Below are 144,179 nucleotides of genomic sequence, written 5' to 3'. Positions count from 1 at the left end.
TAGGATCTAGTGGATCCTTGTACCAGAGGAATTTTGTGTAGTCACGATCTTCCTCCTGCAATCCTACTCAGAGAAAGGCTTTGCTGATGTCAGCAGTGTAGGCAAAAATGCCTGTGCGAAATCGTAACAATACGTCATGTAGCCTTTGTGTTAGGCTAGGTACCGTTTGGAGACATTCATTTAGAGACACACTATTAGGCTTTACTTTAGCACTGCAATTAAAGACAATACGAATAGGTGTTGTCAGTGAGTCTTTCACCACAGCATGGTGAGGTAAATAATGACCTGTTTTTCGGTCATCGTGTTCAACAACTTCAATGAACTTATTGTCAAGTTGTTGTTGGATAAGTTGGTGATACATGGTTAGTTTGTCTGGCTGCTTCTGCAGTCGTGTTAATTGAGACCGCAATTGTGAGGCTGCCATAAAATAATTCACTGGAAGTTGGGGATGATCTAACTTCCATGGAAGTCTTACCCAGTATTGTTTATTTGAGTAGACAACTGTATCCAGATATTGCTGGTAAGTCCATGTATCGTCAGGACTTGGTTGCTCAGGGATGATGCCTAACGTATCTAAATCCCACAAACGATGTATTGGTGGGTCAGACTCAATGTCTTCGGCTATTTCCCTGAAGCGTAGGGGTGACTGCTCTAAGCCTAGTCACGCCACAATTACATTATTGGTTTGTTGGTTTGTGGGCGCTGGACCTTGTCTGAAAAGCACGGGTCCTGTGAGCAATTTGCCACCTGCGGACGACAACAAATTCATACCATGTTGCCTAGTGCATCCAGTGATAAACTTGTAGTAATGATCCGCGCCTATTAATATTCCAATATCTGTGAGACAATCGGAATTTATTTTATGATCCGCTAGCCTCATGCGGTTTCGCTTAAGGTGTCTCGCTGTGCGAGCTAATCCTGTGACCTGCAGGTCCGTAGGAATCTTATCCACTACCACCGCATGGATTGGGCTAGCAGAGGATCCTAGTCTAACTAGTAATTTAACTACCTTGTAGTCACGTGGTCCACTATTTGATAGGAAACCAGAAATGTTTAACTTCACACTTTTGGTAGGTTTTAAATTTAAATCATCTACCAACTGTTGTGTGATGAAGGTTTTTTAGGAACCTTGGTCAAAGAGACCTCTACTGTTAATTCTAGATCTTCGGTTTATTAATTTAAGCTGAGCGGTAGGCAAGGTAGTACTGTTGCCTGACTCAGTAGCGAGTACATTCACTTCGTGATGTACTTTACAATATTGCACTGCAGTAGAATTAGTAAAATTCTCTCCAGTGGTCATAGTTGGTGTAGGAGATTTCCTACATAAGGCGTAGTGGTGTACACCCTGGTTACAACGGTTGCAAGTACGTAGTGGTACTGCACATTTCTTTGGATCATGAGAACCCATACATTTAGTGCATTTGTGCAATTCCTGTAACCTTTTAACTCTAGCATTATACGTAGGATAAGCTGAGCATTGGGAAGTGGTGTGTTCCTGATTGCAGAACAGACACTTTCTTTGATTAATAGACTTAGTCTCTTTAGTAGACAAGTCATGAGTTATCTCTGAAGGAGATACTGAGTAGGTACCTACATTTCCACTTCTTTTCCTGGTGGATGGAGTAGGTTTGGATTTATATTTATTAGACTTACTTGGAGTCTGTTTAGGTTTGACTGAAATATCAGTATTAATTGGTTTGGACTCAGGTTTAATTTTGTCATGAGTCTTTAACCTATTAACTGTGATCCTCAACCCCTCGAAAATCTGATCGAGAGTAAGAAACTCAGTATTATAATGTGAGCAGAGCTCTGTCAAGACGTTTCGAGGTAATTTCCTCTGTAACAATAGCTTGATAGACCATTCAGAACTAGATATATTAACCTTGGTACCTAAGGCCTTCACTAGAGACTGTACTTCTAGTCTGAAGCTTTGAAGTGACTCTGGTCTACTGTTTGGTGCCTTCAGATCTAGCAATTGATAATAAAGGGTGGCTATACTTAACTCTTTGTTGCAATAGTTTAATTTCAGGAGTTTTATAGCTTCCTCATAATTACTCTCATTAAGATTAAGGTTATGTATGACATTTTTAGCCTCTCCTGTGAGAAGACTGAGTAGGTATGAAAATTTAGAAACTTTGTCTAGAGACTGTTTCTTATGGATGTGAACTTCAAAAGAAGTCCAAAAATTGTCCCAATTTTCTGTATCTAATCCCGAAAAGGTGGGCAAGTCTAGAGTAGGTAAACGAACCTCAGGTAAGTGATTATTGAAGTGAGACCCAGTGTTGCTGGCATTGGATCCAGACTGTTTGGCTAATTTAGATAGCCTGAAAATTTTATCATGAGTCTCCTCTTCATATTGGGAGATGTCGGTTACTATTTGACTTACTTCATCAGGATCAATTTCTACAGTATTTAGCAGAGCAAGATAAGATTGACCTGCAGTTCTGACTTGATCAAATTTCAGATCAGCCAATCTAACTGTTGACTCTAAGTGATAAGAGTCAATGGGATTATCTTTAGTTAAGTCATCAGCCTTATTAATTAATTTGGTCAAGTGACCTTTAAGGCCAATGTAGGTTCTCCTCAATTGTTCAGGAGTAGCCATGTTGGGCTTAGGTTCAAACTTCACAGTGTTAGGGTATGTATTACTAATGAAGCTTGGATACTTGTTCATTAGTGAACAGGTAACATTAATTGTAGCCTAAATTAAGGTGACTACTTTATATTTCACCTCACTTGAGGTTGAATGTACCTACCTACCTAACAACAAATAGCTAGATATTTTGTGTACTGTCTGAACTCCACCATTAGTTCTCGTCCGGTTAGCTCATCCTTATCACCATCAGAGTTAATGGAGATAATCCAGCAATACACAAAATAGATACACAAATAATGTATACAAGAGAAATATTATGGAGACAATCCAATCAGAGTTATCTCAAAAATTTATCCCACCCTATAGAGGGTCAGCACAAATAATGTAATATATACACAACACTGACTAGTTTTAGATCTAGTCGTAATAATTCCTAACTAAGAACTATAAAATTATTTAGTCTGGGCTTGTACCAAATTCAGCACAATCTCAGCCTAAATTCTACCTAATAACATGGGTAAAGATTATTGTGGTGCAATAAGGTAAATATAGTTGTGCTGTATTTTTGTTTTATAAGAGTGCTCTTGCACACACAGGTGAACAATTATGTACAGTTAAGTTTGGCTTGCTAGCCACAGCCTTTTGTGATGGTTGATGGTGTTAATTAACTTGTCAACCACATGCAACCTAGATTCCCCTGACAAATGTACACCGTCTCTGATCAGGTTCTGTCTGTAAGGTCTGGCTGTAAATTGTATATATGTGGCATCCAATCTCACTCGTTTTTTTCAGCCTGAAATTTATATACTTAGCAGCTCTCAGGTAGTATTCCGGAGTTACTCCCCAACGATTATCTTGGCTTGGTTGGCGAGGCTCCACTAATGTGAATACTACTGATTCACTGATGAGCTTGGAAGAAGAAATTATGTTTTTGAGGTGTTTGATCACCTCGGCTGGATGACGAGTGGGGTGGATGTCATTACCACCTAAGTATATGATGGTTAGGTGGTGAGGCCACTCTAACGCAGGTGTTAGGGTGGTGAGGCCACTCTAACGCAGGTGTTAGGGTGGTGTTATTGTAAAAGTTATGAGCTGTTGCTCCTGGTGACCTAAAGATTCTCACCTCGGTGTGAGGTATAGGTCTAAGTGTTGTGGGTAATTGGCTATGACCCACTAAAGCTACTTTATACATGAGGTAAAGGTAGCAATATGTTAGTGTGATCTAGGCTAACTAATGTGTTACAATGTTAGTTGACACAATTAATTAAATAGTTAGTCTAGCTTTTATCACACAAGGATTAGCTATTAATGGTTAATATTTTAATTATAAATTTAATGCCTATCCGGTTCGAAGGACCATAATGTGGGATATTTGGGCTTGATTCTGATTAATTAATAATTAAAGTAATAAATTAAAATACGAAGGACCACCCGCTTTTAAAGTAAAGAGGGAAACTGAGAATTTCAGATCATTAGATAAAATTCTAGAGAAAACCAGTGACTATGGATATGACTAGAAAGTATGATCATAAGAATAATTAATGGGCTGTATTATTAAAGAAACAAACCTCAAACACCTACATTGGGGGGTTATTGCTGGAGGTAAGTACGTCCAGGAATCAGTGTGGTTCGTTCACTAATCCAATTAATAATAATCTAATCCTATAAATAATGCTGAATATAATATTATTCATATAAAGAAGAACATGAATATGAGCATAGTAATGAGTTACAGTAAATCACACATTAATATTAAACATTCTGAATGTATCAAATTGCAAGAATATGGATAAAAAAGAAATAAGCCTTAGCTTGTAGTAGGTTCCTTTAGATAACCCTGGAAGTCCTCTTAATCTCCAAGTCTGGTACACTGACGAATGGCACGGTTAACATGGAGAAGACAGCATGAGGAATTCGTCTCTCGAGCTGCAAGATAAATAACTACCAGTAGCAATTGATTTAACTACTCAATTCATATTCAAGATTATTGATATCTACAGATGGAATTCTAATCACCTGTTATTAGGTGTTATCTCGCCGCGTGACGAACAATCACCCCGCTATTATTAAACCTGTAAATGATGCATCAAATAAAGGGTACTTAGCTGTGGGCACTGTATAAGTATTAAGATTGCCGTAATTTCGCCTCCCAGGCTCCGGTGAACCTATCCTGGATTGATGCGTTTCAAACTGGCTGATCACGTGTCGTCAGGAACCAAGTCTAGGGGTCCCTCATTTAACACCAGCACTAGTTGAAGATATTATCTGCAAGGTCGTTCACGCCTCACAGTGGCGGCTTTCATCTGCGGATGAATAACACCTGCCCGATTTGCTGGGCAATGGCGTCGTTTATGAGTACGGTAAGCACAGTTTTGCCTCCTTCCGGCTCTGCACGTGTCCGCGTACCGACTATGCGGGATGGCGTCCCTCCAACCCACGCCTAGTCGACGTTCATAACACAAATTATTGTCTTGAACATTAATATTTCTCGCATTCGCGCTTGAAACTCTAAAGACTGGACGGATTTATTATTTAGAGGAACGAAATATTATTATTTAACTATTTAATAATAGTAAATATATAAGGGAGAGGAATTAATGTCTCCCCATGGCATTCATTGATGACGTTAACACTATCGCGAGGTAGACGCTATGATTCTAACGCTCTATTCGGCTTTTAGTTAGAGAACAATTCGTCTGCAATCAGTTGTCATACAGAATGCTTTAATTATGGAGAATCGTATTTAATTCTCACACAAATTGAATATAATGTGTTTTACTGTAAAGAAATCTGACGCAATACTGGCGTCAGGTGACGTGAGAATTCTAGCCTAATGCACAGATGAATTATTAGTACATGAGAATTCTACGAGTTGTTAATTTTACTTACTACAATATTAAGTATGGTTAGTAATAAGTAATGAGAATACAACAATGCTGTATTCGATGTTGGAAATATCCAACACATCTCGAGAAGATCACATCTCCAGAAGATCAAATCTCCAAAAGATCACATTACCAGAAGATCACATCTCCAGAAGATCACATCACCAGAAGATCACATCTCGAGAAGATCAATATGCCAATTACTGAGAGCGGCGATGGAACACATTTTGCCCAAACCTTCCTGCAGTTTTCAAAATATCCCAAACATCCCAAATTCGACGCTTGAGCCATACTTTGGAGCCAAATTCTTGCTCTCTGCACGTATTCGTAGTTTTAAATTACGATTTTTTTCCGAAAATAAGCCAATAACTGAGAGTAGCAATAGGTCACATTTTGCCCAAACCCCCCTCCAGTTTTCAAAATATCCCAAACATTCTAAATTCGACCCTTGACCCATATTTTAGAGCCAAATTCTGGCTCTCTGCACGTATTCGCAGTTTGAAATTACGAATTTTTATACCGAAAATATGCCAATTACTGAAAGCGGCGATGGATCACATTTTGCCCAAACCCTCTCTTTAGTTCTCAAAATATTCCAAACATCCCAAGTTCGACGCCTGAGCCCTATTTTGCAGCCAAATTCTGGCCCTCTGCACGTATTAGCAGTTTGAATATACGATTTTTTTACCGAAAATATTCCAATTACTGAGAGTGGCGATGGGTCACATTTTGCCCAAACCCCCCTGCAGTTTTCAATATATTATAAAATCCCAAATTCGACGCTTGAGCCATATTTTGGAGCCAAATTCTGGCTCTCTGCACGTATTCGCAGTTTGAAATTACGATTTTTATACCGAAAATGTGCCAATTTCTTGAATGCAGCGATGGATCACATTTTGCCCTAACCTTCCCTGCTGTTTTCAAAATATCCCAAACATCCCAAATTCTACACTTGAGCCATATTTTGGATTCAAATTCTGGCTCTCTGCACGTATTCCCAGTTTGAAATTACGACTTTTTATACAGAAAATAGGCCAATTACTGAAGGTCAGGTCAGGTCAGGTTGTGTCAGGTCAGGTTGAATCAGGTCAGGTAGCGTCAGATCAGGTTGCGTCAGGTCAGGTTTTGTCAGGTCAGGTTTTGTCAGGTCAGGTTGCGTCAGGTCAGGTTGTATCAGGTCAGGTAGCATCAGGTCAGGTTGCGTCAGGTAAGGTTGCGTCAGGTCAGGTTGTGTCAGGTCAGGTTTTGTCAGGTCAGGTTGCGTCAGGTCAGGTTGCGTCAGGTTAGGTTGCGTCAGGTCAGGTTGCGTCAGGTCAGGTAGGGTCAGGTTAAGTTGCGTCAGGTCAGGTTGCGTCAGGTCAGGTTGCGTCAGGTCAGGTTGCGTCAGGTCAGGTTGCGTCAGGTCAGGTTGCGTCAGGTTAGGTTGCGTCAGGTCAGGTAGCGTCAGGTCAGGTAGCGTCAGGTCAGGTCAGGTAGGGTCAGGTCAGGTAGCGTCAGGTCAGGTTGCGTCAGGTCAGGTAGCGTCAGGTCAGGTTAGGTTGCGTCAAGCCTGGTTGCGTCAGGTTAGGTTGCGTCAGGTCAGGTTGAGTCAGGTTAGATGTCATTACCTAAACCATGACTGACATATAAGGGTGATAGTATCTGTGTTCCAGTAGCATGTGCGAGAGAATCCTTGTGAACCACATTTATTCCTGATCGTACGAGTCTGTACGTACCAGAAATATCGAAGTTTAACTGTTTTATGATATATAATGAGATAAAGAGAAAGATATGTATAGAAAGAGGACGACATGGAGACAGAGAGAGTAAGCCACACAAGCACACATATACTCAAACTGAGACAAATATGAAAGTTTTACGTGTTCATTGTTGACTCAAAATCCGGAATTCTAGGTTCGATTACCAGTGGCTGCAGAAATGGCTTGGGCACATTTCCTCTCACCTAATGCATCTGTTCACCTAGCAGTAAATATGAACCCAGTACTTAGTCAGCATGTTGTGGGGTTGTATCGTGGGGTAGGGTAGTAATTGGACCTACTAAGCCGTTCACGACATAAAATGTTTGGGCACATTTCCTCTCATTAAATGCATCTGTTCACCTAGCAGTAAATTGGTAGCCAGGAGTTAAGTCAGCATGTTGTGAACTGGTATCATGGGAGAGCGAGAGAGGCAGAAATACAGAGAAAGAAACAGGCATAACATACAAAGTCAGAAAGAGAACAGAAGAAAGGAAGATCAGAGAGAGAGACAGCGAGAGAACGGCAACAGCCTGTTTGTATAAATTAGCTGTCCTCACTCCTACTCTGCAGATAAGGATAAAACACTCTTATAATGTTGATTGCCCTTTTTTTCTAACTAATAGCTTACCACAATTCCTACAACTTCTCTCACAAAGTGAAAATAGTCCCTTTCAGTACCATAAAAGTTAGTAAATTATTAACCTTCATGAGACAAAAAAACACTTGAGTCTCTCTCTTTAAATTTTACTTCCGTGTATATTAATTTAAATGTCGAAAAATGCCCTCAATATTGTCTAAGTTATCAACGTGTTGGTCTCCTTCTGGGCTTCTCACTCCCCCTTCAGCTTCCAGTCAAGACGTCATCCTCCTCCTCCTCCCCAAATAGCCCAAACAAAAACCCATCCACGCCAGGCAAATTTACGTCGGAGCTTTACCCTGTTTATTAACGCCCAAATACAATAATTACAGATATTATTTACTCAAACGTATCAAAGTTAACTGTTGCAGCCAAATATATATTTTGTTATATATTTTGCCGTTTTTCAATGTTTTTGTGAATTTTCAATGTATTGTTATTAATTCAATATATATACGATAAAAATGATGCAAACACATAATTGATTAGAAATAAACATTAAATACTTCATTTTCAATCAACTATTTGTTTCTCGTTAAAAAAACTAAGTAAGATATTGAAAAAGCGAGAAGATCTGTTTTTATTGCATATATCGACGTTTCAGCCGGATTAGAGCGGTTTTACGTGTACACCTTCCATGGGAAATATAAACGGAAAATCAGGAACATTTTAGTTAATTCTAATGAAAACACATTGATTTTTATCATTTGTATTGGAAACAACATTTTTATATGTCTTTTCTAGGATCTAAATAATACGAAACCTCGCTGTATGATTTGAAGTTAAAATCCTCAAATATGGTAATAGAGCGATTTTGTTACCGTTTTTTATGTAGCGTGACTTCACGTGAATATATTCGTTTTTAGCAATATTTCGATACTATTTTATGTAGTATCACGATATGTGATTTGGCCTTTAAATATGAGAATTTCGCATAATATTGCATTTTAAACAAGTTTTCTTGCATTTTGTTTCGTACTAAAAATCATCGAATATAGCAATATTTTGACGTTTATCATCCCCTTTTCCTTTATGTGATATAAACAAAATTTCATCGAATTAGGCAATATTTTGCCGTTTTTCCCCGTTTTTGTGAATTTACCAGTTTATTGTTAATAATTCATTATATATACGATAAAAATGATGCAAACACATAATTGATTAGAAATTAACATTAAATACTTCATTTTCAATCAACTATTTTTTTCTCGTTAAAATACTGAGTAAGATATTAAAAAGGGGAGAAGTTCTGTTTTTATTGCATATATCGACGTTTCAGCCGGATTAGAGTGGTTTTACGTGTACATCTTCCATTGGTAATATAAACGGAAAATCAGGAACATTTTAGTTAATTCTAATGAAAACACATTGATTTTTATCATTTGTATTGGAAACATCATCTTTATATGTCTTTTCTAGGGTCTAAATAATACGAAACCTCGCTTTATGATTTGAAGTTAAAATCCGAAAATCTGGTAATATAACGATATTTTTCACGTTTTTCATGTAGTGTGATTGTATGTAAATATATTCATTTGTACCAATATTTCGATAATACTTCATGTTTTCTCACGATGTTTGATTTGGCCTTAAATATGAGAATTTCGCTTAATATTGCATATTTAAGCAAGTTTTCTTACGTTTTGTTTTGTACTAAAAATCATTGAGTTTAGCAATATTTTCACGTTTATCATCCTCTTTTCCTTTATGTGATTTAAACAAAATATCATCGAATTAGGCAATATTTTGCCGTTTTCCCACGTTTTTGTGAATTTTCAGTTTATTGTTAATAATTCATTATATATACGATAAAAATGATGCAAACACATAATTGATTAGAAATTAACATTAAATACTTCATTTTCAATCAACTATTTTTTTCTCGTTAAAATACTGATTAAGATATTGAAAAGGGGAGAAGTTCTGTTTTTATTGCATATATCGACGTTTCAGCCGGATTAGAGCGGTTTTACGTGTACATCTTCCATCGGTAATATAAACGGAAAATCAGGAACATTTTAGTTAATTCTAATGAAAACACATTGATTTTTATCATTTGTATTGGAAACAACATTTTTATATGTCTTTTCTAGGATCTAAATAATACGAAACCTCGCTTTATGATTTGAAGTTAAAATCCTCAAATATGGTAATAGAACGATTTTGTTAACGTTTTTTATGTGGCGTGACTTCACGTGAATATATTCGTTTTTAGCAATATTTCGATACTATTTCATGTAGTATCACGATATGTGATTTGGCCTTTAAATATCAGAATTTCGCATAATATTGCATTTTAAGCAAGTTTTCTTGCATTTTGTTTCGTACTAAAAATCATCGAATATAGCAATATTTTGACGTTTATCATCCCCTTTTCCTTTATGTGATATAAACAAAATTTAATCGAATTAGGCAATATTTTGCCGTTTTTCCACGTTTTTGTGAATTTTCAGTTTATTGTTAATAATTCATTATATATACGATAAAAATGATGCAAACACATAATTGATTAGAAATTAACATTAAATACTTCATTTTCAATCAACTATTTGTTTCTCGTTAAAAAACTGAGTAGGACATTGAAAAAGCGAGAAGATATGATTTTATTGCATATATCGACGTTTCAGCCGGATTAGAGCGGTTTTACGTGTACATCTTCCATCAGTAATATAAACGGAAAATCAGGAACATTTTAGTTAATTCTAATGAAAACACATTGATTTTTATCATTTGTATTGGAAACAACATTTTTATGTCTTTTCTGGGATCTAAAAAATTCGAAACCTCGCTTTATGTTTTGAAGTAAAAATCCTCAAATTTGGTAAAATAGAGACTGTTTTTCACGTTTTTCATGTAGTGTCACTTTACGTAAATGTATTCGTGTTTACCAATATTTCGATACTACTTCATGTTTTCTCACGATATGTGATTTGACCTTCAAATCTCAGAATTTCGCATAATATTGCATTTTAAGCAAGTTTTCTTGCATTTTGTTTCGTACTAAAAATCATCGAATATAGCAATATTTTGACGTTTATCATCCCTTTTTCCTTTATATGATATAAACAAAATATCATAGAATTAGGCAATATTTTGCCTTTTTCCACGTTTTTGTGAATTTTCAGTTTATTGTTATTAATTCATTATATATACGATAAAAATTGTGCAAACACATAATTGATTATAAATTAACATTAAATACTTCATTTTCAATCAACTACTTGTTTCTCGGTAAAATACTGAGTAAGATATTGAAAAGAGGAGAAATTGTTTTTATTGCATATATCGACGTTTCAGCCGGATTAGAGCGGTTATACGTGTACATCTTCTATCGGTAATATAAACGGAAAATCAAGAACATTTTATAGCATTTTAATGAAAACACATTGATTTTTATCATTTCTATTGGAAACAACATCTTTATATGTCTTTTCTAGGATCTAAACAATATGGAACCTCGCTTTATGATTTGTTAAAATCCTCAAATTTGGTAATGTAGCGATTTTTTTTACGTTTTTCATGTAGTGTGATTGTACGTAAATTGAAATTACGACTTTTTTTACCGAAAATATGCCAATTATTGAGCGCGGCGATGGATCACCTTTTGGCCAAACCCTCCTTGCAATTTTCAAAATATCCAAAACATCCGAAATTCGACGCTTGAGCCATATTTTGGAGCCATATTCTGGCTCTCTGCACGTATTCGCAGTTTGATATTACGATTTTTATACTGAAAATATGCCGAATACTGAAAGCAGCGATGGGTCACATTCTGGCCAAACCCTTCCTGCAGTTTTCAAAATATCACAAACATCACAAATTTGACGCTTGAGCCATATTTTGGAGCCAAATTCTGCCTCTTTGCACGTATTCGCAGTTTGAAATTACGACTTTTTACACTGAAAATATGCAAATTACTGAAAGCAGCGATGTGTCACATTTTGCCCAATCCCCCCTGCAATTTGCAAAATATCCCAAACATCCAAAATTAGATCCTTGAGTAATATTTTGGAACCAAATTCTGGCTCTCTGCACGTATTCGCAGTTTGAAATTACGACTTTTTATACCGAAAATATGCCAATTACTGAAAGCGGCGATGGATCACATTTTGCCCAAACCCTCCCTGCAGTTTTCCAAATATCCCAAACATCCCAAATTCGACCATTCAGCCATATTTTGGAGCCAATTTCTGGCTCTCTGCACGTATTCGCAGTTTGAAATTACGAATTTTTATACTTTTTTTTTGAGATATATACAAGAGTTGTTACATTCTATTACACCCACTAGTATGCGTAGCGTTTCGGGCAGGTCCCTGGAATACGATCCCCTGCCGCGAAAAGTCGTTTTTTCATCCAAGTACACATTTTAATGTTGCGTTAAACAGAGGCTACAGTTAAGGAATTGCGCCCAGTAAATCCTCCCCGGCCAGGATACGAACCCATGACAAAAACACATTGATTTTTATCATTTGTATTGGAAACAACATTTTTATATGTCTTTTCTAGGATCTAAATAATACGAAATCTCGCTTTATGATTTGAAGTTAAAATCCTCAAATATGGTAATAGAGCGATTTTGTTCACGTTTTTTATGTAGTGTGACTTCACGTGAATATATTCGTTTTTACCAATATTTCGATACTATTTCATGTAGTATCACGATGTGTGATTTGGCCTTTAAATATCAGAATTTAGCATAATATTGCATTTTAAGCAAGTTTTCTTGCATTTTGTTTCGTACTAAAAATCTTCGAATATAGCAATATTTTGACGTTTATCATCCCTTTTTCCTTTATGTGATATAAACAAAATATCATCGAATTAGGCAATATTTTGCCGTTTTTCCACGTTTTTGTGAATTTTCAGTTTATTGTTATTAATTCATTATATATACGATAAAAATGATGCAAACACATAATTGATTACAAATTAACATTAAATACTTCATTTTCAATCAACTATATGATTCGGGTAAAATACTGAGTAAGATATTGATAAGGGGAGAAGTTCTGTTTTTATTGCATATATCGACGTTTCAGCCGGATTAGAGCGGTTTTACGTGTACATCTTCCATCGGTAATATAAACGGAGAATCAGGAATATTTTTTAATATTTTAATGAAAACACATTTATTTTTATCATTTGTATTGGAAACAACATCTTTATATGTCTTTTCTAGGGTCTAAATAATACGAAACCTCGCTTTATGATTTGAAGTTAAAATCCTCAAATTTGGTAATATAGCGAATTTTTTCACGTTTTTCATGTAGTGTGATTGTACGTAAATATATTCATTTTACCAATATTTCGATAATACTTCATGTTTTCTCACGATGTTTGATTTGGCCTTAAATATGAGAATTTCGCTTAATATTGCATTTTTAAGCAAGTTTTCTTACGTTTTGTTTTGTACTAAAAATCATTGAGTTTAGCAATATTTTGACGTTCATCATCCTCTTTTCCTTTATGTGATTTAAACAAAATATCATCGAATTATCCAATATTTTCCCGTTTTTCAATGTTTTTGTGAATTTTCAGTTTATTGTTATTAATTCAATATATATACGATAAAAATGTTGCAAACACATAATTGATTAGAAATAAACATTAAATACTTCATTTTCAATCAACTCTTTGTTTCTCGTTAAAAAACTGAGTAAGATATTGAAAAAGCGAGAAGTTCTGTTTTTATTGCATATATCGACGTTTCAGCCGGATTAGAGCGGTTTTACGTGTACATCTTCCATGGGAAATATAAACGGAAATTCAGGAATATTTTAGTTAATTCTAATGAAAACACATTGATTTTTATCATTTGCTTTGGAAACAACATTTTTATATGTCTTTTCTAAAATCTAAATAATACGAAACCTCGCTTTATGATTTGAAGTTAAAATCTTCAAATATGGTAATAGAGCGATTTTGTTCACGTTTTTTATGTGGCGTGACTTCACGTGAATATATTCGTTTTTACCAATATTTCGATACTATTTCATGTAGTATCACGATGTGTGATTTGGCCTTTAAATATCAGAATTTCGCATAATATTGCATTTTAAGCAAGTTTTCTAGCATTTTGTTTCGTACTAAAAATCATCGAATATAGCAATATTTTGACGTTTATCATCCCATTTTCCTTTATGTGATATAAACAAAATTTCATCGAATTAGGCAATATTTTGCCGTTTTTCCACGTTTTTGTGAATTTTCAGTTTATTGTTAATAATTCATTATATATACGATAAAAATGATTCAAACACATAATTGATTAGAAATTAACATTAAATACTTCATTTTCAATCAACTATTTGTTTCTCGTTAAAAAACTGAGTAGGACATTGAAAAAGCGAGAAGATATGATTTTATTGCATATATCGACGTTTCAGCCGGATTAGAGCGGTTTTACGTGTACATCTTCCATCGGTAATATAAACGGAAAATCAGGAACATTTTAGTTAATTCTAATGAAAACACATTGATTTTTATCATTTGTATTGGAAACAACATTTTTATGTCTTTTCTGGGATCTAAAAAATTCGAAACCTTGCTTTATGTTTTGAAGTAAAAATCCTCAAATTTGGTAAAATAGAGACTGTTTTTCACGTTTTTCATGTAGTGTCACTTTACGTAAATGTATTCGTGTTTACCAATATTTCGATACTACTTCATGTTTTCTCACGATATGTGATTTGACCTTCAAATCTCAGAATTTCGCATAATATTGCATTTTAAGCAAGTTTTCTTGCATTTTGTTTCGTACTAAAAATCATCGAATATAGCAATATTTTGACGTTTATCATCCCTTTTTCCTTTATATGATATAAACAAAATATCATAGAATTAGGCAATATTTTGCCTTTTTCCACGTTTTTGTGAATTTTCAGTTTATTGTTATTAATTCATTATATATACGATAAAAATTGTGCAAACACATAATTGATTATAAATTAACATTAAATACTTCATTTTCAATCAACTACTTGTTTCTCGGTAAAATACTGAGTAAGATATTGAAAAGAGGAGAAATTGTTTTTATTGCATATATCGACGTTTCAGCCGGATTAGTGCGGTTATACGTGTACATCTTCTATCGGTAATATAAACGGAAAATCAAAAACATTTTATAGCATTTTAATGAAAACACATTTATTTTTATCATTTCTATTGGAAACAACATCTTTATATGTCTTTTCTAGGATCTAAAGAATATGGAACCTCGCTTTATGATTTGTTAAAATCCTCAAATTTGGTAATGTAGCGATTTTTTTTACGTTTTTCATGTAGTGTGATTGTACGTAAATTGAAATTACGACTTTTTTTACCGAAAATATGCCAATTATTGAGCGCGGCGATGGATCACCTTTTGGCCAAACCCTCCTTGCAATTTTCAAAATATCCAAAACATCCGAAATTCGACGCTTGAGCCATATTTTGGAGCCATATTCTGGCTCTCTGCACGTATTCGCAGTTTGATATTACGATTTTTATACTGAAAATATGCCGAATACTGAAAGCAGCGATGGGTCACATTCTGGCCAAACCCTTCCTGCAGTTTTCAAAATATCACAAACATCACAAATTTGACGCTTGAGCCATATTTTGGAGCCAAATTCTGCCTCTTTGCACGTATTCGCAGTTTGAAATTACGACTTTTTACACTGAAAATATGCAAATTACTGAAAGCAGCGATGTGTCACATTTTGCCCAATCCCCCCTGCAATTTGCAAAATATCCCAAACATCCAAAATTAGACCCTTGAGTAATATTTTGGAACCAAATTCTGGCTCTCTGCACGTATTCGCAGTTTGAAATTACGACTTTTTATACCGAAAATATGCCAATTACTGAAAGCGGCGATGGATCACATTTTGCCCAAACCCTCCCTGCAGTTTTCCAAATATCCCAAACATCCCAAATTCGACCATTCAGCCATATTTTGGAGCCAATTTCTGGCTCTCTGCACGTATTCGCAGTTTGAAATGACGAATTTTTATACTTTTTTTTTTGAGATATATACAAGAGTTGTTACATTCTATTACAGCCACTAGTATGCGTAGCGTTTCGGGCAGGTCCCTGGAATACGATCCCCTGCCGCGAAAAGTCGTTTTTTCATCCAAGTACACATTTTAATGTTGCGTTAAACAGAGGCTACAGTTAAGGAATTGCGCCCAGTAAATCCTCCCCGGCCAGGATACGAACCCATGACAAAAACACATTGATTTTTATCATTTGTATTGGAAACAACATTTTTATATGTCTTTTCTAGGATCTAAATAATACGAAACCTCGCTTTATGATTTGAAGTTAAAATCCTTAAATATGGTAATAGAGCGATTTTGTTCACGTTTTTTATGTAGTGTGACTTCACGTGAATATATTCGTTTTTACCAATATTTCGATACTATTTCATGTCGTATCACGATGTGTGATTTGGCCTTTAAATATCAGAATTTAGCATAATATTGCATTTTAAGCAAGTTTTCTTGCATTTTGTTTCGTACTAAAAATCTTCGAATATAGCAATATTTTGACGTTTATCATCCCTTTTTCCTTTATGTGATATAAACAAAATATCATCGAATTAGGCAATATTTTGCCGTTTTTCCACGTTTTTGTGAATTTTCAGTTTATTGTTATTAATTCATTATATATACGATAAAAATGATGCAAACACATAATTGATTACAAATTAACATTAAATACTTCATTTTCAATCAACTATATGATTCGGGTAAAATACTGAGTAAGATATTGATAAGGGGAGAAGTTCTGTTTTTATTGCATATATCGACGTTTCAGCCGGATTAGAGCGGTTTTACGTGTACATCTTCCATCGGTAATATAAACGGAGAATCAGGAATATTTTTTAATATTTTAATGAAAACACATTTATTTTTATCATTTGTATTGGAAACAACATCTTTATATGTCTTTTCTAGGGTCTAAATAATACGAAACCTCGCTTTATGATTTGAAGTTAAAATCCTCAAATTTGGTAATATAGCGAATTTTTTCACGTTTTTCATGTAGTGTGATTGTACGTAAATATATTCATTTTACCAATATTTCGATAATACTTCATGTTTTCTCACGATGTTTGATTTGGCCTTAAATATGAGAATTTCGCTTAATATTGCATTTTTAAGCAAGTTTTCTTACGTTTTGTTTTGTACTAAAAATCATTGAGTTTAGCAATATTTTGACGTTTATCATCCTCTTTTCCTTTATGTGATTTAAACAAAATATCATCGAATTAGCCAATATTTTCCCGTTTTTCAATGTTTTTGTGAATTTTCAGTTTATTGTTATTAATTCAATATATATACGATAAAAATGTTGCAAACACATAATTGATTAGAAATAAACATTAAATACTTCATTTTCAATCAACTCTTTGTTTCTCGTTAAAAAACTGAGTAAGATATTGAAAAAGCGAGAAGTTCTGTTTTTATTGCATATATCGACGTTTCAGCCGGATTAGAGCGGTTTTACGTGTACATCTTCCATGGGAAATATAAACGGAAATTCAGGAATATTTTAGTTAATTCTAATGAAAACACATTGATTTTTATCATTTGCATTGGAAACAACATTTTTATATGTCTTTTCTAAAATCTAAATAATACGAAACCTCGCTTTATGATTTGAAGTTAAAATCTTCAAATATGGTAATAGAGCGATTTTGTTCACGTTTTTTATGTGGCGTGACTTCACGTGATTATATTCGTTTTTACCAATATTTCGATACTATTTCATGTAGTATCACGATGTGTGATTTGGCCTTTAAATATCAGAATTTCGCATAATATTGCATTTTAAGCAAGTTTTCTTGCATTTTGTTTCGTACTAAAAATCATCGAATATAGCAATATTTTGACGTTTATCATCCCATTTTCCTTTATGTGATATAAACAAAATTTCATCGAATTAGGCAATATTATGCCGTTTTTCCACGTTTTTGTGAATTTTCAGTTTATTGTTAATTATTCATTATATATACGATACAAATGCTGCAAACACATAATTGATTAGAAATTAACATTAAGTACTTCATTTTCAATCAACTATTTGTTTCCGGTTAAAATACTGAGTAAGATATTAAAAAGGGGAGAAGTTCTGTTTTTATTGAATATATCGACGTTTCAGCCGGATTAGAGCGGTTTTACGTGTACATCTTCCATCGGTAATATGAACGGAAAATCAGGAATATTTTTTAATATTTTAATGAAAACACATTGATTTTTATCATTTGTATTGGAAACAACATCTTTATATGTCTTTTCTAGGGTCTAAATAATACGAAACCTCGCTTTATGATTTGAAGTTAAAATCCTCAAATTTGGTAATATAGCGATATTTTTTCACGTTTTTCATGTAGTGTGATTGTACGTAAATATATTCATTTTTACCAATATTTCGATAATACTTCATGTTTTCTCACGATGTTTGATTTGGCCTTAAATATGAGAATTTCGCTTAATATTGCATTTTTAAGCAAGTTTTCTTACGTTTTGTTGTGTACTAAAAATCATTGAGTTTAGCAATATTTTGACGTTTATCATCCTCTTTTCCTTTATGTGATTTAAACAAAATATCATCGAATTAGGCAATATTTTGCCGTTTTTCAATGTTTTTGTGAATTTTCAGTTTATTGTTATTAATTCAATATATATACGATAAAAATGATGCAAACACATAATTGATTAGAAATAAACATTAAATACTTCATTTTCAATCAACTATTTGTTTCTCGTTAAAAAACTGAGTAAGATATTGAAAAAGCGAGAAGTTCTGTTTTTATTGCATATATCGACGTTTCAGCCGGATTAGAGCGGTTGTACGTGTACACCTTCCATTGGAAATATAAACGGAAAATCAGGAATATTTTAGTTAATTTTAATGAAAACACATTGATTTTTATCATTTGTATTGGAAACAACATTTTTATATATCTTTTCTAGGATCTAAATAATACGAAACCTCGCGTTATGATTTGAAGTTAAAATCCTCAAATATGGTAATAGAGTGATTTTGTTAACGTTTTTTATGTGGCGTGACTTCACGTGAATATATTCGTTTTAGCAATATTTCGATACAATTTCATGTAGTATCACTATATGTGATTTGGCCTTTAAATATCAGAATTTCGCATAATATTGCATTTAAAGCAAGTTTTCTTGCATTTTGTTTCGTACTAAAAATCATCGAATATAGCAATATTTTGACGTTTATCATCCCCTTTTCCTTTATGTGATATAAACAAAATTTCATCGAATTAGGCAATATTTTGCCGTTTTTCCACGTTTTTGTGAATTTTCAGTTTATTGTTAATAATTCATTATATATACGATAAAAATGATGCAAACACATAATTGATTAGAAATTAACATTAAATACTTCATTTTCAATCAACTATTTTTTTCTCGTTAAAATACTGAGTAAGATATTGAAAAGGGGAGAAGTTCTGTTTTTATTGCATTTATCGACGTTTCAGCCGGATTAGAGCGGTTTTACGTGTACATCTTCCATCGGTAATATAAACGGAAAATCAGGAACATTTTAGTTAATTCTAATGAAAACACATTGATTTTTATCATTTGTATTGGAAACAACATTTTTATGTCTTTTCTAGGATCTAAATAATTCGAAACCTCGCTTTATGATTTGAAGTTAAAATCCTCAAATATGGCAATAGAGCGATTTTGTTACCGTTTTTTATGTGGCGTGACTTCACGTGAATATATTCGTTTTTAGCAATTTTTCGATACTATTTCATGTAGTATCACGATATGTGATTTGGCCTTTATATATCAGAATTTCGCATAATATTGCATATTAAACAAGTTTTCTTGCATTTTGTTTCGTACTAAAAATCATCGAATATAGCAATATTTTGACGTTTATCATCCCCTTTTCCTTTATGTGATATAAACAAAATTTCATCGAATTAGGCAATATTTTGCCGTTTTTCCACGTTTTTGTGAATTTTCAGTTTATTGTTAATAATTCAATATATATACGATAAAAATGATGCAAACACATAATTGATTAGAAATTAACATTAAATACTTCATTTTCAATCAACTATTTTTTTCTCGTTAAAATACTGAGTAAGATATTGAAAAGGGGAGAAGTTCTGTTTTTATTGCATATATCGACGTTTCAGCCGGATTAGAGCGGTTTTACGTGTACATCTTCCATGGGAAATATAAACGGAAATTCAGGAATATTTTAGTTAATTCTAATGAAAACACATTGATTTTTATAATTTGCATTGGAAACAACATTTTTATATGTCTTTTCTAAAATCTAAATAATACGAAACCTCGCTTTATGATTTGAAGTTAAAATCTTCAAATATGGTAATAGAGCGATTTTGTTCACGTTTTTTATGTGGCGTGACTTCACGTGAATATATTCGTTTTTACCAATATTTCGATACTATTTCATGTAGTATCACGATGTGTGATTTGGCCTTTAAATATCAGAATTTCGCATAATATTGCATTTTAAGCAAGTTTTCTTGCATTTTGTTTCGTACTAAAAATCATCGAATATAGCAATATTTTGACGTTTATCATCCCATTTTCCTTTATGTGATATAAACAAAATTTCATCGAATTAGGCAATATTTTGCCGTTTTTCCACGTTTTTGTGAATTTTCAGTTTATTGTTAATAATTCATTATATATACGATACAAATGCTGCAAACACATAATTGATTAGAAATTAACATTAAGTACTTCATTTTCAATCAACTATTTGTTTCCGGTTAAAATACTGAGTAAGATATTAAAAAGGGGAGAAGTTCTGTTTTTATTGCATATATCGACGTTTCAGCCGGATTAGAGCGGTTTTACGTGTACATCTTCCATCGGTAATATGAACGGAAAATCAGGAATATTTTTTAATATTTTAATGAAAACACATTGATTTTTATCATTTGTATTGGAAACAACATCTTTATATGTCTTTTCTAGGGTCTAAATAATACGAAACCTCGCTTTATGATTTGAAGTTAAAATCCTCAAATTTGGTAATATAGCGAAATTTTTTCACGTTTTTCATGTAGTGTGATTGTACGTAAATATATTCATTTTTACCAATATTTCGATAATACTTCATGTTTTCTCACGATGTTTGATTTGGCCTTAAATATGAGAATTTAGCTTAATATTGCATTTTTAAGCAAGTTTTCTTACGTTTTGTTGTGTACTAAAAATCATTGAGTTTAGCAATATTTTGACGTTTATCATCCTCTTTTCCTTTATGTGATTTAAACAAAATATCATCGAATTAGGCAATATTTTGCCGTTTTTCAATGTTTTTGTGAATTTTCAGTTTATTGTTATTAATTCAATATATATACGATAAAAATGATGCAAACACATAATAGATTAGAAATAAACATTAAATACTTCATTTTCAATCAACTATTTGTTTCTCATTAAAAAACTGAGTAAGATATTGAAAAAGCGAGAAGTTCTGTTTTTATTGCATATATCGACGTTTCAGCCGGATTAGAGCGGTTTTACGTGTACATCTTGCATGGGAAATATAAACGGAAAATCAGGAATATTTTAGTTAATTTTAATGAAAACACATTGATTTTTATCATTTGTATTGGAAACAACATTTTTATATATCTTTTCTAGGATCTAAATAATACGAAACCTCGCTTTATGATTTGAAGTTAAAATCTTCAAATATGGTAATAGAGTGATTTTGTTAACGTTTTTTATGTGGCGTGACTTCACGTGAATATATTCGTTTTTAGCAATATTTCGATACTATTTCATGTAGTATCACTATATGTGATTTGGCCTTTAAATATCAGAATTTCGCATAATATTGCATTTAAAGCAAGTTTTCTTGCATTTTGTTTCGTACTAAAAATCATCGAATATAGCAATATTTTGACGTTTATCATCCCCTTTTCCTTTATGTGATATAAACAAAATTTCATCGAATTAGGCAATATTTTGCCGTTTTTCCACGTTTTTGTGAATTTTCAGTTTATTGTTTATAATTCATTATATATACGATAAAAATGATGCAAACACATAATTGATTAGAAATTAACATTAAATACTTCATTTTCAATCAACTATTTGTTTCTCGTTAAAAAACTGAGTAGGACATTGAAAAAGCGAGAAGTTATGATTTTATTGCATATATCGACGTTTCAGCCGGATTAGAGCGGTTTTACGTGTACATCTTCCATCGGTAATATAAACGGAAAATCAGGAACATTTTAGTTAATTCTAATGAAAACACATTGATTTTTATCATTTGTATTGGAAACAACATTTTTATGTCTTTTCTGGGATCTAAAAAATTCGAAACCTCGCTTTATGTTTTGAAGTAAAAATCCTCAAATTTGGTAAAATAGAGACTGTTTTTTCACGTTTTTCATGTAGTGTCACTTTACGTAAATGTATTCGTGTTTACCAATATTTCGATACTACTTCATGTTTTCTCACGATATGTGATTTGACCTTCAAATCTCTGAATTTCGCATAATATTGCATTTTAAGCAAGTTTTCTTGCATTTTGTTTCGTACTAAAAATCATCGAATATAGCAATATTTTGACGTTTATCATCCCTTTTTCCTTTATATGATATAAACAAAATATCATAGAATTAGGCAATATTTTGCCTTTTTCCACGTTTTTGTGAATTTTCAGTTTATTGTTATTAATTCATTATATATACGATAAAAATTGTGCAAACACATAATTGATTATAAATTAACATTAAATACTTCATTTTCAATCAACTACTTGTTTCTCGGTAAAATACTGAGTAAGATATTGAAAAGAGGAGAAATTGTTTTTATTGCATATATCGACGTTTCAGCCGAATTAGAGCGGTTTTACGTGTACATCTTCTATCGGTAATATAAACGGAAAATCAAGAACATTTTATAGTATTTTAATGAAAACACATTGATTTTTATCATTTCTATTGGAAACAACATCTTTATATGTCTTTTCTAGGATCTAAACAATATGGAACCTCGCTTTATGATTTGTTAAAATCCTCAAATTTGGTAATGTAGCCATTTTTTTTACGTTTTTCATGTAGTGTGATTGTACGTAAATTGAAATTACGACTTTTTTTACCGAAAATATGCCAATTATTGAGCGCGGCGATGGATCACCTTTTGGCCAAACCCTCCTTGCAATTTTCAAAATATCCAAAACATCCGAAATTCGACGCTTGAGCTATATTTTGGAGCCATATTCTGGCTCTCTGCACGTATTCGCAGTTTGATATTACGATTTTTATACTGAAAATATGCCGAATACTGAAAGCAGCGATGGGTCACATTCTGGCCAAACCCTTCCTGCAGTTTTCAAAATATCACAAACATCACAAATTTGACGCTTGAGCCATATTTTGGAGCCAAATTCTGCCTCTTTGCACGTATTCGCAGTTTGAAATTACGACTTTTTACACTGAAAATATGCAAATTACTGAAAGCAGCGATGTGTCACATTTTGCCCAATCCCCCCTGCAATTTGCAAAATATCCCAAACATCCAAAATTAGACCCTTGAGTAATATTTTGGAACCAAATTCTGGCTCTCTGCACGTATTCGCAGTTTGAAATTACGACTTTTTATACCGAAAATATGCCAATTACTGAAAGCGGCGATGGATCACATTTTGCCCAAACCCTCCCTGCAGTTTTCCAAATATCCCAAACATCCCAAATTCGACCATTCAGCCATATTTTGGAGCCAATTTCTGGCTCTCTGCATGTATTCGCAGTTTGAAATTACGAATTTTTATACTTTTTTTTTTTGAGATATATACAAGAGTTGTTACATTCTATTACAGCCACTAGTATGCGTAGCGTTTCGGGCAGGTCCCTGGAATACGATCCCCTGCCGCGAAAAGTCGTTTTTTCATCCAAGTACACATTTTAATGTTGCGTTAAACAGAGGCTACAGTTAAGGAATTGCGCCCAGTAAATCCTCCCCGGCCAGGATACGAACCCATGACAAAAACACATTGATTTTTATCATTTGTATTGGAAACAACATTTTTATATGTCTTTTCTAGGATCTAAATAATACGAAACCTCGCTTTATGATTTGAAGTTAAAATCCTCAAATATGGTAATAGAGCGATTTTGTTCACGTTTTATATGTAGTGTGACTTCACGTGAATATATTCGTTTTTACCAATATTTCGATACTATTTCATGTAGTATCACGATGTGTGATTTGGCCTTTAAATATCAGAATTTAGCATAATATTGCATTTTAAGCAAGTTTTCTTGCATTTTGTTTCGTACTAAAAATCTTCGAATATAGCAATATTTTGACGTTAATCATCCCTTTTTCCTTTATGTGATATAAACAAAATATCATCGAATTAGGCAATATTTTGCCGTTTTTCCACGTTTTTGTGAATTTTCAGTTTATTGTTATTAATTCATTATATATACGATAAAAATGATGCAAACACATAATTGATTACAAATTAACATTAAATACTTCATTTTCAATCAACTATATGATTCGGGTAAAATACTGAGTAAGATATTGATAAGGGGAGAAGTTCTGTTTTTATTGCATATATCGACGTTTCAGCCGGATTAGAGCGGTTTTACGTGTACATCTTCCATCGGTAATATAAACGGAGAATCAGGAATATTTTTTAATATTTTAATGAAAACACATTTATTTTTATCATTTGTATTGGAAACAACATCTTTATATGTCTTTTCTAGGGTCTAAATAATACGAAACCTCGCTTTATGATTTGAAGTTAAAATCCTCAAATTTGGTAATATAGCGAATTTTTTCACGTTTTTCATGTAGTGTGATTGTACGTAAATATATTCATTTTACCAATATTTCGATAATACTTCATGTTTTCTCACGATGTTTGATTTGGCCTTAAATATGAGAATTTCGTTTAATATTGCATTTTTAAGCAAGTTTTCTTACGTTTTGTTTTGTACTAAAAATCATTGAGTTTAGCAATATTTTGACGTTTATCATCCTCTTTTCCTTTATGTGATTTAAACAAAATATCATCGAATTAGCCAATATTTTCCCGTTTTTCAATGTTTTTGTGAATTTTCAGTTTATTGTTATTAATTCAATATATATACGATAAAAATGTTGCAAACACATAATTGATTAGAAATAAACATTAAATACTTCATTTTCAATCAACTCTTTGTTTCTCGTTAAAAAACTGAGTAAGATATTGAAAAAGCGAGAAGTTCTGTTTTTATTGCATATATCGACGTTTCAGCCGGATTAGAGCGGTTTTACGTGTACATCTTCCATGGGAAATATAAACGGAAATTCAGGAATATTTTAGTTAATTCTAATGAAAACACATTGATTTTTATCATTTGCATTGGAAACAACATTTTTATATGTCTTTTCTAAAATCAAAATAATACGAAACCTCGCTTTATGATTTGAAGTTAAAATCTTCAAATATGGTAATAGAGCGATTTTGTTCACGTTTTTTATGTGGCGTGACTTCACGTGAATATATTCGTTTTTACCAATATTTCGATACTATTTCATGTAGTATCACGATGTGTGATTTGGCCTTTAAATATCAGAATTTCGCATAATATTGCATTTTAAGCAAGTTTTCTTGCATTTTGTTTCGTACTAAAAATCATCGAATATAGCAATATTTTGACGTTTATCATCCCATTTTCCTTTATGTGATATAAACAAAATTTCATCGAATTAGGCAATATTTTGCCGTTTTTCCACGTTTTTGTGAATTTTCAGTTTATTGTTAATAATTCATTATATATACGATACAAATGCTACAAACACATAATTGATTAGAAATTAACATTAAATACTTCATTTTCAATCAACTATTTTTTTCTCGTTAAAATACTGAGTAAGATATTGAAAAGGGGAGAAGTTTTGTTTTTATTGCATATATCGACGTTTCAGCCGGATTAGAGCGGTTTTACGTGTACATCTTCCATCGGTAATATAAACGGAAAATCAGGAACATTTTAGTTAATTCTAATGAAAACACATTGATTTTTATCATTTGTATCGGAAACAACATTTTTATATGTCTTTTCTAGGATCTAAATAATACGAAACCTCGCTCTATGATTTGAAGTTAAAATCTTCAAATATGGTAATAGAGCGATTTTGTTAACGTATTTTATGTGGCGTGACTTCACGTGAATATATTCGTTTTAGCAATATTTCGATACTATTTCATGTAGTTTCACGATATGTGATTTGGCCTTTAAATATCAGAATTTCGCATAATATTGCATTTTAAACAAGTTTTCTTGCATTTTGTTTCGTACTAAAAATCATCGAATATAGCAATATTTTGACGTTTATCATCCCCTTTTCCTTTATGTGATATAAACAAAATTTCATCGAATTAGGCAATATTTTGCCGTTTTTCCACGTTTTTGTGAATTTTCAGTTTATTGTTAATAATTCATTATATATACGATAAAAATGATGCAAACACATAATTGATTAGAAATTAACATTAAATACTTCATTTTCAATCAACTATTTTTTTCTCGTTAAAATACTGAGTAAGATATTAAAAAGGGGAGAAGTTCTGTTTTTATTGCATATATCGACGTTTCAGCCGGATTAGAGCGGTTTTACGTGTACATCTTCCATTGGTAATATAAACGGAAAATCAGGAACATTTTAGTTAATTCTAATGAAAACACATTGATTTTTATCATTTGTATTGGAAACATCATCTTTATATGTCTTTTCTAGGGTCTAAATAATACGAAACCTCGCTTTATGATTTGAAGTTAAAATCCTCAAATTTGGTAATATAACGATTTTTTTCACGTTTTTCATATAGTGAGATTGTACGTAAATATGTTCATTTTTACCAATATTTCGATAATACTTCATGTTTTCTCACGATGTTTGATTTGGCCTTAAATATGAGAATTTCGCTTAATATTGCATTTTTAAGCAAGTTTTCTTATGTTTTGTTTTGTACTAAAAATCATTGAGTTTAGCAATATTTTGACGTTTATCATCCTCTTTTCCTTTATGTGATTTAAACAAAATATCATCGAATTAGGCAATATTTTGCCGTTTTTCAATGTTTTTGTGAATTTTCAGTTTATTGTTATTAATTCAATATATATACGATAAAAATGATGCAAACAAATAATTGATTAGAAATAAACATTAAATACTTCATTTGCAATCAACTATTTGTTTCTCGTTAAAAAACTGAGTAAGATATTGAAAAAGCGAGAAGTTCTGTTTTTATTGCATATATCGACGTTTCAGCCGGATTAGAGCAGTTTTACGTGTACATCTTCCATGGGAAATATAAACGGAAAATCAGGAATATTTTAGTTAATTCTAATGAAAACACATTGATTTTTATCATTTGTATTGGAAACAACATTTTTATATGTCTTTTCTAAAATCTAAATAATACGAAACCTCGCTTTATGATTTGAAGTTAAAATCCTCAAATATGGTAATAGAGCGATTTTGTTCACGTTTTTTATGTGGTGTGACTTCAGGTGAATATATTCGTTTTTACCAATATTTCGATACTATTTCATGTAGTATCACGATATGTGATTTGGCCTTTAAATATCAGAATTTCGCATAATATTGCATTTTAAGCAAGTTTTCTTGCATTTTGTTTCGTACTAAAAATCATCGAATATAGCAATATTTTGACGTTTATCATCCCCTTTTCCTTTATGTGATATAAACAAAATTTCATCGAATTAGGCAATATTTTGCCGTTTTTCCACGTTTTTGTGAATTTTCAGTTTATTGTTAATAATTCATTATATATACGATAAAAATGATGCAAACACATAATTGATTAGAAATTAACATTAAATACTTCATTTTCAATCAACTATTTTTTTCTCGTTAAAATACTGAGTAAGATATTAAGAAGGGGAGAAGTTCTGTTTTTATTGCATATATCGACGTTTCAGCCGGATTAGAGTGGTTTTACGTGTACATCTTCCATTGGTAATATAAACGGAAAATCAGGAACATTTTAGTTAATTCTAATGAAAACACATTGATTTTTATCATTTGTATTGGAAACATCATCTTTATATGTCTTTTCTAGGGTCTAAATAATACGAAACCTCGCTTTATGATTTGAAGTTAAAATCCTCAAATTTGGTAATATAACGATTTTTTCACGTTTTTCATGTAGTGTGATTGTATGTATGTAAATGTGTGATATGTATGTATTGTATTGTATGTAAATATATTCATTTTTACCAACATTTCGATAATACTTCATGTTTTCTCACGATGTTTGATTTGGCCTTAAATATGAGAATTTCGCTTAATATTGCATTTTTCAGCAAGTTTTCTTACGTTTTGTTTTGTATTAAAAATCATTGAGTTTAGCAATGTTTTGACGTTTATCATCCTCTTTTCCTTTATGTGATTTAAACAAAATATCATCGAATTAGGCAATATTTTGCCGTTTTTCAATGTATTTGTGAATTTTCAGTTTATTGTTATTAATTCAATATATATACGATAAAAATGATGCAAACACATAATAGATTAGAAATAAACATTAAATACTTCATTTTCAATCAACTATTTGTTTCTCATTAAAAAACTGAGTAAGATATTGAAAAAGCGAGAAGTTCTGTTTTTATTGCATATATCGACGTTTCAGCCGGATTAGAGCGGTTTTACGTGTACATCTTGCATGGGAAATATAAACGGAAAATCAGGAATATTTTTGTTAATTTTAATGAAAACACATTGATTTTTATCATTTGTATTGGAAACAACATCTTTATATGTCTTTTCTAGGGTCTAAATAATACGAAACCTCGCTTTATGATTTGAAGTTAAAATCCTCAAATTTGGTAATATAGCGATATTTTTTCACGTTTTTCATGTAGTGTGATTGTACGTAAATATATTCATTTTTACCAATATTTCGATAATACTTCATGTTTTCTCACGATGTTTGATTTGGCCTTAAATATGAAAATTTCGCTTAATATTGCATTTTTAAGCAAGTTTTCTTACGTTTTGTTGTGTACTAAAAATCATTGAGTTTAGCAATATTTTGACGTTTATCATCCTCTTTTCCTTTATGTGATTTAAACAAAATATCATCGAATTAGGCAATATTTTGCCGTTTTTCAATGTTTTTGTGAATTTTCAGTTTATTGTTATTAATTCAATATATATACGATAAAAATGATGCAAACACATAATTGATTAGAAATAAACATTAAATACTTCATTTTCAATCAACTATTTGTTTCTCGTTAAAAAACTGAGTAAGATATTGAAAAAGCGAGAAGTTCTGTTTTTATTGCATAAATCGACGTTTCAGCCGGATTAGAGCGGTTGTACGTGTACACCTTCCATTGGAAATATAAACGGAAAATCAGGAATATTTTAGTTAATTTTAATGAAAACACATTGATTTTTATCATTTGTATTGGAAACAACATTTTTATATATCTTTTCTAGGATCTAAATAATACGAAACCTCGCGTTATGATTTGAAGTTAAAATCGTCAAATATGGTAATAGAGTGATTTTGTTAACGTTTTTTATGTGGCGTGACTTCACGTGAATATATTCGTTTTTAGCAATATTTCGATACTATTTCATGTAGTATCACTATATGTGATTTGGCCTTTAAATATCAGAATTTCGCATAATATTGCATTTTAAGCAAGTTTTCTTGCATTTTGTTTCGTACTAAAAATCATCGAATATAGCAATATTTTGACGTTTATCATCCCCTTTTCCTTTATGTGATATAAACAAAATTTCATCGAATTAGGCAATATTTTGCCGTTTTTCCACGTTTTTGTGAATTTTCAGTTTATTGTTAATAATTCATTATATATACGATAAAAATGATGCAAACACATAATTGATTAGAAATTAACATTAAATACTTCATTTTCAATCAACTATTTTTTTCTCGTTAAAATACTGAGTAAGATATTGAAAAGGGGAGAAGTTTTGTTTTTATTGCATATATCGACGTTTCAGCCGGATTAGAGCGGTTTTACGTGTACATCTTCCATCGGTAATATAAACGGAAAATCAGGAACATTTTAGTTAATTCTAATGAAAACACATTGATTTTTATCATTTGTATTGGAAACAACATTTTTATATGTCTTTTCTAGGATCTAAATAATACGAAACCTCGCTCTATGATTTGAAGTTAAAATCTTCAAATATGGTAATAGAGCGATTTTGTTAACGTATTTTATGTGGCGTGACTTCACGTGAATATATTCGTTTTAGCAATATTTCGATACTATTTCATGTAGTTTCACGATATGTGATTTGGCCTTTAAATATCAGAATTTCGCATAATATTGCATTTTAAACAAGTTTTCTTGCATTTTGTTTCGTACTAAAAATCATCGAATATAGCAATATTTTGACGTTTATCATCCCCTTTTCCTTTATGTGATATAAACAAAATTTCATCGAATTAGGCAATATTTTGCCGTTTTTCCACGTTTTTGTGAATTTTCAGTTTATTGTTAATAATTCATTATATATACGATAAAAATGATGCAAACACATAATTGATTAGAAATTAACATTAAATACTTCATTTTCAATCAACTATTTTTTTCTCGTTAAAATACTGAGTAAGATATTAAAAAGGGGAGAAGTTCTGTTTTTATTGCATATATCGACGTTTCAGCCGGATTAGAGCGGTTTTACGTGTACATCTTCCATTGGTAATATAAACGGAAAATCAGGAACATTTTAGTTAATTCTAATGAAAACACATTGATTTTTATCATTTGTATTGGAAACATCATCTTTATATGTCTTTTCTAGGGTCTAAATAATACGAAACCTCGCTTTATGATTTGAAGTTAAAATCCTCAAATTTGGTAATATAACGATTTTTTTCACGTTTTTCATATAGTGAGATTGTACGTAAATATGTTCATTTTTACCAATATTTCGATAATACTTCATGTTTTCTCACGATGTTTGATTTGGCCTTAAATATGAGAATTTCGCTTAATATTGCATTTTTAAGCAAGTTTTCTTATGTTTTGTTTTGTACTAAAAATCATTGAGTTTAGCAATATTTTGACGTTTATCATCCTCTTTTCCTTTATGTGATTTAAACAAAATATCATCGAATTAGGCAATATTTTGCCGTTTTTCAATGTTTTTGTGAATTTTCAGTTTATTGTTATTAATTCAATATATATACGATAAAAATGATGCAAACAAATAATTGATTAGAAATAAACATTAAATACTTCATTTGCAATCAACTATTTGTTTCTCGTTAAAAAACTGAGTAAGATATTGAAAAAGCGAGAAGTTCTGTTTTTATTGCATATATCGACGTTTCAGCCGGATTAGAGCAGTTTTACGTGTACATCTTCCATGGGAAATATAAACGGAAAATCAGGAATATTTTAGTTAATTCTAATGAAAACACATTGATTTTTATCATTTGTATTGGAAACAACATTTTTATATGTCTTTTCTAAAATCTAAATAATACGAAACCTCGCTTTATGATTTGAAGTTAAAATCCTCAAATATGGTAATAGAGCGATTTTGTTCACGTTTTTATGTGGTGTGACTTCAGGTGAATATATTCGTTTTTACCAATATTTCGATACTATTTCATGTAGTATCACGATATGTGATTTGGCCTTTAAATATCAGAATTTCGCATAATATTGCATTTTAAGCAAGTTTTCTTGCATTTTGTTTCGTACTAAAAATCATCGAATATAGCAATATTTTGACGTTTATCATCCCCTTTTCCTTTATGTGATATAAACAAAATTTCATCGAATTAGGCAATATTTTGCCGTTTTTCCACGTTTTTGTGAATTTTCAGTTTATTGTTATTAATTCAATATATATACGATAAAAATGATGCAAACACATAATAGATTAGAAATAAACATTAAATACTTCATTTTCAATCAACTATTTGTTTCTCATTAAAAAACTGAGTAAGATATTGAAAAAGCGAGAAGTTCTGTTTTTATTGCATATATCGACGTTTCAGCCGGATTAGAGCGGTTTTACGTGTACATCTTGCATGGGAAATATAAACGGAAAATCAGGAATATTTTAGTTAATTTTAATGAAAACACATTGATTTTTATCATTTGTATTGGAAACAACATCTTTATATGTCTTTTCTAGGGTCTAAATAATACGAAACCTCGCTTTATGATTTGAAGTTAAAATCCTCAAATTTGGTAATATAGCGATATTTTTTCACGTTTTTCATGTAGTGTGATTGTACGTAAATATATTCATTTTTACCAATATTTCGATAATACTTCATGTTTTCTCACGATGTTTGATTTGGCCTTAAATATGAAAATTTCGCTTAATATTGCATTTTTAAGCAAGTTTTCTTACGTTTTGTTGTGTACTAAAAATCATTGAGTTTAGCAATATTTTGACGTTTATCATCCTCTTTTCCTTTATGTGATTTAAACAAAATATCATCGAATTAGGCAATATTTTGCCGTTTTTCAATGTTTTTGTGAATTTTCAGTTTATTGTTATTAATTCAATATATATACGATAAAAATGATGCAAACACATAATTGATTAGAAATAAACATTAAATACTTCATTTTCAATCAACTATTTGTTTCTCGTTAAAAAACTGAGTAAGATATTGAAAAAGCGAGAAGTTCTGTTTTTATTGCATAAATCGACGTTTCAGCCGGATTAGAGCGGTTGTACGTGTACACCTTCCATTGGAAATATAAACGGAAAATCAGGAATATTTTAGTTAATTTTAATGAAAACACATTGATTTTTATCATTTGTATTGGAAACAACATTTTTATATATCTTTTCTAGGATCTAAATAATACGAAACCTCGCGTTATGATTTGAAGTTAAAATCGTCAAATATGGTAATAGAGTGATTTTGTTAACGTTTTTTATGTGGCGTGACTTCACGTGAATATATTCGTTTTTAGCAATATTTCGATACTATTTCATGTAGTATCACTATATGTGATTTGGCCTTTAAATATCAGAATTTCGCATAATATTGCATTTTAAGCAAGTTTTCTTGCATTTTGTTTCGTACTAAAAATCATCGAATATAGCAATATTTTGACGTTTATCATCCCCTTTTCCTTTATGTGATATAAACAAAATTTCATCGAATTAGGCAATATTTTGCCGTTTTTCCACGTTTTTGTGAATTTTCAGTTTATTGTTAATAATTCATTATATATACGATAAAAATGATGCAAACACATAATTGATTAGAAATTAACATTAAATACTTCATTTTCAATCAACTATTTTTTTCTCGTTAAAATACTGAGTAAGATATTGAAAAGGGGAGAAGTTTTGTTTTTATTGCATATATCGACGTTTCAGCCGGATTAGAGCGGTTTTACGTGTACATCTTCCATCGGTAATATAAACGGAAAATCAGGAACATTTTAGTTAATTCTAATGAAAACACATTGATTTTTATCATTTGTATTGGAAACAACATTTTTATATGTCTTTTCTAGGATCTAAATAATACGAAACCTCGCTCTATGATTTGAAGTTAAAATCTTCAAATATGGTAATAGAGCGATTTTGTTAACGTATTTTATGTGGCGTGACTTCACGTGAATATATTCGTTTTAGCAATATTTCGATACTATTTCATGTAGTTTCTCGATATGTGATTTGGCCTTTAAATATCAGAATTTCGCATAATATTGCATTTTAAACAAGTTTTCTTGCATTTTGTTTCGTACTAAAAATCATCGAATATAGCAATATTTTGACGTTTATCATCCCCTTTTCCTTTATGTGATATAAACAAAATTTCATCGAATTAGGCAATATTTTGCCGTTTTTCCACGTTTTTGTGAATTTTCAGTTTATTGTTAATAATTCATTATATATACGATAAAAATGATGCAAACACATAATTGATTAGAAATTAACATTAAATACTTCATTTTCAATCAACTATTTTTTTCTCGTTAAAATACTGAGTAAGATATTAAAAAGGGGAGAAGTTCTGTTTTTATTGCATATATCGACGTTTCAGCCGGATTAGAGCGGTTTTACGTGTACATCTTCCATTGGTAATATAAACGGAAAATCAGGAACATTTTAGTTAATTCTAATGAAAACACATTGATTTTTATCATTTGTATTGGAAACATCATCTTTATATGTCTTTTCTAGGGTCTAAATAATACGAAACCTCGCTTTATGATTTGAAGTTAAAATCCTCAAATTTGGTAATATAACGATTTTTTTCACGTTTTTCATATAGTGAGATTGTACGTAAATATGTTCATTTTTACCAATATTTCGATAATACTTCATGTTTTCTCACGATGTTTGATTTGGCCTTAAATATGAGAATTTCGCTTAATATTGCATTTTTAAGCAAGTTTTCTTATGTTTTGTTTTGTACTAAAAATCATTGAGTTTAGCAATATTTTGACGTTTATCATCCTCTTTTCCTTTATGTGATTTAAACAAAATATCATCGAATTAGGCAATATTTTGCCGTTTTTCAATGTTTTTGTGAATTTTCAGTTTATTGTTATTAATTCAATATATATACGATAAAAATGATGCAAACAAATAATTGATTAGAAATAAACATTAAATACTTCATTTGCAATCAACTATTTGTTTCTCGTTAAAAAACTGAGTAAGATATTGAAAAAGCGAGAAGTTCTGTTTTTATTGCATATATCGACGTTTCAGCCGGATTAGAGCAGTTTTACGTGTACATCTTCCATGGGAAATATAAACGGAAAATCAGGAATATTTTAGTTAATTCTAATGAAAACACATTGATTTTTATCATTTGTATTGGAAACAACATTTTTATATGTCTTTTCTAAAATCTAAATAATACGAAACCTCGCTTTATGATTTGAAGTTAAAATCCTCAAATATGGTAATAGAGCGATTTTGTTCACGTTTTTATGTGGTGTGACTTCAGGTGAATATATTCGTTTTTACCAATATTTCGATACTATTTCATGTAGTATCACGATATGTGATTTGGCCTTTAAATATCAGAATTTCGCATAATATTGCATTTTAAGCAAGTTTTCTTGCATTTTGTTTCGTACTAAAAATCATCGAATATAGCAATATTTTGACGTTTATCATCCCCTTTTCCTTTATGTGATATAAACAAAATTTCATCGAATTAGGCAATATTTTGCCGTTTTTCCACGTTTTTGTGAATTTTCAGTTTATTGTTAATAATTCATTATATATACGATAAAAATGATGCAAACACATAATTGATTAGAAATTAACATTAAATACTTCATTTTCAATCAACTATTTTTTTCTCGTTAAAATACTGAGTAAGATATTAAAAAGGGGAGAAGTTCTGTTTTTATTGCATATATCGACGTTTCAGCCGGATTAGAGCGGTTTTACGTGTACATCTTCCATTGGTAATATAAACGGAAAATCAGGAACATTTTAGTTAATTCTAATGAAAACACATTGATTTTTATCATTTGTATTGGAAACATCATCTTTATATGTCTTTTCTAGGGTCTAAATAATACGAAACCTCGCTTTATGATTTGAAGTTAAAATCCTCAAATTTGGTAATATAACGATTTTTTTCACGTTTTTCATATAGTGAGATTGTACGTAAATATGTTCATTTTTACCAATATTTCGATAATACTTCATGTTTTCTCACGATGTTTGATTTGGCCTTAAATATGAGAATTTCGCTTAATATTGCATTTTTAAGCAAGTTTTCTTATGTTTTGTTTTGTACTAAAAATCATTGAGTTTAGCAATATTTTGACGTTTATCATCCTCTTTTCCTTTATGTGATTTAAACAAAATATCATCGAATTAGGCAATATTTTGCCGTTTTTCAATGTTTTTGTGAATTTTCAGTTTATTGTTATTAATTCAATATATATACGATAAAAATGATGCAAACAAATAATTGATTAGAAATAAACATTAAATACTTCATTTGCAATCAACTATTTGTTTCTCGTTAAAAAACTGAGTAAGATATTGAAAAAGCGAGAAGTTCTGTTTTTATTGCATATATCGACGTTTCAGCCGGATTAGAGCAGTTTTACGTGTACATCTTCCATGGGAAATATAAACGGAAAATCAGGAATATTTTAGTTAATTCTAATGAAAACACATTGATTTTTATCATTTGTATTGGAAACAACATTTTTATATGTCTTTTCTAAAATCTAAATAATACGAAACCTCGCTTTATGATTTGAAGTTAAAATCCTCAAATATGGTAATAGAGCGATTTTGTTCACGTTTTTATGTGGTGTGACTTCAGGTGAATATATTCGTTTTTACCAATATTTCGATACTATTTCATGTAGTATCACGATATGTGATTTGGCCTTTAAATATCAGAATTTCGCATAATATTGCATTTTAAGCAAGTTTTCTTGCATTTTGTTTCGTACTAAAAATCATCGAATATAGCAATATTTTGACGTTTATCATCCCCTTTTCCTTTATGTGATATAAACAAAATTTCATCGAATTAGGCAATATTTTGCCGTTTTTCCACGTTTTTGTGAATTTTCAGTTTATTGTTAATAATTCATTATATATACGATAAAAATGATGCAAACACATAATTGATTAGAAATTAACATTAAATACTTCATTTTCAATCAACTATTTTTTTCTCGTTAAAATACTGAGTAAGATATTAAGAAGGGGAGAAGTTCTGTTTTTATTGCATATATCGACGTTTCAGCCGGATTAGAGTGGTTTTACGTGTACATCTTCCATTGGTAATATAAACGGAAAATCAGGAACATTTTAGTTAATTCTAATGAAAACACATTGATTTTTATCATTTGTATTGGAAACATCATCTTTATATGTCTTTTCTAGGGTCTAAATAATACGAAACCTCGCTTTATGATTTGAAGTTAAAATCCTCAAATTTGGTAATATAACGATTTTTTCACGTTTTTCATGTAGTGTGATTGTATGTATGTAATTGTGTGATATGTATGTATTGTATTGTATGTAAATATATTCATTTTTACCAACATTTCGATAATACTTCATGTTTTCTCACGATGTTTGATTTGGCCTTAAATATGAGAATTTCGCTTAATATTGCATTTTTCAGCAAGTTTTCTTACGTTTTGTTTTGTACTAAAAATCATTGAGTTTAGCAATATTTTGACGTTTATCATCCTCTTTTCCTTTATGTGATTTAAACAAAATATCATCGAATTAGGCAATATTTTGCCGTTTTTCAATGTATTTGTGAATTTTCAGTTTATTGTTATTAATTCAATATATATACGATAAAAATGATGCAAACACATAATAGATTAGAAATAAACATTAAATACTTCATTTTCAATCAACTATTTGTTTCTCATTAAAAAACTGAGTAAGATATTGAAAAAGCGAGAAGTTCTGTTTTTATTGCATATATCGACGTTTCAGCCGGATTAGAGCGGTTTTACGTGTACATCTTGCATGGGAAATATAAACGGAAAATCAGGAATATTTTAGTTAATTTTAATGAAAACACATTGATTTTTATCATTTGTATTGGAAACAACATTTTTATATATCTTTTCTAGGATCTAAATAATACGAAACCTCGCGTTATGATTTGAAGTTAAAATCTTCAAATATGGTAATAGAGTGATTTTGTTAACGTTTTTTATGTGGCGTGACTTCACGTGAATATATTCGTTTTTAACAATATTTCGATACTATTTCATGTAGTATCATGATATGTGATTTGGCCTTTAAATATCAGAATTTCGCATAATATTGCATTTTAAACAAGTTTTCTTGCATTTTGTTTCGTACTAAAAATCATCGAATATAGCAATATTTTGACGTTTATCATCCCCTTTTCCTTTATGTGATATAAACAAAATTTCATCGAATTAGGCAATATTTTGCCGTTTTTCCACGTTTTTGTGAATTTTCAGTTTATTGTTAATAATTCATTATATATACGATAAAAATGATGCAAACACATAATTGATTAGAAATTAACATTAAATACTTCATTTTCAATCAACTATTTTTTTCTCGTTAAAATACTGAGTAAGATATTGAAAAGGGGAGAAGTTCTGTTTTTATTGCATATATCGACGTTTCTACCGGATTAGAGCGGTTTTACGTGTACATCTTCCATCGGTAATATAAACGGAAAATCAGGAACATTTTAGTTAATTCTAATGAAAACACATTGATTTTTATCATTTGTATTGGAAACAGCATTTTTATGTCTTTTCTAGGATCTAAATAATACGAAACCTCGCTTTATGATTTGAAGTTAAAATCCTCAAATATGGTAATAGAGCGATTTTGTTACCGTTTTTTATGTGGCGTGACTTCACGTGAATATATTCGTTTTTAACAATATTTCGATACTATTTCATGTAGTATCATGATATGTGATTTGGCCTTTAAATATCAGAATTTCGCATAATATTGCATTTTAAACAGGTTTTCTTGCATTTTGTTTCGTACTAAAAATCATCGAATATAGCAATATTTTGACGTTTATCATCCCCTTTTCCTTTATGTGATATAAACAAAATTTCATCGAATTAGGCAATATTTTGCCGTTTTTCCACGTTTTTGTGAATTTTCAGTTTATTGTTAATAATTCATTATATATACGATAAAAATGATGCAAACACATAATTGATTAGAAATTAACATTAAATACTTCATTTTCAATCAACTTTTTTTTTCTCGTTAAAATACTGAGTAAGATATTAAAAAGGGGAGAAGTTCTGTTTTTATTGCATATATCGACGTTTCAGCCGGATTAGAGCGGTTTTAAGTGTACATCTTCCATCGGTAATATAAACGGAAAATCAGGAACATTTTAGTTAATTCTAATGAAAACACATTGATTTTTATCACTTGTATTGGAAACATCATCTTTATATGTCTTTTCTAGGGTCTAAATAATACGAAACCTCGCTTTATGATTTGAAGTTAAAATCCTCAAATTTGGTAATATAACGATTTTTTTCACGTTTTTCATGTTGTGAGATTGTACGTAAATATGTTCATTTTTACCAATATTTCGATAATACTTCATGTTTTCTCACGATGTTTGATTTGGCCTTAAATATGAGAATTTCGCTTAATATTGCATTTTTAAGCAAGTTTTCTTACGTTTTGTTTTGTACTAAAAATCATTGAGTTTAGCAATATTTTGACGTTTATCATCCTCTTTTCCTTTATGTGATTTAAACAAAATATCATCGAATTAGGCAATATTTTGCCGTTTTTCCACGTTTTTGTGAATTTTCAGTTTATTGTTAATAATTCATTATATATACGATAAAAATGATGCAAACACATAATTGATTAGAAATTAACATTAAATACTTCATTTTCAATCAACTATTTTTTTCTCGTTAAAATACTGAGTAAGATATTGAAAAGGGGAGAAGTTTTGTTTTTATTGCATATATCGACGTTTCAGCCGGATTAGAGCGGTTTTACGTGTACATCTTCCATCGGTAATATAAACGGAAAATCAGGAACATTTTAGTTAATTCTAATGAAAACACATTGATTTTTATCATTTGTATTGGAAACAACATTTTTATATGTCTTTTCTAGGATCTAAATAATACGAAACCTCGCTTTATGATTTGAAGTTAAAATCTTCAAATATGGTAATAGAGCGATTTTGTTAACGTATTTTATGTGGCGTGACTTCACGTGAATATATTCGTTTTAGCAATATTTCGATACTATTTCATGTAGTTTCACGATATGTGATTTGGCCTTTAAATATCAGAATTTCGCATAATATTGCATTTTAAACAAGTTTTCTTGCATTTTGTTTCGTACTAAAAATCATCGAATATAGCAATATTTTGACGTTTATCATCCCCTTTTCCTTTATGTGATATAAACAAAATTTCATCGAATTAGGCAATATTTTGCCGTTTTTCCACGTTTTTGTGAATTTTCAGTTTATTGTTAATAATTCATTATATATACGATAAAAATGATGCAAACACATAATTGATTAGAAATTAACATTAAATACTTCATTTTCAATCAACTATTTTTTTCTCGTTAAAATACTGAGTAAGATATTAAAAAGGGGAGAAGTTCTGTTTTTATTGCATATATCGACGTTTCAGCCGGATTAGAGCGGTTTTACGTGTACATCTTCCATTGGTAATATAAACGGAAAATCAGGAACATTTTAGTTAATTCTAATGAAAACACATTGATTTTTATCATTTGTATTGGAAACATCATCTTTATATGTCTTTTCTAGGGTCTATATAATACGAAACCTCGCTTTATGATTTGAAGTTAAAATCCTCAAATTTGGTAATATAACGATTTTTTTCACGTTTTTCATATAGTGAGATTGTACGTAAATATGTTCATTTTTACCAATATTTCGATAATACTTCATGTTTTCTCACGATGTTTGATTTGGCCTTAAATATGAGAATTTCGCTTAATATTGCATTTTTAAGCAAGTTTTCTTATGTTTTGTTTTGTACTAAAAATCATTGAGTTTAGCAATATTTTGACGTTTATCATCCTCTTTTCCTTTATGTGATTTAAACAAAATATCATCGAATTAGGCAATATTTTGCCGTTTTTCAATGTTTTTGTGAATTTTCAGTTTATTGTTATTAATTCAATATATATACGATAAAAATGATGCAAACAAATAATTGATTAGAAATAAACATTAAATACTTCATTTGCAATCAACTATTTGTTTCTCGTTAAAAAACTGAGAAAGATATTGAAAAAGCGAGAAGTTCTGTTTTTATTGCATATATCGACGTTTCAGCCGGATTAGAGCGGTTTTACGTGTACATCTTCCATGGGAAATATAAACGGAAAATCAGGAATATTTTAGTTAATTCTAATGAAAACACATTGATTTTTATCATTTGTATTGGAAACAACATTTTTATATGTCTTTTTTAAAATCTAAATAATACGAAACCTCGCTTTATGATTTGAAGTTAAAATCCTCAAATATGGTAATAGAGCGATTTTGTTCACGTTTTTTATGTGGTGTGACTTCAGGTGAATATATTCGTTTTTACCAATATTTCGATACTATTTCATGTAGTATCACGATATGTGATTTGGCCTTTAAATATCAGAATTTCGCATAATATTGCATTTTAAGCAAGTTTTCTTGCATTTTGTTTCGTACTAAAAATCATCGAATATAGCAATATTTTGACGTTTATCATCCCCTTTTCCTTTATGTGATATAAACAAAATTTCATCGAATTAGGCAATATTTTGCCGTTTTTCCACGTTTTTGTGAATTTTCAGTTTATTGTTAATAATTCATTATATATACGATAAAAATGATGCAAACACATAATTGATTAGAAATTAACATTAAATACTTCATTTTCAATCAACTATTTTTTTCTCGTTAAAATACTGAGTAAGATATTGAAAAGGGGAGAAGTTCTGTTTTTATTGCATATATCGACGTTTCAGCCGGATTAGAGCGGTTTTACGTGTACATCTTCCATCGGTAATATAAACGGAAAATCAGGAACATTTTAGTTAATTCTAATGAAAACACATTGATTTTTATCATTTGTATTGGAAACAACATTTATATATGTCTTTTCTAGGATCTAAATAATACGAAACCTCGCTTTATGATTTGAAGTTAAAATCCTCAAATATGGTAATAGAGCGATTTTGTTAACGTTTTTTATGTGGCGTGACTTCACCTGAATATATTCGTTTTTAGCAATATTTTGATACTATTTCATGCAGTTTCACGATATGTGATTTGGCCTTTAAATATCAGAATTTCGCATAATATTGCATTTTAAACAAGTTTTCTTGCATTTTGTTTCGTACTAAAAATCATCGAATATAGCAATATTTTGACGTTTATCATCCCCTTTTCCTTTATGTGATATAAACAAAATTTCATCGAATTAGGCAATATTTTGCCGTTTTTCCACGTTTTTGTGAATTTTCAGTTTATTGTTAATAATTCATTATATATACGATAAAAATGATGCAAACACATAATTGATTAGAAATTAACATTAAATACTTCATTTTCAATCATCTATTTTTTTCTCGTTAAAATACTGAGTAAGATATTAAAAAGGGGAGAAGTTCTGTTTTTATTGCATATATTGACGTTTCAGCAGGATTAGAGCGGTTTTACGTGTACATCTTCCATCGGTAATATAAACGGAAAATCAGGAACATTTTAGTTAATTCTAATGAAAACACATTGATTTTTATCATTTGTATTGGAAACATCATCTTTATATGTCTTTTCTAGGGTCTAAATAATACGAAACCTCGCTTTATGATTTGAAGTTAAAATCCTCAAATTTGGTAATATAACGATTTTTTTCACGTTTTTCATGTAGTGAGATTGTACGTAAATATGTTCATTTTTACCAATATTTCGATAATACTTCATGTTTTCTCACGATGTTTGATTTGGCCTTAAATATGAGAATTTCGCTTAATATTGCATTTTTAAGCAAGTTTTCTTACGTTTTGTTTTGTACTAAAAATCATTGAGTTTAGCAATATTTTGACGTTACTCATCCTCTTTTCCTTTATGTGATTTAAACAAAATATCATCGAATTAGGCAATATTTTGCCGTTTTTCAATGTTTTTGTGAATTTTCAGTTTATTGTTATTAATTCAATATATATACGATAAAAATGATGCAAACAAATAATTGATTAGAAATAAACATTAAATACTTCATTTTCAATCAACTATTTGTTTCTCGTTAAAAAACTGAGTAAGATATTGAAAAAGCGAGAAGTTCTGTTTTTATTGCATATATCGACGTTTCAGCCGGATTAGAGCGGTTTTACGTGTACATCTTCCATCGGTAATATAAACGGAAAATCAGGAACATTTTAGTTAATTCTAATGAAAACACATTGATTTTTATCATTTGTATTGGAAACAACATTTTTATATGTCTTTTCTAGGATCTAAATAATACGAAACCTCGCTTTATGATTTGAAGTTAAAATCCTCAAATATGGTAATAGAGCGATTTTGTTCACGTTTTTTATGTGGTGTGACTTCAGGTGAATATATTCGTTTTTACCAATATTTCGATACTATTTCATGTAGTATCACGATATGTGATTTGGCCTTTAAATATCAGAATTTCGCATAATATTGCATTTTAAGCAAGTTTTCTTGCATTTTGTTTCGTACTAAAAATCATCGAATATAGCAATATTTTGACGTTTATCATCCCCTTTTCCTTTATGTGATATAAACAAAATTTCATCGAATTAGGCAATATTTTGCCGTTTTTCCACGTTTTTGTGAATTTTCAGTTTATTGTTAATAATTCATTATATATACGATAAAAATGATGCAAACACATAATTGATTAGAAATTAACATTAAATACTTCATTTTCAATCAACTATTTTTTTCTCGTTAAAATACTGAGTAAGATATTGAAAAGGGGAGAAGTTCTGTTTTTATTGCATATATCGACGTTTCAGCCGGATTAGAGCGGTTTTACGTGTACATCTTCCATCGGTAATATAAACGGAAAATCAGGAACATTTTAGTTAATTCTAATGAAAACACATTGATTTTTATCATTTGTATTGGAAACAACATTTTTATATGTCTTTTCTAGGATCTAAATAATACGAAACCTCGCTTTATGATTTGAAGTTAAAATCCTCAAATATGGTAATAGAGCGATTTTGTTAACGTTTTTTATGTGGCGTGACTTCACCTGAATATATTCGTTTTTAGCAATATTTCGATACTATTTCATGCAGTTTCACGATATGTGATTTGGCCTTTAAATATCAGAATTTCGCATAATATTGAATTTTAAACAAGTTTTCTTGCATTTTGTTTCGTACTAAAAATCATCGAATATAGCAATATTTTGACGTTTATCATCCCCTTTTCCTTTATGTGATATAAACAAAATTTCATCGAATTAGGCAATATTTTGCCGTTTTTCCACGTTTTTGTGAATTTTCAGTTTATTGTTAATAATTCATTATATATACGATAAAAATGATGCAAACACATAATTGATTAGAAATTAACATTAAATACTTCATTTTCAATCAACTATTTTTTTCTCGTTAAAATACTGAGTAAGATATTAAAAAGGGGAGAAGTTCTGTTTTTATTGCATATATCGACGTTTCAGCAGGATTAGAGCGGTTTTACGTGTACATCTTCCATCGGTAATATAAACGGAAAATCAGGAACATTTTAGTTAATTCTAATGAAAACACATTGATTTTTATCATTTGTATTGGAAACATCATCTTTATATGTCTTTTCTAGGGTCTAAATAATACGAAACCTCGCTTTATGATTTGAAGTTAAAATCCTCAAATTTGGTAATATAACGATTTTTTTCACGTTTTTCATGTAGTGAGATTGTACGTAAATATGTTCATTTTTACCAATATTTCGATAATACTTCATGTTTTCTCACGATGTTTGATTTGGCCTTAAATATGAGAATTTCGCTTAATATTGCATTTTTAAGCAAGTTTTCTTACGTTTTGTTTTGTACTAAAAATCATTGAGTTTAGCAATATTTTGACGTTACTCATCCTCTTTTCCTTTATGTGATTTAAACAAAATATCATCGAATTAGGCAATATTTTGCCGTTTTTCAATGTTTTTGTGAATTTTCAGTTTATTGTTATTAATTCAATATATATACGATAAAAATGATGCAAACAAATAATTGATTAGAAATAAACATTAAATACTTCATTTTCAATCAACTATTTGTTTCTCGTTAAAAAACTGAGTAAGATATTGAAAAAGCGAGAAGTTCTGTTTTTATTGCATATATCGACGTTTCAGCCGGATTAGAGCGGTTTTACGTGTACATCTTCCATGGGAAATATAAACGGAAAATCAGGAATATTTTAGTTAATTCTAATGAAAACACATTGATTTTTATCATTTGTATTGGAAACAACATTTGTATATGTCTTTTCTAAAATCTAAATAATACGAAACCTCGCTTTATGATTTGAAGTTAAAATCCTCAAATATGGTAATAGAGCGATTTTGTTCACGTTTTTTATGTGGTGTGACTTCAGGTGAATATATTCGTTTTTACCAATATTTCGATACTATTTCATGTAGTATCACGATATGTGATTTGGCCTTTAAATATCAGAATTTCGCATAATATTGCATTTTAAGCAAGTTTTCTTGCATTTTGTTTCGTACTAAAAATCATCGAATATAGCAATATTTTGACGTTTATCATCCCCTTTTCCTTTATGTGATATAAACAAAATTTCATCGAATTAGGCAATATTTTGCCGTTTTTCCACGTTTTTGTGAATTTTCAGTTTATTGTTAATAATTCATTATATATACGATAAAAATGATGCAAACACATAATTGATTAGAAATTAACATTAAATACTTCATTTTCAATCAACTATTTTTTTCTCGTTAAAATACTGAGTAAGATATTGAAAAGGGGAGAAGTTCTGTTTTTATTGCATATATCGACGTTTCAGCCGGATTAGAGCGGTTTTACGTGTACATCTTCCATCGGTAATATAAACGGAAAATCAGGAACATTTTAGTTAATTCTAATGAAAACACATTGATTTTTATCATTTGTATTGGAAACAACATTTTTATATGTCTTTTCTAGGATCTAAATAATACGAAACCTCGCTTTATGATTTGAAGTTAAAATCCTCAAATATGGTAATAGAGCGATTTTGTTAACGTTTTTTATGTGGCGTGACTTCACCTGAATATATTCGTTTTTAGCAATATTTCGATACTATTTCATGCAGTTTCACGATATGTGATTTGGCCTTTAAATATCAGAATTTCGCATAATATTGCATTTTAAACAAGTTTTCTTGCATTTTGTTTCGTACTAAAAATCATCGAATATAGCAATATTTTGACGTTTATCATCCCCTTTTCCTTTATGTGATATAAACAAAATTTCATCGAATTAGGCAATATTTTGCCGTTTTTCCACGTTTTTGTGAATTTTCAGTTTATTGTTAATAATTCATTATATATACGATAAAAATGATGCAAACACATAATTGATTAGAAATTAACATTAAATACTTCATTTTCAATCATCTATTTTTTTCTCGTTAAAATACTGAGTAAGATATTAAAAAGGGGAGAAGTTCTGTTTTTATTGCATATATCGACGTTTCAGCCGGATTAGAGCGGTTTTACGTGTACATCTTCCATCGGTAATATAAACGGAAAATCAGGAACATTTTAGTTAATTCTAATGAAAACACATTGATTTTTATCATTTGTATTGGAAACATCATCTTTATATGTCTTTTCTAGGGTCTAAATAATACGAAACCTCGCTTTATGATTTGAAGTTAAAATCCTCAAATTTGGTAATATAACGATTTTTTTCACGTTTTTCATGTAGTGAGATTGTACGTAAATATGTTCATTTTTACCAATATTTCGATAATACTTCATGTTTTCTCACGATGTTTGATTTGGCCTTAAATATGAGAATTTCGCTTAATATTGCATTTTTAAGCAAGTTTTCTTACGTTTTGTTTTGTACTAAAAATCATTGAGTTTAGCAATATTTTGACGTTACTCATCCTCTTTTCCTTTATGTGATTTAAACAAAATATCATCGAATTAGGCAATATTTTGCCGTTTTTCAATGTTTTTGTGAATTTTCAGTTTATTGTTATTAATTCAATATATATACGATAAAAATGATGCAAACAAATAATTGATTAGAAATAAACATTAAATACTTCATTTTCAATCAACTATTTGTTTCTCGTTAAAAAACTGAGTAAGATATTGAAAAAGCGAGAAGTTCTGTTTTTATTGCATATATCGACGTTTCAGCCGGATTAGAGCGGTTTTACGTGTACATCTTCCATAGGAAATATAAACGGAAAATCAGGAATATTTTAGTTAATTCTAATGAAAACACATTGATTTTTATCATTTGTATTGGAAACAACATTTGTATATGTCTTTTCTAAAATCTAAATAATACGAAACCTCGCTTTATGATTTGAAGTTAAAATCCTCAAATATGGTAATAGAGCGATTTTGTTCACGTTTTTTATGTGGCGTGACTTCACGTGAATATATTCGTTTTTACCAATATTTCGATACTATTTCATGTAGTATCACGATATGTGATTTGGCCTTTATATATCAGAATTTCGCATTATATTGCATTTTAAGCAAGTTTTCTTGCATTTTGTTTCGTACTAAAAATCATCGAATATAGCAATATTTTGACGTTTATCATCCCCTTTTCCTTTATGTGATATAAACAAAATTTCATCGAATTAGGCAATATTTTGCCGTTTTTCCACGTTTTTGTGAATTTTCAGTTTATTGTTAATAATTCATTATATATACGATAAAAATGATGCAAACACATAATTGATTAGAAATTAACATTATATACTTCATTTTCAATCAACTATATTTTTCTCGTTAAAATACTGAGTAAGATATTGAAAAGGGGAGAAGTTCTGTTTTTATTGCATATATCGACGTTTCAGCCGGATTAGAGCGGTTTTACGTGTACATCTTCCATCGGTAGAATAAACGGTAAATCAGGAACATTTTAGTTAATTCTAATGAAAACACATTGATTTTTATCATTTGTATTGGAAACATCATCTTTATATGTCTTTTCTAGGGTCTAAATAATACGAAACCTCGCTTTATGATTTGAAGTTAAAATCCTCAAATTTGGTAATATAACGATTTTTTTCACGTTTTTCATATAGTGAGATTGTACGTAAATATGTTCATTTTTACCAATATTTCGATAATACTTCATGTTTTCTCACGATGTTTGATTTGGCCTTAAATATGAGAATTTCGCTTAATATTGCATTTTTAAGCAAGTTTTCTTATGTTTTGTTTTGTACTAAAAATCATTGAGTTTAGCAATATTTTGACGTTTATCATCCTCTTTTCCTTTATGTGATTTAAACAAAATATCATCGAATTAGGCAATATTTTGCCGTTTTTCAATGTTTTTGAGAATTTTCAGTTTATTGTTATTAATTCAATATATATACGATAAAAATGATGCAAACAAATAATTGATTAGAAATAAACATTAAATACTTCATTTGCAATCAACTATTTGTTTCTCGTTAAAAAACTGAGTAAGATATTGAAAAAGCGAGAAGTTCTGTTTTTATTGCATATATCGACGTTTCAGCCGGATTAGAGCGGTTTTACGTGTACATCTTCCATCGGTAATATAAACGGAAAATCAGGAACATTTTAGTTAATTCTAATGAAAACACATTGATTTTTATCATTTGTATTGGAAACAACATTTTTATATGTCTTTTCTAGGATCTAAATAATACGAAACCTCGCTTTATGATTTGAAGTTAAAATCCTCAAATATGGTAATAGAGCGATTTTGTTAACGTTTTTTATGTGGCGTGACTTCACCTGAATATATTCGTTTTTAGCAATATTTCGATACTATTTCATGTAGTTTCACGATATGTGATTTGGCCTTTAAATATCAGAATTTCGCATAATATTGCATTTTAAACAAGTTTTCTTGCATTTTGTTTCGTACTAAAAATCATCGAATATAGCAATATTTTGACGTTTATCATCCCCTTTTCCTTTATGTGATATAAACAAAATTTCATCGAATTAGGCAATATTTTGCCGTTTTTCCACGTTTTTGTGAATTTTCAGTTTATTGTTAATAATTCATTATATATACGATAAAAATGATGCAAACACATAATTGATTAGAAATTAACATTCAATACTTCATTTTCAATCATCTATTTTTTTCTCGTTAAAATACTGAGTAAGATATTAAAAAGGGGAGAAGTTCTGTTTTTATTGCATATATCGACGTTTCAGCCGGATTAGAGCGGTTTTACGTGTACATCTTCCATCGGTAATATAAACGGAAAATCAGGAACATTTTAGTTAATTCTAATGAAAACACATTGATTTTTATCATTTGTATTGGAAACATCATCTTTATATGTCTTTTCTAGGGTCTAAATAATACGAAACCTCGCTTTATGATTTGAAGTTAAAATCCTCAAATTTGGAAATATAACGATTTTTTTCACGTTTTTCATGTAGTGAGATTGTACGTAAATATGTTCATTTTTACCAATATTTCGATAATACTTCATGTTTTCTCACGATGTTTGATTTGGCCTTAAATATGAGAATTTCGCTTAATATTGCATTTTTAAGCAAGTTTTCTTACGTTTTGTTTTGTACTAAAAATCATTGAGTTTAGCAATATTTTGACGTTACTCATCCTCTTTTCCTTTATGTGATTTAAACAAAATATCATCGAATTAGGCAATATTTTGCCGTTTTTCAATGTTTTTGTGAATTTTCAGTTTATTGTTATTAATTCAATATATATACGATAAAAATGATGCAAACAAATAATTGATTAGAAATAAACATTAAATACTTCATTTTCAATCAACTATTTGTTTCTCGTTAAAAAACTGAGTAAGATATTGAAAAAGCGAGAAGTTCTGTTTTTATTGCATATATCGACGTTTCAGCCGGATTAGAGCGGTTTTATGTGTACATCTTCCATAGGAAATATAAACGGAAAACCAGGAATATTTTAGTTAATTCTAATGAAAACACATTGATTTTTATCATTTGTATTGGAAACAACATTTGTATATGTCTTTTCTAAAATCTAAATAATACGAAACCTCGCTTTATGATTTGAAGTTAAAATCCTCAAATATGGTAATAGAGCGATTTTGTTCACGTTTTTTATGTGGCGTGACTTCACGTGAATATTTTCGTTTTTACCAATATTTCGATACTATTTCATGTAGTATCACGATATGTGATTTGGCCTTTATATATCAGAATTTCGCATTATATTGCATTTTAAGCAAGTTTTCTTGCATTTTGTTTCGTACTAAAAATCATCGAATATAGCAATATTTTGACGTTTATCATCCCCTTTTCCTTTATGTGATATAAACAAAATTTCATCGAATTAGGCAATATTTTGCCGTTTTTCCACGTTTTTGTGAATTTTCAGTTTATTGTTAATAATTCATTATATATACGATAAAAATGATGCAAACACATAATTGATTAGAAATTAACATTATATACTTCATTTTCAATCAACTATATTTTTCTCGTTAAAATACTGAGTAAGATATTGAAAAGGGGAGAAGTTCTGTTTTTATTGCATATATCGACGTTTCAGCCGGATTAGAGCGGTTTTACGTGTACATCTTCCATCGGTAATATAAACGGTAAATCAGGAACATTTTAGTTAATTCTAATGAAAACACATTGATTTTTATCATTTGTATTGGAAACAACATTTTTATATGTCTTTTCTAGGATCTAAATAATACGAAACCTCGCTTTATGATTTGAAGTTAAAATCCTCAAATATGGTAATAGAGCGATTTTGTTAACGTTTTTTATGTGGCGTGACTTCACCTGATTATATTCGTTTTTAGCAATATTTCGATACTATTTCATGTAGTTTCACGATATGTGATATGGCCTTTAAATATCAGAATTTCGCATAATATTGCATTTTAAACAAGTTTTCTTGCATTTTGTTTCGTACTAAAAATCATCGAATATAGCAATATTTTGACGTTTATCATCCCCTTTTCCTTTATGTGATATAAACAAAATTTCATCGAATTAGGCAATATTTTGCCGTTTTTCCACGTTTTTGTGAATTTTCAGTTTATTGTTAATAATTCATTATATATACGATAAAAATGATGCAAACACATAATTGATTAGAAATTAACATTAAATACTTCATTTTCAATCATCTATTTTTTTCTCGTTAAAATACTGAGTAAGATATTAAAAAGGGGAGAAGTTCTGTTTTTATTGCATATATCGACGTTTCAGCCGGATTAGAGCGGTTTTACGTGTACATCTTCCATCGGTAATATAAACGGAAAATCAGGAACATTTTAGTTAATTCTAATGAAAACACATTGATTTTTATCATTTGTATTGGAAACATCATCTTTATATGTCTTTTCTAGGGTCTAAATAATACGAAACCTCGCTTTATGATTTGAAGTTAAAATCCTCAAATTTGGAAATATAACGATTTTTTTCACGTTTTTCATGTAGTGAGATTGTACGTAAATATGTTCATTTTTACCAATATTTCGATAATACTTCATGTTTTCTCACGGTGTTTGATTTGGCCTTAAATATGAGAATTTCGCTTAATATTGCATTTTTAAGCAAGTTTTCTTACGTTTTGTTTTGTACTAAAAATCATTGAGTTTAGCAATATTTTGACGTTACTCATCCTCTTTTCCTTTATGTGATTTAAACAAAATATCATCGAATTAGGCAATATTTTGCCGTTTTTCAATGTTTTTGTGAATTTTCAGTTTATTGTTATTAATTCAATATATATACGATAAAAATGATGCAAACAAATAATTGATTAGAAATAAACATTAAATACTTCATTTTCAATCAACTATTTGTTTCTCGTTAAAAAACTGAGTAAGATATTGAAAAAGCGAGAAGTTCTGTTTTTATTGCATATATCGACGTTTCAGCCGGATTAGAGCGGTTTTACGTGTACATCTTCCATAGGAAATATAAACGGAAAATCAGGAATATTTTAGTTAATTCTAATGAAAACACATTGATTTTTATCATTTGTATTGGAAACAACATTTGTATATGTCTTTTCTAAAATCTAAATAATACGAAACCTCGCTTTATGATTTGAAGTTAAAATCCTCAAATATGGTAATAGAGCGATTTTGTTCACGTTTTTTATGTGGCGTGACTTCACGTGAATATATTCGTTTTTACCAATATTTCGATACTATTTCATGTAGTATCACGATATGTGATTTGGCCTTTATATATCAGAATTTCGCATTATATTGCATTTTAAGGAAGTTTTCTTGCATTTTGTTTCGTACTAAAAATCATCGAATATAGCAATATTTTGACGTTTATCATCCCCTTTTCCTTTATGTGATATAAACAAAATTTCATCGAATTAGGCAATATTTTGCCGTTTTTCCACGTTTTTGTGAATTTTCAGTTTATTGTTAATAATTCATTATATATACGATAAAAATGATGCAAACACATAATTGATTAGAAATTAACATTATATACTTCATTTTCAATCAACTATATTTTTCTCGTTAAAATACTGAGTAAGATATTGAAAAGGGGAGAAGTTCTGTTTTTATTGCATATATCGACGTTTCAGCCGGATTAGAGCGGTTTTACGTGTACATCTTCCATCGGTAATATAAACGGTAAATCAGGAACATTTTAGTTAATTCTAATGAAAACACATTGATTTTTATCATTTGTATTGGAAACATCATCTTTATATGTCTTTTCTAGGGTCTAAATAATACGAAACCTCGCTTTATGATTTGAAGTTAAAATCCTCAAATTTGGTAATATAACGATTTTTTTCACGTTTTTCATATAGTGAGATTGTACGTAAATGTGTTCATTTTTACCAATATTTCGATAATACTTCATGTTTTCTCACGATGTTTGATTTGGCCTTAAATATGAGAATTTCGCTTAATATTGCATTTTTAAGCAAGTTTTCTTATGTTTTGTTTTGTACTAAAAATCATTGAGTTTAGCAATATTTTGACGTTTATCATCCTCTTTTCCTTTATGTGATTTAAACAAAATATCATCGAATTAGGCAATATTTTGCCGTTTTTCAATGTTTTTGTGAATTTTCAGTTTATTGTTATTAATTCAATATATATACGATAAAAATGATGCAAACAAATAATTGATTAGAAATAAACATTAAATACTTCATTTGCAATCAACTATTTGTTTCTCGTTAAAAAACTGAGTAAGATATTGAAAAAGCGAGAAGTTCTGTTTTTATTGCATATATCGACGTTTCAGCCGGATTAGAGCGGTTTTACGTGTACATCTTCCATGGGAAATATAAACGGAAAATCAGGAATATTTTAGTTAATTCTAATGAAAACACATTGATTTTTATCATTTGTATTGGAAACAACATTTTTATATGTCTTTTTTAAAATCTAAATAATACGAAACCTCGCTTTATGATTTGAAGTTAAAATCCTCAAATATGGTAATAGAGCGATTTTGTTCACGTTTTTTATGTGGTGTGACTTCAGGTGAATATATTCGTTTTTACCAATATTTCGATACTATTTCATGTAGTATCACGATATGTGATTTGGCCTTTACATATCAGAATTTCGCATAATATTGCATTTTAAGCAAGTTTTCTTGCATTTTGTTTCGTACTAAAAATCATCGAATATAGCAATATTTTGACGTTTATCATCCCCTTTTCCTTTATGTGATATAAACAAAATTTCATCGAATTAGGCAATATTTTGCCGTTTTTCCACGTTTTTGTGAATTTTAAGTTTATTGTTAATAATTCATTATATATACGATAAAAATGATGCAAACACATAATTGATTAGAAATTAACATTAAATACTTCATTTTCAATCAACTATTTTTTTCTCGTTAAAATACTGAGTAAGATATTGAAAAGGGGAGAAGTTCTGTTTTTATTGCATATATCGACGTTTCAGCCGGATTAGAGCGGTTTTACGTGTACATCTTCCATCGGTAATATAAACGGTAAATCAGGAACATTTTAGTTAATTCTAATGAAAACACATTGATTTTTATCATTTGTATTGGAAACAACATTTTTATATGTCTTTTCTAGGATCTAAATAATACGAAACCTCGCTTTATGATTTGAAGTTAAAATCCTCAAATATGGTAATAGAGCGATTTTGTTAACGTTTTATATGTGGCGTGACTTCACGTGAATATATTCGTTTTTAGCAATATTTCGATACTATTTCATGTAGTTTCACGATATGTGATTTGCCCTTTAAATATCAGAATTTCGCATAATATTGCATTTTAAACAAGTTTTCTTGCATTTTGTTTCGTACTAAAAATCATCGAATATAGCAATATTTTGACGTTTATCATCCCCTTTTCCTTTATGTGATATAAACAAAATTTCATCGAATTAGGCAATATTTTGCCGTTTTTCCACGTTTTTGTGAATTTTCAGTTTATTGTTAATAATTCATTATATATACGATAAAAATGATGCAAACACATAATTGATTAGAAATTAACATTAAATACTTCATTTTCAATCAACTATTTTTTTCTCGTTAAAATACTGAGTAAGATATTAAAAAGGGGAGAAGTTCTGTTTTTATTGCATATATCGACGTTTCAGCCGGATTAGAGCGGTTTTACGTGTACATCTTCCATCGGTAATATAAACGGAAAATCAGGAACATTTTAGTTAATTCTAATGAAAACACATTGATTTTTATCATTTGTATTGGAAACATCATCTTTATATGTCTTTTCTAGGGTCTAAATAATACAAAACCTCGCTTTATGATTTGAAGTTAAAATCCTCAAATTTGGTAATATAACGATTTTTTTCACGTTTTTCATGTAGTGAGATTGTACGTAAATATGTTCATTTTTACCAATATTTCGATAATACTTCATGTTTTCTCACGATGTTTGATTTGGCCTTAAATATGAGAATTTCGCTTAATATTGCATTTTTAAGCAAGTTTTCTTACGTTTTGTTTTGTACTAAAAATCATTGAGTTTAGCAATATTTTGACGTTAATCATCCTCTTTTCCTTTATGTGATTTAAACAAAATATCATCGAATTAGGCAATATTTTGCCGTTTTTCAATGTTTTTGTGAATTTTCAGTTTATTGTTAATAATTCAATATATATACGATAAAAATGATGCAAACAAATAATTGATTAGAAATAAACATTAAATACTTCATTTTCAATCAACTATTTGTTTCTCGTTAAAAAACTGAGTAAGATATTCAAAAAGCGAGAAGTTCTGTTCTTATTGCATATATCGACGTTTCAGCCGGATTAGAGCGGTTTTACGTGTACATCTTCCATGGGAAATATAAACGGAAAATCAGGAATATTTTAGTTAATTCTAATGAAAACACATTGATTTTTATCATTTGTATTGGAAACAACATTTTTATATGTCTTTTCTAAAATCTAAATAATACGAAACCTCGCTTTATGATTTGAAGTTAAAATCCACAAATATGGTAATAGAGCGATTTTGTTAACGTTTTTTATGTGGCGTGACTTCACGTGAATATATTCGTTTTTAGCAATATTTCGCTACTATTTCATGTAGTATCACGATATGTGATTTGGCCTTTATATATCAGAATTTCGCATAATATTGCATTTTAAGCAAGTTTTCTTGCATTTTGTTTCGTACTAAAAATCATCGAATATAGCAATATTTTGACGTTTATCATCCCCTTTTCCTTTATGTGATATAAACAAAATTTCATCGAATTAGGCAATATTTTGCCGTTTTTCCACGATTTTGTGAATTTTCAGTTTATTGTTAATAATTCATTATATATTCGATAAAAATGATGCAAACACATAATTGATTAGAAATTAACATTAAATACTTCATTTTCAATCAACTATTTTTTTCTCGTTAAAATACTGAGTAAGATATTAAAAAGGGGAGAAGTTCTGTTTTTATTGCATATATCGACGTTTCAGCCGGATTAGAGCGGTTTTAAGTGTACATCTTCCATCGGTAATATAAACGGAAAATCAGGAACATTTTAGTTAATTCTAATGAAAACACATTGATTTTTATCACTTGTATTGGAAACATCATCTTTATATGTCTTTTCTAGGGTCTAAATAATACGAAACCTCGCTTTATGATTTGAAGTTAAAATCCTCAAATTTGGTAATATAACGATTTTTTCCACGTTTTTCATGTAGTGAGATTGTACGTAAATATGTTCATTTATACCAATATTTCGATAATACTTCATGTTTTCTCACGATGTTTGATTTGGCCTTAAATATGAGAATTTCGCTTAATATTGCATTTTTAAGCAAGTTTTCTTACGTTTTGTTTTGTACTAAAAATCATTGAGTTTAGCAATATTTTGACGTTTATCATCCTCTTTTCCTTTATGTGATTTAAACAAAATATCATCGAATTAGGCAATATTTTGCCGTTTTTCAATGTTTTTGTGAATTTTCAGTTTATTGTTACTAATTCAATATATATACGATAAAAATGATGCAAACAAATAATTGATTAGAAATAAACATTAAATACTTCATTTTCAATCAAATATTTGTTTCTCGTTAAAAAACTGAGTAAGATATTGAAAAAGCGAGAAGTTCTGTTTTTATTGCATATATCGACGTTTCAGCCGGATTAGAGCGGTTTTACGTGTACATCTTCCATGGGAAATATAAACGGAAAATCAGGAATATTTTAGTTAATTCTAATGAAAACACATTGATTTTTATCATTTGTATTGGAAACAACATTTTTATATGTCTTTTCTAAAATCTAAATAATACGAAACCTCGCTTTATGATTTGAAGTTAAAATCCTCAAATATGGTAATAGAGCGATTTTGTTCACGTTTTTTATGTGGCGTGACTTCACGTGAATATATTCGTTTTTACCAATATTTCGATACTATTTCATGTAGTATCACGATATGTGATTTGGCCTTTATATATCAGAATTTCGCATAATATTGCATTTTAAGCAAGTTTTCTTGCATTTTGTTTCGTACTAAAAATCATCGAATATAGCAATATTTTGACGTTTATCATCCCCTTTTCCTTTATGTGATATAAACAAAATTTCATCGAATTAGGCAATATTTTGCCGTTTTTCCACGTTTTTGTGAATTTTCAGTTTATTGTTAATAATTCATTATATATACGATAAAAATGATGCAAACACATAATTGATTAGAAATTAACATTAAATACTTCATTTTCAATCAACTATTTTTTTCTCGTTAAAATACTGAGTAAGATATTGAAAAGGGGAGAAGTTTTGTTTTTATTCCATATATCGACGTTTCAGCCGGATTAGAGCGGTTTTACGTGTACATCTTCCATCGGTAATATAAACGGAAAATCAGGAACATTTTAGTTAATTCTAATGAAAACACATTGATTTTTATCATTTGTATTGGAAACAACATTTTTGTATGTCTTTTCTAGGATCTAAATAATACGAAACCTCGCTTTATGATTTAAAGTTAAAATCTTCAAATATGGTAATAGAGCGATTTTGTTAACGTATTTTATGTGGCGTGACTTCACGTGAATATATTCGTTTTTAGCATTATTTCGATACTATTTCATGTAGTTTCACGATATGTGATTTGGCCTTTAAATATCAGAATTTCGCATAATATTGCATTTTAAACAAGTTTTCTTGCATTTTGTTTCGTACTAAAAATCATCGAATATAGCAATATTTTGACGTTTATCATCCCCTTTTCCTTTATGTGATATAAACAAAATTTCATCGAATTAGGCAATATTTTGCCGTTTTTCCACGTTTTTGTGAATTTTCAGTTTATTGTTAATAATTCATTATATATACGATAAAAATGATGCAAACACATAATTGATTAGAAATTAACATTAAATACTTCATTTTCAATCAACTATTTTTTTCTCGTTAAAATACTGAGTAAGATATTAAAAAGGGGAGAAGTTCTGTTTTTATTGCATATATCGACGTTTCAGCCGGATTAGAGCGGTTTTACGTGTACATCTTCCATCGGTAATATAAACGGAAAATCAGGAACATTTTAGTTAATTCTAATGAAAACACATTGATTTTTATCATTTGTATTGGAAACATCATCTTTATATGTCTTTTCTAGGGTCTAAATAATACGAAACCTCGCTTTATGATTTTAAGTTAAAATCCTCAAATTTGGTAATATAACGATTTTTTTCACGTTTTTCATATAGTGAGATTGTACGTAAATATGTTCATTTTTACCAATATTTCGATAATACTTCATGTTTTCTCACGATGTTTGATTTGGCCTTAAATATGAGAATTTCGCTTAATATTGCATTTTTAAGCAAGTTTTCTTACGTTTTGTTTTGTACTAAAAATCATTGAGTTTAGCAATATTTTGACGTTTATCATCCTCTTTTCCTTTATGTGATTTAAACAAAATATCATCGAATTAGGCAATATTTTGCAGTTTTTCAATGTTTTTGTGAATTTTAAGTTTATTGTTATTAATTCAATATATATACGATAAAAATGATGCAAACAAATAATTGATTAGAAATAAACATTAAATACTTCATTTGCAATCAACTATTTGTTTCTCGTTAAAAAACTGAGTAAGATATTGAAAAAGCGAGAAGTTCTGTTTTTATTGCATATATCGACGTTTCAGCCGGATTAGAGCGGTTTTACGTGTACATCTTCCATGGGAAATATAAACGGAAAATCAGGAATATTTTAGTTAATTCTAATGAAAACACATTGATTTTTATCATTTGTATTGGAAACAACATTTTTATATGTCTTTTCTAAAATCTAAATAATACGAAACCTCGCTTTATGATTTGAAGTTAAAATCCTCAAATATGGTAATAGAGCGATTTTGTTCACGTTTTTTATGTGGCGTGACTTCAGGTGAATATATTCGTTTTTACCAATATTTCGATACTATTTCATGTAGTATCACGATATGTGATTTGGCCTTTAAATATCAGAATTTCGCATAATATTGCATTTTAAGCAAGTTTTCTTGCATTTTGTTTCGTACTAAAAATCATCGAATATAGCAATATTTTGACGTTTATCATCCCCTTTTCCTTTATGTGATATAAACAAAATTTCATCGAATTAGGCAATATTTTGCCGTTTTTCCACGTTTTTGTGAATTTTCAGTTTATTGTTAATAATTCATTATATATACGATAAAAATGATGCAAACACATAATTGATTAGAAATTAACATTAAATACTTCATTTTCAATCAACTATTTTTTTCTCGTTAAAATACTGAGTAAGATATTGAAAAGGGGAGAAGTTCTGTTTTTATTGCATATATCGACGTTTCAGCCGGATTAGAGCGGTTTTACGTGTACATCTTCCATCGGTAATATAAACGGAAAATCAGGAACATTTTAGTTAATTCTAATGAAAACACATTGATTTTTATCATTTGTATTGGAAACAACATTTTTATATGTCTTTTCTAGGATCTAAATAATACGAAACCTCGCTTTATGATTTGAAGTTAAAATCCTCAAATATGGTAATAGAGCGATTTTGTTAACGTTTTTTATGTGGCGTGACTTCACGTGAATATATTCGTTTTTAGCAATATTTCGATACTATTTCATGTAGTTTCACGATATGTGATTTGGCCTTTAAATATCAGAATTTCGCATAATATTGCATTTTAAACAAGTTTTCTTGCATTTTGTTTCGTACTAAAAATCATCGAATATAGCAATATTTTGACGTTTATCATCCCCTTTTCCTTTATGTGATATAAACAAAATTTCATCGAATTAGGCAATATTTTGCCGTTTTTCCACGTTTTTGTGAATTTTCAGTTTATTGTTAATAATTCATTATATATACGATAAAAATGATGCAAACACATAATTGATTAGAAATTAACATTAAATACTTCATTTTCAGTCAACTATTTTTTTCTCGTTAAAATACTGAGTAAGATATTAAAAAGGGGAGAAGTTCTGTTTTTATTGCATATATCGACGTTTCAGCCGGATTAGAGCGGTTTTACGTGTACATCTTCCATCGGTAATATAAACGGAAAATCAGGAACATTTTAGTTAATTCTAATGAAAACACATTGATTTTTATCATTTGTATTGGAAACATCATCTTTATATGTCTTTTCTAGGGTATAAATAATACGAAACCTCGCTTTATGATTTGAAGTTCAAATCCTCAAATTTGGTAATATAACGATTTTTTTCACGTTTTTCATGTAGTGAGATTGTACGTAAATATGTTCATTTCTACCAATATTTCGATAATACTTCATGTTTTCTCACGATGTTTGATTTGGCCTTAAATATGAGAATTTCGCTTAATATTGCATTTTTAAGCAAGTTTTCTTACGTTTTGTTTTGTACTAAAAATCATTGAGTTTAGCAATATTTTGACGTTTATCATCCTCTTTTCCTTTATGTGATTTAAACAAAATATCATCGAATTAGGCAATATTTTGCCGTTTTTCAATGTTTTTGTGAATTTTCAGTTTATTGTTATTAATTCAATATATATACGATAAAAATGATGCAAACAAATAATTGATTAGAAATAAACATTAAATACTTCATTTTCAATCAACTATTTGTTTCTCGCTAAAAAACTGAGTAAGATATTGAAAAAGCGAGAAGTTCTGTTTTTATTGCATATATCGACGTTTCAGCCGGATTAGAGCGGTTTTACGTGTAAATCTTCCATAGGAAATATAAACGGAAAATCAGGAATATTTTAGTTAATTCTAATGAAAACACATTGATTTTTATCATTTGTATTGGAAACAACATTTTTATATGTCTTTTCTAAAATCTAAATAATACGAAACCTCGCTTTATGATTTGAAGTTAAAATCCTCAAATATGGTAATAGAGCGATTTTGTTCACGTTTTTAATGTGGCGTGACTTCACGTGAATATATTCGTTTTTACCAATATTTCGATACTATTTCATATAGTATCACGATATGTGATTTGGCCTTTAAATATCAGAATTTCGCATAATATTGCATTTTAAGCAAGTTTTCTTGCATTTTGTTTCGTACTAAAATCATCGAATATAGCAATATTTTGACGTTTATCATCCTCTTTTCCTTTATGTGATATAAATAAAATATCATCGAATTAGGCAATATTTTGCCGTTTTTCCACGTTATTGTGAATTTTCAGTTTATTGTTATTAATTCATTATATATACGATAAAAATGATGCAAACACATAATTGATTAGAAATTTACATTAAATACTTCATTTTCAATCAACTATTTGTCACCGGTTAAAATACTGAGTAAGATATAGAAAAGGGGAGAAGTTCTGTTTTTATTGCAAATATCGACGTTTCAGCCGGATTAGAGCGGTTTTACGTGTACATCTTCCATCGGTAATATAAACGGAAAATCAGGAATATTTTTAATATATTAATTAAAACACATTGATTTTTATCATTTGTATTGGAAACAACATCTTTATATGTCTTTTCTAGGGTCTAAATATTACGAAACCTCGCTTTATGATTTGAAGTTAAAATCCTCAAATATGGTAATAGAGCGATTTTGTTCACGTTTTTTATGTGGCGTGACTTCACGTGAATATATTCGTTTTTACCAATATTTCGATACTATTTCATGTAGTATCACGATATGTGATTTGGCCTTTATATATCAGAATTTCGCATAATATTGCATTTTAAGCAAGTTTTCTTGCATTTTGTTTCGTACTAAAAATCATCGAATATAGCAATATTTTGACGTTTATCATCCCCTTTTCCTTTATGTGATATAAACAAAATTTCATCGAATTAGGCAATATTTTGCCGTTTTTCCACGTTTTTGTGAATTTTCAGTTTATTGTTAATAACTCATTATATATACGATAAAAATGATGCAAACACATAATTGATTAGAAATTAACATTAAATACTTCATTTTCAATCAACTATTTTTTTCTCGTTAAAATAATGAGTAAGATATTGAAAAGGGGAGAAGTTCTGTTTTTATTGTATATATTGACGTTTCAGCCGGATTAGAGCGGTTTTACGTGTACATCTTCCATCGGTAATATAAACGGAAAATCAGGAACATTTTAGTTAATTCTAATGAAAACACATTGATTTTTATCATTTGTATTGGAAACAACATTTTTATATGTCTTTTCTAGGATCTAAATAATACGAAACCTCGCTTTATGATTTGAAGTTAAAATCCTCAAATATGGTAACAGAGCGATTTTGTTCACGTTTTTTATGTAGCGTGACTTCACGTGAATATATTCGTTTTTACCAATATTTCGATACTATTTCATGTAGTATCACGATATGTGATTTGGCCTTTAAATATCAGAATTTCGCATAATATTGCATTTTAAGCAAGTTTTCTTGCATTTTGTTTCGTACTAAAATCATCAAATATAGCAATATTTTGACGTTTATCATCCCTTTTTCCTTTATGTGATATAAATAAAATATCATCGAATTAGGCAATATTTTGCCGTTTTTCCACGTTTTTGTGAATTTTCAGTTTATTGTTAATAATTCATTATATATACGATAAAAATGATGCAAACACATAATTGATTAGAAATTTACATTAAATACTTCATTTCCAATCAACTATTTGTTTCCGGTTAAAATACTGAGTAAGATATTGAAAAGGGGAGAAGTTCTGTTTTTATTGCAAATATCGACGTTTCAGCCGGATTAGAGCGGTTTTACGTGTACATCTTCCATCGGTAATATAAACGGAAAATCAGGAATATTTTTAATATATTAATTAAAACACATTGATTTTTATCATTTGTATTGGAAACAACATCTTTATATGTCTTTTCTAGGGTCTAAATAATACGAAACCTCGCTCTATGATTTGAAGTTAAAATCCTCAAATTTGGTAATATAGCGATTTTGTTAACGTTTTTTATGTGGCGTGACTTCACGTGAATATATTCGTTTTTAGCAATATTTTGATACTACTTCATGTAGTACCACGATATGCGATTTGGCCTTTAAATATCAGAATTTCGCATAATATTGCATATATAGCAAGTTTTCTTGCATTTTGTTTCGTACTAAAAATCATCGAATATAGCAATATTTTGACGTTTATCATCCCCTTTTCCTTTATGTGATATAAACAAAATATCATCGAATTAGGCAATATTTTGCCGTTTTTCAATGTTTTTGTGAATTTTCAGTTTATTGTTATTAATTCAATATATATAAGATAAAAATGATGCAAACACATAATTGATTAGAAATAAACATTAAATACTTCATTTTCAATCAACTATTTGTTTCTCGTTAAAAAACTGAGTAAGATATTGAAAAAGCAAGAAGTTCTGTTTTTATTGCATATATCGACGTTTCAGCCAGATTAGAGCGGTTTTACGTGTACATCTTCCATGGGAAATATAAACGGAAAATCAGGAATATTTTAGTTAATTCTAATGAAAACACATTGATTTTTATCATTTGTATTGGAAACAACATCTTTATATGTCTTTTCTAGGATCTAAATAATACGAAACCTCGCTTTATGATTTGAAGTTAAAATCCTCAAATATGGTAATAGAGCGATTTTGTTCACGTTTTTTTATGTGGCGTGACTTCACGTGAATATATTCGTTTTTACCAATATTTCGATACTATTTCATGTAGTATCACGATATGTGATTTGGCCTTTAAATATCAGAATTTCGCATAATATTGCATTTAAAGCAAGTTTTCTTGCATTTTGTTTCGTACTAAAAATCATCGAATATAGCAATATTTTGACGTTTATCATCCCCTTTTCCTTTATGTGATATAAACAAAATTTCATCGAATTAGGCAATATTTTGCCGTTTTTCCACGTTTTTGTGAATTTTCAGTTTATTGTTATTAATTCATTATATATACGATAAAAATGATGCAAACACATAATTGATTAGAAATTAACATTAAATACTTCATTTTCAATCAACTATTTTTTTCTCGTTAATATACTGAGTAAGATATTGAAAAGGGGAGAAGTTCTGATTTTATTGCATATATCGACGTTTCAGCCGGATTAGAGCGGTTTTACGTGTACATCTTCCATCGGTAATATAAACGGAAAATCAGGAACATTTTAGTTAATTCTAATGAAAAAAATAGATTTTTATCATTTGTATTGGAAACATCATCTTTATATGTCTTTTCTAGGGTCTAAATAATACGAAACCTGGCTTTATGATTTGAAGTTAAAATCCTCAAATTTGGTAATATAACGATTTTTTTCACGTTTTTCATGTAGTGAGATTGAACGTAAATATGTTCATTTTTACCAATATTTCGATAATACTTCATGTTTTCTCACGATGTTTGATTTGGCCTTAAATATGAGAATTTCGCTTAATATTGCATTTTTAAGCAAGTTTTCTTACGTTTTGTTTTGTACTAAAAATCATTGAGTTTAGCAATATTTTGACGTTTATCATCCTCTTTTCTTTTATGTGATTTAAACAAAATATCATCGAATTAGGCAATATTTTGCCGTTTTTCCACGTTATTGTGAATTTTCAGTTTATTGTTATTAATTCATTATATATACGATAAAAATGATGCAAACACATAATTGATTAGAAATTTACATTAAATACTTCATTTTCAATCAACTATTTGTTTCCGGTTAAAATACTGAGAAAGATATTGAAAAGGGGAGAAGTTCTGTTTTTATTGCAAATATCGACGTTTCAGCCGGATTAGAGCGGTTTTACGTGTACATCTTCCATCGGTAATATAAACGGAAAATCAGGAATATTTTTAATATATTAATTAAAACACATTGATTTTTATCATTTGTATTGGAAACAACATCTTTATATGTCTTTTCTAGGGTCTAAATAATACGAAACCTCGCTTTATGATTTGAAGTTAAAATCGTCAAATTTGGTAATATAGCGATTTTGTTAACGTTTTTTATGTGGCGTGACTTCACGTGAATATATTCGTTTTTAGCAATATTTTGATACTATTTCATGTAGTATCACGATATGCGATTTGGCCTTTAAATATCAGAATTTCGCATAATATTGCATATATAGCAAGTTTTCTTGCATTTTGTTTCGTACTAAAAATCATCGAATATAGCAATATTTTGACGTGTATCATCCCCTTTTCCTTTAGGTGATATAAACAAAATATCATCGAATTAGTCATTATTTTGCCGTTTTTCCACGTTTTTGTGAATTTCCAGTTTATTGTTAATAATTCATTATATATACGATAAAAATGATGCAAACACATAATTGATTAGAAATTTACATTAAATACTTCATTTTCAATCAACTATTTGTTTCCGGTTAAAATACTGAGAAAGATATTGAAAAGGGGAGAAGTTCTGTTTTTATTGCAAATATCGACGTTTCAGCCGGATTAGAGCGGTTTTACGTGTACATCTTCCATCGGTAATATAAACGGAAAATCAGGAATATTTTTAATATATTATTTAAAACACATTGATTTTTATCATTTGTATTGGAAACAACATCTTTATATGTCTTTTCTAGGGTCTAAATAATACGAAACCTCGCTTTATGATTTGAAGTTAAAATCCTCAAATTTGGTAATATAGCGATTTTTTTCACGTTTTTCATGTAGTGTGATTGTACGTAAATATATTCATTTTTTAGCAATATTTCGATAATATTCATGTTTTCTCACGATGTTTGATTTGGTCTTAAATATGAGAATTTCGCTTAATATTGTATTTTTAAGCAAGTTTTCTTACGTTTTGTTTTGTACTAAAAATCATTGAGTTTAGCAATATTTTGACGTTTATCATCCTCTTTTCCTTTATGTGATTTAAACAAAATATCATCGAATTAGGCAATATTTTGCCGTTTTTCAATGTTTTTGTGAATTTTCAGTTTATTGTTATTAATTCAATATATATAATATAAAAATGATGCAAACACATAATTGATTAGAAATAAACATTAAATACTTCATTTTCAATCAACTATTTGTTTCTCGTTAAAAAACTGAGTAAGATATTGAAAAAGCAAGAAGTTCTGTTTTTATTGCATATATCGACGTTTCAGCCGGATTAGAGCGGTTTTACGTGAACATCTTCCATCGGTAATATAAACGGAAAATCAGGTACATTTTAGTTAATTCTAATGAAAACACATTGATTTTTATCATTTGTATTGGAAACAACATTTTTATATGTCTTTTCTAAAATCTAAATAATACGAAACCTCGCTTTATGATTTGAAGTTAAAATCCTCAAATATGGTAATAGAGTGATTTTGTTCACGTTTTTTATGTGGCGTGACTTCACGTGAATATATTCGTTTTTACCAATATTTCGATACTATTTCATGTAGTATCACGATATGTGATTTGGCCTTTAAATATCAGAATTTCGCATAATATTGCATTTTAAGCAAGTTTTCTTGCATTTTGTTTCGTACTAAAAATCATCGAATATAGCAATATTTTGACGTTTATCATCCCCTTTTTCTTTATGTGATATAAACAAAATTTCATCGAATTAGGCAATATTTTGCCGTTTTTCCACGTTTTTGTGAATTTTCAGTTTATTGTTAATAATTCATTATATATACGATAAAAATGATGCAAACACATAATTGATTAGAAATTAACATTAAATACTTCATTTTCAATCAACTATTTTTTTCTCGTTAAAATACTGAGTTAGATATTGAAAAGGGGAGAAGTTCTGTTTTTATTGTATATATTGACGTTTCAGCCGGATTAGAGCGGTTTTACGTGTACATCTTCCATCGGTAATATAAACGGAAAATCAGGAACATTTTAGTTAATTCTAATGAAAACACATTGATTTTTATCATTTGTATTGGAAACAACATTTTTATATGTCTTTTCTAAAATCTAAATAATACGAAACCTCGCTTTATGATTTGAAGTTAAAATCCTCAAATATGGTAATAGAGCGATTTTGTTCACGTTTTTTATGTGGCGTGACTTCACGTGAATATATTCGTTTTTACCAATATTTCGATACTATTTCATGTAGTATCACGATATGTGATTTGGCCTTTAAATATCAGAATTTCGCATAATATTGCATTTAAAGCAAGTTTTCTTGCATTTTGTTTCGTACTAAAAATCATCGAATATAGCAATATTTTGACGTTTATCATCCCCTTTTCCTTTATGTGATATAAACAAAATTTCATCGAATTAGGCAATATTTTGCCGTTTTTCCACGTTATTGTGAATTTTCAGTTTATTGTTATTAATTCATTATATATACGATAAAAATAATGCAAACACATAATTGATTAGAAATTTACATTAAATACTTCATTTTCAATCAACTATTTGTTACCGGTTAAAATACTGAGTAAGATATTGAAAAGGGGAGAAGTTCTGTTTTTATTGCAAATATCGACGTTTCAGCCGGATTAGAGCGGTTTTACGTGTACATCTTCCATCGGTAATATAAACGGAAAATCAGGAATATTTTTAATATATTAATTAAAACACATTGATTTTTATCATTTGTATTGGAAACAACATCTTTATATGTCTTTTCTAGGGTCTAAATAATACGAAACCTCGCTTTATGATTTGAAGTTAAAATCCTCAAATTTGGTAATATAGCGATTTTGTTAACGTTTTTTATGTGGCGTGACTTCACGTGAATATATTCGTTTTTTAGCAATATTTTGATACTACTTCATGTAGTACCACGATATGCGATTTGGCCTTTAAATATCAGAATTTCGCATAATATTGCATATATAGCAAGTTTTCTTGCATTTTGTTTCGTACTAAAAATCATCGAATATAGCAATATTTTGACGTTTATCATCCCCTTTTCCTTTATGTGATATAAACAAAATATCATCGAATTAGTCAATATTTTGCCGTTTTTCCACGTTTTTGTGAATTTTCAGTTTATTGTTAATAATTCATTATATATACGATAAAAATGATGCAAACACATAATTGATTAGAAATTTACATTAAATACTTCATTTTCAATCAACTATTTTTTTCTCGTTAAAATACTGAGTAAGATATTGAAAAGGGGAGAAGTTCTGTTTTTATTGTATATATTGACGTTTCAGCCGCATTAGAGCGGTTTTACGTGTACATCTTCCATCGGTAATATAAACGGAAAATCAGGAACATTTTTGTTAATTCTAATGAAAACACATTGATTTTTATCATTTGTATTGGAAACAACATTTTTATATGTCTTTTCTAGGATCTAAATAATACGAAACCTCGCTTTATGATTTGAAGTTAAAATCCTCAAATATGGTAACAGAGCGATTTTGTTCACGTTTTTTATGTAGCGTGACTTCACGTGAATATATTCGTTTTTACCAATATTTCGATACTATTTCATGTAGTATCACGATATGTGATTTGGCCTTTAAATATCAGAATTTCGCATAATATTGCATTTTAAGCAAGTTTTCTTGCATTATGTTTCGTACTAAAAATCATCGAATATAGCAATATTTTGACGTTTATCATCCCCTTTTCCTTTATGTGATATAAACAAAATTTCATCGAATTAGGCAATATTTTGCCGTTTTTCCACGTTTTTGTGAATTTTCAGTTTATTGTTAATAATTCATTATATATACGATAAAAATGATGCAAACACATAATTGATTAGAAATTAACATTAAATACTTCATTTTCAATCAACTATTTTTTTCTCGTTAAAATACTGAGTAAGATATTGAAAAGGGGAGAAGTTCTGTTTTTATTGTATATATTGACGTTTCAGCCGCATTAGAGCGGTTTTACGTGTACATCTTCCATCGGTAATATAAACGGAAAATCAGGAACATTTTAGTTAATTCTAATGAAAACACATTGATTTTTATCATTTGTATTGGAAACAACATCTTTATATGTCTTTTCTAGGGTCTAAATAATACGAAACCTCGCTTTATGATTTGAAGTTAAAATCCTCAAATTTGGTAATATAGCGATTTTGTTAACGTTTTTTATGTGGCGTGACTTCACGTGAATATATTCGTTTTTTAGCAATATTTTGATACTACTTCATGTAGTACCACGATATGCGAATTGGCCTTTAAATATCAGAATTTCGCATAATATTGCATATATAGCAAGTTTTCTTGCATTTTGTTTCGTACTAAAAATCATCGAATATAGCAATATTTTGACGTTTATCATCCCCTTTTCCTTTATGTGATATAAACAAAATATCGAATTAGTCAATATTTTGCCTTTTTTCCACGTTTTTGTGAATTTTCAGTTTATTGTTAATAATTCATTATATATACGATAAAAATGATGCAAACACATAATTCATTAGAAATTTACATTAAATACTTCATTTTCAATCAACTATTTGTTTCCGGTTAAAATACTGAGTATGATATTGAAAAGGGGAGAAGTTCTGTTTTTATTGCAAATATCGACGTTTCAGCCGGATTAGAGCGGTTTTACGTGTACATCTTCCATCGGTAATATAAACGGAAAATCAGGAATATTTTTAATATATTAATTAAAACACAATGATTTTTATCATTTGTATTGGAAACAACATCTTTATGTCTTTTCTAGGGTTTAAATAATACGAAACTTCGCTTTATGATTTGAAGTTAAAATCCTCAAATTTGGTAATATAGCGATTTTTTTCACGTTTTTCATGTAGTGTGATTGTACGTAAATATATTCATTTTTTACCAATATTTCGATAATACATCAAGTTTTCTCACGATGTTTGATTTGGCCTTAAATATGAGAATTTCGCTTAATATTGCATTTTTTAGCAAGTTTTCTTACGTTTTGTTTTGTACTAAAAATCATTGAGTTTAGCAATATTTTGACGTTTATCATCCTCTTTTCCTTTATGTGATTTAAACAAAATATCATCGAATTAGGCAATATTTTTCCGTTTTTCAATGTTTTTGTGAATTTTCAGTTTATTGTTATTAATTCAATATATATAAGATAAAAATGATGCAAACACATAATTGATTAGAAATAAACATTAAATACTTCATTTTCAATCAACTATTTGTTTCTCGTTAAAAAACTGAGTAAGATATTGAAAAAGCAAGAAGTTCTGTTTTTATTGCATATATCGACGTTTCAGCCGGATTAGAGCGGTTTTACGTGAACATCTTCCATCGGTAATATAAACGGAAAATCAGGTACATTTTAGTTAATTCTAATGAAAACACATTGATTTTTATCATTTGTATTGGAAACAACATTTTTATATGTCTTTTCTAGGATCTAAATAATACGAAACCTCGCTTTATGATTTGAAGTTAAAATCCTCAAATATGGTAACAGAGCGATTTTGTTCACGTTTTTTATGTAGCGTGACTTCACGTGAATATATTCGTTTTTACCAATATTTCGATACTATTTCATGTAGTATCACGATATGTGATTTGGCCTTTAAATATCAGAATTTCGCATAATATTGCATTTTAAGCAAGTTTTCTTGCATTTTGTTTCGTACTAAAATCATCGAATATAGCAATATTTTGACGTTTATCATCCCTTTTTCCTTTATGTGATATAAATAAAATATCATCGAATTAGGCAATATTTTGCCGTTTTTCCACGTTATTGTGAATTTTCAGTTTATTGTTATTAATTCATTATATATACGATAAAAATAATGCAAACACATAATTGATTAGAAATTTACATTAAATACTTCATTTTCAATCAACTATTTGTTACCGGTTAAAATACTGAGTAAGATATTGAAAAGGGGAGAAGTTCTGTTTTTATTGCAAATATCGACGTTTCAGCCGGATTAGAGCGGTTTTACGTGTACATCTTCCATCGGTAATATAAACGGAAAATCAGGAATATTTTTAATATATTATTTAAAACACATTGATTTTTATCATTTGTATTGGAAACAACATCTTTATATGTCTTTTCTAGGGTCTAAATAATACGAATCCTCGCTTTATGATTTGAAGTTAAAATCCTCAAATTTGGTAATATAGCGATTTTGTTAACGTTTTTTATGTGGCGTGACTTCACGTGAATATATTCGTTTTTAGCAATATTTTGATACTACTTCATGTAGTACCACGATATGCGATTTGGCCTTTAAATATCAGAATTTCGCATAATATTGCATATATAGCAAGTTTTCTTGCATTTTGTTTCGTACTAAAAATCATCGAATATAGCAATATTTTGACGTTTATCATCCCCTTTTCCTTTATGTGATATATACAAAATATCATCGAATTAGTCAATATTTTGCCGTTTTTCCACGTTTTTGTGAATTTTCAGTTTATTGTTAATAATTCATTATATATACGATAAAAATGATGCAAACACATAATTGATTAGAAATTTACAATAAATACTTCATTTTCAATCAACTATTTGTTTCCGGTTAAAATACTGAGTAAGATATTGAAAAGGGGAGATGTTCTGTTTTTATTGCAAATATCGACGTTTCAGCCGGATTAGAGCGGTTTTACGTGTACATCTTCCATCGGTAATATAAACGGAAAATCAGGAATAATTTTAATATATTAATTAAAACACAATGATTTTTATCATTCGTATTGGAAACAACATCTTTATATGTCTTCTCTAGGGTTTAAATAATACGAAACTTCGCTTTATGATTTGAAGTTTAAATCCTCAAATTTGGTAATATAGCGATTTTTTTCACGTTTTTCATGTAGTGTGATTGTACGTAAATATATTCATTTTTTACCAATATTTCGATAATACATCATGTTTTCTCACGATGTTTGATTTGGCCTTAAATATGAGAATTTCGCTTAATATTGCATTTTTAAGTAAGTTTTCTTACGTTTTGTTTTGTACTAAAAATCATTGAGTTTAGCAATATTTTGACGTTTATCATCCTCTTTTCCTTTATGTGATTTAAACAAAATATCATCGAACTAGGCAATATTTTTCCGTTTTTCAATGTTTTTGTGAATTATCAGTTTATTGTTATTAATTCAATATATATAAGATAAAAATGATGCAAACACATAATTGATTAGAAATAAACATTAAATACTCCATTTTCAATCAACTATTTGTTTCTCGTTAAAATACTGAGTAAGATATTGAAAAGGGGAGAAGTTCTGTTTTTATTGTATATATTGACGTTTCAGCCGGATTAGAGCGGTTTTACGTGTACATCTTCCATCGGTAATATAAACGGAAAATCAGGAACATTTTAGTTAATTCTAATGAAAACACATTGATTTTTATCATTTGTATTGGAAACAACATTTTTATATGTCTTTTCTAGGATCTAAATAATACGAAACCTCGCTTCATGATTTGAAGTTAAAATCCTCAAATATGGTAATAGAGCGATTTTGTTCACGTTTTTTATGTGGCGTGACTTCACGTGAATATATTCGTTTTTACCAATATTTCGATACTATTTCATGTAGTATCACGATATGTGATTTGACCTTTAAATATCAGAATTTCGCATAATATTGCATTTAAAGCAAGTTTTCTTGCATTTTGTTTCGTACTAAAAATCATCGAATATAGCAATATTTTGACGTTTATCATCCCCTTTTCCTTTATGTGATATAAACAAAATTTCATCGAATTAGGCAATATTTGGCCGTTTTTCAACGTTTTTGTGAATTTTCAGTTTATTGTTAATAATTCATTATATATAAGATAAAAATGATGCAAACACATAATTGATTAGAAATTAACATTAAATACTTCATTTTCAATCAACTATTTTTTTCTCGTTAAAATACTGAGTAAGATATTGAAAAGGGGAGAAGTTCTGTTTTTATTGCATATATCGACGTTTCAGCTGGATTAGAGCGGTTTTACGTTTACATCTTCCATCGGTAATATAAACGGAAAATCAGGAATATTTTTAATATATTAATTAAAACACAATGATTTTTATCATTTGTATTGGAAACAACATCTTTATATGTCTTTTCTAGGGTTTAAATAATACGAAACTTCGCTTTATGATTTGAAGTTAAAATCCTCAAATTTGGTAATATAGCGATTTTTTCACGTTTTTCATGTAGTGTGATTGTACGTAAATATATTAATTTTTACCAATATTTCGATAATACTTCATGTTTTCTCACGATGTTTGATTTGGCCTTAAATATGAGAATTTCGCTTAATATTGCATTTTTAAGCAAGTTTTCTTACGTTTTGTTTAGTACTAAAAATCATTGAGTTTAGCAATATTTTGACGTTTATCATCCTCTTTTTCTTTATGTGATTTAAACAAAATATCATCGAATTAGGCAATATTTTGCCGTTTTTCAACGTTTTTGTGAATTTTCAGTTTATTGTTAATAATTCATTATAAGATAAAAATGATGCAAACACATAATTGATTAGAAATTAACATTAAATACTTCATTTTCAATCAACTATTTTTTTCTCGTTAAAATACTGAGTAAGATATTGAAAAGGGGAGAAGTTCTGTTTTTATTGCATATATCGACGTTTCAGCCGGATTAGAGCGGTTTTAAGTGTACATCTTCCATCGGTAATATAAACGGAAAATCAGGAATATTTTTAATATGTTAATTAAAACACATTGATTTTTATCATTTGTATTGGAAACAACATCTTTATATGTCTTTTCTAGGGTCTAAATAATACGAAACCTCGCTTTATGATTTGAAGTTAAAATCCTCAAATTTGGTAATATAGCGATTTTTTTCACGTTTTTCATGTAGTGTGATTGTACGTAAATATATTCATTTTTTACCAATATTTCGATAATATTCATGTTTTCTCACGATGTTTGATTTGGCCTTAAATATGAGAATTTCGCTTAATATTGTATTTTTAAGCAAGTTTTCTTACGTTTTGTTTTGTACTAAAAATCATTGAGTTTAGCAATATTTTGACGTTTATCATCCTCTTTTCCTTTATGTGATTTAAAGAAAATATCATCGAATTAGGCAATATTTTGCCGTTTTTCAATGTTTTTGTGAATTTTCAGTTTATTGTTATTAATTCAATATATATAATATAAAAATGATGCAAACACATAATTGATTAGAAATAAACATTAAATACTTCATTTTCAATCAACTATTTGTTTCTCGTTAAAAAACTGAGTAAGATATTTAAAAAGCAAGAAGTTCTGTTTTTATTGCATATATCGACGTTTCAGCCGGATTAAAGCGGTTTTACGTGAACATCTTCCATCGGTAATATAAACGGAAAATCAGGTACATTTTAGTTAATTCTAATGAAAACACATTGATTTTTATCATTTGTATTGGAAACAACATTTTTATATGTCTTTTCTAAAATCTAAATAATACGAAACCTCGCTTTATGATTTGAAGTTAAAATCCTCAAATATGGTAATGGAGCGATTTTGTTCACGTTTTTTATGTGGCGTGACTTCACATGAATATATTCGTTTTTACCAATATTTCGATACTATTTCATGTAGTATCACGATATGTGATTTGGCCTTTAAATATCAGAATTTCGCATAATATTGCATTTTAAGCAAGTTTTCTTGCATTTTGTTTCGTACTAAAAATCATCGAATATAGCAATATTTTGACGTTTATCATCCCCTTTTCCTTTATGTGATATAAACAAAATTTCATCGAATTAGGCAATATTTTGCCGTTTTTCCACGTTTTTGTGAATTTTCAGTTTATTGTTTATAATTCATTATATATACGATAAAAATGATGCAAACACATAATTGATTAGAAATTAACATTAAATACTTCACTTTCAATCAACTATTTTTTTCTCGTTAAAATACTGAGTAAGATATTGAAAAGGGGAGAAGTTCTGTTTTTATTGTATATATTGACGTTTCAGCCGGATTAGAGCTGTTTTACGTGTACATCTTCCATCGGTAATATAAACGGAAAATCAGGAACATTTTAGTTAATTCTAATGAAAACACATTGATTTTTTTCATTTGTATTGGAAACAACATTTTTATATGTCTTTTCTAGGATCTAAATAATACGAAACCTCGCTTTATGATTTGAAGTTAAAATCCTCAAATATGGTAACAGAGCGATTTTGTTCACGTTTTTTATGTAGCGTGACTTCACGTGAATATATTCGTTTTTACCAATATTTCGATACTATTTCATGTAGTATCACGATATGTGATTTGGCCTTTAAATATCAGAATTTCGCATAATATTGCATTTTAAGCAAGTTTTCTTGCATTTTGTTTCGTACTAAAATCATCGAATATAGCAATATTTTGACGTTTATCATCCCTTTTTCCTTTATGTGATATAAATAAAATATCATCGAATTAGGCAATATTTTGCCGTTTTTCCACGTTATTGTGAATTTTCAGTTTATTGTTATTAATTCATTATATATACGATAAAAATAATGCAAACACATAATTGATTGGAAATTTACATTAAATACTTCATTTTCAATCAACTATTTGTTACCGGTTAAAATACTGAGTAAGATATTGAAAAGGGGAGAAGTTCTGTTTTTATTGCAAATATCGACGTTTCAGCCGTATTAGAGCGGTTTTACGTGTACATCTTCCATCGGTAATATAAACGGAAAATCAGGAATATTTTTAATATATTAATTAAAACACATTTATTTTTATCATTTGTATTGGAAACAACATCTTTATATGTCTTTTCTAGGGTCTAAATAATACGAAACCTCGCTTTATGATTTGAAGTTAAAATCCTCAAATTTGGTAATATAGCAATTTTGTTAACGTTTTTTTATGTGGCGTGACTTCACGTGAATATATTCGTTTTTAGCAATATTTTGATACTACTTCATGTAGTACCACGATATGCGATTTGGCCTTTAAATATCAGAATTTCGCATAATATTGCATATATAGCAAGTTTTCTTGCATTTTGTTTCGTACTAAAAATCATCGAATATAGCAATATTTTGACGTTTATCATCCCCTTTTCCTTTATGTGATATAAACAAAATATCATCGAATTAGTCAATATTTTGCCGTTTTTCCACGTTTTTGTGAATTTTCAGTTTATTGTTAATAATTCATTATATATACGATAAAAATGATGCAAACACATAATTGATTAGAAATTTACATTAAATACTTCATTTTCAATCAACTATTTGTTTCCGGTTAAAATACTGAGTAAGATATTGAAAAGGGGAGATGTTCTGTTTTTATTGCAAATATCGACGTTTCAGCCGGATTAGAGCGGTTTTACGTGAACATCTTTCATCGGTAATATAAACGGAAAATCAGGAATATTTTTAATATATTAATTAAAACACAATGATTTTTATCATTTGTATTGGAAACAACATCTTTATATGTCTTTTCTAGGGTTTAAATAATACGAAACTTCGCTTTATGATTTGAAGTTAAAATCCTCAAATTTGGTAATATAGCGATTTTTTTCACGTTTTTCATGTAGTGTAATTGTACGTAAATATATTCATTTTTTACCAATATTTCGATAATACTTCATGTTTTCTCACGATGTTTGATTTGGCCTTATATATGAGAATTTCGCTTAATATTGCATTTTTAAGCAAGTTTTCTTACATTTTGTTTTGTACTAAAAATCATTGAGTTTAGCAATATTTTGACGTTTATCATCCTCTTTTCCTTTATGTGATTTAAACAAAATATCATCGAATTAGGCAATATTTTGCCGTTTTTCAATGTTTTTGTGAATTTTCAGTTTATTGTTATTAATTCAATATATATAAGATAAAAATGATGCAAACACATAATTGATTAGAAATAAACATTAAATACTTCATTTTCAATCAACTATTTGTTTCTCGTTAAAAAACTGAGTAAGATATTGAAAAAGCAAGAAGTTCTGTTTTTATTGCATATATCGACGTTTCAGCCAGATTAGAGCGGTTTTACGTTTACATCTTCCATGGGAAATATAAACGGAAAATCAGGAATATTTTAGTTAATTCTAATGAAAACACATTGATTTTTATCATTTGTATTGGAAACAACATCTTTATATGTCTTTTCTAGGATCTAAATAATACGAAACCTCGCTTTATGATTTGAAGTTAAAATCCTCAAATATGGTAATAGAGCGATTTTGTTCACGTTTTTTTTGTGGCGTGACTTCACGTGAATATATTCGTTTTTACCAGTATTTCGATACTATTTCATGTAGTATCACGATATGTGATTTGGCCTTTAAATATCAGAATTTCGCATAATATTGCATTTTAAGCAAGTTTTCTTGCATTTTGTTTCGTACTAAAAATCATCGAATATAGCAATATTTTGACGTTTATCATCCCCTTTTCCTTTATGTGATATAAACAAAATTTCATCGAATTAGGCAATATTTTGCCGTTTTTCCACGTTTTTGTGAATTTTCATTTTATTGTTAATAATTCATTATATATACGATAAAAATGATGCAAACACATAATTGATTAGACATTAACATTAAATACTTCATTTTCAATCAACTATTTTTTTCTCGTTAAAATACTGAGTAAGATATTGAAAAGGGGAGAAGTTCTGTTTTTATTGTATATATTGACGTTTCAGCCGGATTAGAGCGGTTTTACGTGTACATCTTCCATCGGTAATATAAACGGAAAATCAGGAACATTTTAGTTAATTCTAATGAAAACACATTGATTTTTATCATTTGTATTGGAAACAACATTTTTATATGTCTTTTCTAGGATCTAAATAATACGAAACCTCGCTTTATGATTTGAAGTTAAAATCCTCAAATATGGTAATAGAGCGATTTTGTTCACGTTTTTTATGTAGCGTGACTTCACGTGAATATATTCGTTTTTACCAATATTTCGATAATACTTCATGTTTTCTCACGATGTTTGATTTGGCCTTAAATATGAGAATTTCGCTTAAAATTGCATTTTTAAGCAAGTTTTCTTACGTTTTGTTTCGTACTAAAATCATCGAATATAGCAATATTTTGACGTTTATCATCCCTTTTTCCTTTATGTGATATAAATAAAATATCATCGAATTAGGCAATATTTTGCCGTTTTTCCACGTTATTGTGAATTTTCAGTTTATTGTTATTAATTCATTATATATACGATAAAAATGATGCAAACACATAATTGATTAGAAATTAACATTAAATACTTCATTTTCAATCAACTATTTTTTTCTCGTTAAAATACTGAGTAAGATATTGAAAAGGGGAGAAGTTCTGTTTTTATTGCATATATCGACGTTTCAGCCGGATTAGAGCGGTTTTACGTGAACATCTTCCATCGGTAATATAAACGGAAAATCAGGTACATTTTAGTTAATTCAAATGAAAACACATTGATTTTTATCATTTGTATTGGAAACAACATTTTTATATGTCTTTTCTAAAATCTAAATAATACGAAACCTCGCTTTATGATTTGAAGTTAAAATCCTCAATTATGGTAATAGAGCGATTTTGTTCAAGTTTTTTATGTGGCGTGACTTCACGTGAATATATTCGTTTTTACCAATATTTCGATACTATTTCATGTAGTATCACGATATGTCATTTGGCCTTTAAATATCAGAATTTCGCATAATATTGCATTTTAAGCAAGTTTTCTTGCATTTTGTTTCGTACTAAAAATCATCGAATATAGCAATATTTTGACGTTTATCATCCCCTTTTCCTTTATGTGATATAAACAAAATTTCATCGAATTAGGCAATATTTTGCCGTTTTTCCACGTTATTGTGAATTTTCAGTTTATTGTTATTAATTCATTATATATACGATAAAAATAATGCAAACACATAATTGATTAGAAATTTACATTAAATACTTCATTTTCAATCAACTATTTGTTACCGGTTAAAATACTGAGTAAGATATTGAAAAGGGGAGAAGTTCTGTTTTTATTGCAAATATCGACGTTTCAGCCGGATTAGAGCGGTTTTACGTGTACATCTTCCATCGGTAATATAAACGGAAAATCAGGAATATTTTTAATATGTTAATTAAAACACATTGATTTTTATCATTTGTATTGGAAACAACATCTTTATATGTCTTTTGTAGGGTCTAAATAATACGAAACCTCGCTTTATGATTTGAAGTTAAAATCCTCAAATTTGGTAATATAGCGATTTTGTTAACGTTTTTTATGTGGCGTGACTTCACGTGAATATATTCGTTTTTAGCAATATTTTGATACTACTTCATGTAGTACCACGATATGCGATTTGGCCTTTAAATATCAGAATTTCGCATAATATTGCATATATAGCAAGTTTTCTTGCATTTTGTTTCGTACTAAAAATCATCGTATATAGCAATATTTTGTCGTTTATCATCCCCTTTTCCTTTATGTGATATAAACAAAATATCATCGAATTAGTCAATATTTTGCCGTTTTTCCACGTTTTTGTGAATTTTCAGTTTATTGTTAATAATTCATTATATATACGATAAAAATAATGCAAACACATAATTGATTAGAAATTTACATTAAATACTTCATTTTCAATCAACTATTTGTTACCGGTTAAAATACTGAGTAAGGTATTGAAAAGGGGAGAAGTTCTGTTTTTATTGCAAATATCGAAGTTTCAGCCGGATTAGAGCGGTTTTACGTGTACATCTTCCATCGGTAATATAAACGGAAAATCAGGAATATTTTTAATATATTAATTAAAACACAATGATTTTTATCATTTGTATTGGAAACAACATCTTTATATGTCTTTTCTAGGGTTTAAATAATACGAAACTTCGCTTTATAATTTGAAGTTAAAATCCTCAAATTTGGTAATATAACGATTTTTTTCACGTTTTTCATGTAGTGTGATTGTACGTAAATATATTCATTTTTTACCAATATTTCGATAATACTTCATGTTTTCTCACGATGTTTGATTTGGCCTTAAATATGAGAATTTCGCTTAATATTGCATTTTTAAGCAAGTTTTCTTACGTTTTGTTTTGTACTAAAAATCATTGTGTTTAGCAATATTTTGACGTTTATCATCCTCTTTTCCTTTATGTGATTTAAACAAAATATCATCGAATTAGGCAATATTTTGCCGTTTTTCAATGTTTTTGTGAATTTTCAGTTTATTGTTATTAATTAAATATATATAAGATAAAAATGATGCAAACACATAATTGATTAGAAATTAACATTAAATACTTCATTTTCAATCAACTATTTGTTTCTCGTTAAAAAACTGAGTAAGATATTGAAAAAGCAAGAAGTTCTGTTTTTATTGCACATATCGACGTTTCAGCCAGATTAGAGCGGTTTTACGTATACATCTTCCATGGGAAATATAAACGGAAAATCAGGAATATTTTAGTTAATTCTAATGAAAACACATTGATTTTTATCATTTGTATTGGAAACAACATTTTTATATGTCTTTTCTAAAATCTAAATAATACGAAACCTCGCTTTATGATTTGAAGTTAAAATCCTCAAATATGGTAATAGAGCGATTTTGTTCACGTTTTTTATGTGGCGTGACTTCACGTGAATATATTCGTTTTTACCAATATTTCGATACTATTTCATGTAGTATCACGATATGTGATTTGGCCTTTAAATATCAGAATTTCGCATAATATTGCATTTTAAGCAAGTTTTCTTGCATTTTGTTTCGTACTAAAAATCATCGAATATAGCAATATTTTGACGTTTATCATCCCCTTTTCCTTTATGTGATATAAACAAAATTTCATCGAATTAGGCAATATTTTGCCGTTTTTCCACGTTTTTGTGAATTTTCAGTTTATTGTTAATAATTTATAATATATACGATAAAAATGATGCAAACACATAATTGATTAGAAATTAACATTAAATACTTCATTTTCAATCAACTATTTTTTTCTCGTTAAAATACTGAGTAAGATATTGAAAAGGGGAGAAGTTCTGTTTTTATTGTATATATTGACGTTTCAGCCGGATTAGAGCGGTTTTACGTGTACATCTTCCATCGGTAATATAAACGGAAAATCAGGAACATTTTAGTTAATTCTAATGAAAACACATTGATTTTTATCATTTGTATTGGAAACAACATTTTTATGTCTTTTCTAGGATCTAAATAATACGAAACCTCGCTTTATGATTTGAAGTTAAAATCCTCAAATATGGTAATAGAGCGATTTTGTTCACGTTTTTTATGTAGCGTGACTTCACGTGAATATATTCGTTTTTACCAATATTTCGATACTATTTCATGTAGTATCACGATATGTGATTTGGCCTTTAAATATCAGAATTTCGCATAATATTGCATTTTAAGCAAGTTTTCTTGCATTTTGTTTCCTACTAAAATCATCGAATATAGCAATATTTTGACGTTTATCATCCCTTTTTCCTTTATGTGATATAAATAAAATATCATCGAATTAGGCAATATTTTGCCGTTTTTCCACGTTATTGTGAATTTTCAGTTTATTGTTATTAATTCATTATATATACGATAAAAATGATGCAAACACATAATTGATTAGAAATTTACATTAAATACTTCATTTTCAATCAACTATTTGTTACCGGTTAAAATACTGAGTAAGATATTGAAAAGGGGAGAAGTTCTGTTTTTATTGCAAATATCGACGTTTCAGCCGGATTAGAGCGGTTTTACGTGTACATCTTCCATCGGTAATATAAACGGAAAATCAGGAATATTTTTAATATATTAATTAAAACACATTGATTTTTATCATTTGTATTGGAAACAACATCTTTATATGTCTTTTCTAGGGTCTAAATAATACGAAACCTCGCTTTATGATTTGAAGTTAAAATCCTCAAATTTGGTAATATAGCGATTTTGTTAACGTTTTTTATGTGGCGTGACTTCACGTGAATATATTCGTTTTTAGCAATATTTTGATACTATTTCATGTAGTATCACGATATGCGATTTGGCCTTTAAATATCAGAATTTCGCATAATATTGCATCTATAGCAAGTTTTCTTGCATTTTGTTTCGTACTAAAAATCATCGAATATAGCAATATTTTGACGTTTATCATCCCCTTTTCCTTTATGTGATATAAACAAAATATCATCGAATTAGTCAATATTTTGCCGTTTTTCCACGTTTTTGTGAATTTTCAGTTTATTGTCAGTAATTCATTATATATACGATAAAAATGATGCAAACACATAATTGATTAGAAATTTACATTAAATACTTCATTTCCAATCAACTATTTGTTTCCGGTTAAAATACTGAGTAAGATATTGAAAAGGGGAGAAGTTCTGTTTTTATTGCAAATATCGACGTTTCAGCCGGATTAGAGCGGTTTTACGTGTACATCTTCCATCGGTAATATAAACGGAAAATCAGGAATATTTTTAATATATTAATTAAAACACAATGATTTTTATCATTTGTATTGGAAACAACATCTTTATATGTCTTTTCTAGGGTTTAAATAATACGAAACTTCGCTTTATGATTTGAAGTTAAAATCCTCAAATTTGGTAATATAGCGATTTTTTTCACGTTTTTCATGTAGTGTGATTGTATGTAAATATATTAATTTTTACCAATATTTCGATAATACTTCATGTTTTCTCACGATGTTTGATTTGGCCTTAAATATGAGAATTTCGCTTTATATTCCATTTTTAAGCAAGTTTTCTTACGTTTTGTTTTGTACTAAAAATCATTGAGTTTAGCAATATTTTGACGTTTATCATCCTCTTTTCCTTTATGTGATTTAAACAAAATATCATCGAATTAGGCAATATTTTGCCGTTTTTCAATGTTTTTGTGAATTTTCAGTTTATTGTTATTAATTCAATATATATAAGATAAAAATGATGCAAACACATAATTGATTAGAAATAAACATTAAATACTTCATTTTCAATCAACTATTTGTTTCTCGTTAAAAAACTGAGTAAGATATTGAAAAAGCAAGAAGTTCTGTTTTTATTGCATATATCGACGTTTCAGCCAGATTAGAGCGGTTTTACGTGTACATCTTCCATGGGAAATATAAACGGAAAATCAGGAATATTTTAGTTAATTCTAATGAAAACACATTGATTTTTATCATTTGTATTGGAAACAACATTTTTATATGTCTTTTCTAGGATCTAAATAATAAGAAACCTCGCTTTATGATTTGAAGTTAAAATCCTCAAATATGGTAATAGAGCGATTTTGTTCACGTTTTTTATGTGGCGTGACTTCACGTGAATATATTCGTTTTTACCAATATTTCGATACTATTTCATGTAGTATCACGATATGTGATTTGGCCTTTAAATATCAGAATTTCGCATAATATTGCATTTAAAGCAAGTTTTCTTGCATTTTGTTTCGTACTAAAAATCATCGAATATAGCAATATTTTGACGTTTATCATCCCCTTTTCCTTTATGTGATATAAACAAAATTTCATCGAATTAGGCAATATTTTGCCGTTTTTCCACGTTTTTGTGAATTTTCAGTTTATTGTTAATAATTCATTATATATACGATAAAAATGATGCAAACACATAATTGATTAGAAATTAACATTAAATACTTCATTTTCAATCAACTATTTTTTTCTCGTTAAAATACTGAGTAAGATATTGAAAAGGGGAGAAGTTCTGTTTTTATTGTATATATAGACGTTTCAGCTGGATTAGAGCGGTTTTACGTGTACATCTTCCATCGGTAATATAAACGGAAAATCAGGAACATTTTTGTTAATTCTAATGAAAACACATTGATTTTTATCATTTGTATTGGAAACAACATTTTTATATGTCTTTCCTAGGATCTAATTAATACGAAACTTCGCTTTATGATTTGAAGTTAAAATCCTCAAATATGGTAATAGAGCGATTTTGTTCACGTTTTTTATGTAGCGTGACTTCACGTGAATATATTCCTTTTTACCAATATTTCGATACTATTTCATGTAGTATCACGATATGTGATTTGGCCTTTAAATATCAGAATTTCGCATAATATTGCATTTTAAGCAAGTTTTCTTGCATTTTGTTTCGTACTAAAATCATCGAATATAGCAATATTTTGACGTTTATCATCCCTTTTTCCTTTATGTGATATAAATAAAATATCATCGAATTAGGCAATATTTTGCCGTTTTCCAACGTTATTGTGAATTTTCAGTTTATTGTTATTAATTCATTATATATATGATAAAAATGATGCAAACACATAATTGATTAGAAATTAACATTAAATACTTCATTTTCAATCAACTATTTTTTTCTCGTTAAAATACTGAGTAAGATATTGAAAAGGGGAGAAGTTCTGTTTTTATTGCATATATCAACGTTTCAGCCGGATTAGAGCGGTTTTACGTGTACATCTTCCATCGGTAATATAAACGGAAAATCAGGAACATTTTAGTTAATTCTAATGAAAACACATTGATTTTTATCATTTGTATTGGAAACATCATCTTTATATGTCTTTTCTAGGGTCTAAATAATACGAAACCTCGCTTTATGATTTGAAGTTAAAATCCTCAAATTTGGTAATATAACGATTTTTTTCACGTTTTTCATGTAGTGAGATTGTACGTAAATATGTTCATTTTTACCAATATTTCGATAATACTTCATGTTTTCTCACGATGTTTGATTTGGCCTTAAATATGAGAATTTCGCTTAATATTGCATTTTTAAGCAAGTTTTCTTACGTTTTGTTTTGTACTAAAAATTATTGAGTTTAGCAATATTTTGACGTTTATCATCCTCTTTTCCTTTATGTGATTTAAACAAAATATCATCGAATTAGGCAATATTTTGCCGTTTTTCAATGTTTTTGTGAATTTTCAGTTTATTGTTATTAATTCAATATATATACGATAAAAATGATGCAAACAAATAATTGATTAGAAATAAACATTAAATACTTCATTTTCAATCAACTATTTGTTTCTCGTTAAAAAACTGAGTAAGATATTGAAAAAGCGAGAAGTTCTGTTTTTATTGCATATATCGACGTTTCAGCCGGATTAGAGCGGTTTTACGTTTACATCTTCCATGGGAAATATAAACGGAAAATCAGGAATATTTTAGTTAATTCTAATGAAAACACATTGATTTTTATCATTTGTATTGGAAACAACATTTTTATATGTCTTTTCTAAAATCTAAATAATACGAAACCTCGCTTTATGATTTGAAGTTAAAATCCTCAAATATGGTAATAGAGCAATTTTGTTCACGTTTTTTATGTGTCGTGACTTCACGTGAATATATTCGTTTTTACCAATATTTCGATACTATTTCATGTAGTATCACGATATGTGATTTGGCCTTTATATATCAGAATTTCGCATAATATTGCATTTTAAGCAAGTTTTCTTGCATTTTGTTTCGTACTAAAAATCATCGAATATAGCAATATTTTGACGTTTATCATCCCCTTTTCCTTTATGTGATATAAACAAAATTTCATCGAATTAGGCAATATTTTGCCGTTTTTCCACGTTTTTGTGAATTTTCAGTTTATTGTTAATAATTCATTATATATACGATAAAAATGATGCAAACACATAATTGATTAGAAATTTACATTAAATACTTCATTTTCAATCAACTATTTGTTACCGGTTAAAATACTGAGTAAGATATTGAAAAGGGGAGAAGTTCTGTTTTATTGCAAATATCGACGTTTCAGCCGGATTAGAGCGGTTTTACGTGTACATCTTCCATCGGTAATATAAACGGAAAATCAGGAATATTTTTAATATATTAATTAAAACACATTGATTTTTATCATTTGTATTGGAAACAACATCTTTATATGTCTTTTCTAGGGTCTAAATAATACGAAACCTCGCTTTATGATTTGAAGTTAAAATCTTCAAATTTGGTAATATAGCGATTTTGTTAACGTTTTTTATGTGGCGTGACTTCACGTGAATATATTCGTTTTAGCAATATTTTGATACTATTTCATGTAGTATCACGATATGCGATTTGGCCTTTAAATATCAGAATTTCGCATAATATTGCATATATAGCAAGTTTTCTTGCATTTTGTTTCGTACTAAAAATCATCGAATATAGCAATATTTTGACGTTTATCATCCCCTTTTCCTTTATGTGATATAAACAAAATATCATCGAATTAGTCAATATTTTGCCGTTTTTCCACGTTTTTGTGAATTTTCAGTTTATTGTTAGTAATTCATTATATATACAATAAAAATGATGCAAACACATAATTGATTAGAAATTTACATTAATTACTTCATTTCCAATCAACTATTTGTTTCCGGTTAAAATACTGAGTAAGATATTGAAAAGGGGAGAAGTTCTGTTTTTATTGCAAATATCGACGTTTCAGCCGGATTAGAGCGGTTTTACGTGTACATCTTCCATCGGTAATTTAAACGGAAAATCAGGAATATTTTTAATATATTAATTAAAACACAATGATTTTTATCATTTGTATTGGAAACAACATCTTTATATGTCTTTTCTAGGGTTTAAATAATACGAAACTTCGCTTTATGATTTGAAGTTAAAATCCTCAAATTTGGTAATATAGCGATTTTTTTCACGTTTTTCATGTAGTGTGATTGTACGTAAATATATTAATTTTTACCAATATTTCGATAATACTTCATGTTTTCTCACGATGTTTGATTTGGCCTTAAATATGAGAATTTCGCTTTATATTGCATTTTTAAGCAAGTTTTCTTACGTTTTGTTTTGTACTAAAAATCATTGAGTTTAGCAATATTTTGACGTTTATCATCCTCTTTTCCTTTATGTGATTTAAACAAAATATCATCGAATTAGGCAATATTTTGCCGTTTTTCAATGTTTTTGTGAATTTTCAGTTTATTGTTATTAATTCAATATATATATAAGATAAAAATGATGCAAACACATAATTGATTAGAAATAAACATTAAATACTTCATTTTCAATCAACTATTTGTTTCTCGTTAAAAAACTGAGCAAGATATTGAAAAAGCAAGAAGTTCTGTTTTTATTGCATATATCGACGTTTCAGCCAGATTAGAGCGGTTTTACGTGTACATCTTCCATGGGAAATATAAACGGAAAATCAGGAATATTTTAGTTAATTCTAATGAAAACACATTGATTTTTATCATTTGTATTGGAAACAACATTTTTATATGTCTTTTCTAAAATCTAAATAATACGAAACCTCGCTTTATGATTTGAAGTTAAAATCCTCAAATATGGTAATAGAGCGATTTTGTTCACGTTTTTTATGTGGCGTGACTTCACGTGAATATATTCGTTTTTACCAATATTTCGATACTATTTCATGTAGTATCAGGATATGTGATTTGGCCTTTAAATATCAGAATTTCGCATAATATTGCATTTTAAGCAAGTTTTCTTGCATTTTGTTTCGTACTAAAAATCATCGAATATAGCAATATTTTGACGTTTATCATCCCCTTTTCCTTTATGTGATATAAACAAAATTTCATCGAATTAGGCAATATTTTGCCGTTTTTCAACGTTTTTGTGAATTTTCAGTTTATTGTTAATAATTCATTATATATAAGATAAAAATGATGCAAACACATAATTGATTAGAAATTAACATTAAATACTTCATTTTCAATCAACTATTTTTTTCTCGTTAAAATACTGAGTAAGATATTGAAAAGGGGAGAAGTTCTGTTTTTATTGCATATATCGACGTTTCAGCCGGATTAGAGCGGTTTTACGTGTACATCTTCCATCGGTAATATAAACGGAAAATCAGGAATATTTTTAATATATTAATTAAAACACAATGATTTTTATCATTTCTATTGGAAACAACATCTTTATATGTCTTTTCTAGGGTTTAAATAATACGAAACTTCGCTTTATGATTTGAAGTTAAAATCCTCAAATTTGGTAATATAGCGATTTTTTTCACGTTTTTCATTTAGTGTGATTGTACGTAAATATATTCATTTTTTACCAATATTTCGATAATATTCATGTTTTCTCACGATGTTTGATTTGGCCTTAAATATGAGAATTTCGCTTAATATTGTATTTTTAAGTAAGTTTTCTTACGTTTTGTTTTGTACTAAAAATCATTGAGTTTAGCAATATTTTGACGTTTATCATCCTCTTTTCCTTTATGTGATTTAAACAAAATATCATCGAATTAGGCAATATTTTTCCGTTTTTCAATGTTTTTGTGAATTTTCAGTTTATTGTTATTAATTCAATATATATAAGATAAAAATGATGCAAACACATAATTGATTAGAAATAAACATTAAATACTTCATTTTCAATCAACTATTTGTTTCTCGTTAAAAAACTGAGTAAGATATTGAAAAAGCAAGAAGTTCTGTTTTTATTGCATATATCGACGTTTCAGCCGGATTAGAGCGGTTTTACGTGTACATCTTCCATGGGAAATATAAACGGAAAATCAGGAATATTTTAGTTAATTCTTATGAAAACACATTGATTTTTATAATTTGTTTTTTATAAACAACATTTTTATATGTCTTTTCTAGGATATAAATAATACGAAACCTCGCTTTATGATTTGAAGTTAAAATCCTCAAATATGGTAATAGAGCGATTTTGTTCACGTTTTTTATGTGGCGTGACTTCACGTGAATATATTCGTTTTTTAGCAATATTTTGATACTACTTCATGTAGTACCACGATATGCGATTTGGCCTTTAAATATCAGAATTTCGCATAATATTGCATATATAGCAAGTTTTCTTGCATTTTGTTTCGTACTAAAAATCATCGAATATAGCAATATTTTGACGTTTATCATCCCCTTTTCCTTTATGTGATATAAACAAAATTTCATCGAATTAGGCAATATTTTGCCGTTTTTCAACGTTTTTGTGAATTTTCAGTTTATTGTTAATAATTCATTATATATAAGATAAAAATGATGCAAACACATAATTGATTAGAAATTAACATTAAACACTTCATTTTCAATAAACTATTTTTTTCTCGTTAAAATACTGAGTAAGATATTGAAAAGGGGAGAAGTTCTGTTTTTATTGTATATATTGACGTTTCAGCCGGATTAGAGCGGTTTTACGTGTACATCTTCCATCGGTAATATAAACGGAAAATCAGGAACATTTTAGTTAATTCTAATGAAAACACATTGATTTTTATCATTTGTATTGGAAACACATTTTTATGTCTTTTCTAGGATCTAAATAATACGAAACCTCGCTTTATGATTTGAAGTTAAAATCCTCAAATATGGTAATAGAGCGATTTTGTTCACGTTTTTTATGTAGCGTGACTTCACGTGAATATATTCGTTTTTACCAATATTTCGATACTATTTCATGTAGTATCACGATATGTGATTTGGCCATTAAATATCAGAATTTCGCATAATATTGCATTTTAAGCAAGTTTTCTTGCATTTTGTTTCGTACTAAAATCATCGAATATAGCAATATTTTGACGTTTATCATCCCTTTTTCCTTTATGTGATATAAATAAAATATCATCGAATTAGGCAATATTTTGCCGTTTTTCCACGTTATTGTGAATTTTCAGTTTATTGTTATTAATTCATTATATATACGATAAAAATGATGCAAACACATAATTGATTAGAAATTTACATTAAATACTTCATTTTCAATCAACTATTTGTTACCGGTTAAAATACCGAGTAAGATATTGAAAAGGGGAGAAGTTCTGTTTTTATTGCAAATATCGACGTTTCAGCCGGATTAGAGCGGTTTTACGTGTATATCTTCCATCGGTAATATAAACGGAAAATCAGGAATATTTTTAATATATTAATTAAAACACATTGATTTTTATCATTTGTATTGGAAACAACATCTTTATATGTCTTTTCTAGGGTCTAAATAATACGAAACCTCGCTTTATGATATGAAGTTAAAATCCTCAAATTTGGTAATATAGCGATTTTGTTAACGTTTTTTATGTGGCGTGACTTCACGTGAATATATTCGTTTTTAGCAATATTTTGATACTATTTCATGTAGTATCACGATATGCGATTTGGCCTTTAAATATCAGAATTTCGCATAATATTGCATATATAGCAAGTTTTCTTGCATTTTGTTTCGTACTAAAAATCATCGAATATAGCAATATTTTGACGTTTATCATCCCCTTTTCCTTTATGTGATATAAACAAAATTTCATCGAATTAGGCAATATTTTGCCGTTTTTCAACGTTTTTGTGAATTTTCAGTTTATTGTTAATAATTCATTATATATAAGATAAAAATGATGCAAACACATAATTGATTAGAAATTAACATTAAATACTTCATTTTCAATCAACTATTTTTTTCTCGTTAAAATACTGAGTAAGATATTGAAAAGGGGAGAAGTTCTGTTTTTATTGCATATATCGACGTTTCAGCCGGATTAGAGCGGTTTTACGTGTACATCTTCCATCGGTAATATAAACGGAAAATCAGGAATATTTTTAATATATTAATTAAAACACAATGATTTTTATCATTTGTATTGGAAACAACATCTTTATATGTCTTTTCTAGGGTTTAAATAATACGAAACTTCGCTTTATGATTTGAAGTTAAAATCCTCAAATTTGGTAATATAGCGATTTTTTTCACGTTTTTCATGTAGTGTGATTGTACGTAAATATATTCATTTTTTACCAATATTTCGATAATATTCATGTTTTCTCACGATGTTTGATTTGGCCTTAAATATGAGAATTTCGCTTAATATTGTATTTTTAAGCAAGTTTTCTTACGTTTTGTTTTGTACTAAAAATCATTGAGTTTAGCAATATTTTGACGTTTATCATCCTCTTTTCCTTTATGTGATTTAAACAAAATATCATCGAATTAGGCAATATTTTTCCGTTTTTCAATGTTTTTGTGAATTTTCAGTTTATTGTTATTAATTCAATATATATAAGATAAAAATGATGCAAACACATAATTGATTAGAAATAACCATTAAATACTTCATTTTCAATCAACTATTTGTTTCTCGTTAAAAAACTGAGTAAGATATTGAAAAAGCAAGAAGTTCTGTTTTTATTGCATATATCGACGTTTCAGCCAGATTAGAGCGGTTTTACGTATACATCTTCCATGGGAAATATAAACGGAAAATCAGGAATATTTTAGTTAATTCTAATGAAAACACATTGATTTTTATCATTTGTATTGGAAACAACATTTTTATATGTCTTTTCTAAAATCTAAATAATACGAAACCTCGCTTTATGATTTGAAGTTAAAATCCTCAAATATGGTAATAGAGCGATTTTGTTCACGTTTTTTATGTGGCGTGACTTCACGTGAATATATTCGTTTTTACCAATATTTCGATACTATTTCATGTAGTATCACGATATGTGATTTGGCCTTTAAATATCAGAATTTCGCATAATATTGCATTTTAAGCAAGTTTTCTTGCATTTTGTTTCGTACTAAAAATCATCGAATATAGCAATATTTTGACGTTTATCATCCCCTTTTCCTTTATGTGATATAAACAAAATTTCATCGAATTAGGCAATATTTTGCCGTTTTTCAACGTTTTTGTGAATTTTCAGTTTATTGTTAATAATTCATTATATATAAGATAAAAATGATGCAAACACATAATTGATTAGAAATTAACATTAAATACTTCATTTTCAATCAACTATTTTTTTCTCGTTAAAATACTGAGTAAGATATTGAAAAGGGGAGAAGTTCTGTTTTTATTGCATATATCGACGTTTCAGCCGGATTAGAGCGGTTTTACGTGTACATCTTCCATCGGTAATATAAACGGAAAATCAGGAATATTTTTAATATATTATATTATTTTTAAAACACAATGATTTTTATCATTTGTATTGGAAACAACATCTTTATATGTCTTTTCTAGGGTTTAAATAATACGAAACTTCGCTTTATGATTTGAAGTTAAAATCCTCAAATTTGGTAATATAGCGATTTTTTTCACGTTTTTCATGTAGTGTGATTGTACGTAAATATATTCATTTTTTACCAATATTTCGATAATATTCATGTTTTCTCACGATGTTTGATTTGGCCTTAAATATGAGAATTTCGCTTAATATTGTATTTTTAAGCAAGTTTTCTTACGTTTTGTTTTGTACTAAAAATCATTGAGTTTAACAATATTTTGACGTTTATCATCCTCTTTTCCTTTATGTGATTTAAACAAAATATCATCGAATTAGGCAATATTTTTCCGTTTTCAATGTTTTTGTGAATTTTCAGTTTATTGTTATTAATTCAATATATATAAGATAAAAATGATGCAAACACATAATTGATTAGAAATAAACATTAAATACTTCATTTTCAATCAACTATTTGTTTCTCGTTAAAAAACTGAGTAAGATATTGAAAAAGCAAGAAGTTCTGTTTTTATTGCATATATCGACGTTTCAGCCGGATTAGAGCGGTTTTACGTGTACATCTTCCATGGGAAATATAAACGGAAAATCAGGAATATTTTAGTTAATTCTTATGAAAACACATTGATTTTTATCATTTGTTTTTTATAAACAACATTTTTATATGTCTTTTCTAGGATCTAAATAATACGAAACCTCGCTTTATGATTTGAAGTTAAAATCCTCAAATATGGTAATAGAGCGATTTTGTTCACGTTTTTTTATGTGGCGTGACTTCACGTGAATATATTCGTTTTTACCAATATTTCGATACTATTTCATGTAGTATCACGATATGTGATTTGGCCTTTAAATATCAGAATTTCGCATAATATTGCATTTAAAGCAAGTTTTCTTGCATTTTGTTTCGTACTAAAAATCATCGAATATAGCAATATTTTGACGTTTATCATCCCCTTTTCCTTTATGTGATATAAACAAAATTTCATCGAATTAGGCAATATTTTGCCGTTTTTCAACGTTTTTGTGAATTTTCAGTTTATTGTTAATAATTCATTATATATAAGATAAAAATGATGCAAACACATAATTGATTAGAAATTAACATTAAATACTTCATTTTCAATCAACTATTTTTTTCTCGTTAAAATACTGAGTAAGATATTGAAAAGGGGAGAAGTTCTGTTTTTATTGCATATATCGACGTTTCAGCTGGATTAGAGCGGTTTACGTGTACATCTTCCATCGGTAATATAAACGGAAAATCAGGAATATTTTTAATATATTAATTAAAACACAATGATTTTTATCATTTGTATTGAACACAACATCTTTATATGTCTTTTCTAGGGTTTAAATAATACGAAACTTCGCTTTATGATTTGAAGTTAAAATCCTCAAATTTGGTAATATAGCGATTTTTTTCACGTTTTTCATGTAGTGTGATTGTACGTAAATATATTAATTTTTACCAATATTTCGATAATACTTCATGTTTTCTCACGATGTTTGATTTGGCCTTAAATATGAGAATTTCGCTTTATATTGCATTTTTAAGCAAGTTTTCTTACGTTTTGTTTTGTACTAAAAATCATTGAGTTTAGCAATATTTTGACGTTTATCATCCTCTTTTCCTTTATGTGATTTAAACAAAATATCATCGAATTAGGCAATATTTTGCCGTTTTTCAATGTTTTTGTGAATTTTCAGTTTATTGTTATTAATTCAATATATATACGATAAAAATGATGCAAACACATAATTGATTAGAAATAACCATTAAATACTTCATTTTCAATCAACTATTTGTTTCTCGTTAAAAAACTGAGTAAGATATTGAAAAAGCAAGAAGTTCTGTTTTTATTGCATATATCGACGTTTCAGCCAGATTAGAGCGGTTTTACGTGTACATCATCCATGGGAAATATAAACGGAAAATCAGGAATATTTTAGTTAATTCTAATGAAAACACATTGATTTTTATCATTTGTATTGGAAACAACATTTTTATATGTCTTTTCTAAAATCTAAATAATACGAAACCTCGCTTTATGATTTGAAGTTAAAATCCTCAAATATGGTAATAGAGCGATTTTGTTCACGTTTTTTATGTGGCGTGACTTCACGTGAATATATTCGTTTTTACCAATATTTCGATACTATTTCATGTAGTATCACGATATGTGATTTGGCCTTTAAATATCAGAATTTCGCATAATATTGCATTTTAAGCAAGTTTTCTTGCATTTTGTTTCGTACTAAAAATCATCGAATATAGTAATATTTTGACGTTTATCATCCCCTTTTCCTTTATGTGATATAAACAAAATTTCATCGAATTAGGCAATATTTTGCCGTTTTTCAACGTTTTTGTGAATTTTCAGTTTATTGTTAATAATTCATTATATATAAGATAAAAATGATGCAAACACATAATTGAGTAAGATATTGAAAAGGGGAGAAGTTCTGTTTTTATTGCATATATCGACGTTTCAGCCGGATTAGAGCAGTTTTACGTGTACATCTTCCATCGGTAATATAAACGGAAAATCAGGAATATTTTTAATATATTAATTAAAACACAATGATTTTTATCATTTGTATTGGAAACAACATCTTTATATGTCTTTTCTAGGGTTTAAATAATACGAAACTTCGCTTTATGATTTGAAGTTAAAATCCTCAAATTTGGTAATATAGCGATTTTTTTCACGTTTTTCATGTAGTGTGATTGTACGTAAATATATTCATTTTTTACCAATATTTCGATAATATTCATGTTTTCTCACGATGTTTGATTTGGCCTTAAATATGAGAATTTCGCTTAATATTGTATTTTTAAGCAAGTTTTCTTACGTTTTGTTTTGTACTAAAAATCATTGAGTTTAACAATATTTTGACGTTTATCATCCTCTTTTCCTTTATGTGATTTAAACAAAATATCATCGAATTAGGCAATATTTTTCCGTTTTTCAATGTTTTTGTGAATTTTCAGTTTATTGTTATTAATTCAATATATATAAGATAAAAATGATGCAAACACATAATTGATTAGAAATAAACATTAAATACTTTATTTTCAATCAACTATTTGTTTCTCGTTAAAAAACTGAGTAAGATATTGAAAAAGCAAGAAGTTCTGTTTTTATTGCATATATCGACGTTTCAGCCGGATTAGAGCGGTTTTACGTGTACATCTTCCATGGGAAATATAAACGGAAAATCAGGAATATTTTAGTTAATTCTAATGAAAACACATTGATTTTTATCATTTGTTTTTTATAAACAACATTTTTATATGTCTTTTCTAGGATCTAAATAATACGAAACCTCGCTTTATGATTTGAAGTTAAAATCCTCAAATATGGTAATAGAGCGATTTTGTTCACGTTTTTTATGTGGCGTGACTTCACGTGAATATATTCGTTTTTACCAATATTTCGATACTATTTCATGTAGTATCACGATATGTGATTTGGCCTTTATATATCAGAATTTCGCATAATATTGCATTTAAAGCAAGTTTTCTTGCATTTTGTTTCGTACTAAAAATCATCGAATATAGCAATATTTTGACGTTTATCATCCCCTTTTCCTTTATGTGATATAAACAAAATTTCATCGAATTAGGCAATATTTTGCCGTTTTTCAACGTTTTTGTGAATTTTCAGTTTATTGTTAATAATTTATTATATATAAGATAAAAATGATGCAAACACATAATTGATTAGAAATTAACATTAAATACTTCATTTTCAATCAACAATTTTTTTCTCGTTAAAATACTGAGTAAGATAATGAAAAGGGGAGAGTTCTGTTTTTATTGCATATATCGACGTTTCAGCCGGATTAGAGCGGTTTTACGTGTACATCTTCCATCGGTAATATAAACGGAAAATCAGGAATATTTTTAATATATTAATTAAAACACGTTGATTTTTATCATTTGTATTGGAAACAACATCTTTATATGTCTTTTCTAGGGTCTAAATAATACGAAACCTCGCTTTATGATTTGAATTTAAAATCCTCAAATTTGGTAATATAGCGATTTTTTTCACGTTTTTCATGTAGTGTGATTATACGTAAATATATTCATTTTTTACCAATATTTCGATAATATTCATGTTTTCTCACGATGTTTGATTTGGCCTTAAATATGAGAATTTCGCTTAATACTGTATTTTTAAGCAAGTTTTCTTACGTTTTGTTTTGTACTAAAAATCATTGAGTTTAGCAATATTTTGACGTTTATCATCCTCTTTTCCTTTATGTGATTTAAACAAAATATCATCGAATTAGGCAATATTTTGCCGTTTTTCAATGTTTTTGTGAATTTTCAGTTTATTGTTATTAATTCAATATATATAATATAAAAATGATGCAAACACATAATTGATTAGAAATAAACATTAAATACTTCTATTTCAATCAACTATTTGTTTCTCGTTAAAAAACTGAGTAAGATATTGAAAAAGCAAGAAGTTCTGTTTTTATTGCATATATCGACGTTTCAGCCGGATTAGAGCGGTTTTACGTGTACATCTTCCATCGGTAATATAAACGGAAAATCAGGTACATTTTAGTTAATTCTAATGAAAACACATTGATTTTTATCATTTGTATTGGAAACAACATTTTTATATGTCTTTTCTAAAATCTAAATAATACGAAACCTCGCTTTATGATTTGAAGTTAAAATCCTCAAATATGGTAATAGAGCGATTTTGTTCACGTTTTTTATGTGGCGTGACTTCACGTGAATATATTCGTTTTTACCAATATTTCGATACTATTTCATGTAGTATCACGATATGTGATTTGGCCTTTAAATATCAGAATTTCGCATAATATTGCATTTTAAGCAAGTTTTCTTGCATTTTGTTTCGTACTAAAAATCATCGAATATAGCAATATTTTGACGTTTATCATCCCCTTTTCCTTTATGTGATATAAACAAAATTTCATCGAATTAGGCAATATTTTGCCGTTTTTCCACGTTTTTGTGAATTTTCAGTTTATTGTTAATAATTCATTATATATACGATAAAAATGATGCAAACACATAATTGATTAGAAATTAACATTAAATACTTCATTTTCAATCAACTATTTTTTTCTCGTTAAAATACTGAGTAAGATATTGAAAAGGGGAGAAGTTCTGTTTTTATTGTATATATTGACGTTTCAGCCGGATTAGAGCGGTTTTACGTGTACATCTTCCATCGGTAATATAAACGGAAAATCAGGAACATTTTAGTTAATTCTAATGAAAACACATTGATTTTTATCATTTGTATTGGAAACAACATTTTTATATGTCTTTTCTAGGATCTAAATAATACGAAACCTCGCTTTATGATTTGAAGTTAAAATCCTCAAATATGGTAATAGAGCGATTTTGTTCACGTTTTTTATGTAGCGTGACTTCACGTGAATATATTCGTTTTTACCAATATTTCGATACTATTTCATGTAGTATCACGATATGTGATTTGGCCTTTAAATATCAGAATTTCGCATAATATTGCATATATAGCAAGTTTTCTTGCATTTTGTTTCGTACTAAAAATCATCGAATATAGCAATATTTTGACGTTTATCATCCCCTTTTCCTTTATGTGATATAAACAAAATATCATCGAATTAGTCAATATTTTGCCGTTTTTCCACGTTTTTGTGAATTTTCAGTTTATTGTTAATAATTCAATATATATACGATAAAAATGATGCAAACACATAATTGATTAGAAATTTACATTAAATACTTCATTTTCAATCAACTATTTGTTTCCGGTTAAAATACTGAGTAAGATATTGAAAAGGGGAGAAGTTCTGTTTTTATTGCAAATATCGACGTTTCAGCCGGATTAGAGCGGTTTTACGTGTACATCTTCCATCGGTAATATAAACGGAAAATCAGGAATATTTTTAATATATTAATTAAAACACAATGATTTATATCATTTGTATTGGAAACAACATCTTTATATATCTTTTCTACGGTTTAAATAATACGAAACTTCGCTTTATGATTTGAAGTTAAAATCCTCAAATTTGGTAATATAGCGATTTTTTTCACGTTTTTCATGTAGTGTGATTGTACGTAAATATATTCATTTTTTACCAATATTTCGGTAATACTTCATGTTTTCTCACGATGTTTGATTTGGCCTTAAATATGAGAATTTCGCTTAATATTGCATTTTTAAGCAAGTTTTCTTACGTTTTGTTTTGTACTAAAAATCATTGAGTTTAGCAATATTTTGACGTTTATCATCCTCTTTTCCTTTATGTGATTTAAACAAAATATCATCGAATTAGGCAATATTTTGCCGTTTTTCAATTTTTTGTGAATTTTAAGTTTATTGTTATTAATTCAATATATATAAGATAAAAATGATGCAAACACATAATTGATTAGAAATTAACATTAAATACTTCATTTTCAATCAACTATTTTTTTCTCGTTAAAATACTGAGTAAGATATTGAAAAGGGGAGAAGTTCTGTTTTTATTGCATATATCGACGTTTCAGCCGGATTAGAGCGGTTTTACGTGTACATCTTCCATCGGTAATATAAACGGAAAATCAGGAACATTTTAGTTAATTCTAATGAAAACACATTGATTTTTATCATTTGTATTGGAAACAACATTTTTATATGTCTTTTCTAGGATCTAAATAATACGAAACCTCGCTTTATGATTTTAAGTTAAAATCCTCAAATATGGTAATAGAGCGATTTTGTTAACGTTTTTTATGTTGCGTGACTTCACGTGAATATATTCGTTTTTAGCAATATTTCGATACTATTTCATGTAGTATCACGATATGTGATTTTGCCTTTAAATATCAGAATTTCGCATAATATTGCATTTATAGCAAGTTTTCTTGCATTTTGTTTCGTACTAAAAATCATCGAATATAGCAATATTTTGACGTTTATCATCCCCTTTTCCTTTATGTGATATAAACAAAATTTCATCGAATTAGGCAATATTTTGCCGTTTTTCCACGTTTTTGTGAATTTTCAGTTTATTGTTAATAATTCATTATATATACGATAAAAATGATGCAAACACATAATTGATTAGAAATTAACATTAAATACTTCATTTTCAATCAACTATTTTTTTCTCGTTAAAATACTGAGTAAGATATTGAAAAGGGGAGAAGTTCTGTTTTTATTGCATATATCGACGTTTCAGCCGGATTAGAGCGGTTTTACATGTACATCTTCCATCGGTAATATAAACGGAAAATCAGGAACATTTTAGTTAATTCTAATGAAAACACATTGATTTTTATCATTTGTATTGGAAACAACATTTTTATATGTCTTTTCTAGGGTCTAAATAATACGAAACCTCGCTTTATGATTTGAAGTTAAAATCCTCAAATATGGTAATAGAGCGATTTTTTAACGTTTTTTATGTGGCGTGACTTCACGTGAATATATTCGTTTTTAACAATATTTTGATACTATTTCATGTAGTATCATGATATGTGATTTGGCCTTTAAATATCAGAATTTCGCATAATATTGCATTTATAGCAAGTTTTCTTGCATTTTGTTTCGTACTAAAAATCATCGAATATAGCAATATTTTGACGTTTATCATCCCCTTTTCCTTTATGTGATATAAACAAAATTTCATCGAATTAGGAAATATTTTGCCGTTTTTCAACGTTTTTGTGAATTTTCAGTTTATTGTTAATAATTCATTATATATAAGATAAAAATGATGCAAACACATAATTGATTAGAAATTAACATTAAATACTTCATTTTCAATCAACTATTTTTTTCTCGTTAAAATACTGAGTAAGATATTGAAAAGGGGAGAAGTTCTGTTTATATTGCATATATCGACGTTTCAGCCGGATTAGAGCGGTTTTACGTGTACATCTTCCATCGGTAATATAAACGGAAAATCAGGAATATTTTTAATATATTAATTAAAACACGTTGATTTTTATCATTTGTATTGGAAACAACATCTTTATATGTCTTTTCTAGGGTCTAAATAATACGAAACCTCGCTTTATGATTTGAAGTTAAAATCCTCAAATTTGGTAATATAGCGATTTTTTTCACGTTTTTCATGTAGTGTGATTGTACGTAAATATATTCATTTTTTACCAATATTTCGATAATATTCATGTTTTCTCACGATGTTTGATTTGGCCTTAAATATGAGAATTTCGCTTAATATTGTATTTTTAAGCAAGTTTTCTTACGTTTTGTTTTGTACTAAAAATCATTGAGTTTAGCAATATTTTGACGTTTATCATCCTCTTTTCCTTTATGTGATTTAAACAAAATATCATCGAATTAGGCAATATTTTGCCGTTTTTCAATGTTTTTGTGTATTTTCAATTTATTGTTATTAATTCAATATATATAATATAAAAATGATGCAAACACATAATTGATTAGAAATAAACATTAAATACTTCATTTTCAATCAACTATTTGTTTCTCGTTAAAAAACTGAGTAAGATATTGAAAAAGCAAGAAGTTCTGTTTTTATTGCATATATCGACGTTTCAGCCGGATTAGAGCGGTTTTACGTGTACATCTTCCATCGGTAATATAAACGGAAAATCAGGAACATTTTAGTTAATTCTAATGAAAACACATTGATTTTTATCATTTGTATTGGAAACAACATTTTTATATGTCTTTTCTAGGATCTAAATAACACGAAACCTCGCTTTATGATTTGAAGTTAAAATCCTCATATATGGTAATAGAGCGATTTTGTTCACGTTTTGTATGTAGTGTGACTTCACGTGAATATATTCGTTTTTACCAATATTTCGATACTATTTCATGTAGTATCACGATATGTGATTTGGCCTTTAAATATCAGAATTTCGCATAATATTGCATTTAAAGCAAGTTTTCTTGCATTTTGTTTCGTACTAAAAATTATCGAATATAGCAATATTTTGACGTTTATCATCCCCTTTTCCTTTATGTGATATAAACAAAATATCATCGAATTAGTCAATATTTAGCCGTTTTTCTAGGTTTTTGTGAATTTTCAGTTTATTGTTATTAATTCATTATATATTCGATAAAAATGATGCAAACACATAATTGATTAGAAATTTACATTAAATACTTCATTTTCAATCAACTATTTGTTTCCGGTTAAAATACTGAGTAAGATATTGAAAAGGGGAGAAGTTCTGTTTTTATTGCAAATATCGACGTTTCCGCCGGATTAGAGCGGTTTTACGTGTACATCTTCCATCGGTAATATAAACGGAAAATCAGGAACATTTTAGTTAATTCTAATGAAAACACATTGATTTTTATCATTTGTATTGGAAACAACATTTTTATATGTCTTTTCTAGGATCTAAATAATTCGAAACTTCGCTTTATGATTTGAAGTTAAAATCCTCAAATATGGTAATAGAGCGATTTTGTTCACGTTTTTTATGTAGCGTGACTTCACGTGAATATATTCGTTTTTACCAATATTTCGATACTATTTCATGTAGTATCACGATATGTGATTTGGCCTTTAAATATCAGAATTTCGCATAATATTGCATATATAGCAAGTTTTCTTGCATTTTGTTTCGTACTAAAAATCATCGAATATAGCAATATTTTGACGTTTATCATCCCCTTTTCCTTTATGTGATTTAAACAAAATATCATCGAATTAGTCAATATTTTGCCGTTTTTCCACGTTTTTGTGAATTTTCAGTTTATTGTTAATAATTCAATATATATACGATAAAAATGATGCAAACACATAATTGATTAGAAATTTACATTAAATACTTCATTTTCAATCAACTATTTGTTTCCGGTTAAAATACTGAGTAAGATATTGAAAAGGGGAGAAGTTCTGTTTTTATTGCAAATATCGACGTTTCAGCCGGATTAGAGCGGTTTTACGTGTACATCTTCCATCGGTAATATAAACGGAAAATCAGGAATATTTTTAATATATTAATTAAAACACAATGATTTATATCATTTGTATTGGAAACAACATCTTTATATATCTTTTCTACGGTTTAAATAATACGAAACTTCGCTTTATGATTTGAAGTTAAAATCCTCAAATTTGGTAATATAGCGATTTTTTTCACGTTTTTCATGTAGTGTGATTGTACGTAAATATATTCATTTTTTACCAATATTTCGGTAATACTTCATGTTTTCTCACGATGTTTGATTTGGCCTTAAATATGAGAATTTCGCTTAATATTGCATTTTTAAGCAAGTTTTCTTACGTTTTGTTTTGTACTAAAAATCATTGAGTTTAGCAATATTTTGACGTTTATCATCCTCTTTTCCTTTATGTGATTTAAACAAAATATCATCGAATTAGGCAATATTTTGCCGTTTTTCAATTTTTTGTGAATTTTAAGTTTAGTGTTATTAATTCAATATATATAAGATAAAAATGATGCAAACACATAATTGATTAGAAATTAACATTAAATACTTCATTTTCAATCAACTATTTTTTTCTCGTTAAAATACTGAGTAAGATATTGAAAAGGGGAGAAGTTCTGTTTTTATTGCATATATTGACGTTTCAGCCGGATTAGAGCGGTTTTACGTGTACATCTTCCATCGGTAATATAAACGGAAAATCAGGAACATTTTAGTTAATTCTAATGAAAACACATTGATTTTTATCATTTGTATTGGAAACAACATTTTTATATGTCTTTTCTAGGATCTAAATAATACGAAACCTCGCTTTATGATTTTAAGTTAAAATCCTCAAATATGGTAATAGAGCGATTTTGTTAACGTTTTTTATGTGGCGTGACTTCACGTGAATATATTCGTTTTTAGCAATATTTCGATACTATTTCATGTAGTATCACGATATGTGATTTTGCCTTTAAATATCAGAATTTCGCATAATATTGCATTTATAGCAAGTTTTCTTGCATTTTGTTTCGTACTAAAAATCATCGAATATAGCAATATTTTGACGTTTATCATCCCCTTTTCCTTTATGTGATATAAACAAAATTTCATCGAATTAGGCAATATTTTGCCGTTTTTCCACGTTTTTGTGAATTTTCAGTTTATTGTTAATAATTCAATATATATACGATAAAAATGATGCAAACACATAATTGATTAGAAATTAACATTAAATACTTCATTTTCAATCAACTATTTTTTTCTCGTTAAAATACTGAGTAAGATATTGAAACGGGGAGAAGTTCTGTTTTTATTGCATATATCGACGTTTCAGCCGGATTAGAGCGGTTTTACGTGTACATCTTCCATCGGTAATATAAACGGAAAATCAGGAACATTTTAGTTAATTCTAATGAAAACACATTGATTTTTATCATTTGTATTGGAAACAACATTTTTATATGTCTTTTCTAGGGTCTAAATAATACGAAACCTCGCTTTATGATTTGAAGTTAAAATCCTTAAATATGGTAATAGAGCGATTTTTTAACGTTTTTTATGTGGCGTGACTTCACGTGAATATATTCGTTTTTAGCAATATTTTGATACTATTTCATGTAGTATCATGATATGTGATTTGGCCTTTAAATATCAGAATTTCGCATAATATTGCATTTATAGCAAGTTTTCTTGCATTTTGTTTCGTACTAAAAATCATCGAATATAGCAATATTTTGACGTTTATCATCCCCTTTTCCTTTATGTGATATAAACAAAATTTCATCGAATTAGGAAATATTTTGCCGTTTTTCAACGTTTTTGTGAATTTTCAGTTTATTGTTAATAATTTATTATATATAAGATAAAAATGATGCAAACACATAATTGATTAGAAATTAACATTAAATACTTCATTTTCAATCAACAATTTTTTTCTCGTTAAAATACTGAGTAAGATAATGAAAAGGGGAGAGTTCTGTTTTTATTGCATATATCGACGTTTCAGCCGGATTAGAGCGGTTTTACGTGTACATCTTCCATCGGTAATATAAACGGAAAATCAGGAATATTTTTAATATATTAATTAAAACACGTTGATTTTTATCATTTGTATTGGAAACAACATCTTTATATGTCTTTTCTAGGGTCTAAATAATACGAAACCTCGCTTTATGATTTGAATTTAAAATCCTCAAATTTGGTAATATAGCGATTTTTTTCACGTTTTTCATGTAGTGTGATTATACGTAAATATATTCATTTTTTACCAATATTTCGATAATATTCATGTTTTCTCACGATGTTTGATTTGGCCTTAAATATGAGAATTTCGCTTAATACTGTATTTTTAAGCAAGTTTTCTTACGTTTTGTTTTGTACTAAAAATCATTGAGTTTAGCAATATTTTGACGTTTATCATCCTCTTTTCCTTTATGTGATTTAAACAAAATATCATCGAATTAGGCAATATTTTGCCGTTTTTCAATGTTTTTGTGAATTTTCAGTTTATTGTTATTAATTCAATATATATAATATAAAAATGATGCAAACACATAATTGATTAGAAATAAACATTAAATACTTCTATTTCAATCAACTATTTGTTTCTCGTTAAAAAACTGAGTAAGATATTGAAAAAGCAAGAAGTTCTGTTTTTATTGCATATATCGACGTTTCAGCCGGATTAGAGCGGTTTTACGTGTACATCTTCCATCGGTAATATAAACGGAAAATCAGGTACATTTTAGTTAATTCTAATGAAAACACATTGATTTTTATCATTTGTATTGGAAACAACATTTTTATATGTCTTTTCTAAAATCTAAATAATACGAAACCTCGCTTTATGATTTGAAGTTAAAATCCTCAAATATGGTAATAGAGCGATTTTGTTCACGTTTTTTATGTGGCGTGACTTCACGTGAATATATTCGTTTTTACCAATATTTCGATACTATTTCATGTAGTATCACGATATGTGATTTGGCCTTTAAATATCAGAATTTCGCATAATATTGCATTTTAAACAAGTTTTCTTGCATTTTGTTTCGTACTAAAAATCATCGAATATAGCAATATTTTGACGTTTATCATCCCCTTTTCCTTTATGTGATATAAACAAAATTTCATCGAATTAGGCAATATTTTGCCGTTTTTCCACGTTTTTGTGAATTTTCAGTTTATTGTTAATAATTCATTATATATACGATAAAAATGATGCAAACACATAATTGATTAGAAATTAACATTAAATACTTCATTTTCAATCAACTATTTTTTTCTCGTTAAAATACTGAGTAAGATATTGAAAAGGGGAGAAGTTCTGTTTTTATTGTATATATTGACGTTTCAGCCGGATTAGAGCGGTTTTACGTGTACATCTTCCATCGGTAATATAAACGGAAAATCAGGAACATTTTAGTTAATTCTAATGAAAACACATTGATTTTTATCATTTGTATTGGAAACAACATTTTTATATGTCTTTTCTAGGATCTAAATAATACGAAACCTCGCTTTATGATTTGAAGTTAAAATCCTCAAATATGGTAATAGAGCGATTTTGTTCACGTTTTTTATGTAGCGTGACTTCACGTGAATATATTCGTTTTTACCAATATTTCGATACTATTTTATGTAGTATCACGATATGTGATTTGGCCTTTAAATATCAGAATTTCGCATAATATTGCATATATAGCAAGTTTTCTTGCATTTTGTTTCGTACTAAAAATCATCGAATATAGCAATATTTTGACGTTTATCATCCCCTTTTCCTTTATGTGATATAAACAAAATATCATCGAATTAGTCAATATTTTGCCGTTTTTCCACGTTTTTGTGAATTTTCAGTTTATTGTTAATAATTCAATATATATACGATAAAAATGATGCAAACACATAATTGATTAGAAATTTACATTAAATACTTCATTTTCAATCAACTATTTGTTTCCGGTTAAAATACTGAGTAAGATATTGAAAAGGGGAGAAGTTCTGTTTTTATTGCAAATATCGACGTTTCAGCCGGATTAGAGCGGTTTTACGTGTACATCTTCCATCGGTAATATAAACGGAAAATCAGGAATATTTTTAATATATTAATTAAAACACAATGATTTATATCATTTGTATTGGAAACAACATCTTTATATATCTTTTCTACGGTTTAAATAATACGAAACTTCGCTTTATGATTTGAAGTTAAAATCCTCAAATTTGGTAATATAGCGATTTTTTTCACGTTTTTCATGTAGTGTGATTGTACGTAAATATATTCATTTTTTACCAATATTTCGGTAATACTTCATGTTTTCTCACGATGTTTGATTTGGCCTTAAATATGAGAATTTCGCTTAATATTGCATTTTTAAGCAAGTTTTCTTACGTTTTGTTTTGTACTAAAAATCATTGAGTTTAGCAATATTTTGACGTTTATCATCCTCTTTTCCTTTATGTGATTTAAACAAAATATCATCGAATTAGGCAATATTTTGCCGTTTTTCAATTTTTTGTGAATTTTAAGTTTATTGTTATTAATTCAATATATATAAGATAAAAATGATGCAAACACATAATTGATTAGAAATTAACATTAAATACTTCATTTTCAATCAACTATTTTTTTCTCGTTAAAATACTGAGTAAGATATTGAAAAGGGGAGAAGTTCTGTTTTTATTGCATATATCGACGTTTCAGCCGGATTAGAGCGGTTTTACGTGTACATCTTCCATCGGTAATATAAACGGAAAATCAGGAACATTTTAGTTAATTCTAATGAAAACACATTGATTTTTATCATTTGTATTGGAAACAACATTTTTATATGTCTTTTCTAGGGTCTAAATAATACGAAACCTCGCTTTATGATTTGAAGTTAAAATCCTCAAATATGGTAATAGAGCGATTTTTTAACGTTTTTTATGTGGCGTGACTTCACGTGAATATATTCGTTTTTAACAATATTTTGATACTATTTCATGTAGTATCATGATATGTGATTTGGCCTTTAAATATCAGAATTTCGCATAATATTGCATTTATAGCAAGTTTTCTTGCATTTTGTTTCGTACTAAAAATCATCGAATATAGCAATATTTTGACGTTTATCATCCCCTTTTCCTTTATGTGATATAAACAAAATTTCATCGAATTAGGAAATATTTTGCCGTTTTTCAACGTTTTTGTGAATTTTCAGTTTATTGTTAATAATTCATTATATATAAGATAAAAATGATGCAAACACATAATTGATTAGAAATTAACATTAAATACTTCATTTTCAATCAACTATTTGTTTCTCGTTAAAAAACTGAGTAAGATATTGAAAAAGCAAGAAGTTCTGTTTTTATTGCATATATCGACGTTTCAGCCGGATTAGAGCGGTTTTACGTGTACATCTTCCATCGGTAATATAAACGGAAAATCAGGAACATTTTAGTTAATTCTAATGAAAACACATTGATTTTTATCATTTGTATTGGAAACAACATTTTTATATGTCTTTTCTAGGATCTAAATAACACGAAACCTCGCTTTATGATTTGAAGTTAAAATCCTCATATATGGTAATAGAGCGATTTTGTTCACGTTTTTTATGTAGTGTGACTTCACGTGAATATATTCGTTTTTACCAATATTTCGATACTATTTCATGTAGTATCACGATATGTGATTTGGCCTTTAAATATCAGAATTTCGCATAATATTGCATTTAAAGCAAGTTTTCTTGCATTTTGTTTCGTACTAAAAATTATCGAATATAGCAATATTTTGACGTTTATCATCCCCTTTTCCTTTATGTGATATAAACAAAATATCATCGAATTAGTCAATATTTAGCCGTTTTTCTAGGTTTTTGTGAATTTTCAGTTTATTGTTATTAATTCATTATATATTCGATAAAAATGATGCAAACACATAATTGATTAGAAATTTACATTAAATACTTCATTTTCAATCAACTATTTGTTTCCGGTTAAAATACTGAGTAAGATATTGAAAAGGGGAGAAGTTCTGTTTTTATTGCAAATATCGACGTTTCCGCCGGATTAGAGCGGTTTTACGTGTACATCTTCCATCGGTAATATAAACGGAAAATCAGGAACATTTTAGTTAATTCTAATGAAAACACATTGATTTTTATCATTTGTATTGGAAACAACATTTTTATATGTCTTTTCTAGGATCTAAATAATTCGAAACTTCGCTTTATGATTTGAAGTTAAAATCCTCAAATATGGTAATAGAGCGATTTTGTTCACGTTTTTTATGTAGCGTGACTTCACGTGAATATATTCGTTTTTACCAATATTTCGATACTATTTCATGTAGTATCACGATATGTGATTTGGCCTTTAAATATCAGAATTTCGCATAATATTGCATATATAGCAAGTTTTCTTGCATTTTGTTTCGTACTAAAAATCATCGAATATAGCAATATTTTGACGTTTATCATCCCCTTTTCCTTTATGTGATTTAAACAAAATATCATCGAATTAGTCAATATTTTGCCGTTTTTCCACGTTTTTGTGAATTTTCAGTTTATTGTTAATAATTCAATATATATACGATAAAAATGATGCAAACACATAATTGATTAGAAATTTACATTAAATACTTCATTTTCAATCAACTATTTGTTTCCGGTTAAAATACTGAGTAAGATATTGAAAAGGGGAGAAGTTCTGTTTTTATTGCAAATATCGACGTTTCAGCCGGATTAGAGCGGTTTTACGTGTACATCTTCCATCGGTAATATAAACGGAAAATCAGGAATATTTTTAATATATTAATTAAAACACAATGATTTATATCATTTGTATTGGAAACAACATCTTTATATATCTTTTCTACGGTTTAAATAATACGAAACTTCGCTTTATGATTTGAAGTTAAAATCCTCAAATTTGGTAATATAGCGATTTTTTTCACGTTTTTCATGTAGTGTGATTGTATGTAAATATATTCATTTTTTACCAATATTTCGGTAATACTTCATGTTTTCTCACGATGTTTGATTTGGCCTTAAATATGAGAATTTCGCTTAATATTGCATTTTTAAGCAAGTTTTCTTACGTTTTGTTTTGTACTAAAAATCATTGAGTTTAGCAATATTTTGACGTTTATCATCCTCTTTTCCTTTATGTGATTTAAACAAAATATCATCGAATTAGGCAATATTTTGCCGTTTTTCAATTTTTTGTGAATTTTAAGTTTATTGTTATTAATTCAATATATATAAGATAAAAATGATGCAAACACATAATTGATTAGAAATTAACATTAAATACTTCATTTTCAATCAACTATTTTTTTCTCGTTAAAATACTGAGTAAGATATTGAAAAGGGGAGAAGTTCTGTTTTTATTGCATATATCGACGTTTCAGCCGGATTAGAGCGGTTTTACGTGTACATCTTCCATCGGTAATATAAACGGAAAATCAGGAACATTTTAGTTAATTCTAATGAAAACACATTGATTTTTATCGTTTGTATTGGAAACAACATTTTTATATGTCTTTTCTAGGATCTAAATAATACGAAACCTCGCTTTATGATTTTAAGTTAAAATCCTCAAATATGGTAATAGAGCGATTTTGTTAACGTTTTTTATGTGGCGTGACTTCACGTGAATATATTCGTTTTTAGCAATATTTCGATACTATTTCATGTAGTATCACGATATGTGATTTTGCCTTTAAATATCAGAATTTCGCATAATATTGCATTTATAGCAAGTTTTCTTGCATTTTGTTTCGTACTAAAAATCATCGAATATAGCAATATTTTGACGTTTATCATCCCCTTTTCCTTTATGTGATATAAACAAAATTTCATCGAATTAGGCAATATTTTGCCGTTTTTCCACGTTTTTGTGAATTTTCAGTTTATTGTTAATAATTCATTATATATACGATAAAAATGATGCAAACACATAATTGATTAGAAATTAACATTAAATACTTCATTTTCAATCAACTATTTTTTTCTCGTTAAAATACTGAGTAAGATATTGAAAAGGGGAGAAGTTCTGTTTTTATTGCATATATCGACGTTTCAGCCGGATTAGAGCGGTTTTACGTGTACATCTTCCATCGGTAATATAAACGGAAAATCAGGAACATTTTAGTTAATTCTAATGAAAACACATTGATTTTTATCATTTGTATTGGAAACAACATTTTTATATGTCTTTTCTAGGGTCTAAATAATACGAAACCTCGCTTTATGATTTGAAGTTAAAATCCTTAAATATGGTAATAGAGCGATTTTTTAACGTTTTTTATGTGGCGTGACTTCACGTGAATATATTCGTTTTTAGCAATATTTTGATACTATTTCATGTAGTATCATGATATGTGATTTGGCCTTTAAATATCAGAATTTCGCATAATATTGCATTTATAGCAAGTTTTCTTGCATTTTGTTTCGTACTAAAAATCATCAAATATAGCAATATTTTGACGTTTATCATCCCCTTTTCCTTTATGTGATATAAACAAAATTTCATCGAATTAGGAAATATTTTGCCGTTTTTCAACGTTTTTGTGAATTTTCAGTTTATTGTTAATAATTCATTATATATAAGATAAAAATGATGCAAACACATAATTGATTAGAAATTAACATTAAATACTTCATTTTCAATCAACTATTTTTTTCTCGTTAAAATACTGAGTAAGATATTGAAAAGGGGAGAAGTTCTGTTTATATTGCATATATCGACGTTTCAGCCGGATTAGAGCGGTTTTACGTGTACATCTTCCATCGGTAATATAAACGGAAAATCAGGAATATTTTTAATATATTAATTAAAACACGTTGATTTTTATCATTTGTATTGGAAACAACATCTTTATATGTCTTTTCTAGGGTCTAAATAATACGAAACCTCGCTTTATGATTTGAAGTTAAAATCCTCAAATTTGGTAATATAGCGATTTTTTTCACGTTTTTCATGTAGTGTGATTGTACGTAAATATATTCATTTTTTACCAATATTTCGATAATATTCATGTTTTCTCACGATGTTTGATTTGGCCTTAAATATGAGAATTTCGCTTAATATTGTATTTTTAAGCAAGTTTTCTTACGTTTTGTTTTGTACTAAAAATCATTGAGTTTAGCAATATTTTGACGTTTATCATCCTCTTTTCCTTTATGTGATTTAAACAAAATATCATCGAATTAGGCAATATTTTGCCGTTTTTCAATGTTTTTGTGTATTTTCAGTTTATTGTTATTAATTCAATATATATAATATAAAAATGATGCAAACACATAATTGATTAGAAATAAACATTAAATACTTCATTTTCAATCAACTATTTGTTTCTCATTAAAAAACTGAGTAAGATATTGAAAAAGCAAGAAGTTCTGTTTTTATTGCATATATCGACGTTTCAGCCGGATTAGAGCGGTTTTACGTGTACATCTTCCATCGGTAATATAAACGGAAAATCAGGAACATTTTAGTTAATTCTAATGAAAACACATTGATTTTTATCATTTGTATTGGAAACAACATTTTTATATGTCTTTTCTAGGATCTAAATAACACGAAACCTCGCTTTATGATTTGAAGTTAAAATCCTCATATATGGTAATAGAGCGATTTTGTTCACGTTTTTTATGTAGTGTGACTTCACGTGAATATATTCGTTTTTACCAATATTTCGATACTATTTCATGTAGTATCACGATATGTGATTTGGCCTTTAAATATCAGAATTTCGCATAATATTGCATTTAAAGCAAGTTTTCTTGCATTTTGTTTCGTACTAAAAATTATCGAATATAGCAATATTTTGATGTTTATCATCCCCTTTTCCTTTATGTGATATAAACAAAATATCATCGAATTAGTCAATATTTTGCCGTTTTTCTAGGTTTTTGTGAATTTTCAGTTTATTGTTATTAATTCATTATATATTCGATAAAAATGATGCAAACACATAATTGATTAGAAATTTACATTAAATACTTCATTTTCAATCAACTATTTGTTTCCGGTTAAAATACTGAGTAAGATATTGAAAAGGGGAGAAGTTCTGTTTTTATTGCAAATATCGACGTTTCCGCCGGATTAGAGCGGTTTTACGTGTACATCTTCCATCGGTAATATAAACGGAAAATCAGGAACATTTTAGTTAATTCTAATGAAAACACATTGATTTTTATCATTTGTATTGGAAACAACATTTTTATATGTCTTTTCTAGGATCTAAATAATACGAAACTTCACTTTATGATTTGAAGTTAAAATCCTCATATATGGTAATAGAGCGATTTTGTTCACGTTTTTTATATAGTGTGACTTCACGTGAATATATTCGTTTTTACCAATATTTCGATACTATTTCATGTAGTATCACGATATGTGATTTGGCCTTTAAATATCAGAATTTCGCATAATATTGCATTTAAAGCAAGTTTTCTTGCATTTTGTTTCGTACTAAAAATTATCGAATATAGCAATATTTTGACGTTTATCATCCCCTTTTCCTTTATGTGATATAAACAAAATATCATCGAATTAGTCAATATTTTGCCGTTTTTCCACGTTTTTGTAAATTTTCAGTTTATTGTTATTAATTCATTATATATACGATAAAAATGATGCAAACACATAATTGATTAGAAATTTACATTAAATACTTCATTTTCAATCAACTATTTGTTTCCGGTTAAAATACTGAGTAAGATATTGAAAAGGGGAGAAGTTCTGTTTTTATTGCAAATATCGACGTTTAAGCCGGATTAGAGCGGTTTTACGTGTACATCTTCCATCGGTAATATAAACGGAAAATCAGGAATATTTTTAATATATTATTTAAATCACAATGATTTTTATCATTTGTATTGGAAACAACATCTTTATATGTCTTTTCTAGGGTCTAAATAATACGAAACCTCGCTTTATGATTTGAAGTTAAAATCCTCAAATTTGGTAATATAGCAATTTTTTTCACGTTTTTCATGTAGTGTGATTGTACGTAAATATATTCATTTTTTACCAATATTTCGATAATACTTCATGTTTTCTCACGATGTTTGATTTGGCCTTAAATATGAGAATTTCGCTTAATATTGCATTTTTAAGCAAGTTTTCTTACGTTTTGTTTTGTACTAAAAATCATTGAGTTTAGCAATATTTTGACAGTTTAACATCCTCTTTTCCTTTATGTGATTTAAACAAAATATCATCGAATTAGGCAATATTTTGCCGTTTTTCAATGTTTTTGTGAATTTTCAGTTTATTGTTATTAATTCAATATATATAAGATAAAAATGATGCAAACACATAATTGATTAGAAATAAACATTAAATACTTCATTTTCAATCAACTATTTGTTTCTCGTTAAAAAAACTGAGTAAGATATTGAAAAAGCAAGAAGTTCTGTTTTTATTGCAAATATCGACGTTTCAGCCGCATTAGAGCGGTTTTACGTGTACATCTTCCATCGGTAATATAAACGGAAAATCAGGAATATTTTTAATATATTAATTAAAACACATTGATTTTTATCATTTGTATTGGAAACAACATCTTTATATGTCTTTTCTAGGGTCTAAATAATACGAAACCTCGCTTTATGATTTGAAGTTAAAATCCTCAAATTTAGTAATATAGCGATTTTGTTAACGTTTTTTATGTGGCGTGACTTCACGTGAATATATTCGTTTTTAGCAATATTTTGATACTATTTCATGTAGTATCACGATATGCGATTTGGCCTTTAAATATCAGAATTTCGCATAATATTGCATATATAGCAAGTTTTCTTGCATTTTGTTTCGTACTAAAAATCATCGAATATAGCAATATTTTGACGTGTATTATCCCCTTTTCCTTTAGGTGATATAAACAAAATATCATCGAATTAGTCAATATTTTGCCGTTTTTCCACGTTTTTGTGAATTTTCAGTTTATTGTTAATAATTCATTATATATACGATAAAAATTATGCAAACACATAATTGATTAGAAATTTACATTAAATACTTCATTTTCAATCAACTATTTGTTTCCGGTTAAAATACTGAGAAAGATATTGAAAAGGGGAGAAGTTCTGTTTTTATTGCAAATATCGACGCTTCAGCCGGATTAGAGCGGTTTTACGTGTACATCTTCCATCGGTAATATAAACGGAAAATCAGGAATATTTTTAATATATTAATTAAAACACAATGATTTTTATCATTTGTATTGGAAACAACATCTTTATATGTCTTTTCTAGGGTTTAAATAATACGAAACTTCGCTTTATGATTTGAAGTTAAAATCCTCAAATTTGGTAATATAGCGATTTTTTTCACGTTTTTCATGTAGTGTGATTGTACGTAAATATATTCATTTTTTACCAATATTTCGATAATACTTCATGTTTTCTCACGATGTTTGATTTGGCCTTAAATATGAGAATTTCGCGTAATATTGCATTTTTAAGCAAGTTTTCTTACGTTTTGTTTTGTACTAAAAATCATTGAGTTTAGCAATATTTTGACGTTTAACATCCTCTTTTCCTTTATGTGATTTAAACAAAATATCATCGAATTAGGCAATATTTTGCCGTTTTTCAATGTTTTTGTGAATTTTCAGTTTATTGTTATTAATTCAATATATATAAGATAAAAATGATGCAAACACATAATTGATTAGAAATAAACATTAAATACTTCATTTTCAATCAACTATTTGTTTCTCGTTAAAAAAACAGAGTAAGATATTGAAAAAGCAAGAAGTTCTGTTTTTATTGCATATATCGACGTTTCAGCCAGATTAGAGAGGTTTTACGTGTACATCTTCCATGGGAAATATAAACGGAAAATCAGGATTATTTTAGTTAATTCTAATGAAAACACATTGATTTTTATCATTTGTATTGGAAACAACATTTTTATATGTCTTTTCTAAAATCTAAATAATACGAAACCTCGCTTTATGATTTGAAGTTAAAATCCTCAAATTTGGTAATATAGCGATTTTGTTAACGTTTTTTATGTGGCGTGACTTCACGTGAATATATTCGTTTTTAGCAATATTTTGATAGTATTTCATGTAGTATCACGATATGCGATTTGGCCTTTAAATATCAGAATTTCGCATAATATTGCATATATAGCAAGTTTTCTTGCATTTTGTTTCATACTAAAAATCATCGAATATAGCAATATTTTGACGTGTATCATCCCCTTTTCCTTTAGGTGATATAAACAAAATATCATCGAATTAGTCAATATTTTGCCGTTTTTCCACGTTTTTGTGAATTTTCAGTTTATTGTTAATAATTCATTATATATACGATAAAAATGATGCAAACACATAATTGATTAGAAATTTACATTAAATACTTCATTTTCAATCAACTATTTGTTTCCGGTTAAAATACTGAGAAAGATATTGAAAAGGGGAGAAGTTCTGTTTTTATTGCAAATATCGACGTTTCAGCCGGATTAGAGCGGTTTTACGTGTACATCTTCCATCGGTAATATAAACGGAAAATCAGGAATATTTTTAATATATTAATTAAAACACAATGATTTTTATCATTTGTATTGGAAACAACATCTTTATATGTCTTTTCTAGGGTTTAAATAATACGAAACTTCGCTTTATGATTTGAAGTTAAAATCCTCAAATTTGGTAATATAGCGATTTTTTTCACGTTTTTCATGTAGTGTGATTGTACGTAAATATATTCATTTTTTACCAATATTTCGATAATACTTCATGTTTTCTCACGATGTTTGATTTGGCCTTAAATATGAGAATTTCGCTTAATATTGCATTTTTAAGCAAGTTTTCTTACGTTTTGTTTTGTACTAAAAATCATTGAGTTTAGCAATATTTTGACAGTTTAACATCCTCTTTTCCTTTATGTGATTTAAACAAAATATCATCGAATTAGGCAATATTTTGCCGTTTTTCAATGTTTTTGTGAATTTTCAGTTTATTGTTATTAATTCAATATATATAAGATAAAAATGATGCAAACACATAATTGATTAGAAATAAACATTAAATACTTCATTTTCAATCAACTATTTGTTTCTCGTTAAAAAAACTGAGTAAGATATTGAAAAAGCAAGAAGTTCTGTTTTTATTGCAAATATCGACGTTTCAGCCGCATTAGAGCGGTTTTACGTGTACATCTTCCATCGGTAATATAAACGGAAAATCAGGAATATTTTTAATATATTAATTAAAACACATTGATTTTTATCATTTGTATTGGAAACAACATCTTTATATGTCTTTTCTAGGGTCTAAATAATACGAAACCTCGCTTTATGATTTGAAGTTAAAATCCTCAAATTTAGTAATATAGCGATTTTGTTAACGTTTTTTATGTGGCGTGACTTCACGTGAATATATTCGTTTTTAGCAATATTTTGATACTATTTCATGTAGTATCACGATATGCGATTTGGCCTTTATATATCAGAATTTCGCATAATATTGCATATATAGCAAGTTTTCTTGCATTTTGTTTCGTACTAAAAATCATCGAATATAGCAATATTTTGACGTGTATTATCCCCTTTTCCTTTAGGTGATATAAACAAAATATCATCGAATTAGTCAATATTTTGCCGTTTTTCCACGTTTTTGTGAATTTTCAGTTTATTGTTAATAATTCATTATATATACGATAAAAATTATGCAAACACATAATTGATTAGAAATTTACATTAAATACTTCATTTTCAATCAACTATTTGTTTCCGGTTAAAATACTGAGAAAGATATTGAAAAGGGGAGAAGTTCTGTTTTTATTGCAAATATCGACGCTTCAGCCGGATTAGAGCGGTTTTACGTGTACATCTTCCATCGGTAATATAAACGGAAAATCAGGAATATTTTTAATATATTAATTAAAACACAATGATTTTTATCATTTGTATTGGAAACAACATCTTTATATGTCTTTTCTAGGGTTTAAATAATACGAAACTTCGCTTTATGATTTGAAGTTAAAATCCTCAAATTTGGTAATATAGCGATTTTTTTCACGTTTTTCATGTAGTGTGATTGTACGTAAATATATTCATTTTTTACCAATATTTCGATAATACTTCATGTTTTCTCACGATGTTTGATTTGGTCTTAAATATGAGAATTTCGCGTAATATTGCATTTTTAAGCAAGTTTTCTTACGTTTTGTTTTGTACTAAAAATCATTGAGTTTAGCAATATTTTGACGTTTAACATCCTCTTTTCCTTTATGTGATTTAAACAAAATATCATCGAATTAGGCAATATTTTGCCGTTTTTCAATGTTTTTGTGAATTTTCAGTTTATTGTTATTAATTCAATATATATAAGATAAAAATGATGCAAACACATAATTGATTAGAAATAAACATTAAATACTTCATTTTCAATCAACTATTTGTTTCTCGTTAAAAAAACAGAGTAAGATATTGAAAAAGCAAGAAGTTCTGTTTTTATTGCATATATCGACGTTTCAGCCAGATTAGAGAGGTTTTACGTGTACATCTTCCATGGGAAATATAAACGGAAAATCAGGATTATTTTAGTTAATTCTAATGAAAACACATTGATTTTTATCATTTGTATTGGAAACAACATTTTTATATGTCTTTTCTATGATCTAAATAATACGAAACCTCGCTTTATGATTTGAAGTTAAAACCCTCAAATATGGTAATAGAGCGATTTTGTTCACGTTTTTTATGTGGCGTGACTTCACGTGAATATATTCGTTTTTACCAATATTTCGATACTATTTCATGTAGTATCACGATATGTGATTTGGCCTTTAAATATCAGAATTTCGCATAATATTGCATTTAAAGCAAGTTTTCTTGCATTTTGTTTCGTACTAAAAATCATCGAATATAGCAATATTTTGACGTTTATCATCCCCCTTTTCCTTTATGTGATATAAACAAAATTTCATCGAATTAGGCAATATTTTGCCGTTTTTCCACGTTTTTGTGAATTTTCAGTTTATTGTTAATAATTCATTATATATAAGATAAAAATGATGCAAACACATAATTGATTAGAAATTAACATTAAATACTTCATTTTCAATCAACTATTTTTTTCTCGTTAAAATACTGAGTAAGATATTGAAAAGGGGAGAAGTTCTGTTTTTATTGCATATATCGACGTTTCAGCCGGATTAGAGCGGTTTTACGTGTACATCTTCCATCGGTAATATAAACGGAAAATCAGGAATATTTTTAATATATTATTTAAAACACATTGATTTTTATCATTTGTATTGGAAACAACATCTTTATATGTCTTTTCTAGGGTCTAAATAATACGAAACCTCGCTTTATGATTTGAAGTTAAAATCCTCAAATTTGGTAATATAGCGATTTTGTTAACGTTTTTTATGTGGCGTGACTTCACGTGAATATATTCGTTTTTTAGCAATATTTTGATACTACTTCATGTAGTACCACGATATGCGATTTGGCCTTTAAATATCAGAATTTCGCATAATATTGCATATATAGCAAGTTTTCTTGCATTTTATTTCGTACTAAAAATCATCGAATATAGCAATATTTTGACGTTTATCATCCCCTTTTCCTTTATGTGATATAAACAAAATATCATCGAATTAGTCAATATTTTGCCGTTTTTCCACGTTTTTGTGAATTTTCAGTTTATTGTTAATAATTCTTTATATATACGATAAAAATGATGCAAACACATAATTGATTAGAAATTTACATTAAATACTTCATTTTCAATCAACTATTTGTTTCCGGTTAAAATACTGAGTAAGATATTGAAAAGGGGAGAAGTTCTGTTTTTATTGCAAATATCGACGTTTCAGCCGGATTAGAGCGGTTTTACGTGTACATCTTCCATCGGTAATATAAACGGAAAATCAGGAATATTTTTAATATATTAATTAAAACACAATGATTTTTATCATTTGTATTGGAAACAACATCTTTATATGTCTTTTCTAGGGTCTAAATAATACGAAACCTCGCTTTATGATTTGAAGTTAAAATCCTCAAATTTGGTAATATAGCGATTTTTTTCACGTTTTTCATGTAGTGTGATTGTACGTAAATATATTCATTTTTTACCAATATTTCGATAATATTCATGTTTTCTCACGATGTTTGATTTGGCCTTAAATATGAGAATTTCGCTTAATATTGTATTTTTAAGCAAGTTTTCTTACGTTTTGTTTTGTACTAAAAATCATTGAGTTTAGCAATATTTTGACGTTTATCATCCTCTTTTCCTTTATGTGATTTAAACAAAATATCATCGAATTAGGCAATATTTTGCCGTTTTTCAATGTTTTTGTGAATTTTCAGTTTATTGTTATTAATTCAATATATATAAGATAAAAATGATGCAAACACATAATTGATTAGAAATAAACATTAAATACTTCATTTTCAATCAACTATTTGTTTCTCGTTAAAAAAACTGAGTAAGATATTGAAAAAGCAAGAAGTTCTGTTTTTATTGCATATATCGACGTTTCAGCCAGATTAGAGTGGTTTTACGTGTACATCTTCCATGGGAAATATAAACGGAAAATCAGGATTATTTTAGTTAATTCTAATGAAAACACATTGATTTTTATCATTTGTATTGGAAACAACATTTTTATATGTCTTTTCTAGGATCTAAATAATACGAAACCTCGCTTTATGATTTGAAGTTAAAACCCTCAAATATGGTAATAGAGCGATTTTGTTCACGTTTTTTATGTGGCGTGACTTCACGTGAATATATTCGTTTTTACCAATATTTCGATACTATTTCATGTAGTATCACGATATGTGATTTGGCCTTTAAATATCAGAATTTCGCATAATATTGCATTTAAAGCAAGTTTTCTTGCATTTTGTTTCGTACTAAAAATCATCGAATATAGCAATATTTTGACGTTTATCATCCCCCTTTTCCTTTATGTGATATAAACAAAATTTCATCGAATTAGGCAATATTTTGCCGTTTTTCCACGTTTTTGTGAATTTTCAGTTTATTGTTAATAATTCATTATATATAAGATAAAAATGATGCAAACACATAATTGATTAGAAATTAACATTAAATACTTCATTTTCAATCAACTATTTTTTTCTCGTTAAAATACTGAGTAAGATATTGAAAAGGGGAGAAGTTCTGTTTTTATTGCATATATCGACGTTTCAGCCGGATTAGAGCGGTTTTACGTGTACATCTTCCATCGGTAATATAAACGGAAAATCAGGAATATTTTTAATATATTATTTAAAACACATTGATTTTTATCATTTGTATTGGAAACAACATCTTTATATGTCTTTTCTAGGGTCTAAATAATACGAAACCTCGCTTTATGATTTGAAGTTAAAATCCTCAAATTTGGTAATATAGCGATTTTTCTCACGTTTTTCATGTAGTGTGATTGTACGTAAATATATTCATTTTTTACCAATATTTCGATAATATTCATGTTTTCTCACGATGTTTGATTTGGTCTTAAATATGAGAATTTCGCTTAATATTGTATTTTTAAGCAAGTTTTCTTACGTTTTGTTTTGTACTAAAAATCATTGAGTTTAGCAATATTTTGACTTTTATCATCCTCTTTTCGTTTATGTGATTTAAACAAAATATCATCGAATTAGGCAATATTTTGCCGTTTTTCAATGTTTTGTGAATTTTCAGTTTATTGTTATTAATTCAATATATATAATATAAAAATGATGCAAACACATAATTGATTAGAAATAAACATTAAATACTTCATTTTCAATCAACTATTTGTTTCTCGTTAAAAAACTGAGTAAGATATTGAAAAAGCAAGAAGTTCTGTTTTTATTGCATATATCGACGTTTCAGCTGGATTAGAGCGGTTTTACGTGAACATCTTCCATCGGTAATATAAACGGAAAATCAGGTACATTTTAGTTAATTCTAATGAAAACACATTGATTTTTATCATTTGTATTGGAAACAACATTTTTATATGTCTTTTCTAAAATCTAAATAATACGAAACCTCGCTTTATGATTTGAAGTTAAAATCCTCAAATATGGTAATAGAGCGATTTTGTTCACGTTTTTTATGTGGCGTGACTTCACGTGAATATATTCGTTTTTACCAATATTTCGATACTATTTCATGTAGTATCACGATATGTGATTTGGCCTTTAAATATCAGAATTTCGAATAATATTGCATTTTAAGCAAGTTTTCTTGCATTTTGTTTCGTACTAAAAATCATCGAATATAGCAATATTTTGACGTTTATCATCCCCTTTTTCTTTATGTGATATAAACAAAATTTCATCGAATTAGGCAATATTTTGCCGTTTTTCCACGTTTTTGTGAATTTTCAGTTTATTGTTAATAATTCATTATATTTACGATAAAAATAATGCAAACACATAATTGATTAGAAATTAACATTAAATACTTCATTTTCAATCAACTATTTTTTTCTCGTTAAAATACTCAGTTAGATATTGAAAAGGGGAGAAGTTCTGTTTTTATTGTATATATTGACGTTTCAGCCGGATTAGAGCGGTTTTACGTGTACATCTTCCATCGGTAATATAAACGGAAAATCAGGAACATTTTAGTTAATTCTAATGAAAACACATTGATTTTTATCATTTGTATTGGAAACAACATTTTTATATGTCTTTTCTAGGATCTAAATAATACGAAACCTCGCTTTATGATTTGAAGTTAAAATCCTCAAATATGGTAACAGAGCGATTTTGTTCACGTTTTTTATGTAGCGTGACTTCACGTGAATATATTCGTTTTTACCAATATTTCGATACTATTTCATGTAGTATCACGATATGTGATTTGGCCTTTAAATATCAGAATTTCGCATAATATTGCATTTTAAGCAAGTTTTCTTGCATTTTGTTTCGTACTAAAAATCATCGAATATAGCAATATTTTGACGTTTATCATCCCCTTTTCCTTTATGTGATATAAACAAAATTTCATCGAATTAGGCAATATTTTGCCGTTTTTCCACGTTTTTGTGAATTTTCAGTTTATTGGTAATAATTCATTATATATACGACAAAAATGATGCAAACACATAATTGATTAGAAATTAACATTAAATACTTCATTTTCAATCAACTATTTTTTTCTCGTTAAAATACTGAGTAAGATATTGAAAAGGGGAGAAGTTCTGTTTTTATTGTATATATTGACGTTTCAGCTGCATTAGAGCGGTTTTACGTGCACATCTTCCATCGGTAATATAAACGGAAAATCAGGAACATTTTAGTTAATTCTAATGAAAACACATTGATTTTTATCATTTGTATTGGAAACAACATTTTTATATGTCTTTTCTAGGATCTAAATAATACGAAACCTCGCTTTATGATTTGAAGTTAAAATCCTCAAATATGGTAACAGAGCGATTTTGTTCACGTTTTTTATGTAGCGTGACTTCACGTGAATATATTCGTTTTTACCAATATTTCAATACTATTTCATGTAGTATCACGATATGTGATTTGGCCTTTAAATATCAGAATTTCGCATAATATTGCATTTTAAGCAAGTTTTCTTGTATTTTGTTTCGTACTAAAAATCATCGAATATAGCAATATTTTGACGTTTATCATCCCCTTTTCCTTTATGTGATATAAACAAAATTTCATCGAATTAGGCAATATTTTGCCGTTTTTCCACGTTATTGTGAATTTTCAGTTTATTGTTATTAATTCATTATATATACGATAAAAATAATGCAAACACATAATTGATTAGAAATTTACATTAAATACTTCATTTTCAATCAACTATTTGTTACCGGTTAAAATACTGAGTAAGATATTGAAAAGGGGAGAAGTTCTGTTTTTATTGCAAATATCGACGTTTCAGCCGGATTAGAGCGGTTTTACGTGTACATCTTCCATCGGTAATATAAACGGAAAATCAGGAATATTTTTAATATATTAATTAAAACACAATGATTTTTATCATTTGTATTGGAAACAACATCTTTATATGTCTTTTCTAGGGTTTAAATAATACGAAACTTCGCTTTATGATTTGAAGTTAAAATCCTCAAATTTGGCAATATAGCGATTTTTTTCACGTTTTTCATGTAGTGTGATTGTACGTAAATATATTCATTTTTTACCAATATTTCGATAATACTTCATGTTTTCTCACGATGTTTGATTTGGCCTTAAATATGAGAATTTCGCTTAATATTGCATTTTTAAGCAAGTTTTCTTACGTTTTGTTTTGTACTAAAAATCATTGAGCTTAGCAATATTTTGACGTTTATCATCCTCTTTTCCTTTATGTGATTTAAACAAAATATCATCGAATTAGGCAATATTTTGCCGTTTTTCAATGTTTTTGTGAATTTTCAGTTTATTGTTATTAATTCAATATATATAAGATAAAAATGATGCAAACACATAATTGATTAGAAATAAACATTAAATACTTCATTTTCAATCAACTATTTGTTTCTCGTTAAAAAAACTGAGTAAGATTGAAAAAGCAAGAAGTTCTGTTTTTATTGCATATATCGACGTTTCAGCCAGATTAGAGCGGTTTTACGTGTACATCTTCCATGGGAAATATAAACGGAAAATCAGGATTATTTTAGTTAATTCTAATGAAAACACATTGATTTTTATCATTTGTATTGGAAACAACATTTTTATATGTCTTTTCTAGGATCTAAATAATACGAAACCTCGCTTTATGATTTGAAGTTAAAACCCTCAAATATGGTAATAGAGCGATTTTGTTCACGTTTTTTATGTGGCGTGACTTCACGTGAATATATTCGTTTTTACCAATATTTCGATACTATTTCATGTAGTATCACGATATGTGATTTGGCCTTTAAATATCAGAATTTCGCATAATATTGCATTTAAAGCAAGTTTTCTTGCATTTTGTTTCGTACTAAAAATCATCGAATATAGCAATATTTTGACGTTTATCATCCCCCTTTTCCTTTATGTGATATAAACAAAATTTCATCGAATTAGGCAATATTTTGCCGTTTTTCCACGTTTTTGTGAATTTTCAGTTATTGTTAATAATTCATTATATATAAGATAAAAATGATGCAAACACATAATTGATTAGAAATTAACATTAAATACTTAATTTTCAATCAACTATTTTTTTCTCGTTAAAATACTGAGTAAGATATTGAAAAGGGGAGAAGTTCTGTTTTTATTGCATATATCGACGTTTCAGCCGGATTAGAGCGGTTTTACGTGTACATCTTCCATCGGTAATATAAACGGAAAATCAGGAATATTTTTAATATATTATTTAAAACACATTGATTTTTATCATTTGTATTGGAAACAACATCTTTATATGTCTTTTCTAGGGTCTAAATAATACGAAACCTCGCTTTATGATTTGAAGTTAAAATCCTCAAATTTGGTAATATAGCGATTTTTTTCACGTTTTTCATGTAGTGTGATTGTACGTAAATATATTCATTTTTTACCAATATTTCGATAATATTCATGTTTTCTCACGATGTTTGATTTGGTCTTAAATATGAGAATTTCGCTTAATATTGTATTTTCAAGCAAGTTTTCTTACGTTTTGTTTTGTACTAAAAATCATTGAGTTTAGCAATATTTTGACGTTTATCATCCTCTTTTCCTTTATGTGATTTAAACAAAATATCATAGAATTAGGCAATATTTTGCCGTTTTTCAATGTTTTTGTGAATTTTCAGTTTATTGTTAATAATTCATTATATATACGATAAAAATGATGCAAACACATAATTGATTAGAAATTAACATTAAATACTTCATTTTCAATCAACTATTTTTTTCTCGTTAAAATACTGAGTAAGATATTGAAAAGGGGAGAAGTTCTGTTTTTATTGTATATATTGACGTTTCAGCCGCATTAGAGCGGTTTTACGTGCACATCTTCCATCGGTAATATAAACGGAAAATCAGGAACATTTTAGTTAATTCTAATGAAAACACATTGATTTTTATCATTTGTATTGGAAACAACATTTTTATATGTCTTTTCTAGGATCTAAATAATACGAAACCTCGCTTTATGATTTGAAGTTAAAATCCTCAAATATGGTAACAGAGCGATTTTGTTCACGTTTTTTATGTAGCGTGACTTCACGTGAATATATTCGTTTTTACCAATATTTCGATACTATTTCATGTAGTATCACGATATGTGATTTGGCCTTTAAATATCAGAATTTCGCATAATATTGCATTTTAAGCAAGTTTTCTTGTATTTTGTTTCGTACTAAAAATCATCGAATATAGCAATATTTTGACGTTTATCATCCCCTTTTCCTTTATGTGATATAAACAAAATTTCATCGAATTAGGCAATATTTTGCCGTTTTTCCACGTTATTGTGAATTTTCAGTTTATTGTTATTAATTCATTATATATACGATAAAAATAATGCAAACACATAATTGATTAGAAATTTACATTAAATACTTCATTTTCAATCAACTATTTGTTACCGGTTAAAATACTGAGTAAGATATTGAAAAGGGGAGAAGTTCTGTTTTTATTGCAAATATCGACGTTTCAGCCGGATTAGAGCGGTTTTACGTGTACATCTTCCATCGGTAATATAAACGGAAAATCAGGAATATTTTTAATATATTAATTAAAACACAATGATTTTTATCATTTGTATTGGAAACAACATCTTTATATGTCTTTTCTAGGGTTTAAATAATACGAAACTTCGCTTTATGATTTGAAGTTAAAATCCTCAAATTTGGCAATATAGCGATTTTTTTCACGTTTTTCATGTAGTGTGATTGTACGTAAATATATTCATTTTTTACCAATATTTCGATAATACTTCATGTTTTCTCACGATGTTTGATTTGGCCTTAAATATGAGAATTTCGCTTAATATTGCATTTTTAAGCAAGTTTTCTTACGTTTTGTTTTGTACTAAAAATCATTGAGTTTAGCAATATTTTGACGTTTATCATCCTCTTTTCCTTTATGTGATTTAAACAAAATATCATCGAATTAGGCAATATTTTGCCGTTTTTCAATGTTTTTGTGAATTTTCAGTTTATTGTTATTAATTCAATATATATAAGATAAAAATGACGCAAACACATAATTGATTAGAAATAAACATTAAATACTTCATTTTCAATCAACTATTTGTTTCTCGTTAAAAAAACTGAGTAAGATTGAAAAAGCAAGAAGTTCTGTTTTTATTGCATATATCGACGTTTCAGCCAGATTAGAGCGGTTTTACGTGTACATCTTCCATGGGAAATATAAACGGAAAATCAGGATTATTTTAGTTAATTCTAATGAAAACACATTGATTTTTATCATTTGTATTGGAAACAACATTTTTATATGTCTTTTCTAGGATCTAAATAATACGAAACCTCGCTTTATGATTTGAAGTTAAAACCCTCAAATATGGTAATAGAGCGATTTTGTTCACGTTTTTTATGTGGCGTGACTTCACGTGAATATATTCGTTTTTACCAATATTTCGATACTATTTCATGTAGTATCACGATATGTGATTGGGCCTTTAAATATCAGAATTTCGCATAATATTGCATTTAAAGCAAGTTTTCTTGCATTTTGTTTCGTACTAAAAATCATCGAATATAGCAATATTTTGACGTTTATCATCCCCCTTTTCCTTTATGTGATATAAACAAAATTTCATCGAATTAGGCAATATTTTGCCGTTTTTCCACGTTTTTGTGAATTTTCAGTTTATTGTTAATAATTCATTATATATAAGATAAAAATGATGCAAACACATAATTGATTAGAAATTAACATTAAATACTTCATTTTCAATCAACTATTTTTTTCTCGTTAAAATACTGAGTAAGATATTGAAAAGGGGAGAAGTTCTGTTTTTATTGCATATATCGACGTTTCAGCCGGATTAGAGCGGTTTTACGTGTACATTTTCCATCGGTAATATAAACGGAAAATCAGGAATATTTTTAATATATTATTTAAAACACATTGATTTTTATCATTTGTATTGGAAACAACATCTTTATATGTCTTTTCTAGGGTCTAAATAATACGAAACCTCGCTTTATGATTTGAAGTTAAAATCCTCAAATTTGGTAATATAGCGATTTTTTTCACGTTTTTCATGTAGTGTGATTGTACGTAAATATATTCATTTTTTACCAATATTTCGATAATATTCATGTTTTCTCACGATGTTTGATTAGGTCTTAAATATGAGAATTTCGCTTAATATTGTATTTTTAAGCAAGTTTTCTTACGTTTTGTTTTGTACTAAAAATCATTGAGTTTAGCAATATTTTGACGTTTATCATCCTCTTTTCCTTTATGTGATTTAAACAAAATATCATCGAATTAGGCAATATTTTGCCGTTTTTCAATGTTTTTGTGAATTTTCAGTTTATTGTTATTAATTCAATATATATAATATAAAAATGATGCAAACACATAATTGATTAGAAATAAACATTAAATACTTCATTTTCAATCAACTATTTTTTTCTCGTTAAAATACTCAGTTAGATATTGAAAAGGGGAGAAGTTCTGTTTTTATTGTATATATTGACGTTTCAGCCGGATTAGAGCGGTTTTACGTGTACATCTTCCATCGGTAATATAAACGGAAAATCAGGAACATTTTAGTTAATTCTAATGAAAACACATTGATTTTTATCATTTGTATTGGAAACAACATTTTTATATGTCTTTTCTAGGATCTAAATAATACGAAACCTCGCTTTATGATTTGAAGTTAAAATCCTCAAATATGGTAACAGAGCGATTTTGTTCACGTTTTTTATGTAGCGTGACTTCACGTGAATATATTCGTTTTTACCAATATTTCGATACTATTTCATGTAGTATCACGATATGTGATTTGGCCTTTAATTATCAGAATTTCGCATAATATTGCATTTTAAGCAAGTTTTCTTGCATTTTGTTTCGTACTAAAAATCATCGAATATAGCAATATTTTGACGTTTATCATCCCCTTTTCCTTTATGTGATATAAACAAAATTTCATCGAATTAGGCAATATTTTGCCGTTTTTCCACGTTATTGTGAATTTTCAGTTTATTGTTATTAATTCATTATATATACGATAAAAATAATGCAAACACATAATTGATTAGAAATTTACATTAAATACTTCATTTTCAATCAACTATTTGTTACCGGTTAAAATACTGAGTAAGATATTGAAAAGGGGAGAAGTTCTGTTTTTATTGCAAATATCGACGTTTCAGCCGGATTAGAGCGGTTTTACGTGTACATCTTCCATCGGTAATATAAACGGAAAATCAGGAATATTTTTAATATATTAATTAAAACACATTGATTTTTATCATTTGTATTGGAAACAACATCTTTATATGTCTTTTCTAGGGTCTAAATAATACGAAACCTCGCTTTATGATTTGAAGTTAAAATCCTCAAATTTGGTAATATAGCGATTTTGTTAACGTTTTTTATGTGGCGTGACTTCACGTGAATATATTCGTTTTTTAGCAATATTTTGATACTACTTCATGTAGTACCACGATATGCGATTTGGCCTTTAAATATCAGAATTTCGCATAATATTGCATATATAGCAAGTTTTCTTGCATTTTGTTTCGTACTAAAAATCATCGAATATAGCAATATTTTGACGTTTATCATCCCCTTTTCCTTTATGTGATATAAACAAAATATCATCGAATTAGTCAATATTTTGCCGTTTTTCCACGTTTTTGTGAATTTTCAGTTTATTGTTAATAATTCATTATATATACGATAAAAATGATGCAAACACATAATTGATTAGAAATTTACATTAAATACTTCATTTTCAATCAACTATTTGTTTCCGGTTAAAATACTGAGTAAGATATTGAAAAGGGGAGAAGTTCTGTTTTTATTGCAAATATCGACGTTTCAGCCGGATTAGAGCGGTTTTACGTGTACATCTTCCATCGGTAATATAAACGGAAAATCAGGAATATTTTTAATATATTAATTAAAACACAATGATTTTTATCATTTGTATTGGAAACAACATCTTTATATGTCTTTTCTAGGGTTTAAATAATAGGAAACTTCGCTTTATGATTTGTAGTTAAAATCCTCATATTTGGTAATATAGCGATTTTTTTCACGTTTTTCATGTAGTGTGATTGTACGTAAATATATTCATTTTTTACCAATATTTCGATAATACATCAAGTTTTCTCACGATGTTTGATTTGGCCTTAAATATGAGAATATCGCTTAATATTGCATTTTTAAGCTAGTTTTCTTACGTTTTGTTTTGTACTAAAAATCATTGAGTTTAGCAATATTTTGACGTTTATCATCCTCTTTTCCTTTATGTGATTTAAACAAAATATCATCGAATTAGGCAATATTTTTATGTTTTTCAATGTTTTTGTGAATTTTCAGTTTATTGTTATTAATTCAATATATATAAGATAAAAATGATGCAAACACATAATTGATTAGAAATAAACATTAAATACTTCATTTTCAATCAACTATTTGTTTCTCGTTAAAAAACTGAGTAAGATATTGAAAAAGCAAGAAGTTCTGTTTTTATTGCATATATCGACGTTTCAGCCGGATTAGAGCGGTTTTACGTGAACATCTTCCATCGGTAATATAAACGGAAAATCAGGTACATTTTAGTTAATTCTAATGAAAACACATTGATTTTTATCATTTGTATTGGAAACAACATTTTTATATGTCTTTTCTAGGATCTAAATAATACGAAACCTCGCTTTATGATTTGAAGTTAAAATCCTCAAATTTGGTAATATAACGATTTTTTTCACGTTTTTCATGTAGTGAGATTGTACGTAAATATGTTCATTTTTACCAATATTTCGATAATACTTCATGTTTTCTCACGATGTTTGATTTGGCCTTAAATATGAGAATTTCGCTTAATATTGCATTTTTAAGCAAGTTTTCTTACGTTTTGTTTTGTACTAAAAATTATTGAGTTTAGCAATATTTTGACGTTTATCATCCTCTTTTCCTTTATGTGATTTAAACAAAATATCATCGAATTAGGCAATATTTTGCCGTTTTTCAATGTTTTGTGAATTTTCAGTTTATTGTTATTAATTCAATATATATACGATAAAAATGATGCAAAGAAATAATTGATTAGAAATAAACATTAAATACTTCATTTTCAATCAACTATTTGTTTCTCGTTAAAAAACTGAGTAAGATATTGAAAAAGCGAGAAGTTCTGTTTTTATTGCATATATCGACGTTTCAGCCGGATTAGAGCGGTTTTACGTGTACATCTTCCATGGAAAATATAAACGGAAAATCAGGAATATTTTAGTTAATTCTAATGAAAACACATTGATTTTTATCATTTGTATTGGAAACAACATTTTTATATGTCTTTTCTAGGATCTAAATAATACGAAACCTCGCTTTATGATTTGAAGTTAAAATCCTCAAATATGGTAATAGAGCGATTTTGTTCACGTTTTTTATGTAGCGTGACTTCACGTGAATATATTCGTTTTTACCAATATTTCGATACTATTTCATGTAGTATCACGATATGTGATTTGGCCTTTAAATATCAGAATTTCGCATAATATTGCATTTTAAGCAAGTTTTCTTGTATTTTGTTTCGTACTAAAAATCATCGAATATAGCAATATTTTGACGTTTATCATCCCCTTTTCCTTTATGTGATATAAACAAAATTTCATCGAATTAGGCAATATTTTGCCGTTTTTCCACGTTATTGTGAATTTTCAGTTTATTGTTATTAATTCATTATATATACGATAAAAATAATGCAAACACATAATTGATTAGAAATTTACATTAAATACTTCATTTTCAATCAACTATTTGTTACCGGTTAAAATACTGAGTAAGATATTGAAAAGGGGAGAAGTTCTGTTTTTATTGCAAATATCGACGTTTCAGCCGGATTAGAGCGGTTTTACGTGTACATCTTCCATCGGTAATATAAACGGAAAATCAGGAATATTTTTAATATATTAATTAAAACACATTGATTTTTATCATTTGTATTGGAAACAACATCTTTATATGTCTTTTCTAGGGTCTAAATAATACGAAACCTCGCTTTATGATTTGAAGTTAAAATCCTCAAATTTGGTAATATAGCGATTTTGTTAACGTTTTTTATGTGGCGTGACTTCACGTGAATATATTCGTTTTTTAGCAATATTTTGATACTACTTCATGTAGTACCACGATATGCGATTTGGCCTTTATATATCAGAATTTCGCATAATATTGCATATATAGCAAGTTTTCTTGCATTTTGTTTCGTACTAAAAATCATCGAATATAGCAATATTTTGACGTTTATCATCCCCTTTTCCTTTATGTGATATAAACAAAATATCATCGAATTAGTCAATATTTTGCCGTTTTTCCACGTTTTTGTGAATTTTCAGTTTATTGTTAATAATTCATTATATATACGATAAAAATGATGCAAACACATAATTGATTAGAAATTTACATTAAATACTTCATTTTCAATCAACTATTTGTTTCCGGTTAAAATACTGAGTAAGATATTGAAAAGGGGAGAAGTTCTGTTTTTATTGCAAATATCGACGTTTCAGCCGGATTAGAGCGGTTTTACGTGTACATCTTCCATCGGTAATATAAACGGAAAATCAGGAATATTTTTAATATATTAATTAAAACACAATGATTTTTATCATTTGTATTGGAAACAACATCTTTATATGTCTTTTCTAGGGTTTAAATAATAGGAAACTTCGCTTTATGATTTGAAGTTAAAATCCTCAAATTTGGTAATATAGCGATTTTTTTCACGTTTTTCATGTAGTGTGATTGTACGTAAATATATTCATTTTTTACCAATATTTCGATAATACATCAAGTTTTCTCACGATGTTTGATTTGGCATTAAATATGAGAATTTCGCTTAATATTGCATTTTTAAGCAAGTTTTCTTACGTTTTGTTTTGTACTAAAAATCATTGAGTTTAGCAATATTTTGACGTTTATCATCCTCTTTTCCTTTATGTGATTTAAACAAAATATCATCGAATTAGGCAATATTTTTCCGTTTTTCAATGTTTTTGTGAATTTTCAGTTTATTGTTATTAATTCAATATATATAAGATAAAAATGATGCAAACACATAATTGATTAGAAATAAACATTAAATACTTCATTTTCAATCAACTATTTGTTTCTCATTAAAAAACTGAGTAAGATATTGAAAAAGCAAGAAGTTCTGTTTTTATTGCATATATCGACGTTTCAGCCGGATTAGAGCGGTTTTAAGTGAACATCTTCCATCGGTAATATAAACGGAAAATCAGGTACATTTTAGTTAATTCTAATGAAAACACATGTCTTTTCTAGGATCTAAATAATACGAAACCTCGCTTTATGATTTGAAGTTAAAATCCTCAAATATGGTAACAGAGCGATTTTGTTCACGTTTTTTATGTAGCGTGACTTCACGTGAATATATTCGTTTTTACCAATATTTCGATACTATTTCATGTAGTATCACGATATGTGATTTGGCCTTTAAATATCAGAATTTCGCATAATATTGCATTTTAAGCAAGTTTTCTTGCATTTTGTTTCGAATTAAAAATCATCGAATATAGCAATATTTTGACGTTTATCATCCCCTTTTCCTTTATGTGATATAAACAAAATTTCATCAAATTAGGCAATATTTTGCCGTTTTTCCACGTTTTTGTGAATTTTCAGTTTATTGTTAATAATTCATTATATATACGATAAAAATGATGCAAACACATAATTGATTAGAAATTAACATTAAATACTTCATTTTCAATCAAATATTTTTTTCTCGTTAAAATACTGAGTAAGATATTGAAAAGGGGAGAAGTTCTGTTTTTATTGTATATATTGACGTTTCAGCCGGATTAGAGCGGTTTTACGTGTACATCTTCCATCGGTAATATAAACGGAAAATCAGGAACATTTTAGTTAATTCTAATGAAAACACATTGATTTTTATCATTTGTATTGGAAACATCATCTTTATATGTCTTTTCTAGGGTCTAAATAATACGAAACCTCGCTTTATGATTTGAAGTTAAAATCCTCAAATTTGGTAATATAACGATTTTTTTCACGTTTTTCATGTAGTGAGATTGTACGTAAATATGTTCATTTTTACCAATATTTCGATAATACTTCATGTTTTCTCACGATGTTTGATTTGGCCTTAAATATGAGAATTTCGCTTAATATTGCATTTTTAAGCAAGTTTTCTTACGTTTTGTTTTGTACTAAAAATTATTGAATTTAGCAATATTTTGACGTTTATCATCCTCTTTTCCTTTATGTGATTTAAACAAAATATCATCGAATTAGGCAATATTTTGCCGTTTTTCAATGTTTTTTGTGAATTTTCAGTTTATTGTTATTAATTCAATATATATACGATAAAAATGATGCAAAGAAATAATTGATTAGAAATAAACATTAAATACTTCATTTTCAATCAACTATTTGTTTCTCGTTAAAAAACTGAGTAAGATATTGAAAAAGCGAGAAGTTCTGTTTTTATTGCATATATCGACGTTTCAGCCGGATTAGAGCGGTTTTACGTGTACATCTTCCATGGGAAATATAAACGGAAAATCAGGAATATTTTAGTTAATTCTAATGAAAACACATTGATTTTTATCATTTGTATTGGAAACAACATTTTTATATGTCTTTTCTAAAATCTAAATAATACGAAACCTCGCTTTATGATTTGAAGTTAAAATCCTCAAATATGGTAATAGAGCGATTTTGTTCACGTTTTTTATGTGGCGTGACTTCACGTGAATATATTCGTTTTTACCAATATTTCGATACTATTTCATGTAGTATCACGATATGTGATTTGGCCTTTAAATATCAGAATTTCGCATAATATTGCATTTTAAGAAAGTTTTCTTCCATTTTGTTTCGTACTAAAAATCATCGAATATAGCAATATTTTGACGTTTATCATCCCCTTTTCCTTTATGTGATATAAACAAAATTTCATCGAATTAGGCAATATTTTGCCGTTTTTCCACGTTTTTGTGAATTTTCAGTTTATTGTTAATAATTCATAATATATACGATAAAAATGATGCAAACACATAATTGATTAGAAATTAACATTAAATACTTCATTTTCAATCAATTATTTTTTCTCGTTAAAATACTGAGTAAGATATTGAAAAGGGGAGAAGTTCTGTTTTTATTGTATATATTGACGTTTCAGCCGGATTAGAGCGGTTTTACGTGTACATCTTCCATCGGTAATATAAACGGAAAATCAGGAACATTTTAGTTAATTCTAATGAAAACACATTGATTTTTATCATTTGTATCGGAAACAACATTTTTATGTCTTTTCTAGGATCTAAATAATACGAAACCTCGCTTTATGATTTGAAGTTAAAATCCTCAAATATGGTAATAGAGCGATTTTGTTCACGTTTTTTATGTAGCGTGACTTCACGTGAATATATTCGTTTTTACCAATATTTCGATACTATTTCATGTAGTATCACGATATGTGATTTGGCCTTTAAATATCAGAATTTCGCATAATATTGCATTTTAAGCAAGTTTTCTTGCATTTTGTTTCGTACTAAAATCATCGAATATAGCAATATTTTGACGTTTATCATCCCTTTTTCCTTTATGTGATATAAACAAAATTTCATCGAATTAGGCAATATTTTGCCGTTTTTCCACGTTTTTGTGAATTTTCAGTTTATTGTTAATAATTCATTATATATACGATAAAAATGATGCAAACACATAATTGATTAGAAATTAACATTAAATACTTCACTTTCAATCAACTATTTTTTTCTCGTTAAAATACTGAGTAAGATATTCAAAAGAGGAGAAGTTCTGTTTTTATTGTATATATTGACGTTTCAGCCGGATTAGAGCGGTTTTACGTGTACATCTTCCATCGGTAATATAAACGGAAAATCAGGAACATTTTAGTTAATTCTAATGAAAACACATTGATTTTTTTCATTTGTATTGGAAACAACATTTTTATATGTCTTTTCTAGGATCTAAATAATACGAAACCTCGCTTTATGATTTGAAGTTAAAATCCTCAAATATGGTAACAGAGCGATTTTGTTCACGTTTTTTATGTAGCGTGACTTCACGTGAATATATTCGTTTTTACCAATATTTCGATACTATTTCATGTAGTATCACGATATGTGATTTGGCCTTTAAATATCAGAATTTCGCACAATATTGCATTTTAAGCAAGTTTTCTTGCATTTTGTTTCGTACTAAAATCATCGAATATAGCAATATTTTGACGTTTATCATCCCTTTTTCCTTTATGTGATATAAATAAAATATCATCGAATTAGGCAATATTTTGCCGTTTTTCCACGTTATTGTGAATTTTCAGTTTATTGTTATTAATTCATTATATATACGATAAAAATAATGCAAACACATAATTGATTGGAAATTTACATTAAATACTTCATTTTCAATCAACTATTTGTTACCGGTTAAAATACTGAGTAAGATATTGAAAAGGGGAGAAGTTCTGTTTTTATTGCAAATATCGACGTTTCAGCCGGATTAGAGCGGTTTTACGTGTACATCTTCCATCGGTAATATAAACGGAAAATCAGGAATATTTTTAATATATTAATTAAAACACATTTATTTTTATCATTTGTATTGGAAACAACATCTTTATATGTCTTTTCTAGGGTCTAAATAATACGAAACCTCGCTTTATGATTTGAAGTTAAAATCCTCAAATTTGGTAATATAGCGATTTTGTTAACGTTTTTTATGTGGCGTGACTTCACGTGAATATATTCGTTTTTAGCAATATTTTGATACTACTTCATGTAGTACCACGATATGCGATTTGGCCTTTAAATATCAGAATTTCGCATAATATTGCATATATAGCAAGTTTTCTTGCATTTTGTTTCGTACTAAAAATCATCGAATATAGCAATATTTTGACGTTTATCATCCCCTTTTCCTTTATGTGATATAAACAAAATATCATCGAATTAGTCAATATTTTGCCGTTTTTCCACGTTTTTGTGAATTTTCAGTTTATTGTTAATAATTCATTATATATACGATAAAAATGATGCAAACACATAATTGATTAGAAATTTACATTAAATACTTCATTTTCAATCAACTATTTGTTTCCGGTTAAAATACTGAGTAAGATATTGAAAAGGGGAGATGTTCTGTTTTTATTGCAAATATCGACGTTTCAGCCGGATTAGAGCGGTTTTACGTGTACATCTTCCATCGGTAATATAAACGGAAAATCAGGAATATTTTTAATATATTAATTAAAACACAATGATTTTTATCATTTGTATTGGAAACAACATCTTTATATGTCTTTTCTAGGGTTTAAATAATACGAAACTTCGCTTTATGATTTGAAGTTAAAATCCTCAAATTTGGTAATATAGCGATTTTTTTCACGTTTTTCATGTAGTGTGATTGTACGTAAATATATTCATTTTTTACCAATATTTCGATAATATTCATGTTTTCTCACGATGTTTGATTTGGCCTTAAATATGAGAATTTCGCTTAATATTGCATTTTTAAGCAAGTTTTCTTACATTTTGTTTTGTACTAAAAATCATTGAGTTTAGCAATATTTTGACGTTTATCATCCTCTTTTCCTTTATGTGATTTAAACAAAATATCATCGAATTAGGCAATATTTTGCCGTTTTTCAATGTTTTTGTGAATTTTCAGTTTATTGTTATTAATTCAATATATATAAGATAAAAATGATGCAAACACATAATTGATTAGAAATAAACATTAAATACTTCATTTTCAATCAACTATTTGTTTCTCGTTAAAAAACTGAGTAAGATATTGAAAAAGCAAGAAGTTCTGTTTTTATTGCATATATCGACGTTTCAGCCAGATTAGAGCGGTTTTACGTTTACATCTTCCATGGAAAATATAAACGGAAAATCAGGAATATTTTAGTTAATTCTAATGAAAACACATTGATTTTTATCATTTGTATTGGAAACAACATCTTTATATGTCTTTTCTAGGATCTAAATAATACGAAACCTCGCTTTATGATTTGAAGTTAAAATCCTCAAATATGGTAATAGAGCGATTTTGTTAACGTTTTTTATGTGGCGTGACTTCACGTGAATATATTCGTTTTTACCAATATTTCGATACTATTTCATGTAGTATCACGATATGTGATTTGGCCTTTAAATAACAGAATTTCGCATAATATTGCATTTTAAGCAAGTTTTCTTGCATTTTGTTTCGTACTAAAAATCATCGAATATAGCAATATTTTGACGTTTATCATCCCCTTTTCCTTTATGTGATATAAACAAAATTTTATCGAATTAGGCAATATTTTGCCGTTTTTCCACGTTTTTGTGAATTTTCATTTTATTGTTAATAATTCATTATATATACGATAAAAATGATGCAAACACATAATTGATTAGAAATTAACATTAAATACTTCATTTTCAATCAACTATTTTTTTCTCGGGAAAATACTGAGTGAGATATTGAAAAGGGGAGAAGTTCTGTTTTTATTGTATATATTGACGTTTCAGCCGGATTAGAGCGGTTTTACGTGTTCATCTTCCATCGGTAATATAAACGGAAAATCAGGAACATTTTAGTTAATTCTAATGAAAACACATTGATTTTTATCATTTGTATTGGAAACAACATTTTTATGTCTTTTCTAGGATCTAAATAATACGAAATCTCGCTTTATGATTTGAAGTTAAAATCCTCAAATATGGTAATAGAGCGATTTTGTTCACGTTTTTTATGTAGCGTGACTTCACGTGAATATATTCGTTTTTACCAATATTTCGATACTATTTCATGTAGTATCACGATATGTGATTTGGCCTTTAAATATCAGAATTTCGCATAATATTGCATTTTAAGCAAGTTTTCTTGCATTTTGTTTCGAACTAAAATCATCGAATATAGCAATATTTTGACGTTTATCATCCCTTTTTCCTTTATGTGATATAAATAAAATATCATCGAATTAGGCAATATTTTGCCGTTATTCCACGTTATTGTGAATTTTCAGTTTATTGTTATTAATTCATTATATATACGATAAAAATGATGCAAACACATAATTGATTAGAAATTAACATTAAATACTTCATTTTCAATCAACTATTTTTTTCTCGTTAAAATACTGAGTAAGATATTGAAAAGGGGAGAAGTTCTGTTTTTATTGCATATATCGACGTTTCAGCCGGATTAGAGCGGTTTTACGTGTACATCTTCCATCGGTAATATAAACGGAAAATCAGGAACATTTTAGTTAATTCTAATGAAAAAAATTGATTTTTATCATTTGTATTGGAAACATCATCTTTATATGTCTTTTCTAGGGTCTAAATAATACGAAACCTCGCTTTATGATTTGAAGTTAAAATCCTCAAATTTGGTAATATAACGATTTTTTTCACGTTTTTCATGTAGTGTGATTGTACGTAAATATATTCATTTTTTACCAATATTTCGATAATACTTCATGTTTTCTCACGATGTTTGATTTGGCCTTAAATATGAGAATTTCGCTTAATATTGCATTTTTAAGCAAGTTTTCTTACGTTTTGTTTTGTACTAAAAATCATTGAGTTTAGCAATATTTTGACGTTTATCATCCTCTTTTCCTTTATGTGATTTAAACAAAATATCATCGAATTAGGCAATATTTTGCCGTTTTTCAATGTTTTTGTGAATTTTCAGTTTATTGTTATTAATTCAATATATATAAGATAAAAATGATGCAAACACATAATTGATTAGAAATAAACATTAAATACTTCATTTTCAATCAACTATTTGTTTCTCGTTAAAAAACTGAGTAAGATATTGAAAAAGCAAGAAGTTCTGTTTTTATTGCATATATCGACGTTTCAGCCGGATTAGAGCGGTTTTACGTGAACATCTTCCATCGGTAATATAAACGGAAAATCAGGTACATTTTAGTTAATTCAAATGAAAACACATTGATTTTTATCATTTGTATTGGAAACAACATTTTTATATGTCTTTTCTAAAATCTAAATAATACGAAACCTCGCTTTATGATTTGAAGTTAAAATCCTCAATTATGGTAATAGAGCGATTTTGTTCAAGTTTTTTATGTGGCGTGACTTCACGTGAATATATTCGTTTTTACCAATATTTCGATACTATTTCATGTAGTATCACGATATGTCATTTTGGCCTTTAAATATCAGAATTTCGCATAATATTGCATTTTAAGCAAGTTTTCTTGCATTTTGTTTCGTACTAAAAATCATCGAATATAGCAATATTTTGACGTTTATCATCCCCTTTTCCTTTATGTGATATAAACAAAATTTCATCGAATTAGGCAATATTTTGCCGTTTTTCCACGTTATTGTGAATTTTCAGTTTATTGTTATTAATTCATTATATATACGATAAAAATAATGCAAACACATAATTGATTAGAAATTTACATTAAATACTTCATTTTCAATCAACTATTTGTTACCGGTTAAAATACTGAGTAAGATATTGAAAAGGGGAGAAGTTCTGTTTTTATTGCAAATATCGACGTTTCAGCCGGAATAGAGCGGTTTTACGTGTACATCTTCCATCGGTAATATAAACGGAAAATCAGGAATATTTTTAATATATTAATTAAAACACATAGATTTTTATCATTTGTATTGGAAACAACATCTTTATATGTCTTTTGTAGGGTCTAAATAATACGAAACCTCGCTTTATGATTTGAAGTTAAAATCCTCAAATTTGGTAATATAGCGATTTTGTTAACGTTTTTTATGTGGCGTGACTTCACGTGAATATATTCGTTTTTAGCAATATTTTGATACTACTTCATGTAGAACCACGATATGCGATTTGGCCTTTAAATATCAGAATTTCGCATAATATTGCATATATAGCAAGTTTTCTTGCATTTTGTTTCGTACTAAAAATCATCGAATATAGCAATATTTTGACGTTTATCATCCCCTTTTCCTTTATGTGATATAAACAAAATATCATCGAATTAGTCAATATTTTGCCGTTTTTCCACGTTTTTGTGAATTTTCAGTTTATTGTTAATAATTCATTATATATACGATAAAAATTATGCAAACACATAATTGATTAGAAATTTACATTAAATACTTCATTTTCAATCAACTATTTGTTTCCAGTTAAAATACTGAGTAAGATATTGAAAAGGGGAGAAGTTCTGTTTTTATTGCAAATATCGACGTTTCAGCCGGATTAGAGCGGTTTTACGTGTACATCTTCCATCGGTAATATAAACGGAAAATCAGGAATATTTTTATTATATTAATTAAAACACAATGATTTTTATCATTTGTATTGGAAACAACATCTTTATATGTCTTTTCTAGGGTTTAAATAATACGAAACTTCGCTTTATAATTTGTAGTTAAAATCCTCAAATTTGGTAATATAACGATTTTTTTCACGTTTTTCATGTAGTGTGATTGTACGTATATATATTCATTTTTTACCAATATTTCGATAATACTTCATGTTTTCTCACGATGTTTGATTTGGCCTTAAATATGAGAATTTCGCTTAATATTGCATTTTTAAGCAAGTTTTCTTACGTTTTGTTTTGTACTAAAAATCATTGAGTTTAGCAATATTTTGACGTTTATCATCCTCTTTTCCTTTATGTGATTTAAACAAAATATCATCGAATTAGGCAATATTTTGCCGTTTTTCAATGTTTTTGTGAATTTTCAGTTTATTGTTATTAATTCAATATATATACGATAAAAATGATGCAAACAAATAATTGATTAGAAATAAACATTAAATACTTCATTTTCAATCAACTATTTGTTTCTCGTTAAAAAACTGAGTAAGATATTGAAAAAGCAAGAAGTTCTGTTTTTATTGCATATATCGACGTTTCAGCCGGATTAGAGCGGTTTTACGTGTACATCTTCCATGGGAAATATAAACGGAAAATCAGGAATATTTTAGTTAATTCTAATGAAAACACATTGATTTTTATCATTTGTATTGGAAACAACATTTTTATATGTCTTTTCTAAAATCTAAATAATACGAAACCTCGCTTTATGATTTGAAGTTAAAATCCTCAAATATGGTAATAGAGCGATTTTGTTCACGTTTTTTATGTGGCGTGACTTCACGTGAATATATTCGTTTTTACCAATATTTCGATACTATTTCATGTAGTATCACGATATGTGATTTGGCCTTTAAATATCAGAATTTCGCATAATATTGCATTTAAAGCAAGTTTTCTTGCATTTTGTTTCGTACTAAAAATCATCGAATATAGCAATATTTTGACGTTTATCATCCCCTTTTCCTTTATGTGATATAAACAAAATTTCATCGAATTAGGCAATATTTTGCCGTTTTTCAACGTTTTTGTGAATTTTCAGTTTATTGTTAATAATTCATTATATATAAGATAAAAATGATGCAAACACATAATTGATTAGAAATTAACATTAAATACTTCATTTTCAATCAACTATTTTTTTCTCGTTAAAATACTGAGTAAGATATTGAAAAGGGGAGAAGTTCTGTTTTTATTGCATATATCGACGTTTCAGCCGGATTAGAGCAGTTTTACGTATACATCTTCCATCGGTAATATAAACGGAAAATCAGGAATATTTTTAATATATTAATTAAAACACAATGATTTTTATCATTTGTATTGGAAACAACATCTTTATATGTCTTTTCTAGGGTTTAAATAATACGAAACTTCGCTTTATGATTTGAAGTTAAAATCCTCAAATTTGGTAATATAGCGATTTTTTTCACGTTTTTCATGTAGTGTGATTGTACGTAAATATATTCATTTTTTACCAATATTTCGATAATATTCATGTTTTCTCACGATGTTTGATTTGGCCTTAAATATGAGAATTTCGCTTAATATTGTATTTTTAAGCAAGTTTTCTTACGTTTTGTTTTGTACTAAAAATCATTGAGTTTAGCAATATTTTGACGTTTATCATCCTCTTTTCCTTTATGTGATTTAAACAAAATATCATCGAATTAGGCAATATTTTGCCGTTTTTTAATGTTTTTGTGAATTTTCAGTTTATTGTTATTAATTAAATATATATACGATAAAAATGATGCAAACACATAATTGATTAGAAATTAACATTAAATACTTCACTTTCAATCAACTATTTTTTTCTCGTTAAAATACTGAGTAAGATATTCAAAAGGGGAGAAGTTCTGTTTTTATTGTATATATTGACGTTTCAGCCGGATTAGAGCGGTTTTACGTGTACATCTTCCATCAGTAATATAAACGGAAAATCAGGAACATTTTAGTTAATTCTAATGAAAACACATTGATTTTTTTCATTTGTATTGGAAACAACATTTTTATATGTCTTTTCTAGGATCTAAATAATACGAAACCTCGCTTTATGATTTGAAGTTAAAATCCTCAAATATGGTAACAGAGCGATTTTGTTCACGTTTTTTATGTAGCGTGACTTCACGTGAATATATTCGTTTTTACCAATATTTCGATACTATTTCATGTAGTATCACGATATGTGATTTGGCCTTTAAATATCAGAATTTCGCACAATATTGCATTTTAAGCAAGTTTTCTTGCATTTTGTTTCGTACTAAAATCATCGAATATAGCAATATTTTGACGTTTATCATCCCTTTTTCCTTTATGTGATATAAATAAAATATCATCGAATTAGGCAATATTTTGCCGTTTTTCCACGTTATTGTGAATTTTCAGTTTATTGTTATTAATTCATTATATATACGATAAAAATAATGCAAACACATAATTGATTGGAAATTTACATTAAATACTTCTTTTTCAATCAACTATTTGTTACCGGTTAAAATACTGAGTAAGATATTGAAAAGGGGAGAAGTTCTGTTTTTATTGCAAATATCGACGTTTCAGCCGGAATAGAGCGGTTTTACGTGTACATCTTCCATCGGTAATATAAACGGAAAATCAGGAATATTTTTAATATATTAATTAAAACACATAGATTTTTATCATTTGTATTGGAAACAACATCTTTATATGTCTTTTGTAGGGTCTAAATAATACGAAACCTCGCTTTATGATTTGAAGTTAAAATCCTCAAATTTGGTAATATAGCGATTTTGTTAACGTTTTTTATGTGGCGTGACTTCACGTGAATATATTCGTTTTTAGCAATATTTTGATACTACTTCATGTAGAACCACGATATGCGATTTGGCCTTTAAATATCAGAATTTCGCATAATATTGCATATATAGCAAGTTTTCTTGCATTTTGTTTCGTACTAAAAATCATCGAATATAGCAATATTTTGACGTTTATCATCCCCTTTTCCTTTATGTGATATAAACAAAATATCATCGAATTAGTCAATATTTTGCCGTTTTTCCACGTTTTTGTGAATTTTCAGTTTATTGTTAATAATTCATTATATATACGATAAAAATGATGCAAACACATAATTGATTAGAAATTTACATTAAATACTTCATTTTCAATCAACTATTTGTTTCCGGTTAAAATACTGAGTAAGATATTGAAAAGGGGAGATGTTCTGTTTTTATTGCAAATATCGACGTTTCAGCCGGATTAGAGCGGTTTTACGTGTACATCTTCCATCGGTAATATAAACGGAAAATCAGGAATATTTTTAATATATTAATTAAAACACAATGATTTTTATCATTTGTATTGGAAACAACATCTTTATATGTCTTTTCTAGGGTTTAAATAATACGAAACTTCGCTTTATGATTTGAAGTTAAAATCCTCAAATTTGGTAATATAACGATTTTTTTCACGTTTTTCATGTAGTGTGATTGTACGTATATATATTCATTTTTTACCAATATTTCGATAATACTTCATGTTTTCTCACGATGTTTGATTTGGCCTTAAATATGAGAATTTCGCTTAATCATTACTTGCATTTTTAAGCAAGTTTTCTTACATTTTGTTTTGTACTAAAAATCATTGAGTTTAGCAATATTTTGACGTTTATCATCCTCTTTTCCTTTATGTGATTTAAACAAAATATCATCGAATTAGGCAATATTTTGCCGTTTTTCAATGTTTTTGTGAATTTTCAGTTTATTGTTATTAATTCAATATATATACGATAAAAATGATGCAAACAAATAATTGATTAGAAATAAACATTAAATACTTCATTTTCAATCAACTATTTGTTTCTCGTTAAAAAACTGAGTAAGATATTGAAAAAGCAAGAAGTTCTGTTTTTATTGCATATATCGACGTTTCAGCCAGATTAGAGCGGTTTTACGTTTACATCTTCCATGGAAAATATAAACGGAAAATCAGGAATATTTTAGTTAATTCTAATGAAAACACATTGATTTTTATCATTTGTATTGGAAACAACATCTTTATATGTCTTTTCTAGGATCTAAATAATACGAAACCTCGCTTTATGATTTGAAGTTAAAATCCTCAAATATGGTAATAGAGCGATTTTGTTAACGTTTTTTATGTGGCGTGACTTCACGTGAATATATTCGTTTTTACCAATATTTCGATACTATTTCATGTAGTATCACGATATGTGATTTGGCCTTTAAATAACAGAATTTCGCATAATATTGCATTTTAAGCAAGTTTTCTTGCATTTTGTTTCGTACTAAAAATCATCGAATATAGCAATATTTTGACGTTTATCATCCCCTTTTCCTTTATGTGATATAAACAAAATTTTATCGAATTAGGCAATATTTTGCCGTTTTTCCACGTTTTTGTGAATTTTCATTTTAT

This window comes from Procambarus clarkii, chromosome 30 (genome assembly GCF_040958095.1).
Source record: "Procambarus clarkii isolate CNS0578487 chromosome 30, FALCON_Pclarkii_2.0, whole genome shotgun sequence".
In the NCBI taxonomy this organism is placed as follows: Eukaryota; Metazoa; Arthropoda; class Malacostraca; order Decapoda; family Cambaridae; genus Procambarus; species Procambarus clarkii.
Note: the sequence above shows the minus strand (reverse complement) of the source record.